We start from the raw sequence: 144179 nt of genomic DNA, 5'->3' as shown, positions 1-144179 counted from the left end.
CTGCAGTTGGAAATGATTGGCAAGGGCACGTGCCCCAACAAGGCATAGGCATGAAGTCCTCCTCTGTGCCCCGCCGTGCTCTTCCCTTTTCCAGCTAACTGAGATGTTGATAACCTGGGGTTTATTTGAAAGCTGAGTGTTCATAAAAAAAGTTTCTATCAGCAGGTAGACTTGCCCTATTCCTTCACATACACTGATTGTTGCATAAGAAATAGATAGGTTCCTTCATGCATTAGTTACTCAGGCCTAATCTACTCCAACTAATGAATCTTGAGTTGAGTTTTGAGATGTAAATAATTGAACCTGGTACATACTAAGCAAGCCATTATATTAGAAACTACTCTGTGTCTTCCTCTTGGCTTATGTATGCTGTATAAGCCAAGGGAAGACACACAGTCACCTCACAGTCACTACAACTATTTCAGTTTCCTGTTTGTCCAGAAAGAGCCAAACTTTCTTAATTCTACTATCCTGCTTAAATGGTATTTGTGGGTGTGTGTGTGTCCTGCTGCTTTTTCTCTTTCATTTTCTCTTTCATTAAGGAGCCTCACATTTACATGTCTGTACTCTAAGACAATGAAAGAAAGGTCTCAATGTCTGAGACAATCTAAGAAATCAACTCATTTTCTGTATGACTTTACACTCATCCCTGTACCTCCAATTTTAGGCACTCAAACTTTTTTCCTAATTTTTCATTTACCTCTTTGAGCCACACTTTCATCATTAACTAGATAAAGTATTATTGGAAAACTTGTAACAGGGTAAAAAATGAAAGAAAGGGAAATACATTATATAAGAAAAATTATACGAATCAATCACTCCATCTGTGATACAGTAATCCAGAGCGGCATGATGTAGGGAACACAGGTCCTACGCCACAGAGACAAGGACCTAGTCACACAAACCTTCTCTTGACCCCCAGATTATCTGATCTCTTAGAAAGACTGGTGCACCCACACCTTTTCCTCCCTACTGCCTTCCTGCCCTTTCCCATATGTAGGAATCTTCATTCCTTTTTTTCTTTATAAGACCATTTCCAGACCCGCAATGCTCAGAGAATATCACTGACACACACCTTCTGACATCCTGGCAGCTTTGGGGGAACGTGTGGTTCCAAGATGTTTCCTTTTTCGTTTGTGCTTCATGGCTCAGCACTTCAGAGAGTGACTTAAAATCAGGTGCCTTCCTCCCTGGAACTCTGCTGCCAGAGGTTCAACTGATGGCAGCCAAGAAGCAGGTCAGTATATTCAAGAACAACCAACTGGAGAGGCTGTCTCCTCACTCACTCACTCACTCACTCACTCACTCACTGGCCTGGCTGGTGCTTAAGTACAGCAGGAGGGCCATTATGATGTAAGTGAGACAGGGTTCCATAGCATTCTGACACGTGCATCAGAGCAGACCACTGATGGTGGAGTGGGGGAGCAGGAGGTGCGGGATCCCTTTAACCCAATACAAATTCTACCATCAACTTGAATGTTTATCTTGCACTTCACGTCAAAACTTGAGAACCAATGATATGGATTAAACAAAAGACAATTACTGTATGTATCTAGGGTAACCACATTACTAAATCTCCCCAACGGTGAGGATAAGGCATTACCTGAGAGAAACACTTCAACTAATCAATCTACTCCGTTAGTGATATAATGAGTTCTGAGAAACAAATAATTTGACCTGGTATATATAAGAAGCCATTATATTAGAATTACTCTGTGTCTTCCCCTTGGCTTATTTATGCTGTATATGTGTGTATGTGTGAACTGGTGTGAATGTGGTTGGCATGTCCCATAGTTTACACTAAAAATCTCTGAACAGGCACTGTTTGTACTGAAGTTGAATTGCAGACAGACTCCCTTCCCTAGCCTCTCCCCAAGGCCCCACTGGGGTGTGCTGAAATCCAGACGTCACGTTCTCTTCATGAGCCACCACTGGGACCCTCAGTTTTGGTCCTGATCTGTCCCCTCCCGTTACTGAGCATTGGCTCTTCCTCCTAGGACTTGTTTACTTTTTAAACGTCACAGGCACCAGAAATTTCAGGTTCCCCTTTTTCCAGAAAGAACCAAACTTTCTCAATTCAACCACTGCGGTTAAATGGTATTGTGTGTACATGTGCGTGCATGGGCGTGTGTGTGTGTGTGCATCCTGCTAGTTTTTTCCTTACATTTCATAAAGGAGCCTCACATTTACACCTCTATGCTCTGAGACAATGAACAAAAGGTCTTTATGTCGGAGACAGAAATCAATCCATTTTCTGTGTGACTTCACACTCTCATCCCTGCACCTCCAACTTTAGGTACTCAAACTTTTTCCTACTTTTCACTTACCTCTTCGAGCCACACTTTCTTCATTAACTGGAAAAAATATTATTGGAAAACATAAAAATATCCATTTACTTAACACATGGCCTCGGTTTTGTAAAAAATAGAAATTAAGGGAAATACATTATATAAGAAAAGTCATACTTATAAATCACTACATCTGTGATACAGTAACCTAGAGCGGCATGACGTAGGGAACACAGGTCCTACGCCACAGAGACAAGGACCTAGTCACAGGAACCTCCTCTTGACCCTCAGATCATCTGATTCCTGATAAAGACCGGTGCACCCCCACCTTTTCCTCCCTCCTGCCTTCCTGCCCTTTCTCTCCCGTAGGTAGGAATCTTCCTTCCTTTTTTCTGTTTAAGACGGTTTCTAGATCCCCAATGCTCAGAGAATATCACTGACACACACCTCCTGACATCCTGGCAACTTTGGGGGAACGTGTGGTTTCAAGATATTTTCTTTTTCGTTTGTGCTTCATGGCTCAGCACTTCAGAGAGTGACTTAAAATCAGGTGCCTTCCTCCCTGGAACTCTGCTGCCAGAGGTTCAAGTGATGACAGCCAGGAATCAAGGCAACAATTCAAGAACAGCCAGTGACTGAAGAGGCTCTCTCCTCACTCACTCACTCACTCACTCACTCACTCACTCACTGGCCTGGCCAGTGCTTAAGTACAGCAGGAGGGCCATTATGATGCAAGTGAGACAGGGTTCCACAGCATTGTGACACGTGCATCAGAGCAGACCACTGACAGGGGGGATCCCTTTTATCCAACACAAACTCTAAAATCAACTTGAATGTTTATCTTGCACTTCATATCAAAACTTCAAAACCAATGATGTGGATTAAACAAAAGACAGTTACTTTATTTATCTAGAGTAATCACATTACTAAATCATATGGCCCTCATCATGAATCCTGTGCTTGTCAAGCATGAAGACTTCATTCCCTGGCTTCTGTTCTAGGCCCCAGTCTCCTGGATATTAAATGGCTCTGCACAGGGTTTGAACTCTAGTTAGCTCCATTCTACTTCCAACTTCCCACTGACTGTCTCCTCCCTGAGGGGCCATGTGTATTTCCTTCTAAGTGAGCAGCTGCTCTAGAGCAAGGCTGTGATCCAGCCAGCTTCAGTCTTCTTTATCTCCAGTAGGTCCTGCCTCACACTGTGCCCCCCACATGGGCTTGGCCTCTTGGCAGCCACCAAACAGTAGGCACATTTCCAAAGATATTCTCAGCCTTGACAGCTATTGGAAAAACCCAAATCAAAAATTAGATCCTTCACAGGCACCAAGTTCGTAAAAATTAGATCAACCTATACAAATGATAGTAACAATATGGGTAAAAAAAAGAAGCTTCATGATATAAAGTGAAGTATTGAACTATGTAGCTGTTTTGGAGAATAATTAGCCAACATTTTATGAAATTAATGAGTATATCACCTATGAGCCATGATAGAGCCATGGGATGTAAAGCCAGGGGCTTCCTCTCACCATGAAGGCTCTGGGAAAGTGAAGGAAAAAGACTTGCAAAAGAGACAGTAGCTTGTTGAAATACATGAGCCTGTTCCCTACAGTGGGAAAAATTCAATAAATGTATGAGCTGTATGGAATCACAAGGTGTTTGCAAACCCACTATACACATGCACCACACATATAACTTACATGTGTACATAAGATATATGGTACTGCTAAGATAGGACACTTAACCATGTTCTATGGGGCAGGCATGGGTCTAAGCCTGTTTCTCTCAGGTAATTCCTTATCCTCACCCTTGGGGAGATTTAGTAATGTGGTTACCCTAGATACATACAGTAATTGTCTTTTGTTTAATCCATATCATTGGTTCTCAAGTTTTGACATGAAGTGCAAGATAAACATTCAAGTTGATGGTAGAATTTGTATTGGGTAAAAGGGATCCCCCCAGCCCTCCACCTCAGTGGTCTGCTCTGATGCACATGTCAGAATGCTATGGAACCCTGTCTCACTTACATCATAATGGCCCTCCTGCTGTACTTAAGCACTGGTCAGGCCAGTGAGCGAGCAAGCAAGTGAGTGAGTGAGGAGAGAGCTTCTCCAGTTGTTGGTTGTTCTTGAATATACAGACCTGATTCTTGGCTGACATCACTTGAACCTCTGGCAGCAGAGTTCCAGGGAGGAAGGCACCTGATTTTAAGTCACTCTCTGAAGTGCTGAGCCATGAAGCACAAACGAAAAAGGAGACATCTTGAAACCACACGTTCCCCCAAAGTTGCCAGGATGTCAGGAGGTGTGTGTCAGGGATAATCTCTGAGCATTGGGGATCTAGAAACCGTCTTATAAAGAAAAAAGGAACAAAGATTCCTAAGGGCAGGAAGGCAGGAGGGAGAAAAGGTGTGGGTGAGCCGGTCTTTCTAAGGGATCAGATAATCTGGGGGTCAAGAGAAGGTTTGTGTGACTAGGTCCTTGTCTCTGTGACGTAGGACCTGTGTTCCCTACATCAGGCCGCTCTGGATTACTGTATCACAGATGTAGTGATAGATTAGTATAATTTCTTATATGATGTATTTCCCTTTCTTTCATTTTATACAATGTTACAAATTTTCCAACAATATTTTTCCAGTTAATGATGAAAGTGTGGCTCGAAGAGGTAAATGAAAAATTAGGAAAAAAGTTTGAGTGCCTAAAATTGGAGTGCATGGATGAGAGTGTAAAGTCATACAGAAAATGAGTTGATTTCTTAGATTGTCTCACTGAGAACTTTCTTTCATTGTCTTAGAGTACAGACATATAAATGCAAGGCTCCTATATGAAAGAAAAAAACCAGCAGGACACACACACACACACATACACACACACACACACACACACACACACACACACACACACACAGACACACACAAATACCATTTAAGCAGGACAGCAGAATTGAGAAAATTTGGCTCTTTCTTGAAAAACGGGAAACCGAAATAGTTGTAGTGACTGTGAGGTGACCGTGTGTCTTCCCTTGGCTTATACAGCATAAGTAAGCCAAGTGAAGACATAGTAGTTTCTAATATAATGGCTTGCTTAATATGTACCAGGTCCAATTATTTGCATCTCAAAACTCAACTCAAGATTCATTAGTTGGAGTAGATTAGGCCTGAGTGAGTAATGCAAAAAGGAACCTATCTATTTCTTATGCAACAATCAGTGTATGTGAAGGAATAGTGCAAGTCTCCCTGCTGATAGAAACTTTTTATCATGAACACTCAGGTTTCAAATAAACCCCAGGTTATCAACATCCCAGTTAGCTGGAAAAGGGAAGAGCACGGCGGGGCACAGAGGAGGAGTTCATGCCTATGCCTTGTTGGGGCATGTGTCCTTGCCAATCATTTCTAACTGCAGAAATCCTAGTCACATGGTCAGAACTACTGTAGCTCCTGGAGGAAAGGCGTTCCAGGCCCAGGGCCTCGGCCCCCTCTGGAACCGGTGAAACCAAGACAAGTCCAGGAAGAGGGCAGGTTGGGAGAAAGGCTTTTCTCCTTGCAGTCACTGACACCTCATGCTCCCCAGCCTGGCACACACTCCACTGCCCCACCTCTGCTGGAGACAGTCTGAGTCACCGTGATGTGGGCTGACAGCGAGAAGGGGCTGAGGAGGAGCCAGGTGGAGAGACGGGGCAACGTGATGGCCCAGGCTCAGAACTGAGTCCCTCCCCTCAGCAGGGCCATGCCCGTGGTGGCCGTTTCCAATCCCCGGGCAGAAATGTATCATGGGGGTGTGTCTGCCTCCTTTGAAAGAGGTTTTCAAAAGATCTGAATAGGGAGGCTGAGAGTCTTGGAGAAATACAGAAATACATTCCCAGAAGAGGAGTCTGGGGCAAGTGTGTAAAGTCTTCATTAGCGCATCTCCAGCACCATGGCTGCTGCCAAGGAATTCCCTGCGAAAATGCTGTATCTCGACCCCTTTCTGTATTTATACTGACATCCCTATCTTTCCATACATCAATACAGATACCAATCTAGACAGGCAGGCAGGCAGGCAGACAGGTGGAAGTCTTTTAAAACTTGTACCCCATGTCCTCTAATTATATAATTTCTCATGAGGAAAAAGGTACTAGTATCCAATTTCAGTCACTAGTTTGTGATATTCTGTATACATCTTTGGAAATATCACATACAAGATACTCAGTATCACTGACATCTACACACAATTTTCAAAATTGTTGTTCCCTGGTATTTTGGAGGAAGTGAAGTTTCAAATGCTTGATTTCATGGTGGCGGGCAGGGGTTTCAATGCCTAACATGATTGTCCACTCAACATGTCTTTTTTGAATGGATACAGATCCCAGAAAATGCTACATCTGTTTCTTTGTATTCATTTTTCAGAATTTGAGGAGACACAATGTGATTCCCGATCCTGATGCACTTGTGGTCCCAGACCGCAGTCAGACACCGGGAGAAGACTCCTCTGTCTCGGAGTGTTTCGCCCGTGCGTCTGCCCCAGGAAATCTTCAAGCTGCTGCTAAGGACGGTAACGGAGATCACAAGGGCTGGACGGGATGAATAGCTGCCGTGGCTCAGCCCAATCCCTACTTACTTCACTTTCCCTTCAAAAACAGCAAATGTCTTCAGGGCAGAGGAACTAAGACTGAAGCCTCTGCAGAGAGACAAATTAGGGGTGTGCTTTCAAGGATAGGACAGTTCCCCATGTGAACCCTGGGACAGCTGTGAGTGAGATAGTGGGCTGTGCTGGTAACAGGGTGGGAATTCCATCACAACCTCTTCCCTAGAATCAGCACAAATTCACTCTCACACACACGCTATATTCCTTCATACCAGATATGGCGCCATTATCCTTTCCTGTCACTTTTTCTCCCATATGCACATGCCTTCATTCCAGATGCATCTTTCCCATTCTGTACCAGTGTTACACAGATACACACTTCCACCTTCCCTGCTCACGCAGTCATGCTCAGACTCTGCTGTCTACACACTAACCCGTTAATAATATACACCCTTTCACACCGGTAACTTGTTTTACCTCCCTCATTAGAGCTAGATACGTATCTCTGTTCCATTTATAAAGACACACTTTGTGAAATCCAGTCACTCATGATCTATAGATGGAACAACCAATATTACCACACATTTAAAATTTTCAAGGGAAAACGGTATTATGCTATCCACATAAACAGAGGCTATCTGGGTTCACTGAAGACATTACATAGCAGACTCTTATTGTTTATTTAATGGATGGATAAATACACAAACACCAAGCACAGACCGCATCTATCATTTTTATTTAATTTTTCCACAAAAGCAGCTCTACCGCATGGACATGGGACGGTGGCCCCAACCCAAGGCCAGAGAGCAACAGAAGCTGCTGCTGCTTCAGAGCGCCTGTCCTGCGTCCCTTGTGAGGACAAGCTTCCTGGCGCTGGTAAGAAGGGATGGGAAGCAAAGAGCAGTGGGGATCTAGGCAGAGCCCAGAGATGAGCTCAGTGATTCTGCTCATCAGTCAGCACAGGGCTGCCCAGTACAGAAAGAAACTCAAAATGCCTCTCCATCTTCATTAATATAATCCCCAGCAGAAGTAGTAAATCCCAAGGGAAAATACTTTGAAGGATTGGAGGGAGCCCAAGGACACAAGTGGAGGGCAGACAGTTATTTGAGGAAATGGTGGAAGAGGGCCTAAGGGGATGAGTTGTATCAGAGGAACATGGAAGAACATATCAGTATGAGCTGGGCAAGGACAGGTTCTATCACCAGGAAGGTGTGACAGCACTAATAGCCTAAAGCAGGCCCAACACGGTAGGATCCTCAGGTCCTGACTTGAGTATAGACATACCTGGTCCGAGAGCCCAGCACAGCAGTATCTTTTCATAGCTGATGTTCACAAGTTCAACCCTATACAGACCCATCTGCACCCCGCTATCCTCATCTTTCACTTCCTTGTCATCTTCAACATGCATCTGAGTTCTCTACTCTGTTTTTGTCCCAACCATACAAAAGTGATGCATTAACTAATGTTAATGTCCCTGTATTTTAATGTTACGTGAACACGAGTACGCAATACATACTTTCCATCAACTCCTTTTCACTCTCTGTACTTGTGTTTGTAATCAGCATCCATGTTATATGTGACTGTAGTTCCTTCATTCTTGGCACATAAATAGTGTCTTTATTGATTATACTTTTATGAGCATTTGGGTTACTTTCAATCTTGGGCTACTCTAAAAGGTGATATTCTCAAAACTCTATTACATGTATTTTGCTATACGGATATATTTCTAATTGGTGAACGCCTCAGAGTTAGAGGGCTAGGCTTTAGTGTTCATATTATGCTCAACCCCTTAGAGCTCAATCTTTCAAAATTTTACTTAGAGCAATCAATCACATGCTGCTCTAAATTTATTCTTGCATGCTCTGTCCTGTGCCCTCATTTACTTTGGATCTTCAAACAGTTCTACATTGAAAAGTCATATATTCTTTCTCTTACAGCCATTGATTTTCATATACTTCTGTGCTTTCACTGTTACCTTAGATTTCACAGATACATTAATTACGCTAGTCTCAAAGAGAATACTCCCAATAATCGTGTTGCACAACTAAGCCACCTAACATGTGAAACACGCAAACATATGCATAATCGTAGGAGATGTAGTCTGCACACATAGATATGTGCTGACCTAAAACACAGACACAAAGGACACATACCATTCTCACACACACAGAACTATCCCATGTTCAAATGTGCAAACACCAGATCAGGCAGGCACACATTAAAGAATTTACACAGACAAAGCACATGACATTCCTCACACCATTCTGCCACAATGTGTACATGATACACACACCTGACACGTTCGTTAGAGATGACGGTCATCTTAATTCACTGAGGAAAAGTGAGCTTGGTCAGCAAAACAAACACACTGACTAATAATAAATAGTTAAATTCTGCAAAGATAAAAATTCACCAATTGTTTCATCTGAGATTGTAGATCTAAGAGGGGGAATGCAAAGGGCACACCCACAAAAAAAATGGGGGAGGAAAGTCAATGGTACCACAAATCTTAAGCAAGGTGAGTGAGTTAGTGTGAGGAGCCTGGACTACAGGGTCCAGAGAGTAACCCAGAAAGCTCACATAGGCCAATTCTCTGTCCAAGCCAAACATAACTGTTTAGGACAAACTCAGTATTTCCATGAGGGAAAGTGGGGAGAGTACATCACGGAGAAGAGAGTAGGAGGGAACAGAAAGGAACCAGCCGCCTCCATTACTTTCGCTCCATTTTCCAGGAGTCTTGAAGCTCCACGCATGGGGTGCACCGCCTGGGTACTCTTTGAAGTACCCAGCTGTGGGTCCTGAGGGAAATGACGGACCCTCTGAATCAGAACGCTACGCCTCTGACTCCTCTCTTGAGTCAGCCTCTTGTGCTGCTAAGTAGATAGGAAGAGCTGCTGAAGTCTAGGCAGATCAGGGCAGTGGGAGTCTGCACAGACCTGTAGAGATCGAGCTCAGTGTCTCTGCTCAGCCAGAGAGAAAGGTCTACTTTGGGCCCAGCCGCAGTCTCCTCCTCTCCAATCTGGGAGTCTAGGGCTCTGGTTCCATGCCATCAACAGGAACTCATTCCAAATATTCCCTTAATTTAATCACATCTTCAGAGTCCCATTGGCCTCCTAAGGTTAACATTCATAGGTTCTGGGGAATAGGATATGGCATCTTTCAATGGTGGGGGACCTTACCCAGATTTTGACAACTAAAACAAAGTGTGTTTAACCCAATGACATGTGTAGTCAGGTAAACAAATACTAAATTATTTTATCTAATCGGTACTCTGTGGCACCACAGGTGAAAGACACAGGACAAGAATGTCCATAGAGACAACATGTGTGTTTTACACCCTCCTAGACATTAACACTTGGGCAAAATCAGAAGCTGTTGAATACTTGTATTTTGGAGGTCTGGCCAGAAAAGAGACTGCAGTCTCCATGCATGTAGGACTCAGAGCGAGCAATCAAAATGTATGGAATGGATGAAACAGTGGCTGTACCTCGAGAGCGGGTTCACGGTGGTGGTGTGAGAGGGTGTATATCAGTGTCCCGGTTGACTGGAAATTGAAGCTGCTAGAAACCCCTGTCCAGACGTGAGAGAACAGAGAAAGATAACAAGCTTTCTTTCTGCTCTCGGAGATATGCAGTGCATGTACATAAGGCACAACCTTGAGATTCAAGGGAAATCTAAACAAGGACAAGTGCCCAAAAGTGCAATATATCAGATGGGGCCGTGTTTGATAAAGTAGGAAAACTGACAAAATGAGAGAGAAATGGGCAGACTAACTCAGCCTGAACCTGGGAAGCTGTGCTCCCCTGGTCATCACGTCACAAATCTTTCACAACCAGCTGGAAGGAAGCCAGAAAGGTCCAGAACAATTTTCCCATGCAGGAACCCATAGATTCCTCCTTTGTCTTACAGAGTAGAGCAAAGCTCCTCTGTACAAACAGGGGTTTGCTGATACAACGCCCTGTCCAGATGTGACGGGTATGTCCTCTTGTGCATGAAGAGTGGCCACAGATTTGAAAGTGGCCCCTCAGTTCTTGCATTAAGCCACCTCCTGTCCTCATAATCACACAGGCGTGACACACCATTACACCCACAGGTACTCACACTCACTCACACTCACACTCCCAAGCTGATATCCACATGTGTTTAACCATCACACCCTCACTTTTCGGCACACACATTCCTCTAATTTACTTTCTCTAACATCATTCCTTCAGTACCACGGTCTCTGACCCCACTGATAATCCCACTCTTGTAGCACTCTGTATTTCACACCAAAAGTGCTTGAAACCATCACAATTGTATAACAACGTCTAAAACTCCTCTTTGTTCCCAGGCTCTTAGTCCCTTCACATAATCCCCAAATTCCACCATCCATCTAGTGACCTCTCTCCTATCTAGTCTTCACGTGGCCACTCGGTTACGCTTTCGTTGTCTCAACACATCTCACAAAGTTCTTCAAATCCTCACAGTCTTTCCTATAAATCAAATAGATATTATCTAACTACTTAAACTTTCATAGCACATAAAACACAGGTTACTCATAAATACATGGAAGATAAACTGCCTCCATAAATACAAAATTATGCTTCACATCACCCAGCTCATCACACCACCTTCACACATCTGGGCCATCTCATCTCTAGACGCACTACCTAAAATTGTTGAAGAAACATGACAGGCACATACACATCAGATTATACTCGCCACACTTAAATATGATGTCCACCAAATTTTCCCATCCCCGCACGACCTCCAGACACTCTCTAGCCACCTAAAAGACAAAGTGGATGCAATTTGGAGAAGTACACATTGGGTTGCAGTTTTTAAACAGAGGATGGGTTATTTTGTCAGGAATAAGAATTTACCTTTTTATTTGCTGAAGTTTGTGAATTTAAAGGCACAGTCTTTTTATTGGAAATGTAGAGGAAGAGGAAGAAAACCTATCTGGGGATTTTCAGGATATATTCAAATTCACAGTAGAGCTGATTTAAGAAATATACGTATTTTACTGGGAAAAAAGAGCAAGCTAGAAGTAATCTGTAAATTGAGAAGGTGTAAAATTCAAGATAGGCGATGAACATGATAAGTACAGATGAACTACTGAGTCCGAGCCCTGTGTGGGCAGGGGACACGGAGGAGGGTGGCACACTGAGAAGGCTGCTGACAGCTGGGCCATTTAAGGGTACGTAAACTCTGGAGAGCAGGGCAGGGGCCAGCGCTGGGAGGGGTAGTCTGGAGCCAACCGTGGAGGCCCTCCTGGAGTCCCCTACTCCAGCTCAGAACTCAGCAGTTCCCCCCAAGCCCTGGCCCTGCACAGCTCTGGCAACAGAGGCCCCTGTCAGGTTCCCCAGAGCAGACACCTGCGAGAGGAGACCGGGGACGAGAGGTGGGCGTGAGGGCTCTCCTGTCCGTTCGGACTCCCCCCGGGGGCAGGAGATGGGCACTTTGGTTTGATGGTCCCCAGCTGACAGACGGAAGCACTGAACCCATGTATATATACTCCAAGTATATTCTTCCAGTAAGTAGAGTAATATCATCAAATAATACAGGCAACTGACTATGTACTAGGCGAGAATCTGAGCCTGTGATATACTGCAGTATACATCTTTAGAAACATCACATACAAGATGCCCAATATCACTGACATCTACTACACACAATTTTTCTAATTGTTTCCTTATATTTTCGAGCAAGTGAAGTTTCAAATGCTTAATTTCATGGGGGGTGGGGGCGGCAGGTTTCAATGCCTAACCTGATTATCGACTTAACTTGTCTTTTTTGAATGGAGAGAGATCCCAGAAAATGCCACATCTCTTTTCTTGTATTCCATTCCTCAGAATTCCAGAATTCTCAAGAGGATTCTCCTCAGCCGGAGGCACGTGTGGTGGTCCCAGACCGCAGTCAGACACCGGGAGAAGAGCCCTCTGTCTCGGAGTATTTCTCCTGAGTGTCAAGTCCAGGAAAGCTTCCTGCTGCTGCTGAGGACGGTAAGGGAGACACAAAGGCTGGACGGGATGAATAGCTGGTGTGGCTCGGCCCAATCCCTACTTACTTCACTTTCCCTTCAAACACAGGAAAGGGCTTCAGGGCAGAGGAACTAAGACTGAAGCCTCTGCAGAGGGACAAGTTGGGGGTGTGCTTTCAAGGACAGGGCAGTTCCCCATGTGAACACTGGGACAGCTGTGAGATGGTGGGCTCTGCTGGTAACAGGGTGGGAATTCAATTACCTCTTCCCTCAGATCAGCACAAACTCACTCACACACACACACACTATATTCCTTCATACCAGATAGAGCCCCACTATTCCTTCCTATCACTTTTTCTCTCATACACACATCCCTTCATTCCAGATGCGTCCTTCCCATTCTCTACGAGCGTTACACAGATACACACTTCCACCTTCCCTCCTCACACCATCATTCTCAGACTCTGCTGTCTCCACACTAACCTGTAAATAATGTACACCCTTTCACACAGGTAACTTGTTCTAGCTCCCCCACTAGAGCCAGCCTAAGCACTCAAACACTCATAGGCCCTGAAATGAATGCACTTTCATATACAGGCTTTCTATTCCGCATACCCCGCACCCACAAAACCTTCAGACCCTCAGAGAGCTGCGCTTCTGGGAGACTCAAGCATACTTCCTCCAACATGCTCCGTCTTTAACCGTTTCACAGTAAGAACACGTACCACCCCTGTTCACATGTATTGTCGCACCACACACATGTACACCATCATTCATCACCCCCTTACCAATGTCAGAAGCACTCACCAGGTGTGTCCCAGAGCACACACAGACCTCCACACCCTCAATCCCACGTAATCACACCACACACATACCTCAGGTAATGTATGTCACACGGCATTCTGTGATTTCACATATGTGTGTACTTCCAGGCCATGTGCCCACATAGGAATATTCTCATGACCATCTCAACTCCTACAGACTTCACACACTTATTCTAGTTTTCTCATGTCTGAAATTTCCTTTCCCAGGAGGAGGAGGAGGAGGAGGAATCCCTCAGTGGCATCAGGATCTTCTTTGTCCTGAGCCTCATGAGGTGACTCTCCCCAAGGTCTTGGAGGAACGGGAAGCTCTCTCCCTGTCTACCGAAGACTCCTTTCCACCGTACCTGGGAAGGGCACGCGTCACGAAGATTTACTACAGGCGTGTCCAGATGAAAAGAGGTGTGGCTGTGTCATGGGATGAGGTGGAGCCCGCCTCAAAGAAGAGCAAAAGAGACAAGTTGGCTCATTCGGAAGTGGCTGAGGAGGCTGAAGAGGCCTCACAAACATCCGCCCTGGACGACGGCTTCAGGTGCCTGGGCTGCTGCCGGGTTTTCCCCAGCTTGGAGATCCTGCAGGACCACGTGGACAATGCGGTCCGTGAGGGCTTCAGCTGCCAGGTTTTCCCTCGCATCTTGGCTTGGCTAAATGACGAGGAGGAGGAGGAGGAGGAGGAGAATCGATGCACGATCATTTAGATGGTAGACCAAAGAACACTTTGGCAGGAAGACATCCTCCTGCGAGTACACAGACTTTTCCAGGCCCTAGGAAAGTGGAAGTGAAGTAGTCCAGACTCTACTGAGGGCCTTCATCTCTTAGCAGCCATGATACCCACTTTGGTTAAATGTATCCACCACCTTCCCTACATACATATCTGTGTTATGCTTTGGTAGAATATCCAGAAGAAAATTGCCAAGATTATTGTAAAGCTTTTCTCTTATTTTCTTTCAGAAGTCTTACAGTTCCAAGTCTTACATTCAAGTCTTTAATCCATTTTGGGTAGACTTTGTACATGGTATTAAGGGTCAAATTTAGGAAATACATAATATATAAGATATAAAAACTTTTTTTTTAATATAGAAAAGTTTTGAAAAAGTGAATGAGTTTTCTTGAAAAGAGTATTGGCAAATCTTTAGCTAGACTAAGAAAATAGAACCCTCAAATAAACAAAATCAGAAATGAAGAGGAGGCATTCTAACTGCTATTAGAGAAATAAAAAGATTATAAGAGGCTACTATTAACTATTATATACCAATGAATTAGATAACCTAGAAGAAATGAATAAAATCCCATGAACAAAACCTACCAAGACTGAATCAAGAAGAAACATAAAATTGGAACAGGTAAAATTATAGAACTAGAGAACAGATCCATGGCTGTCAGGGATTTTAAAAGGGTATGAGGGTAGAAGGAAACTGAGTGTAGCTATAAAAGGACATGTGAAATCCTTACAGTGATAGAAATATTCTGTACCTTGATTATACACATATCAATATCCTACATGAGACATTATACTATAGTTTTGCAAGATGCTACCTTGGAGGAAGCTGGGTAAAGCGTACATGGGACCTCTCTGTATTACCTCTTACAACTGCACATGAATCTACAATTATTTCAATTTTTTTTTCTTAAAACCTGTATGTCCAGATGGTGTTGCCAATAAACTTCATCAAGCATTTAAGGAAGATATAACACCAATTTCACACAACCCCTTCCAGAGAATACAAAGAAAACAAACAAAATATCCCCAACTCATTTGTGATGCTGGAATAATTACTTTACAAAGCCCAACAAGATCAACTGAAGAAAGGGAAAATTAGAAACCTATTTTACTCATAATATAGATGCCAAAATCCTAATGCCAGCAAACCAAAGCCAGCAATTTAGAAAAGGGATGATGCTTTATGATAAAGTAGGATTAAACCCAGAAATGCAAAATTAATTTAACATTAGCAAACCACATGATCAGATTAAAGGAGGGAAAACATGAGCATTTCAAGAGTAGAGAAAAAAAAACACTGAAAAATGTCTAAATTCATGCATATTCATGGTTTCCTCTTTGCTAAGTAGAAATAGAAAGAAACTTTAATTACCAGAGATGAAGATCTATAGCAAACATTCTTTAGAGTAGAATCTTATAAGTGCTCCCCTTCAAACACAGAACAAGACAAAGATCCTACTTTACCACGTCAGTTCTTCCCTGCACACTGTGGTCCTAGTGTGATTAATAAGACAAGAAATAAAACAGAAAATATAAGGATATGAAAGAAAGAAGCAAGAGTATGTGACTATGTAGGCAGAAAATTAAAATAAATATATAAGATACGTCATTAAAATTAGTGAGAGCTTAATAAGGTTTAAAAAATTGGTACAACAAAATCAATTCTATTTCCACGTATTAGCACAAACAGTAATAAAATGTACTCTTTTGAAAGATACCATTTATAGCAGCATGAAAAGTACACAGGAATAAAATCAACAAAGATATTCAAAGTCTCTATGAAGAGAATGCTAAATGAGAGACACTAAAGTCAATGGAGAGCTGTACCATGTTGATGGATTAGAACATTTATAATATCATGATGCTTGTTTTCCCCAAGCTGATTTACAGAATAATTACAATCTCAATCATAATTTCAGTGGTGATTTTGGCAAACTCATTCTAAAATCTATATAGAAGTTTGAAAGGCCACACAAATAGCTAAGGAACACTTGAAGAAAAAAAGGTTTGCAGGGGGGTCTTGCCCTGATGAATAACAGGACTTAATACACATGTATGGTTAACACAGTAAGGAAGTGAGCAAGATTAGGCAAATATATCAATGGAACTGAATAGAGGAATCAGAAATAGATGTACATATACATGGAAATTTTATATACAGCAGAGGTAGCACTGCAGATTGGTAGGAAAAAGATGAACTTTTTTCAGTATATTGTGTTGGGCCAACTGGGTATCCGTATTTCCCAAGACAGGGAAAAACAGGACCCCTATCTTATCCCATACACAGAAATCATTTCCAGTTACATTTGAAAAAGCAACATTTAGAAGAAAACTAGGAACATCTTTATGATCTTGAAGCAGGAAAGAATTTCTTGATCAAGACTTTTTAAAAAAATCGATAAGCTTAACTACATTAAAATTAATAATTTATGCTCTTCACATAAAATGTAAAAAGACAGGGCATCAAATGGAAGAAGATATTTGCTGCTCTTACAACTAACAAGGACTAGTACCTAAAATGTGTAAAGAACTCCCACAAATCAGTAAGACTTACAGATCCAATAGACAATTGGAAAAAAGACTTGAAAAAGCACTTCAGAATCAGGAAATCCAGATAACCAATAAACATAGAAAGATGCTCACTCACATTAGTCATCAAGGAAATAAAATCAAAATAATGTAAATGTATTTTGTAAATGTAATTTACATTTGTTATTTACAAATACATTCTAATCTGATCGGCAAAAATTTTAATGACTTATAGTAACAAATGATGGTAACTCTGCAGAGTAATAGGAATACTCGCCATGGCTGGTAGAGTGTGTATTGGTCTTACCGATTGGCAGAAAAGTTTGGCATTATCTTAAAAGGTGGGAGATGTGCACAATCTATGCCCCGGCAGTTCTACTCCTAGGTATACATCCAACAGAAACTTGGCCCATGGGTACCAGGAAACATGTCCATCAGTAGTCACTGCAGCATTCATTGTAATAGCAAAAACCAAACACAACTCAACTGCCTCTAGGAACAGAAGAGACAAGCAAATTATGATATGTGCTCACAATTGAATATGGCAACAAAAATGAATTAAGTGCAGCTACACACATTATAAATAAGTCCCGCAAATATAATGTAGAACAGAAAAGTAGATATAATTTAAAAAAAGTCAAAACTAAACTGTGCTTTATCAGAGACACATATAAGCAACAGAACTATGAAGAGAGGTAAAAAAAAAATATCACAAAAGTCAGAATAATGAGAGAAGAGAAGATACCTCTCTATCATAGAGAGAAGTTCTTGGGTACTGGCAATGATTTAGTCCTTGATCTGGGGGGAACTATAATTATTCATTAAACTATGAATTTGTTATATGCACTTGTCTATATGATGTCTGATGTTAAAATACTTACTAAAAATATTTCAGTTCCTGGCAGTAAAGTGAGCATTATTACAAAAAATAATCTATGACCACATGTAATGCTAGAGAAAATATAACAAATACTCTTAAATGCATAGCTGAAGAAAACAGAAACTATCAAAAAGAAAAAGATAAATCAGAAAAGAAAACATGAACAAATTAGGGCTTGGGTTTTCATAAACAAGCAGGCACAGAAATAAAACCTTGAACCCAAGCAAGGTAAATAATCATAAATTGAGACACTTCAATAAATATGAGATATTCTAAGGGAATGCAACCTCAGTGAAAGAGGGTTCTAGAGAAAAGTTTATCCATTGGTTCAGAGAAATCAGGGAAAATGTCTGATTCTACAGATGCATGAGAGAAAAAGCTTCCCTTAAGAATTCATAACCATGGACCTACTGTATATGTACCTTTGGAGCTCAAATGTATACTATCCTTGGGGTTCAGAAACCCCCAAAGTGAGAATAGGCATAAAAATTGGTACTGGACCAGTTGTTCCACTGGAGCATCTTGCAGAAGCAAATATAAAACCACTGTTGAGGGACATGCTCTCAATCCAGGCCATGCAGGATTCTCAAAGATAAACCTGTTTAATATGAGCTCAAAATAAAAAACTACTAATCTACCTAAGGAAAAACTCAGAACAAGCAAAAGTCAGCAGACATAAGAAACAGCAGTATAAAACCCACAAGAATTTCAGGTACTAAAATAGTTTGATATAAAACATATTTAAAATGATTAAAATCAAAAGAAGAGTGGAAAATCTGAAGAGATTTCTTTTTAAAGGCTGCAAAAACAAGAACAGGCAGAGATGAAAAAGAACCAAGGGGAACTTCTATAAATGAAAAATATAGAAATAGGATCGAAAAGTTCAACAGATACCTTAAGTGGCATGTTAGAATCAAGAGCTAGAGCAGCATACCTGTTGAGAATGTAACCCAAAGAGATAAAGAGATGGAAAACATAAAACAGATTAAGGATACAATAGACAAAGTGGAAATATCAACACACATCTAATAGGAGGTCCAAGTAAAGAACTGTGAGTTTAGACAAAGGCAATATTCAGCAATAATGGCTGACAGGTGATGAAATGCATGAGTCAACAGACCCAGAAATTACTGCTGAGCAAGAAAAATAAAAATAAAACCACAATAGTGTAAGAGCAGATCAACAAAGAGATCTTCAAAGTAACCAAAGCAAAAAGATAGTCCACCTACTAAAGATCAACAATCAAATTGACAGACTTTTCAACAGCAACAGGTAAACAGAGAAAACAATGGAATGCCTTTCCAGTGCTTAGATAAAAGAAAAATTAACCTAGAATTATCACCAGAAAAACTAGTTAAGCATGTACTTCCAGAAGATTGAAATTAAACTTGGAAGAAAGGAATTCAAGAAACCGATAAATAAGCATAAATCTAAGTAAGTAACACAGTAAGACATACAACTTGAGAAACATAGAGTCAAAGTGGAATTAAAATGCTGGACAACAATTACATATAAGATAGAATACATCAAAGATACATACATCAAAATCAAAGCATCTTTTAAAAAATCAAAGCATTATAAAGTCTTTATATTCAGAAGGGAGAAAGAGATTTTTGGAGGGCTTTGACATGCAATGTAAGATTTGCAACCCAGTAGTTGGAGTGAAAGGGAATAATACACTCAAAAAATTAATAAGTCTCTATCTCAATCCAATAGAAGACAGAAAAGGAGAAAAAAACCAGTAGCAAGGAAATAACATGATAAATAGAAATGACAAAATAAGATGCTAGAAATAAATCCCAAGGGCACAGAGATTCTTAGATTACATCTTAGAAATGTAATTTTTCCCTTTGTTGTTTATAAGAAAAACTTGAAAGACACAAGCACACATAAAGATAAAAATAATGGGTTGGAAACCCGTCAGGTGATGAATTGATAAACATTGTATCATAGAACCATACAATTGAATGTGATTCAGCCATAAAAAGGAATAAAGTACTGACACATGTTACAACCTGGGTGAACCCTGAAAATGTCATTCTAAGTGACAGAAGCCAGACACTAAAGGGCACATGTTAAGTGATTCCATTTATAGGTAATGTCCAGAATAAGAAAATCCACAGAGACATAGGGTAGATTTGTAGCTGCCAAGGGACAGGGGAGAAGAAAATGAAGAGTCACAGCTAATGGGCACAGTGTTTCTCTTGGGGTAGATGAAAATGTTCTGGAAATAGTGGTGATGATTGCACAACTGTGTGAATATAGGCCACTATAGATGATAGATGATGATGATGATAGGTAGATAGATAGATATCACTATAAATCAATTTTAAAGGATGAATTTTATGGTCTGTGAATTATACATCAATAAAAATACATCAATTTAATAATTTGAACAATGGATTAGAAACATAAGCCAAATACAAAATTTTTAAATTGTCCTGGTTATATTAATATCTGGCAGTAGAGTACAAGGCAAGCAGTAGGGATTTAAAGAGAAATAATAATGACAACAGTGGCCATTTACCAGGCAGATAAAACAAATTCTAAAAACAACCTCAAAATGCCTACAACAAATTTGACAATGTTACAAGACCTGACAAATTACCATTATGTCAGGAAATTTCACCATAGGCCTCTCAATGACTTTCATAAATAAAAACTGATGATAAGTCTATAGAAGATCTGAACTACAAATAAACTTGACCCACAGATGTATACAGAACCCTGCAATTAGAGAAACACAATGAAATTATACACTAAACATCAGAGATCTGAGCATTCAACTCAAGAAATTATAAAAAGAACCGCAGAGTAAACCTAAAGAAAACAGAAGGCAGAAAATAGGGTAAGAGCAGAGATTTTTAAAAATAGGAAACAAATGATTAGAAAGGATTAATTGGGAGAAGCCTTGAGATGGCTGAGTAGGAAGGGAAAACGGAAACTTCCTCCCACACACAGGCCAAGGAAGCAAATACAACGAAATCTGAAAATGAACTGAACACTGCAGAATACACCATCTACACCTGGGGAAGAAGAGAAGACCACACAGAAAAGGGTAAAGTGGCCGAGCCGCAACCAGGTAGGACCCCATCCCTTCCCCCAACCCAGCCCACAGACGGGAAGAAGAGGAAGAGTGGGGAGGGGATAGGTGCCCAGAACCTCTGCACACCTGGCCCTGGAGATCTGCTCCACGAACACAAGTCCACATCGCCTTGGGCTCTGGTGATGGGCGGGACTAGACACCAGGGACAGTGGGAGCACTCTGGGAGGCTGAGACCCCAGCCGCCTGCAAAGGACAGGCATGCTCCACTGGGCCCACCAAGACCCCACACAGACACAGCAGTTTGAAAGACTTGTCGGCAGTCAGAGGGGAGCCAGAGGGGCCAGGACTGGCCAGGGTTGTCTCTGCAGGAGGACGGGCAGGGGGGTGACACCTCCCCAAATCTTCCCTCAGTCCGGAAAGCTGAGCACTCCCAGGAGCCCCAGGTGATCCATCCCCTGGGCTGGCAGCTCAGCACTGAGGCACCTCCCTGTGTGTCACCACTGGGCCAGCCCCCTGGGCACAGAAGCATCTGACTTTGCTGCCTGGCAGGCACAGGGAGACTCTCTCAGCTTTCACAGCCCTGTTCCAGCCCCACTGGGGAGGTACCTGCAGGAGCAGCTCCAAGAGTCCCTTCCTCCCCAAGGGTGGCCAGGCCAGGTGCTGCATGCCTTGCTGCTGCTAGGCACCATCTGGGGGACTCGCTGCTGCAGCAGCTGTGTACCACTGGAGCACAACTAGCTGCCTTTGTTGCTGGAGGGGCCCCCTGCCACCCAACTCGCTCCTGCTCCTGGCCCGTGTGGCCCCCCACTGCTCACATTGCGCCACCACCATGAGGCCATGGGACCTTCCACAGTGCCAATTGTGGCCTCAACCTGCCATGCACCATCCCTCCATGTAGTTCACTGACACTGCTGAGCACCAGAGGGTTCTGCAACTGGGAGATTTGCCACCTCTGTGAGCCCATGCACCTTGGCATTGTGAAACCTGCCCTGTCACTGCCTTGCCCACTCTATGATTGCAGGGCAGGTAGAAGGCAGACCTGCCCACAATGGTCCTAGCAGAAACCACTGCTCCGAACCCAGAGGCCAGGCTGAGGCAAACCATCAGCCTTAGAAGACTGGTATAAACCACTAAACCCAGCAGACAGACAGAAAGACAATCCCACCCATTGCCCACCAACAGCAAGGGAGAAGTAGGCACTGGAGAGGAAAGGGACCTGACCTTCTGGGAACCACGTACATCTTCTTCATAAAGCCATTACTCTTTAGATCAGAAAGCATAACAGATCCATATGATACAAAGGAAGAAACACAGAAACCATGACAAAATGAGGAGGCAGAGGAATATGTTCCAAACAAAGCTACAAGATAAGACACCAGAAAGAGGGCTAAATGAAAAGTAGACCACCAATTTTCTTGATAAAGATTTCAAAGAAAAAGTCATAAATATGCTTACTGATCTGCAGAAAAGTATTAAAGATCCCAGGGAGGACTTCAACAGAGATATAAGAGCTGAAGAATACAATAACTGAAATGAAACACAAAATGGAGGGAATGAATTAATAGATTTCTGCAAGTAGAGGAGATACTCAGTGAGATGGAAATTGGAGAACAAGAACACAAGGAATCTGAGGAGTGAGAGAAAAAAAAGGATCTCTAGGAATGAAAGAATCGGAGACCAATCCAAATGAAACAATATTCACACAATAGGGGTACCAGAAGGAGAAGAGAGAGAGAAAGGGATAGAAAGTCTCTTTGAGGAAATAATTGTTGAAAACTTCCCCAATCTAGGAAATAAACATATAGTACAAAGAGCCCCAAACAAAAGGAACCCCAGGGAGAAAACACCGAGACATACAATAATTAAATTGGCAAAGATTAAGGATAAGGAGAAAATATTCAAAGTAGCCAGAGAGAGAAAAAAGATTACTTACAAGGGAAACCCCATCAGGCTATGAGCACACCTCTCAGCAGAAACTTTACAGGCCACAAGGGAGAGGCATGAAATATTTAACATACTGAAACAGAAAGACCTTTGACCATGAATCCTCAACCCAGCAAGATTATAATTTCATTTGAAGCAGGGGTTAAATAATCTCCAGGTGAAGGAAGGCTCAAAGAATTTATAACAACAAAACCAGCATTACAGGATGTTAAAGGGATTGCTGTAGATGAAAATGTTCCGAAGGCTAAATAGTTTTGATTAGGACATCTAATACATAAAGTGTGGAGAAAGAAGAAGAAAAAAAAGCACTTTTAGGCTGTGTTTGAAATAGAGCAATCGGAAACTTAATATAGAATGTTATATAGTAAGGAAGCTATCCTTGAGCCTTTGGTAACCACAAATCTAAAGCCTATAATAATAATAGATACAAAAAATTCAAAAAGAGAAATCCAACCACAGCACTACAGAAAACCATCAAATAACAAGAAAAGAGTGTAAGAGAGGAAGAAAGGAATGGAGAGGAGCTACGAAAACAAATAAAACAACAAAATGGCAATAAGTACACATCTAACAATAATTACCTTAAATAATTACAAATAATATTACCTTAAATGAAAATGGGCTTAATGTACCAACCAAAAGACATACAGTGGAAGAATGGATGAAGAAATAAGATCCATCTTTTGCTGCCTACAGGAGACTCACTTCAGACCCAAAGACATATACAGACTAAAAGTAAAGGGATGGAAGAAGGTATTTCATGCAAACAATAGGGAGAAAAAAGCATGAGTAGTAGTACTTATATCAAACAAAATAGATTTCAAAACAAGTAACAAGAGACAAAGAAGGATATTAGATATTGATAAAAGGATCAGTCCAACAAGAGAATATAATCATTATAAATATCTAAGCAACTAAACACAGGTGTACCTAAATATGTAAAATAAGTATTAACAGAATTAAAGGGGGAAATACATTACAACAAATTCATTTGAGGAGACTTTAACAGACCACTCACATCAACAGACAGATCAACCATATGGAAAACAAAGAAGGAAACACAGGCATTGAACAATATATTAAATTAGATGGATTTAATAGACTATGGAATTGTAGAATTCAGCTACGAAGCCATCTTGACCTACAGTTTTCTCAACTGTACATGGAATGTTCTCCAGAACAGATCACATACTAGGCCTCAAAAGGAGCCTCAATAAATTCAAAAAGATTAAAACTGTATCAAGCAGCTTCTCAGATCCACAATGGTATAGAACTAGAAATAAATTACACAAAGAAAACAAAAAAGCCTAAAATCATGTGAAGGCTAAATAACATGCTTGTAAATAATCAATGGATCAATGACCAAATTAAAACAGATCAAGCAATACATGGAGACAATTGAAAACAAAAAAAATACAGCAGTCCAATACTTGTGGGACTCCACAAAGGCTGTTCTAAGAGGGAATTACATAGCAATACAGGCCTACATCAAGAAACAAAAGGAATCCCTTATTTATTTACACTTCTAAACTCACAATTAAAGAAAGTAGAAAAACAACAACACATCAAACCCACACTTAGTAGGAGGAGAGACATAATACAGATCAGAGCACAAATAAATAGTATAGAAAGAATAAAGCAATAGAAAAAACTAATGAAACTAAGAGCTGGTTCGTTGAGAAAATAAAATAGATAAACCCCTAGCCAGACATATCGAAAAAGAGAAAGTACAAAAATAAACAAAATCAGAAACAAGGAATAGTCACAATGGATACCACAGAAACACAAAGAATTCTTACAGAATACTATGAAAAATTATATTCCAATAAATTGGACAACCTAGAAGAAATGGACAACTTCCTAGAAAAATACAACCTTCCAAGACTGACCCAGGAAGAAACAGAAAATCTGAACAGACCAATTACCATCAATAAAACTGAACTGGTTGTCAAAAAACTCCCAAAGAACAAAACTCCAGGTCAAGATGGCTTTGTAGCTGAATTCTACCAAACATTTAAAGAAGAGTTAATATCCACTCTTCCTAAAGGACTCCAGAAAGCAGAAGAGGAGGGAATACTTCCAAACTCATTCTATGAGGCCAGCATCATTCTAATATCAACACCAGGTAAAGATACTCCAAAAAAAGAGAATTATAGACCAATAGCCCTGATGAACATAGATGCAAAAATCCTCAACAAAATATAAATAAATTCAAAAATACATCAAAAAGATCATCCATCATAACAAAGTGGGATTTATTCCAGGGATGCAAGGATGGTATAATATCACTAAATCAATCAATACCATACACCGCATTAACAAAAAGGATAAAGACCAATGATTGTCCCCATAAATGCTGAAAAATCATTTGACAAAATTCAACGTCCATATTCGTGATGACAACTCTCAACAAAATGGGAATAGAGGGTATATATTTCAACATAATAAAGGCCATATATGACAAGCACACAGTTAACATCATACTTAATGGTGAAAATCTGAAAGCTTTTCCTCTAAGATCAGGAACAAGACAAGAATGTCCACTCTGACCACTTTTATTCAATATGGGGTGCTAGCCATGGCAATTAGACAACACTAAGAGATAAATGGCACCCAAAGTGGTAAGGAAGAATTTAAACAGTCACTATTGGCAGATGACATGATATTGTACATAGAAAACCCTGAAGACTCCACCAAAAAACTATAAGATCTAGTAACTGGATTCAACAAAGTTGAAGGATATAAATTTAATACACAGAAATCTATTGCATTTCTATATACTAACAATGAACTAGCAGAAAGAGAAATCAGGAAACAACTTCATTTACAATTGCATCAAAAAGAATAAAATACCTAAGAATAAATTTAACAAAGGAAGTGAAAGACCTATAGCCTGAAAACTATAAGACATTTAAGAGAAAAATTAAAGTCACAATAAGTGGAAATACATCCCATGCTCATGGATAGGAAGAATTTATATTATCAAAATGACCACTCTACCCAAAGCAATTTACAGATTCAATGCAATCCCTATCAAAATACCGGCAGCATTCTTCAATGAACTACAATAGTTGTAAAATTCATATGGAACTACAAAAGACCCCGAATACCCAAAGCAAGAAGAATAAAGCTGGGGGGATTATGCTCCCTGACTTCAAGCTCTACTACAAAGCCACAGTAATCAAAACAATTTGGTACTGGCACAAGAACAGACCCATAAATCTATGCAACACAATAGAGATCCACACATATATGGTCAATTAATATATGATAAAGGAGCCATGGATATACAATGGTGAAACAACAGCCTTTTCAACAACTCATGTTGGGAAAACTGGACAACTACATACAAGAGAATAAAATTGGATTACTGCCTAACTCCATACACAAAAGTAAATTTAAAATGGACCAAAAACCTGAATGTAAGACATGAAACCATAAAAGTCTTAGAAGACAACATAGGCAAAAATCTCTTGAACATAAATATGAGCAATTTTTTCCTGGACACATGTCCTTGGGCAAGAGAAACAAAATAAAAATGAACAAGTGGGACTACATCTAACTGAAAAGCTTCTGTACAGCAAAGAACACCATCAGTAGAACAAAGAGGCATCCTACAGTATAGGAGGATACATTTATAAATCATTTATCCCATAATAGGTTAACATCCAAAATATATAAAGAGCTCATACACCTCAACACCAAATAAACAAATAACCCAATTGAAAATTGGGCCAAGGCACTGAACAGTCATTTCTTCAAAGAAGAACATACGGCCAACAGGCACATGAAAAAATGCTCTACATTGCTAATCATGAGGGAAATGCAAATTAAAATCACCAGATATCACCTCACACCAGTTAGAACGGCTATTATCCAAAAGAAAAGAAATAACAAGTGTTGGCGAGGATGTGGAGAAAGGGAACCATCCTATATGGTTGGTGGGATTGTAATCTGGTGCAGCCACTGTGGAAAGTAGTATGGAGGTTACTCAAAAACCTGAAAATAAAAATAACCATACAACCCAGCAATTCTACTTCTAGGAATTTACCCCCCAAAAAACAAAATCCCTCATCTGAAAAGATATATGCACCTCTATGTTTACATCCACACTATTTATGATAATCAAGATGTGGAAGTATCCTAAGGGTTCATCAGTAGATGAATGGATAAAGAAGATGTGGTGCATATACATGATGGAATATTATTCAGCCATAAAGGAAAAGAAATCCTGCCATTTGCAACAACATGGACAGAATCTAGAGAGTATTATGCCAATGAAATAAGCCAGGTGGAGAAAGACAAATAAAACATGATTTTGCTTATTTGTGGAATATAAATACAAAGCAAAACAGAATGAACAGAACAGCAGTAGACTCACAGACACTGAGAAGGAACTGGCAGTTACCATGGGGGAAGGGTGGAGGTAAGTGTGTCGGGAGAGTGAAAGTGATAGAGGTGAGACAGGGACCATGAGCTTAGACAGAGCAGGGGGAAGGCCTACGGAAAAAACAAAGTGAGATAATCCATTGTGGGAATTGCTTTGGCCTGCTGGGGGACACAGCTTAGTTTTTACTTTACCCAGTTGCTGCTTTTCCTCCTCCAGCCCTCATCAAGTGATTTGTAACCTGGGCAATTTAGCAAGCAAGCCCAAAACAATGTAGTAAAAACAGGAAGGATTCCATCTTGAAGATAAGATTGCATTTAAAAACCCTATTAGTTAAAAAGTAAGGTTCTTAACATACTGTTTAACAAACAGACAATAACTCAGACCACCTTGGGAGCAAAGCAGGCAGTCTTGAGTGACATGCTTCCAGACCAGGAAGCTGCTATCCTTGGAGGAAATCAGAGCAGTAAATTTCTTGTAAATAACCCAGAAGACTAATAAGAAACTTAGTGTCTCTTCAAAGATAAACATTTTGGGACTGATTAGCAGGTGTACATCCCTAGCCCTTTGTCTCTCAACCACCCACAAAACCCCTAGACAACGCACCACCCTGGGGCTCTCCTGTCCCCTCCTGGTGTGAGGCAGTAGCTCTGTCCTCTCACTTTCTCTCTAAATAAAAGCCTCTCACTTGCTCTCCTACTTTGAGTGTTTGCGAAGTTCATTCTTCAACTCCACAAACAAGAACCCTGGCATCAAAGGGGCACAAAAATTTTCAATCATAATGTAGGCTGGTCACAGAGAATATAGCCAATGATTCTGTAACACCTTCTTATCAACATAAGTGGATAGTATCTGTGCTAGTGGGAGTAAGGATTTAATAATATGGATAACTGCTGAACCACTGTGCTGTATACATGAAACTAAAAGAAGACTGAATATCAATAAAAAGGATTAATAAAACTAAAAGCATGTTCTTTGAAAAAACTAATAAAATTGCAAACCCACAGCAAGAATGATCAGGAAAGAGTATAAACAACATCAGGAATGAAAAAGAAAAGCTATCACAGCCTTAAGAGTTTTTTAAGCAAAACAGATTACTCTGAGCAACTATATGCAATCCATATGAAAAGTTAAATGAAACGGACCATTTCTTAGAAAAATGGTTTGCCAAAACAAACTCAAGAAATGGAAAACCTGAATAACCCTATGAAAGAAAGCAAATCAATAGTTACTCTACTCACAAGAGTAATACCAAAACACCAGGCCCAGACAATTTAAGACGCAGTTCTGTCTTATATAAAATGTTTTAGAAAATAGAAAAGAAGGGAAAGCTCTTGAATTGATTTTATGATACCAGTAAACTCTTAAATGACAGACAAGAACAGTTAAAGTAATGAAATTATGTGCCAATCTCACTTATGAAATTAGAGAAAAAAATTCTAAATAAAATGTTAGCACATCAGACTTTAGAAGGCAGTATCTCATGACCTCAAGATATCCCAGTAACACAAAGTGTAAATAAATTCTAATGGAATCTATTCATGTAAATCACCACATTAACACATTAAAAAAGAAAAATCTGTGATCACCTCAGTAGATACAGAAAAGGCAACTGATAAAATTTTATACCCAATTCATTATATTTTTTAATCTCTTAACAAATTAGAATAGAAGGAAACCCTCTAAGATATAAATCAGTTTTGAGAATTATCTCTAGTAATGCCCTTGGGTACAATTATTGGCATGTGAAACGAAGCAGGCAGACAGGCTGCCCAGCGACTGCCCTGCTGCATTCACACACCTTCCTATGTTGACAGATAGTAACCGGACTACTTGAGGTAAGGATTTAATAATATGGGTAACTGTTAAACCACTGTGTTGTATACTTGAAACCAGTATAACATTGTGTATCAACAATACTTCAAATAAAAAAAAGAATAAAAGAGATTGGAGATTTTGACAACCAATAGAGAAACGTCACTTGTGATCTTATATACTAGCAACAAACAATTAGAAAATGTAATCTTTAAACAATGCATAATTTATAATAGCACAAAAAGCACAAGGTATTAAAGAATAAATCTAACAAAAAGGTATGCAAGCGTTTTATAGAGAAAATATTATGCTTACCAAAGACACTTAAAATACTTATATAATTAGATATGTTATGTTCATGATAAGGAAGGCTCAATATCCAAAAGATAATACTTCTTCCCCAAATTAATCTATAAATTTCATGCCATTCCAATAAAATCTAATCAAATGCTAATGAGACCAAGAATAGCCAAGACAATCTGGGGAGTTGGAAATGGTAGGATTGATCTTAAGATTTCTTACAAAGCTATAGTAATTAAAACAGTTCTATTTCTACAGGGATGAATAAATACACCAATGAAACAGAGTACTAATGAATTCAAAACAGCCCTACATACAAATGGGGGCCACATACATACCACAAGAAGAAGTCCTCAGAACAAATCAGGGAGAAAATACATGCAACTCAATCAACGGTTTTAAGGCAATTAACTTTCCATATTAAAATATGATAAAGTTAGTGTAAAAGTATAAAACCTCAAGAGGAAAACATAAAACACCTTGAAAATTCAGAGTAAGAAAACTTAAACAAGTAACCAAAAATACTAACCATTAAGGAAAGACAAATATATCTGACCGCAGAGGGATATATATCTGTACTTGCTTGCTTATAGTAGGCACACAAAGAAATTCTGGAAGGATGCACAAGAAATGAATAAAAGTGCTGGAGGGTTGACAGATGGGGAACAAGAGAGGAAATCATTTCCTTTATACTTAAGAGTATTGTTAACCATGTGAATATAGTACCTATTTAAAAGTACATTTTTTAACATCTATATACCAAAAGATACCATAAGCAAAGTGAAAAGACAAGCCATAATCTGAGGCAAGATGTTTATAGCCATATAACAAATTATTCATATCCAGACTATTACTGAAGAAATTCTTAACAAGGAAACACAATCCAATAAAAACTGGGCAAAGAAATGAACATGCAAATCATAGAAGTGAAACCTGATGGCCAATAAAAAATTGAAAGGTTACTCAATTCCATTAATAATCAGGAAATGCTATTTAAGTTTACACAGCAATACAATTTCACCCTCCGAAGTGTGGGAGTAATTAAGTCCAGTAATACCCACTGTTGATGAGTGCTGTGGAAACAGGGACTCATACACTTCTAGTGGAAGTGCAAATTGGTACTACCACTTTGGAGAGCAATTTGGCAAAAACTAATTAAGTTAAAGATGTGTATATCCTGTAATCGAGCACTACAAATATAAGTATATACCCTAGAGAGACTCTAATGCATATGCACAAAGAAACATTTAAAGAATGCTCATATCACCACTGTTTATAATAAAGACAAACTGGAAACAACCTAAATGACCATCAGCAAAAGAGTAAATTGTGGTATATTCACAGCATGGATTGTTAAGTGAACAAATTAGAGCTACATGTATTAACATGGATAAATCTCAAAAACAAAAGTTGATTCTACATCTTGACTATTGTAAATATTGCTACAATAAATACAAGATATGGAAGCAATATAAGTGTCCATCAGTAGATGAATAAAGAAGTGGCACATATATTCAAAGGAATATTATTCAGCCATAATGAAGAATGAGCTCTTGCTCTTTGTGACAACATGGATGGACTGAGAGGTATTATGCTAAGTGAGATAAGTCAGACAAATAGCACATATGATTTCACTTGTAGGTAGAATCTAAAAAAAAAAACAAACGAATGAACAAACAAAACAGAAAAAGACTAATAAACACAGAGAACAGACTGAGACTGGTGGTTGCCATAGAGGAGGGGAGAGAGGAGGGAGTGAAATACATGAAGGGGATAAAGAGGAACACACTTCCAATCAGAAAATAAGTCATGGGGATGGAAGGACAGCATAGAGATTACAGCCAATAATACTGTAATTTCTTTGTGTGTTTTGACAGATGGTAACTGCACTTATCATGGTGAGCATTTAGTTAATGAACATAATTACTGAATCACTGTGTTGTACATCTGAAACCAATATAATATTGTATATCAACTATATTTCAATTAAAAAAACAAGGTTGAGGAGGGGAAAAAACATTGTGGCATGAGAAGTTTGGCAGAAACCTACTCCCAAAACTACATATATTTTGAAAATACAGCAAGTACAACTATTTCTAAAACAGTGACCAGAAGTAACAGTACACCAGCCAGTCTACATCTGGGAGAAGCGAACATCTCACAGAAAAGGGTAAAGTAAAAAGCCGCCACCCAGCGGGACCCGAGCATTCCCCTGACCCCAGCTCACGGATGAGAAAAAGAGAATCAGAGCGGGGAGGGAGTGGAAACACAGGAATGCTAAATACCCAACCCTAGAAATCTACCCTGGGAGCACACACCCACACTGCAGGGTGCTCTGGAGATTAGAGGGGCTGAAAACCAAAGTCAGAGACTAAGACTGCGAACAGATTCCCACAACAAGCTGCCCTGGGACAAAAGAAAAGCAGGCCCTTTGAAAGACTTCTCAACAGTCAGAAGGCTGCTAAAGGGGCAAGAGTTTAGCAGAAGGAATAGGTGAACAAAATCAGCCTGGCACACTCAACCCAGCAGGTTGGGAACTTTCAGAGGCTTCAGGGGCTTCATCCCCCAGATTGGCAACGCAGCCCCAGGTCCCTCACTGCAATAAGCAGCCTGCCACTCTTTCCTCCAGGCCAGTCCCTGCACACAAACCTGCTGTCCATGCCATTGCTGCAGACAAGCTGGAGAGCAGCCCCGCCTACAGCAACTACACAGTTTAACACAAAGGCTTCTCCCTGTGCGTCACTAACTGGCCCAGACAGTGGAGAAAGGCACGGCAAGTGGGAAGCACCAAAGGGCTTTGCCTTTCCTGCAAACAACCGCATCGCTTGCCAGCAACGTCCGCCATCACCCTAGGCCATCCCAAGGGCCACCAGCCAAAGGCAGCTTAAGGGATCAACCTAGAGGCCACTCCCGGTGCGTGACTAACTGGCACAGACAGCAGAGACAGGCATGGTGACCAGGAGGCGTAAAAGGGCTATGAACTCGTGGCAGATTCCCGCGCTGTTCACCTGACACCCCCGCCATCATCTTAGGATATCCCAAGGGCCTCCCTGCCCACGGCAGCTTAGGGGATCAACGCAGAGGCTGCCTCCTGCATGCAGCTTACCGGCACAGACAGCAGAGACAGGTACTGTGACTGGACCAGGAAGCAGGAGAGACTTTGTCCTCCAAGCTGACACCCATGCCACTCGCATAAGATGACTCCCATCGCTCCAGGACTATGAAAAGGCAGAAGAACCGTCTTCAATCCAAAATTCCTGAAACACCAGAAAGAGGGCTCAGTGAGACTGAAATAACCAATCTTCCTGAAAAATAACATCACAATGTTGCTCATGTGAAAACTGAGCATAAGACTGTATACCAATGATACCTTAATTAATAAATAATTAAATAAGTAAATAAATAAAACAAAGTTGAGTTGAAATGTAAATTACATATCGATATGCACAATGATGTCATTAATATACAGTTTTTAAAACATACAAAATATAATACATTGTCTGTTGATACTTTCATATGTAATGATTGTACAAAAACATGATGAAGATAACCAAAATAACCCCATCAGTGGTTTCCTTAGGAGCGGTAGTGAAGAGCACAGGATAAAGGGAGTCAATGTAAAAGACTTCAACTGCATCTATAACATCCTACCTATTATTTTTTAATCTAAAGGAAATGTGGTGAGATATGGACATTTGACAGGCCAGAGTAGTAGATAACAGGGTACATCAGTGTTTGCTACACACTTCTCTATTCTCTTCTATACAATGAACACAGTTTTTAAGTTAGATGCAGACTGTAAATAATTTAAGGATTTTGAAAGAATTCCATCCTCTGCACTTTACTATATATCCTATTTTTAAAAATTAACTCATTGCTATACTTATTATTTAAAGGGCAACTAACCAAGTATATACCATAAATTGTAATAATCTATTCTTTAATACAAATATGGCTCTGGATGTGGCTATAATTTTCTAAACTTTTTTTTAACAAACAAAAATTTGTTTCAAAATTTGAAAAAGGAAGAAAAGAGAAAAAATAATGAAGTTTCAGTTTCAACATGCTAAAATAAATCAAGGCTTCAGCCTTCTCCTCCTGCAACAAATCTACAAAAACACTTGCAAAATCTTTTAATGACCAATATACACTTGTGTTCAAAACAAGAAAGGAAACTCTAGTTGACCACAAAATGTGAGAAATCGCTGAAAGACAAAAAAGGGAGAGATTGAGAGAGGGAGTTAGACGGGGAGAGAGAGAGAGAAAAGGAGAGAAGGAGAACTGAGAGAATGAAGAGGGATGCCACTGGCCCAGATATAAAACAATGCAGGTGCCCCCAAAAAAGAAAATAGTGGCAAAATGGAAGATGCTTCCTGCTCATGGTAGAAAACTGAGCCAGACAAGGCTTGGGTCACTGGGACTGACTAGCAGGGACGCTGTAGCAGGAACACAGATGTAACCCTGCACCTTCCCACCTCCATCCCCAGTGAGCCAAGAGTCAGCAAGAAGGAGTCTGCCTCCAGGGAGGAGCAGTGCATGTGACGCTTGGGTAATAAAGACAAGATGGTATCCCAAAAGGACACTAGTGGAAAGAGAACCAGGCTCCCCCCTGCCCATCAGCTCAGCCCCCCACGATACCCTTCCTGATACAAGCAGCAGTGGAGGTTCCCACACATTCCGACAAAAGCCCTGTGCAGACAGCAGACAGACAGTACCGGACGTACAACTAAAGGTAAGTGCACAGTGACGGGCCACCCAACGGCACGACCATGGGGGAGAGACAAACTTAGCAAATAGGAAACTTAACTCAAAGAGAATAGTTAGTAGAACAATTCGGACAGGAATTTTTATCCTAAGAGTATTTTACATACTTCGAAAAATAGGAGGATAGCAAATTAAGAAGAAGGTTATGGAAACACACCTATCTAAATAAAAATTGAACTGTTGATAGTAAAAAGACTCAATAAAAGGGCTGAGTTGCAGAATAGACACACCTAAACAATGAACCAGAGGCCAGAAACACTTTCAAAACAGGGCACCAAGGAATAGAAAGATAATAGAAACTACGTAAGAAAACTCATGAAAAATAAACATTAAACATCTGCCACAGCTGAAGATACATGTCTGCAAAATGAAAGGACCTACTAGCACTAAAATGAATAAATCACTCACACATGTACACACCAGCCCTACCAGATACACACTGTAAAGCCCCTCTGATAAAACAGCATGGTACTATGCCTGCCTTGGCGGACAGGCCAGTGGGACAGAAGAGCCAGAAATATGAAAATATGAAAATGTAGTCAAAATTAAGGCAGTAGCTCAAATTGGTGAGGAAAGGAAAGAATGGTGACGGCACACTATACAGTCAAGAAAAGAAGGCAAAACTGGATTGGTTCCTTATACCAAAGCCCAGAATAAATGCCAAACTGACCAAAGGTCGAAAAATAAAAAGTGAAACCACAGAAGTATTAGGAAAAAAAATGCATGAATAGAAAGTGTGGAAAACATTCCTTACTACAACTCAAATCCAGAAATAAAGAAAAAAAATAAGACTACAAGTCAGACTTTTGTGACAAAAAAATCAATAGCTCCTGTGTGCTAGTACTAACAAATTATAATACATAGTAGGAAAAGAAAGGTATCAGTACATTATATACTTGGAATATAACTGATAAGAAATGTGCAAGAAATAGTACAACTATAAGACTTAACTAGAAGATAATAAAAAGTGATCTAACTGGAGAGAGAACTCATTTTTGAGAAGGGAAGATTACAGCAAAGTGATCAGTTCTCTCTCAAATAAACTATAAAGTCAATGCAAATGCAATTTTAATATCAACCAGATTTTTCAAGGAATTGTAGAAGGTGACTCCAAAATGCATATGAAAACATAAATACAAAAATCACTTTGGAAAAAGTTGAGCAGTTTCTTACAAAATTAAACATAGTCTTACCATATGATCCAGCAACTGTGCTTCATATTTACCCTCAGGTGTTGAAAAGTTATGTCCACATAAAAACCTGCCCACAGTTTTTATAGCAGCTTTATTCATAACCGCCAAAACTTGGAAGAAATCAAGGTGTCCTTCTGCAGGTGAATTAATAAACTGCAATACAACCAAATGATAGAACATTATTTAGCACTAAAAAAAAATGTTATCGAAACACGAAAAGAAGTGTACGAAACCTAAATGCTTTACTAAGTGAAAGAAACCAATCTGACAAGGTTACACACTGTATGAGTCCAACTATATGACATTTGGAAAAGGCAGAATCATGGAGACAGTAAAAAAGTCTGTGGTTGCCAGGATTTTGGGGGGAGGGTGGAATGAATAGATGGATCACAGAGGATTTTTAGGGCAATAGTGGACACGTGTCATTACACATTTGTCCAAACCCAAAGAATGGAAAACACCAGGAGTGAACCCTAATGTAAACCGTGGTCTTGGGTGGTTCTGATGTGGCAGGGGAAGTTCACTGAATCTAACAAATGCACCACTGCTGGGTCTGTTGATCATCGGGGAGGCTGTGCATGTGCGGGGGCCGGGGGCGTGCGGGAAACTCTGTACCTTCCCCTCAATTTTGCTAAGAACCTTAAACTGCTCTAAAACTTCTCTAATAAATGCTTTTTAATTCTTAGAAATGTAAACATACGACAGTAGTAAAAACCAGCTTGAAAAAGAGGGGGAGCTTGCCCTGCTGAACATCAAACCGTGTAAAACTAGAATGAACACTGTTCATTAAAGAGAGGTCAGCTGAGCAGCGGACTGTCAGGGAGGCAAGAAAGGGATCCACGCGTGCGAGAGACATTTCAGGTCCAAGGGAGGAAATTGGACCTTTTAATAATGGTATTGAGGTAACTGATTCTCCACAGTGGGGGAAAAAATTAAATTATGTCCCCACCCAGTTTTCTCAAAAATAAATTCCAGATAGATGAAAAACCTAAACATTCAAGAGACTCAAAACCTTAGAAGAAAATGTGAAGTTAGAGAAAGTCTTCTTAAGCAAATCACAGCTAAATATATAAATTAAAAATGATCAATATGATTAAAAATGTAGAAGTCTGAATGGGAAGACAACATGAACCGTGTGAAAAGTGATGTTGCCTATTGGAAAGTACATGTGTCATACACATATAAAGATCTCGTAGGAACAAAATTACCCAACAGAAAAAAGAGACAGAGCTAATCCTCCTAAAAGGAGAAAAAGAGAGATAATTCATTAAAGACAAAACCCATGGACAACAACATGAAAATATGTCATCTGCCCCTTGCTTCTTCCAGCTTCTAGTGGCTCCTGGTGTTCCTTGGCTTGTGGCCGCCTCACTGCCACTTTGGTCCCTTTGCCTTTTCTTCTGTGCAGTAAAACCTCCCTCTCATAAGGATACCTCTGATCACCCCTGGGCACACCCGGACAATGCGGGGCACTCTCCCCACCTCGAGATCCTTGATCCTTAACTTGATTACATTGTTAGCCACATAAAGTAATATTCATCCTTTGTCATATAAGGCAATATTCAGTTTACAGGGTTTAGAATGTGATTATCTTTGTGGGAGGGAGGGGGCATTATTCAACCTACCACACCTACTTGACCCCCTAATTCCTTGGTGTAGAGTGGAGTTAGTAATTACTATTCGATAAGGTTGTTGAGGTAACAAGTGACTACGTGTAAAGCACGTAGAACAGTGCCTGACACACAGTAACTGCTCAAGAAATAGTGCCCACCACTATTAGTAGTTACAGTAGTAGGAGTGAAGGAATTTTTAAGACACAAAAGCCTACACATAAAAAAGACTGATTTTAAAAATTCAACTCCATTAACATTTAAATTATCTATAAAAAAGAACTCTATACTTAAAGTGAAAAGATAAACTTCAAACTGGAAGAAGATATTTGCAATGCATTAATGAAATATTAGAGTCTACCACGTATAAAGAATTCCTAAAAGTCAATAAGAAAAATACAAAATCCTATTAAAAAACAGGCAACAGATTTAAACAGGCAATTCACAGAAAGGAAATATAAATGACCAGTACATATGAGGTCATGTTTAATCAGGGATATGCACTTAACACTGCAGCGAGATACCGCCTCATTTCTTTCAGGTTGCCTAAACAAGAAAACATCTAACCACGCACCAATGCTGGCAAGGAAAGACAGCAAGGATAAGAACATAAATCGTTACAACGAATTTGGAGATCAGTCCGTGAAGGATATTCATCAATGCTGATACCGTGTTTCATCAAATCTAATCAAACACTGATTGCAAAGTGCATCACTGTTTGTGTACCAACAAAAGAACAACCCTGTGAAATACCTGTAAGACATCATGAATTACAGATGTTAAAGTGAGAAAAAAAGGTACATCCTAGACTATCTGAAATACAGCAATAGTGAAAAAATTGGAAATAACACAAATGTTTATTCCTCACAGAAATGGCTCAGTAAAATGCACTATACAGTCACAGTGAAATTCTTATAGCAATAAAAAGGAATAGATCACACACCAAAAGATATTACTGAATGAAAACAATAAGATGCAGAATCATATCATACAACATGTTCACACACACACATCACACCAAACTTTTCAAAATTACCTTTTGTGGTAGATGGAACACATCAATGCCTCATTTTTTCGTACCTCCCTGAATCCATGACATTTTGAAACACCTGCCCATACTGACTCTGGGTTTGCTATGTGACCTGCTTTGGCCAAGGGGGCAGTACGAAACCTGACACAAGCAAAAGCTTGAATAAACACTTAAGGTGCTGCCCCACAGACTCTCTCAGCTGAACACAGGCAAACCTAGGAATCTTAAGAACACTGTCTGACATGCCCAGAATAGCAGTTACTAAGCCTAGATAAGACAAAGTTCTTAAAACAATTATGGGGATGGTTTTGGGAAAACGGAATCAAGATGCACAGAAAACCCACAAAGCTTTTGAGAAGGTTGTATTGTCGTAAGTACCTCTGGGCTGGGTTCAAATTATTCAGAATATACAATGACCTATGGATAGGAAAAAGGATGAGAAATTGTTCATAGAGCGTGTTTTCTCTTCAGGAGTGACCAAGGCAGGAAGTGGAAAAGGGAGGACATCTCAGACGGTGGTGCCAAGAGCTTTGGAAAATGATGGATCAAGGCACATTCACCACCTCTGAAGCAGCAAGAACCTAGAAGCTAAGTCCCAGCAAAAATAGGGGAACCTGGCAACATTTTTCCCACCTGATTCTGGGATTGCTACAGACAGTGATGCAGTATTCCTCCCATTCTTCCCCTTTTGAGTGAGAGCATCTATTGCTGTGGTCCTGTCCTTGTCTCACCACAAGGAAAGGTGAGCGGCAGGGGGGGGGGGGGGAGGCAGCTGTGACCTGTCTTTAATTCACAGGGCCCAGAACAAGAGAAGCTGCATCCAGGGAACCACGTACAGATCTGATTGTAAAGCATGAGATCTTAGACTCCAAGTATAAGGACATGACTGGAAAGTCTTTGGGGATCCTGGAATGGGGGAAAGCGTATTTTGCATGTGGGAGGCATGTGACTAATTGCAGCCAAAGGGGGGCCATGGTAGACTGGTTCTATAATGGCCCCAGTTTCATACCTCCTTATACCTATGCCTTTTAACAGTGCCCTCGCACACTGATGGTGGCCTTAACCACATGACTTGCTTTAGCTAATGGGACAGTAGCAAACTGGACACAAAGCAGAGACTTCAAAAATGGCTTACATGTTTGTTTCCTTTGCTGGGCTTCACAATGAGAACATTCCCAGAAAAACCTTATGGAAGAGAGCAGTCATTCTAGTCCAGGCCACCCAGACCGACCACGCCACAGCTAGGCCGGCACACCCACCCCCTACTACGTTTGGGGGCAGTATGTTAAGGAATAGGATGGTACTCAAAGGACATTAGCCTTACCTGTAAATTTTCTTTTAAAAAAATGAATAACAGAATTATTGGCGTGACTAAAGATTATTTTAAAAGGTGGCAAAGGCTACAAACAGGTAATTCTTGAAAGAGTAAATACAAATGCTGAAAACCTATGAAAAGATGCTTAGTCTCAAAGGCAGATCTATTTTTGCTCAAACTGACCAGAAAAAGCTTCAATAAATTTAATATTTACCAAGATATGGGGAAACAGGCACTCAAAGAAGTGCTGGTGGAAATATAAACAAGCATGGCCATTTCATCCATGTCTGACTGTCCTAAGATCAGAAGCCTCCATTCTTATACATTCAGAACCACAAAGCAGCAAACAATACCATGCCTCCCTACCCACCATCCACCAGACTAATACGCAACTCTCAAAATAAAAAATAGACATGAAGAGACATTTCACCAGAAAGGATATACAGATGGCGAACAAGCACACAAAAAGATGTTTGGCATCATTAGCCATGAGGAAAATGCAAATGAAGACCACACGACCTACCACTACGCCTATTTGCACAGTAACATAAACAGTGACTTTGCCAAATGCTAACAAGAATGTAGAGAAATTGTGTTTCTCATACATTACAGGTGGGAATGTGAAGTGGTACAGCCACTCCAAAAAGTGCTTTGGCAATTTCTAATCAAACTAAAAATTTACTTATCATATGATAAGCAATCCCAGAGAAATAACAATTTATATCCACACACTACTTAAACATGATTGTTCAGGACAGCTTTATTCATAATAGCCAAAAACTGGAAACCAAACACCTCCCTAAATGGATGAATGGTTAATCCATGATACATGGCATGGAACACTATCCATCAAAAAAAAAAGGAACTACTGATACACACAGTAACTTGGAAGCACCTCCAGGGCATTATGCTGGGTGAAAAAAGCCCGTCTCAAAAGGTCACATCTTATGAGATTCCATTACATAACATTCTGAAAATGACAAAATTACAGAGATGGAAAACAGATTAGCTGCCCAAGGTTAGGGATGGTTGAGAAAAGGGAAGATGGGTACGACTATAGAGAGGGAGATCTTTACCAAAATAGAATGTTCTGTACCTCCATGGCAGAGGTGTTTATATGAATCTACACAATGGAGTAAATAACACAACTCTACATATACAATGTACCAATGTCAGTTTCCTGGTTTTGATTACGTAAGATGTAACCCTTGGGAAAAACTAGAGGAGGGGACAGACCTCTTTGTACTATCTTTGCAACTTCCTGTGAATCTGTAATTATTTCAACAGACAGCTTTAGAACAAAAATTTTAGAAATACGAAATCATAATATAAAACATATATGAGAAATTAGCTTGTTTCTAAGTCCTGTGATTGCAGAATTGTAGACTACGCTGTCAAAAATGAATTTGTCATTCTTGGAGATCTCTGATGGTCTAAAGAGTGGTCAGAGCACATGTTCGCTCAGCCTTACTGTATGATAACATACCCAGGCAGCTTCTAGATCAGTGTTTTTTAAACTACAGGCTGAGATTCACTTGTGAACTGTGAAATAAAGTTGGTGGCTAGCAACCAGCTTTGAATCTGAATAAAATCGAGCAGCTTACAAAGTATCAGAATGCAACAGATGTAGTAAGGACAAGTATAATTTCTTGAAATTTTCCTCTAAGTTTTATATGTGGGTGGGTCACTACATAAATGTATTTCTTACTCCAGATCACCCAAGATACTTCCAGGAAACACTGCCTAGAATAATAATTTCCCCTGGGCCCAAGCAAGTGTGTTCAAGTAATCCTTGGCAGGACGAGCGATCTCACAGGCTACACTCAAGGTGTCTCTGGGCTGTTCCCGCCAGGCAGCTCTAGGAGAGAACCTATTGCCTGCTCATTCAGGCTGCTGACAGACTTCAGTTCCCTGCAGTTGTAAAACAGAGGTTGCTTTTCTTGCTGGCTACCAACTGAGCCATCCCCCGTTTCCAGAGATCACTGCCTTCTCAGCTCATGGCCCCTCCTCCATCTTCAAACCTGGCACCTGCCCGTCCCTCTCACATCACCTCTCTCTTACCTGTCCTTCCACCTTCTTCTTCCACTGTTAAGGACAAGTGATGGCTGGGCCCACAGGAGAATGCCAAATAATCTCCCATTGCAAGCTCTGCATTTTGAATCACATCTGCAAAGTCCCTCTCCCATGTAAGGTAACATATTCCCAAGCTCCAAGGAGTACGGTATGGACTGTTATGCCCAGAATTCGTGATCCCCAAAGACTACCAGGAAGCTGAGTCAGATGCAAAAGCAAAGAGCCTTTATTCAATCTAGCTGGAGCTCAATCTCCTATCTGCACCGACGCAGCGGCGAGATGCCAGAGAGAGCAAGCGAGTTTCAAAAATACAAAGATGTTATACGGGTCTGGGCAATTGGTGGGGTGATGGTTGTGGCCTTAGCTGATTGGCTGAGGAGGGTCAGGGTCTTGTTGCGCAGGTTGCTGGGCATGGTTTCAGCGGGAATGGGCATGGCTTGAGCGGGAAACTTCTTACTAAAGATGGAGAACACAGAACAAAATGGAGGCGGCCCGGTCGGCTAGGGGTCATGTAGGGGACATAGTTATTCAAGATGGAGGACACAAAATGGAGGCGGTCCTGGTCTGCTGTTTCATGGACATCTTAGGGAAAGAAGGACATTATTCTACCACAACCATGAGGCGGTTTTTAAAATGAAGTGGACTCTGGGTACCAACATGACTGGATCGCCAAGCTATTTTTCTAAATGAAAAACACAAGCTGTAGAAAGATATATGGTATATTACCTCTCATGTTTTCAGCACATAGACACACAATGCTTCGCACATAAACAGACAAATACTACAGATCTTCCTGGGTCAGTGTGTGTGTGCAGGTGCACAGAATGAAGGTCTAGAAGGATATACTCCAAACTGGGCACCACAGCAACCGTTAGGAAAGTGGGGAAAGAGCCAAGACTGGGCAGGTCAAAGGGGCCTGCAGCCTTATTTATGTGATTTTCCTATTCAAGTATGGATATATTTATGAATGTACTACTGGAGTAATTAAAATTATATATATATATTTTTTTATTAATTTTATTTTGGTATCATTAATCTACAATTACATGAAGGACATTATGTTTATTGGTTAACCCCTTCACAGTCACTGTCCATCTGTGTAGTTAAGATGCTGTAAAATCACTACTTGTCTTCTCTGTGTTGCACAGCCCTCCCCGTGCCTCCCCCACACTATACATGATAATCGTAATGCCCCCTTTCTTTTTCTAATCCCTTATCCCTCCCTTCCCAACGGTCCACCCCAGTCCCTTTCCCTTTGGTAACTGTTAGTCCATTCTTGGGTTCTGTGCTTCTGCTGCTATTTGGTTCCTTCAGTTTTCATTTGTTCTTATACTCCACATATGAGTGAAATTATTTGGTACATGTCTTTCTCCACCTGGCTTATTTCACTGAGCATAATACCCTCTAGCTCCATCCATGTTGTTGCAAATGGTAGGACCTGTTTATTTCTTGTAGCTGAGTAATATTTCATTGTGTATATGTACCACATCTTCTTTATCCATTCATCTACAGATGGACATTTAGGTTGCATCCATATCTTGGCTATTGTAAATAGTGCTGCGATAAACATAGGGGTGCATCTGTCTTTTTCAAACTGGGCTACTGCATTCTTGGGGTAAATTCCTAGAAGTGGAATTCCTGGGTCAAATGGTAAGTCTATTTTGAGCATTTTGAGGAACCTCCATACTGCTTTCCACAATGGTTGAACTAATTTACATTCCCACCAGCAGTGTAGGAGGGTTCCCCTTTCTCCACAACCTCGCCAACATTTGTTGTTGTTTGTCTTTTGGATGGTAGCCATCCTTACTGGTGTGAGGTGATATCTCATTGTGGTTTTTATTTGCATTTCTCTGATGACAAGCGATGTGGAGAATCTTTTCATGTGTCTGTTGGCCATCGGAATTTCTTCTTTAGAGAACTGTCTATTCAGCTCCTCTGCCCATTTTTTAATTGGATTATTTGCTTTTTGTTTGTTGAGGTGTGTGAGCTCTTTATATATTTTGGATGTCAACCCTTCATTGGATCTGTCATTTATGAATATATTCTCCCATACTGTAGGGTACCTTTTTGTTCTACTGATGGTGTCCTTTGTTGTACAGAAGCTTTTCAGCTTGATATAGTCCCAATTGTTCATTTTTGCGTTTGTTTCCCTTGCCCGGGGAGATATGTTCAAGAAGAGGTCACTCATGTTTCTGTCTAAGAGGTTTTTGCCTATGTTTTTTTCTAAGAGTTTTATGGTTTCGTGACTTACATTCAAGTCTTTGATCCATTTTGAATTTACTTTTTTGTATGGGGTTAGACAGTGATCCAGTTTCATTCTCTTACATGTAGCTGTCCAGTTTTGCAAGCACCATCTATTGAAGAGACTGTCATTTCCCCAATGTGTGTCCTTGGCCCCTTTATTGAATATTAGTTGACCATATATGTTTGGGTTAATGTTTGGAGTCTCTAAATAGTTCCATTGGTCTGTGGCTCTGTTCTCGTGTCAATACCAAATTGTCTTGATTACTGTGGCTTTGTAGTAGAGCTTGAAGTTGGGGAGTGAGATCCCCCCCACTTTATTCTTCCTTCTCAGGATTGCATTGGCTATTCGGGGTCTTTGACGGTTCCATATGAATTTTTGAACTATTTGTTCCAGTTCATTGAAAAATGCTGTCAGTAATTTGATAGGGATTGCATCGAATCTGTATATTGCTTTTGGCAGGATGGCCATTTTGACAATACTAATTCTTCCTAGCCAGGAGCATGGGATGAGTTTCCATGTGTTAGTGACCTCTTTAATTTCTCTGAGGAGTGTCTTATAGTTTTCAGGGTATAGGTCTTTCACTTCCTTGGTTAGGTTTATTCCTAGGTATTTTATTCTTTTTGATGCAATTGTGAATGGAATTGTCTTCCTGATTTCTCTTTCTATTAGTTTATTGTTAGTGTATAGGAAAGCCACAGATTTCTGTGTGTTAATTTTGTATCCTGCAACTTTGCTGAATTCCGGTATTAGCTTTACTAAGTTTCGGAGTGGAGTCTTTAGGGTTTTATATGAACAATACCATGTCATCTGCAAATAGTGACAGTTTAACTTCTCCTTTACCAATCTGGATTCCTTGTATTTCTTTGTTTTGTCTAATTTCTGTGGCTAGGACCTCCAGTACTATGTTAAATAACAGTGAGGAGAGTGGGCATCCCTGTCTTGTTCCCGATCTCAGAGGAAAAGCTTTCAGCCTCTCGCTGCTCAGTATGATGTTGGCTGTGGGTTTATCATATATGGCCTTTATTATGTTGAGGTACTTGCCCTCTATACCCATTTTGTTGAGAGTTTTTGTCATGAATGGATGTTGAATTTTGTCGAATGCTTTTTCAGCATCTATGGAGATGATCATGTGGTTTTTGTCTTTCCTTTTGTTGATGTGGTGGATGATGTTGATGGATTTTCAAATGTTGTACCATCCTTGCATCCCTGGGATGAATCCCACTTGGTCGTGGTGTATGATCCTTTTGATGCATTTTTGAATTCGGTTTGCTAATATTTTGTTCAGTATTTTTGCATCTATGTTCATCAGGGATACTGGTCTGTAGTTTTCTTTTTTGGTGGGGTCTCTGCCTGGTTTCGGTATTAGGCTGATGTTGGCTTCATAGAATGAGTTTGGGAGTATTCCCTCCTCTTCTGTTTTTCGGAAAACTTTAAGGAGAATGGGTATTATGCCTTCTCTGCATGTCTGATAAAATTCTGAGGTAAATCCATCTGGTCAGGGCTTTTGTTCTTGGGTAGTTTCTTGATTACCGCTTCAATTTCGTTCCTGGTAGTCGGTCTGTTTAGATTTTCTGTTTCTTTCTGGGTCAGTCTTGGAAGGTTGTTTTTCTAGGAAGTTGTCCATTTCTCCGAGGTTTCCCAACTTGTTAGCATATAGGTTTTCATAGTACTCTCTAATAATTCTTTGTATTTCTGTGGGGTCCGTCATGATTTTTCCTTTCTCATTTCTGATTCTGTTGATATGTGTTCACTCTCTTTTCCTCTTAATAAGTCTGGCTAGAGGCTTATCTATTTTGTTTATTTTCTCAAAGAACCAGCTCTTGGTTTTACTGATTTTTGCTATTGTTTCATTCTTCTCAATTTTATTTATTTCTTCTCTGATCTTTATTATGTCCCTCCTTCTGCTGACCTTAGCCCTCATTTGTTCTTCTCTTTCCAATTTCGATAATTGTGACATTAGACCATTCATTTGGGATTGTTCTTCCTTCTTTAAATATGCCTGGATTGCTATATACTTTCCCCTTAAGACTGCTTTTGCTGTATCCCACAGTAGTTGGGGCTTTGTGCTGTTGTTGTCATTTGTTTCCATGTATTGCTTGAACTCTATTTTAATTCGGTTGCTGATCCATTGATTATTTAGGAGCATGTTGTTAAGCGTCCATGTGTTTGTGAGCCTTTTTGCTTTCTTTGTACAATTTATTTCTAGTTTTATGCCTTTGTGGTCCGAAAAGTTGGTTGGTAGAATTTCAATCTTTTGGAATTTACTGAGGCTCTTTTTGTGGCCTAGTATGTGGTCTATTCTGGAGAATGTTCCATGTGCACTTGAGAAGAATCTGTATCCTGTTGCTTTTCGATGTAGAGTTCTGTAGATGTCTATTAGGTCCATCTGTTCTAGTGCATTGTTCAGTGCCTCTGTGTTCTTACTTATTTTCTTTCTGGTGGATCTGTCCTTTGGAGTGAGTGGTGTGTTGAAGTCTCCCAGAATGCATTGCATTCTGTTTCCTCCTTTAATTCTTTTAGTATTTGTTTCACATATGCTGGTGCTCCTGTATTGGATGCATATATATTTATAATGGTTATATCCTCTTGTTGGACTGAGCCCTTTATCATTATGCAATGTCCTTCTTTACCTTTTGTTACCTTCTTTATGTTGAAGTCTATTTTGTCTGATACTAGTATTGCAACACCTGCTGTATTCTCTGTGTTGTTTGCATGAAATTTCTTTTTCCATCCCTTGACTTTAAGTCTGTGCATGTCTTTGGATTTGAGGTGAGTCTCTTGTAAGCAGCATATGGATGGGACTTGCGTTTTTATCCATTCTATTACTCTGTGTCTTTTGATTGGTGCATTCAGTCCATTTACATTTAGGGTGATTATTGAAAGGTATGTACTTATTGCCATTGCAGGCTTTAAGTTTGTGGTTACCAAAGGTTGAAGGTTAGCTTCTTTACTATCTTACTGCCTATCTTAACTCGCTTATTGAGCTGTATAAACATGGTCTGATGATTCTTTATTTCTCTCCCTTCTTCTTCCTCCTCCTCCCTTCTTCATATGTTGGGTGTTTTGTTCTGTGCTCTTTTTAGGAGTGCTCCCATCTAGAGCAGTCCCTGTAAGATGCCCTGTAGAGGTGGTTTGTGGGAGGCAAATTCCCTCAACTTTTGCTTGTCTGGGAATTGTTTAATCCCTCCTTCATATTTAAATGATAATCGTGCTGGATACAGTAGTCTTGGTTCGAGGCCCTTCTGTTTCATTGCATTAAGTATATCATGCCATTCTCTTCTGGCCTGTAAGGTTTCTGTTAAGAAGTCTGATGATAGCCTGATGGGTTTTCCTTTGTAGGTGACCTTTTTTTTCCTCTCTGGCTGCCTTTAATACTTTGTCCTAGTCTTTGACCTTTGCCATTTTAATTATTATGTGTCTTGGTGTTGCCCTCCTTGGATCCCTTGTCATGGGAGTTCTGTGTACCTCTGTGGTCTGAGAGGCCATTTCCTCCCCTAGTATGGGGAAGATTTCAGCAATTATTTCTTCAAAGACACTTTCTATCCCTTTTTCTCTCTCTTCTTCTTCTGGTACCCCTATAATGTGGATATTGTTCCATTTAGATTGGTCACACAGTTCTCTTAAAATTTTTTCATTCCTGGAGATCCTTTTATCTCTCTCTGCATCAGCTTCTCTGCATTCCGGTTCTCTGTTTTCTAGTCCATTAATGGTCTCTTGCATCTCGTCCATTCTGCTTTGAAGTCCTTCCAGAGATTGTTTTATTTCTGTATTCTCCCTCCTTAGTTCTTGCATATTTCTCTGCAAGTCCATCAGCATGGTTATGACTTTTGTTTTGAATTCTTTTCCAGGAAGGCTGGTTAAATCTATCTCCCCAGGTTCCTTCTCAGGGGAAGATGTCGAAGATGTCGAAGCTGTCTGGGTTAGTCTTGTCTGGATCAAATTTTTTTGCTTTTTCATGTTGATAGGTGCAGTGGTATGCTATTGAAGCGTGTCAGCTGGGAGAGCCTAGACTTTTTCCAGCTGCTCCTGGCCTTTCTTTACTGGGACAACTGCGACCCCTAGTGGCTTGTGTTGCGCAATTGCGTGTAGACTGGGTCTCTGTATCTTGCCCAGCCGGTAAGGAGGAAGCTCCCTTTGCTGTTGGCGTGGCCAGCCTCAGGCTGGTGCTGTGCTTTGGCGGGGACCCGGAAGGGTAATGGACGGGGGTAATGGACGGGGGGCTGTTTACCTCCGTGAGGGGTCTCAGAGCTATTGCCCAGGGGATTAGTGTGCACAGAGTTCCCTGGAATTTCCAGCGGCTGGACTGTGACCCAGGATGCTTCCGTCCAGCGGTGGGGTCCCTGTCCCTTTAAGACTTTCAGAAAGCACTCACTTTTCTTTGTCCCAGGAGCACCGGCTGTGGGACCCACTCACAGGTCTTACTGTCTCGCTTCCCTAGTTTCTGGCACCCCATGCATGCACTGTGTGTCTGTGCTCTGGTGCGGATGGTTAGGGCTGGGTGTTAAGCAGTCCTGGACTCCCTCTCCCTCCCCGCTCCGACTCCTCTCCTCCTGCCGGGAGCTGGGGTGAGGGGCCTCGGGTCCCGCCAGGCTGACGCTTGCATCTTACCCCTTTCACCAGGTGCTGGGTTCTTGCAGGTGTGGATGTAGTCTCGCTGTTGTCATGTGTCTTCTGGTCTCTGTTTTAGGGATAGTTGTATTTGTTTTATTTTCAAAAATATATATGTTTTTGGGAGGAGATTCCTACTGTGCTACTCATGCCGCCATCTTGGCTCCGCCTCCTCCTAAAATTGTATTTTTAAAATAATAGTTTATAACAAATTACTCATCAACCACTGTGAGGAGCCAACCACAGATAGATTCTCGTATTGTATTCCACATTAATAAATCAAAGTTTTGTTAAGTTTTATTCTGTGTAAAAGGGAAAGAAGGACCAAGGAAAATACTTCAGAAACACGTAGTCTGAGAGATGTCAGCCAGAAATAACACACTGACTGGCATGGCCCCGGCACCTCCAGAGCGAGCCTAAATGGTCGGCCCTCAAAGTAAGTCCATTGCTGTCCTCTGCCAAAGTTAAAAAACTCCCTTCATTTTCAAAGCTGTACCCCAGAATATGGCCCTGCCCAGAGTGCCCGCACCTCGCAGCCTGGCCCAAAAGCTACCCTCCCACCAGAGGAGTAAAGTGCAGCTGTGCCCGTACAGCAGTCCTACCGACAACGCCAAGGGGCCCTGGGCCAAGGGAAGCCCAGCACCTCTCCAGAGAGAGATACACCAAGTACAGAATGGACACTCAGAGGATAAGGAAGGGGCTTCAGGGCGCTTGGCTTCTAGCCTAGTGACTTACCATACACCCAGCTACACACACGCGCACACGCACAGATAAGGAGAAAGCTGCACTGTCCCCAGGCCCTGGACCCCAGGTCAATCCCACTGTCTCTAACACCCATGAGAAGAGAGAAGCCATTCCATCTCTTATGTTGCAAATTCCAATTCCAAACTTTGGCCCTGAGTACAAGCCCCAAGTTTCTACGAATAAACTTACAGATCAAGGGTCAGGAGAACACCCAGGACAAGTGAAGGGCCGTCACCCCAAACCCCAGTGGTGACACCACAATGTGCCCTTTTGCTCCAGCCCCCTATCCCAGACCCCTAATGCCCTGCTGCCTCCAGTCTTCACTCACCCGGTACCTTGATTTGGATCATTTGTTCTCTGCATCACCCACTCATCACCCACTGCATCATGTACTCATAAGAGAAACCTCACATCTTTCCAGACCAACTGAGTTACAGATGAAGCAAAGATGCTTCCTGAAGAGACTGCTCTTTGGGAAAACTCACTTTAGTAGGCAATATGTGCGGTCTAGCGCTAAGTCATACGTATCACAGGTGTCAAGCAGTGGCACCTGACACACACATCCTCTTACATTTCTTTCCACAAATAACTCTGTGCAGTAGGGTTGTAGGTCATGGAGCTGGTCAGAGGCTGGGAGGATTTTGACTCCATAATTTTCAAAATGTGACACAAATCACAAATGTTACACTGGAAAAAGAGTGATAAAGTTGATTACATGATCATTGAAATTTATCTATGCCCACAAAAAGAAAGTTGAAAAACCTCAAACATATACATAACATATACAACAAAGACTAATTTATCAAGACTCACAAAAACCAATAAGAAAAACTCAGCTTAATAGGAAACTGAATTACAGATGTAAACAATTGACAAGAAAAAATATAAAAGAGGCCAATTTCCACTGCCTATTTTCCTGCCTCCTTGCCTATACTGGTTTCAGCAGGATGATGGCTACCAAGATAAAAAATTCATATGCCCTTTGACTGAGTAGTTTCACTACTAGGATTTTCTCTCTGAACTTATTGCAAAGGTTCCCCCCAAATATATACAAAATCGTCATAGCACTGTTGGTAAGGGCTAAATCAAAATCAACAGAAGTGACCATCAGTTGGACTAAAAATGCAATATATTCAGAAAAGGACTACTATGCAGCTATGAAAAAGGGTGGGATAGATTTGTTTTTACTGACAAAGAAAATCTGTAGGCTAAATTATTATTTGGAGAAAAAAAGCAACATGTAGAAAAGTGTAATCCTTTTTGAGTTTAAAAAAGAATCTAGATTCATACATGCAAGTATGTGCCTAATTTTTCCCACAGGGAATCCCTAAGAAACTGTAACAATTATCTATGAGGACAGGGTAGAGGAACAAGGTTTAGAGCTTTTCTGTTTTCCCATTTCTGTAGCTAAAGTTTTCTAAAAATGTCTTTCTTTTTTTGATAATAGCAGCACGATTTTTCTGGATGGGAAGATCATGGCCTAATACTTTCCTTCCTTGCAGCTCCCTACATTTGAAGAGCAATGACCTGTTAAAGAATGTAAATACATCATCAGGAGAGGTTTTGAAGGTCGGCTTGGCATCGAGCAGCAGAGGCACTTTAACTCATTCCTGCTGCCTGTGCCGAAGTCTCAGGCCAGGAGCTTCTAACAACCCACAGGATCCGCGCTCTCTTCTCCATGGCATCTCCCAGCCCACTCTCATGGCACCGGCCTCCAGGTAGCACAAGCATTGCCATGACCCACCCTGCCTGGGAAGGGCAGAACAGCCAAGAGCCCTCCAGAATGGTTGGGTCCTGACCGCGGGCAGCCAAAAGAGAAGCTCACTCCTTGCACAGAGGAGCCTGCTTCCTCCCTGGTGGAGGAACAGCTCCCGTCCCTGCTGGTGACTGGTGTCAGGAGTCAGACCGTGAAGACCAGCCTTCAGGGACAGACAACAGGACACAGGCTCTTCCAGGCGGGTTTGAGGGCCAGAGACATCGGATTTCTTGGGCTCCCTTTGCTCCCCTCTGGTAAATGTAAAATCCATGCCTGAAACCCACTTCCCTTGAAAGACCCCCATCAGCTGCTTGGGCACCTCCTTCACTCTAATTCCGCAGTCTGATTGTGACACAAACTGATTTTTCTGGAAATCACAGATATTAACTGACTCCCATGCTCCCTTGCATCAGACACGATTGAACTGCATGCTGGGCTGATGCCCTGGTTCTGGAGTTCCCAACCCGCCTACCTGGCCTGCGTGTGGCACTTCGATGGAATCTGATGATCAGATCTGCATCTCCCACTTCAGACATGAGCCCCAAAGGAAGTGGTCTTGATTCTATATGCTCCCCTTGTTTTCAGCTTCTAGGACTGTGGGAAAATTTTCTTTCTACCCTAGACAGTGTTACTAACTGTGAAGCCCCCCATGCCCCGATCCTCTCATATCCTACACCTGGGCACCTTCACAAACTCCTGGCAGCGGCCAGGTGCCAGCACGCAGGCCCCAGCCCTCAGGCTGAGACAGAGCCGGCCTGAGGAGCCCACTGTCTGCACAGGGGGCAAGGCACAGAGGTGGGAGCCGAAGGGGCCGCAAGCTGCGGCTCATCACACAACCAGCACACTAAAGGGCTCCGGTGGCCCCGCCGGAGTGGTGCCGTGTGGGGTTAAGAGGATTAATCCATACAAGCCACACTGCCCTTGAGGCCACAGCCTCGGGTCAGGGCTCGCGAGTCTAGCCCTCACAGCCACTGAGGCAGGACAAGGGCCCTGAGGAAAACTGGGCCTTCGCAGTGGAGCCGATCCCCCGTCTGAAGCCTGGCCCCTTTGCACGCAGATGCCACAGTAGCCACTGGAAAACTCCCAGAGAAGAAAAGGGGGCCCACAAGGAAAACTGATGTGTCTGTGAAATTGAACGTTTTTTTACTTTTTCTGAGCCAGAGAAGCTGGAGTGGGGGTGGCAGAGGCCATCACAGGGCTAGAGAGCAGGCAGGAGGCACAGAGGAGGAGCGGGGCCAAGCCGGTGTGGTCAGTTGCCCCATGGTGACTCGGGGAGAAGCACACGGACAACTGAGGAAGGGGCCGGGGCAGAGGCTCACTGTGCCCACACAACACCCGGCCCCACCTTCCGTCCTCTGGGAGCCGGCTGTGCCAGGGCTTGCCTCCCGGCCGCAGCTCCCAGCCTGAGGTCAGACACCGCCCCTGGGAGAGCGAGGATCAGCTCCTCCGCCACCCAGCCACCGGGCAGAGGGTCTCCGGGACACGAGACTTGCGTGGCTAAAACCACCTAAGTCCAGAACAAGCCTGTACAGAGTCCATGGGGACTCCAGAAACACAAAAGAAGTTCTGGGAGCCACTTTCACAGGTAAATCTCTGTCAGTTTTCTCTTCGGCTTTCATCCCAGAATTTACTGATCATAGGGCCCAAGTCTAGTCGCTCACAGCGCAGGACCCCAGGCAACTCCTTCACCCTGGTGACCAAGTCCCTCATTCCAAGCACTGGAAGGGCCGCCTCCCTCGGAGTGAGGTGATGGGTATGACACCAAAGCTCCCAGCCACTCTGTGACTTTGGAACCTCTGCCTCCCTTGCCCCAGGGCCCAGCCCTGACGGTAGGGGAAGGATCTGAACCCTCAACTCCCTCCACTGCCAAGGTCATAGTTTTACAGAGAAAGGAGGGTTACCTTAACACAGAAAGGGCAGAGCTCTAGGAAGCTTCCCACGCGCTCGAGTTGGTGGGGGCAGTATTTCTCAGCAACGGGACATCTCGACTGACTTGGGCCCAGGTGAAAAGGGAAAGCCTGTGATTTGGTACAACTTCTCTCCAAGCCAACAAGCCAAGCCCGGAGCTTGGCAAGGAGACCCACAGTGAGCTGGATGCACTCTTTGTACTGGGACCTGGACACAGCTCCTGACACCAGGAAGGAGGACCGGGATTCCTGACACAGGAGCAGAAAGCTGGGCGCACCCACCTGCCACCAGCCACTCAAGTTCAGGGCGATGCCTGAGGGAACCAGCAAAGGCAGATATGGATTTTACAGATGAGCAGCCATGCTTCTGATGTGACAGTTCTTGTGAAGAACACTGTGAGCTCAGATTCCGTAACCAGAATGCCATTTGTTAACCAGTCAGGTGTTACACAGAAAAGGGTCCCCGTGGCTACTGGGCAATTGAATGTCTTAACTTTCAGTTCCTCTTTATTAGAGAAGTGACACCATGTTGATTTGATATGTGAATACACAGGAATGAAATGAAATAAGATTTTACAATGCTAGATAAATGAGATGGAGATCTCACCCTTCGATGCTTTTTTCTGTTTTGGTTCATTTTAATCATCTTCCTTTTTCTCACTTGTTTAAGAAAACCAGCTCCTGAGGCTGTTGAGAGGAAACACTGTTCCAGATGCACAGTGGAAAAGACAGAAAGGCAAAGAATTCTATGGCTACCAAGAAAACCAGTTTCCATTGTCCTGAGGAGGTAACATACCTGTAGAAATGATGGGCATTCCAGCTGCATTTGCCAACCATTCTTCAGACGTGTCCAGAACCTTCTAAAGACAACACACCAGTGAGAGAGAGTGAGGCCCTGGAAGACAAAACACGAGGGGAGATCAATAAACATTGCGTCTTACTTCCACTAACCTTTCCTAACCCCGGAGGAGCCACACCTGTACAGTGGCCACCTTCTACAGCCCTGGGAGCCTGGAAGATGAAGAGAAAGCTTCTGGGGCCTAATGTTCCTTCCCCACAGGCACGTCAGAGCTGTGCAGAGCACCCGTTGCCCTGCGAAGCCAGCGCTTCCGGGCCGCTGGAGGGGCGGGCAGGACCTGCCCCTAACAGTGAGAGTTACCAGCATGCATGAGGCCAGGAAAAGAGAAAAAGTTGTCACATGGCAAACAAATGGCAGAGCCTGACTTCCAGGCCTGGCTCTTTCCCTCTACCTCTTGTCACCAGGATTTGGTGAGATTTGGTGTTGACAAAGCCAGCAGGGCTGAGACAGAGTGGGTGGGGAGGGTACTGGTAGGCACTTACAAAGACAGCTTCCAGTGCATCCTTGGAGCTCAGAGAGCAACTGCAAACCTCACAGGCTGTCACGCAGCGGGTTCTCACACCATTAACTGACGAATTGTGCTCAATAGTGGGCAGACGACTATCTCGAGGACTCTGGGTTATCTGCCCATTAAATCAGATCGCAAGCAAACTGGTTTTCATGTAGCGTCTGCATCTCTGATCAGTAACTGTTCACCTCAAGTTTTTGTACTATGTACCCCAAAATGAATCTCGAAACAAAAAGTCAGCTGTCACAGCAGCAGCATTCATCAGCTGGGCGAATCCCAGGTCCCCACTGAGCACAGAGACGCCTTCGTAGCCACACACACCGCACCACGCACACACAGCACAAGCAGCCTTCGCCTGCTGAGGAGTGCATGTCCCCCAGACCAGCCCACAGGTCCTTTCTCACCTGCCCCAACCACATACACAGCCCTTATCCACACCAAACATCTCCTTTTCTTTCATGGACATATTGCCCAACACGTTTGGCAGGAAGACCCTGAAACAGAAGTGAGTCTTCCCCAAGCAGAAAGGCACAGAACTGGCTGGGATACCCTCCCAAAGGCCTTTTATGGGCCATGGCGTAAAGAACTCTCAAATCAGAATCACTGAAGATTCTACTCGGAGAAGAAGAGAGGTGATTGAGACCGCAGTCTGTCTGGGATCATGTGAGAGACTGCAGTCCAGATTCAGTCGGAGCGAGGAATTCTAATCAAACTGATCTGCAACAGTACCCATCCCACGTTTAACATTCGTGTTATGCCAGGCCCAGGGGTGAGCCCTTGCTTCACCTCATTTCATTCTTGCAGTCACCCTAGATGCTGGGCTTCTCGTCCTCACTTTAAACCTGGTAAAGCTGAGTCCTAAAGGGGAAAAGAGGCCTGGGGCTGGCAGGTGATAGAATCTGGATTCAAATCTAGAGGTCCTGATTACTGTGTGCCTTCTTGCAATTAAAAAATTACACACGCTGTTCACCATGTAAGAACTTATTCACTATATAAGAATTTGTTCTCCATGTAAGAACTTGTTTGTTATGCCTCAGAAGATTGGAGACTGATGAAAATTAGGCTTGGGGTGGATTAATGACTGTGCACTGAGCATTGACTCCCCTATACAGAATTTTATTGTTGTTAACAACCATTTGATCAATAAATATGAGAGATGCCCTCACACACAAAAAAAAGTATACACTTCCAATGGTAAAATAATAAGTAACCGGGATGTAATGAATATAGTCAAGATATTGTAACAGCTTGTTATGGTGATAGCTGGTACCTAGAATTGTCATGTATATAAATGTTGAATCACTATGTTGTACACCTGAAACTAATGTAATGTAATACTGTGTGTCAACTACCCTTCAATAAAAAAATAATTATCTACAAAAATAAATAAGTAAATAAATAAAGTGTATATGGCATTTGAAAGCCAAATTGACCATGAAAAAAAAAAAAATTACACACGCATGCCTCCGAGAAATACGTTTGTGAGAGAGGAGATATTCGGTGAAAACAGACTGGGGACCTTCACTTTTCTTAGATATCATTCTTCTGTTAATACCAACAGACACTGTTGACCACATTTCGTCCACGCCAAGGCCTGCATGCTTCCGGTTTGATCTCTGACCTCTCCGGCCTTGGGCCTCCTCCCCGAGACAGTCTGGCGGGATGCTGTCAGCACGCTGAGCTTCAGCTTCCTTCCTGGTAACACAGGGATGAGGGTACCTGCTCCACTGGAGGGTGGAGATGATGCATGTGAAGTGTGTGGCTCAGCACCCGGCGCAGAGACACCCAATAAGCACCAACTGCCTGCCCGCCTCCCCAGTAAGGAGTCCAGGGAAGTCCCTGAGGAAGGGCTGCTCCCAAAGGCTCAAAATGCCCTAATATTTCAGGCTCCGGAGAGACAGGAAGGTTTCTGGGCCAAAGGGGATTCCAGCAACCTACCCACCAAAAGGTAAGTGTCTCCCTCACAGGTAAGGGCAGAGCTCCCTCCCGCAGACCTGCTCTGGAGAAAAAAAGAGTAGAAATACCCTCCCTTTGCCAGTAATGACACACATGGCTGGACTCCCTGAAGTGCCAAGTCAAGCTTAGAAGTCCCTGACAATGTGGATTTCCTCTCTGGGCTTGAAAGAAGGCCATGGGAAAAGGGAAAGAAAAGCTGAATGCTATTTGTCAAAAATCATTAATCCTTTCTGAGAAGCTTTAAAATGTGCATGCTCTTGCCAAATGTCAAGGGTTTTGATCTCCATTTTGGCCGGAAATGATCCATTCCCTTCCTAATGCAGACACATGGTTTTCTTGCCTCAAACCTGCCCAGTCAGATGCAGAGCACATTCTTAATTATTTTGAAAGGATTTAAAATGGAGCCATAAATCTCTGCTTTGACACAACACGGTGATTTGACCCCCAGATATATCATAATGGGTTATTAACAATGCTTCCCAAATCTATTGAAATTTTTTTTCAAAGCTATTCACTAATTAATAGCTGCTCTCACAATGATCATTTTTGAGTAATTATGGAACTGTGCCACATTATTTTGTGATGAGAACATAATTATGTCCATTAAAATTATTTGTATAGTTTTTAACCTTCGGCCAGAAATAAATGAGGCTAGTCTGAAGGTAAAACAAACTCCGTGACGATACCTAGAGGTTACTGCCTCCACGACACTTGCTTCTCAAAGCTTATTTTGTGGCCCACAAACTAAGACTTTGTCCTTCAGCTTTTTCAGGGCCCCTGGAAGTAAATGGCACTGAGGATGTGCCTGGGAGGGAGGGAACTCATGATCTTCCTGGCTTCCCACCTCCCTCTCTGTGGCCACCAGGCTGCTCCCCCTCAGCATCTGGTCACCTCCTGCATGGCCCCCCAGCCACTCACACCTTCAGCCCACCCTCTTGGCCGAGCCCTTGACATTCAGTTTATGCAAGGCACAGCCTTCCCAAACTCCCACTCCTGGGCCCTTGCCCCACTTCCAGGGACAGGCAGGACCTGCTGGAAGGCCAGTGCTCGTCCCACTCGTCCCTGTGTCCAGCAGCATGCCTGGGACTGAACTTGCCTGTCCAAAGGGCCATTACCAGGTGCGGAAGGTAGGGAGAGCTGCTGAGTGCACGCTTGCACTTGAGGAGCAAGACCGGGGGACGTGAGGGGCCTTGCCTTTTCATGTCAATAGACTCTACTTTCTGCTAGGAGCATCTTACGGTGTGCTGGGGGTCTCCGGAGGCGTTTCTGACAGCCATCCCAGTAAACAGTCCCTCCAAGGTCCTGGATGCCTCTTGCCTCAAATCCATGGGACAAACTCACACTGAAAAAATACTTGTCATGTACCTGAAATTCTCACTTAACTGGACGTCCTGCACTTTATCTGGCAACTCAAGTTGGAGATGAAGTGCAGGCAGGTGAGCACCTGTAGGGCACCTACCCGCCCGGCCCCGGGGGTCTCCCTCAGTCCTAAGGCACAGTCTGCTGAATGATCACCCTATCCTCAGAAGCCACAGGCCAGATGTGCTGGGCTCAACTCAGGGCTTGGCAAGGCCAAAAATGAAACCTGACCTGGCGGTCTTTTTCGCCAAAATAACTATGTCATCTCCCCTGAGGCCCTGCCACTCTGTCTAGGTCCTCCACTCACCTACTTGGTCTCCTGCCTAGTGTTCACCTTCTCTGCCTTTTCTCCCCACCTTCATGCTCCTGCCAGCATCTCTAGCTGTGGCCACAAGAGACTTCACCACCTGAGGTCACAGGCAGGGGAGAAGAGAGCTCAAAAGGGGATAGCCCTCAGCACCGGCTCCCAGAACTTCCTCTGCACTGTGTGGGAGCTGGCTGTGGGTGGCGAGGCCGGGAGAAGCGATGGCGCTCTGAGGCATTCAGGCTTGTCACCTGTCTCCTCCTCCTCCTGGAACCCAGGAGGTCTCCCCGGGAGAGGTGCCTCCTGGCAGTTCCCCAGATTTATTCTTTCCTTGGCCAACGAGTATGTGTTTGTTGTACCCCTAACATGTGCCAGGAACTATGCTAGACACTTGGGACAGATCATACAGAAAAGAACAGAGATCACTGTTTTGTAGCACTTACTCATGAAATAATCTGGAAATGCCAAAGAGCAGCAGCAAACAGTGACAGATCAAAGAGGAAGCTCAACTTTTACCACCTATGTGAAAAACAGGCAACACTAACATGGATTGAAAATACTAGATTATTTGAAGAAGAACAGAGAAACCAAATAATTCAAACACGCTAAGAACACTAATAAATACACTTGAGGTTGTTCTCTGCAGAAAACCAGACTTAAAATAGTCACATCTCTGGCAAATAACAAAAAAGATAAAAAATTTAAATGATAAAGCAGATACAAGAAAGAATCAAAAACTCTTGGATGATTTTCTGGAAAAAATATAAATTATCAAAGTCAACCCTATAAGAATTTCTTAAGACCAACATCAAGGAAAAAGTTGAAAAAGTTACCCATTGTTTGCTTTTCTAATTTATTTTAAGAAACTATCATAAATCTAACACCAAAATGTATTAGAAATAGTAAAAATAAGAAAATACTATGGCTCCTTCTCATTTATGGAAGTAGGTATAATAATCCTAAATGCCAGAAAACAAGATTCAACAGAATATTAAAATAATAATAAAGTAGGGTGTTTCCCAGTATTTGCAAAGATGATTTAGCATCATAAAAATAAACTCAAAATGGATTAAAGACCTAACTATAAGACATGAAACCATAAAATTCCTAATGGAAAACCTAGGCATTAAACTCTTGAACATCAGCATTGGCAATTTTTTCCTGGATACATCTCCCCATGCAGAGGAAACAAAAGCAAAAATAAACAAGTGGGACTACATCAAACTTCTGCACAGCAAAGGAAACCATCAGCAAAGTGAAAAGGCAGCCTATGGAATGGGAGACTTTATCTGCAACCAATAAATTCAATAAGGGACTAATATGCAAAATATATAAAGAATGCATACAACTCAACACCAAAAAGAAACAAATAATCCAATTAAAAAATGGGCAGAAAACGATCTGAAAAGACATTTTCTTGAAGAGGATATATAGATAGCTAACAGGGACATGAATAGATGCTCCACATCACTAACCATAAGGGAAATGCAAATCAAAACCACAGTGAGATATCACCTCACTCCAGTCAGAATAACAAGAACCAAAAAGACGAGAAATAAAAAGGATGTGGAGGGGCGGAGCCAAGATGGCGTCGTGAGGAGAGCAGCGGAAATCTCCTCCCAAAACCATATATATTTTTGAAACTACAACATAAACAACTATCCCTAAAACAGAAACCAGAAAGTACAGGACAACAGACAGGCTACATCTACACCTGTGAGAACCCAGCGTATTGCGATGGGGGTAAGATACAAGCTGCGGCCCGGTGGGACCCGAGCGTCCCTCACCCCAGCACCCAGTGGGAGGAGAGGAGTCGGAGCGGGGAGGGAGAGGGAGCCCAGGACTGCTAAACACCCAGCCTAGCCATTGGCATGGGGATCGCAGACACACACTGAGTGGGGCGCTGGATACTAGAGAAATGGGACAGTAAACCTTATGAGTGGGTCCCCGAGCTGGTGCCCCTGGGAAAAAGAAAAGAGAGTGCTTTTTGAAAGACTTAAAGGGACAGGGACCCCACAGCTGGACGGAAGTGCCACAGGACACTTAGCCCAGCAGCTGGGAATCCCGGGGAACTACGAGCGCTCTAATACCATGGGCGGCAGTGCAGCTCAGAGACCCCTCATGGAGATAAATACCTCCTGCCCATTTCCCCTCTGACGCCGCTCCGCCATAGTGGAGCAGCAGCCTGAGGCAGCAGGGCAGAGCTTCTTTCACAGCAACCAGGCAAGAATTAGAAACCCCGTCTGCGCACAACTGCCCAGCACAAGCCACTAGACGTCGCCGTTCTCCCAGGAGAGGAAGGCCACAAACCAGTAAGAAGGGACATTCTCCCAGCTGACACATGCATCAGTTCCCCACAACTACCTCTATTGCCAGGAAAAGGCAGAAGAATTTGATACAGACCATTCTAACACAGACATCCTCCCCTGACAAGGAATCTAGGGAGACAGACCTAACCAACATCCCTATAAAAGAATTCAAAATAGGTGGCAGAAGATGGCGGCGTGAGTAGAGCAGCGGAAATCTCCTCCCAAAACAACATATATCTATGAAAATATAACAAAGACAACCCTTCCTAGAATAAAGACCAGAGGACACAGGACAATATCCAGACCACATCCGCACCTGAGAGAACCCAGCGCCTCGCGAAGTGGGTGAGATACAAGCCCCAGCCCCGCGGGAGCCGAGCGCCCCTGCCACCAGCTCCCGGCGGGAGAAGAGCAGGCAGAGCGGGAGGGAGACGGAGCCCAGGGCTGCCGAACACCCAGCCCCAGCCATCCGGGCCAGAGTGCAGGGCCCTCGATACTGGGAAAACAGGGCAGCAAGAACAGTGAGCAGGCACTGGAGGCTGGGCGCCAGAGGACATAAGAAAAGCGCGCGACCATTTTTTTTTTTTTTTTTTTTGCTTTTTTGCTGCTTTGTTTTGGCGAGCGCTTTTTGGAAGTCTTAAAGGGACAGGGACCCCAATATTAGGGAAACAGGGCAGAAAGACCGGTGAGCAGAGGCCTGAGGCTGGCACCGGAGAATAAAGAAAAACGAACGACCACCTTTTTTTTTTAATTAAAAATTTTTTTTTTTTTAATTAAAAAAATTTTTTTTCTTGTTTTTTTTTGTGGTCGTTTTGTTTTGGCGGGTGCTTTTTGGAAGTCTTAAAGGGGAGGGCGGGTCACTTAATCCAGAGGTAGGGAACCCGGGATCTCTGGGCACCCTAACCCCTGGGCTGCAGGGAGCAGGGAGGCCCCTTACGGAGATAAATAGCCTCCCAGCAGCTCCTGCTCCAACGCGACTCCACCATTTTGGAGTAGCTGCCCGAGCCAGGCCACGCCCACAGCAACAGCGGAGATTAACTCCATAGCAGCCGGGAAGGAAGCAGAAACCCTGTCTGCGCGCAGCTGCGCAGCACAAACCACTAGAGGCCGCTGTTCTCCCAGGAGAGGAGGGCCACAAACCAACAAGAAAGGAAGTCCTTCCAGCCGTCACTCGTCCCAGTTCTGCAGACTATTCCTATCACCATGAAAAGGCAAAGCTACAGGCAGACAAAGATCACAGAGACAACACCAGAGAAGGAGACAGACCTAACCAGTCTTCCTGACAAAGAATTCAAAATAAGAATCATAAACATGCTGACAGAGATGCAGAGAAATACGCAAGAAAAATGGGATGAAGTCCAGAAGGAGATCACAGATGCCAGAAAGGAGATCGCAGAAATGAAACAAACTCTGGAAGGGTTTATAAGCAGAATGGATAGAATGCAAGAGGCCATTGATGGAATTGAAATCAGAGAACAGGAACGCATAGAAGCTGACATAGAGAGAGACAAAAGGATCTCCAGGAATGAAACAATATTAAGAGAACTGTGTGACCAATCTAAAAGGAGCAATATCCGTATTATAGGGGTCCCAGAAGAAGAAGAGAGAGGCAAAGAGATGGAAAGTATCTTAGAAGAAATAATTGCTGAAAACTTCCCCACACTGGGGGAGGAAGTAATCAAACAGACCACGGAAATACACAGAACCCCCAACAGAAAGGATCCAAGAAGGGCAACACCAAGACACATAATAATTAAAATGGCAAAGATCAAGGACAAGGAAAGAGTGTTAAAGGCAGCTAGAGAGAAAAAGGTCACCTATAAAGGGAAACCCATCAGGCTAACGTCAGATTTCTCAACAGAAACCCTACAGGCCAGAAGAGAATGGCATGATATATTTAATACAATGAAACAGAAGGGCCTTGAACCAAGGATACTGTATCCAGCACGACTATCATTCAAATATGACGGTGGGATTAAACAATTCCCAGACAAACAAAAGCTGAGGGAATTTGCTTTCCACAAACCACCACTACAGAACATCTTACAGGGACTGCTCTAGATGGGAGCACTCCTAGAAAGAGCACAGCACAAAACACCCAACATATGAAGAATCGAGGAGGAGGAACAAGAAGGGAGAGAAGAAAAGAATCTCCAGACAGTGTATATAACAGCTCAATAAGCGAGCTAAGTTAGGCAGTAAGATACTAAAGAGGCTAACCTTGAACCTTTGGTAACCACGAATTTAAAGCCTGCAATGGCAATAAGTACATATCTTTCAATAGTCACCCTAAATGTTAATGGGTTGAATGCACCAATCAAAAGACACAGAGTAACAGAATGGATAAAAAAGCAAGACCCATCTATATGCTGCTTACAAGAAACTCACCTCAAACCCAAAGACATGTACAGACTAAAAGTCAAGGGATGGAAAAACATATTTCAAGCAAACAACAGTGAGAAGAAAGCAGGGGTTGCAGTACTAATATCAGACAAAATAGACTTCAAAACAAAGAAAGTAACAAGAGATAAAGAAGGACACTACATAATGATAAAGGGCTCAGTCAAACAAGAGGATATAACCATTCTAAATATATATGCACCCAACACAGGAGCACCAGCATATGTGAAACAAATACTAACAGAACTAAAGGGGGATATAGACTGCAATGCATTCATTCTAGGAGACTTCAACACACCACTCACCCCAAAGGATAGATCCACTGGGCAGAAAATAAGTAAGGACACGGAAGCACTGAACAACACAGTAGAGCAGATGGACCTAATAGACATCTATAGAACTCTACATCCAAAAGCAGTGGGATATACATTCTTCTCAAGTGCACATGGAACATTCTCCAGAATAGACCACATACTAGGCCACAAAAAGAGCCTCAGAAAATTCCAAAAGATTGAAATCCTACCAACCAACTTTTCAGACCACAAAGGCATAAAACTAGAAATAAACTGTACAAAGAAAGCAAAGAGGCTCACAAACACATGGAGGCTTAACAACACGCTCCTAAATAATCAATGGATCAATGACCAAATCAAAATGGAGATCCAGCAATATATGGAAACAAATGACAACAACAACACTAAGCCCCAACTTCTGTGGGACACAGCAAAAGCAGTCTTAAGAGGAAAGTATATAGCAATCCAAGCATATTTAAAAAAGGAAGAGCAATCCCAAATGAATGGTCTAATGTCACAATTATCGAAATTGGAAAAAGAAGAACAGATGAGGCCTAAGGTCAGCAGAAGGAGGGACATAATAAAGATCAGAGAAGAAATAAATAAAATTGAGAAGAATAAAACAATAGCAAAAATCAATGAAACCAAGAGCTGGTTCTTCGAGAAAATAAACAAAATAGATAAGCCTCTAGCCAGACTTATTAAGAAGAAAAGAGAATCAACACAAATCAACAGTATCAGAAACGAGAAAGGAAAAATCACGACGGACCCCATGGAAATGCAAAGAATTATTGGAGAATACTATGAAAACCTATATGCTAACAAGCTGGGAAACCTAGGAGAAATGGACAACTTCCTAGAAAAATATAACCTTCCAAGATTGACCCAGGAAGAAACAGAAAATCTAAACAGACCAATTACCAGCAACGAAATTGAAGCGGTAATCAAAAAACTACCAAAGAACAAAACCCCCGGGCCAGATGGATTTACCTCGGAATTTTATCAGACATACAGGGAAGACATAATACCCATTCTCCTTAAAGTTTTCCAAAAAATAGAGGAGGAGGAGATACTCCCAAACTCATTCTATGAAGCTAACATCACCCTAATACCAAAACCAGGCAAAGACCCCACCAAAAAAGAAAACTACAGACCAATATCCCTGATGAACGTAGATGCAAAAATACTCAACAAAATATTAGCAAACCGAATTCAAAAATACATCAAAAGGATCATACACCATGACCAAGTGGGATTCATTCCAGGGATGCAAGGATGGTACAACATTCGAAAGTCCATCAACATCATCCACCACATCAACAAAAAGAAAGACAAAAACCACATGATCATCTCCATAGATGCTGAAAAAGCATTTGACAAAGTTCAACATCCATTCATGTTAAAAACTCTCAGCAAAATGGGAATAGAGGGCAAGTACCTCAACATAATAAAGGCCATCTATGATAAACCCACAGCCAACATTATATTGAACAGCGAGAAGCTGAAAGCATTTCCTCTGAGATCGGGAACTAGACAGGGATGCCCACTCTCTCCACTGTTATTTAACATAGTACTGGAGGTCCTAGCCACGGCAATCAGACAAAATAAAGAAATACAAGGAATCCAGATTGGTAAAGAAGAAGTTAAACTGTCACTATTTGCAGATGACATGATACTGTACATAAAAAACCCTAAAGACTCCACCCCAAAATTACTAGAACTGATATCGGAATACAGCAAAGTTGCAGGATACAAAATCAACACACAGAAATCTGTGGCTTTCCTATATACTAACAATGAATCAACAGAGAGAGAAATCAGGAAAAAAACTCCATTCACAATTGCATCAAAAAAAATAAAATACCTAGGAATAAACCTAACCAAAGAAGTGAAAGACTTATACTCTGAAAACTACAAGTCACTCTTAAGAGAAATTAAAGGGGACACTAACAGATGGAAACTCATCCCATGCTCGTGGCTAGGAAGAATTAATATCGTTAAAATGGCCATCCTGCCCAAAGCAATATACAGATTTGATGCAATCCCTATGAAACTACCAGCAACATTCTTCAATGAACTGGAACAAATAATTCAAAAATTCATATGGAAACACCAAAGACCCCGAATAGCCAAAGCAATCCTGAGAAAGAAGAATAGAGTAGGGGGGATCTCACTCCCCAACTTCAAGCTCTACTATAAAGCCATAGTAATCAAGACAATTTGGTACTGGCACAAGAGCAGAGCCACAGACCAATGGAACAGACTAGAGAATCCAGACATTAACCCAGACATATATGGTCAATTAATATTTGATAAAGGAGCCATGGACATACAATGGCGAAATGACAGTCTCTTCAACAGGTGGTGCTGGCAAAACTGGACAGCTACATGTAGGAGAATGAAACTGGACCATCGTCTAACCCCATATACAAAAGTAAACTCAAAATGGATCAAAGACCTGAATGTAAGTCATGAAACCATTAAACTCTTGGAAGAAAACATAGGCAAAAACCTCTTAGACATAAACATGAGTGACCTCTTCTTGAACATATCTCCCCGGGCAAGGAAATCAACAGCAAAAATGAATAAGTGGGACTATATTAAGCTGAAAAGCTTCTGTACAGCAAAAGACACCATCAATAGAACAAAAAGAAACCCTACAGTATGGGAGAATATCTTTGAAAATGACACATCCGATAAAGGCTTGACGTCCAGAATATATAAGGAGCTCTCACGCCTCAACAAACAAAAAACAAATAACCCAATTAAAAAATGGGCAGAGGAACTGAACAGACAGTTCTCCAAAAAAGAAATACAGATGGCCAACAGACACATGAAAAGATGCTCCACATCGCTAATTATCAGAGAAATGCAAATTAAAACTACAATGAGGTATCACCTCACACCAGTAAGGATGGCTGCCATCCAAAAGACAAACAACAACAAATGTTGGCGAGGCTGTGGAGAAAGGGGAACCCTCCTACACTGCTGGTGGGAATGTAAGTTAGTTCAACCATTGTGGAAAGCAGTATGGAGGTACATCAAAATGCTCAAAACAGACTTACCATTTGACCCAGGAATTCCACTGCTAGGAATTTACCCTAAGAACGCAGCAATCAAGTTTGAGAAAGACAGATGCACCCCTATGTTTATCACAGCACTATTTACAATAGCCAAGAATTGGAAGCAACCTAAATGTCCATCAATAGATGAATGGATAAAGAAGATGTGGTACATATACACAATGGAATACTACTCAGCTATAAGAAAAGGGCAAATCCAATCATTTGCAGCAACATGGATGGAGCTGGAGGGTATTATGCTCAGTGAAACAAGCCAAGCGGAGAAAGAGAAATACCAAATGATTTCACTTATCTGTGGAATATAAGAACAAAGGAAAAACTGAAGGAACAAAACAGCAGCAGAATCACAGAACTCAAGAATGGACTAACAGGTACCAAAGGGAAAGGGACTGGGGAGGATGGGTGGGTAGGGAGGGATAAGGGGGGGAGAAGTAGGGGGGTATTAAGATTAACATGCATGGGGGGGTAGGAGAAAAGGGAGGGCTGTACAACACAGAGAAGGCAAGTAGTGATTCTACAACATTTTGCTATGCTGATGGACAGTGACTGTAAAGGGGTTTATAGGGGAGACCTGGTATAGGGGAGAGCCTAGTAAACATAATATTCGTCATGTAAGTGTAGATTAGTGATAGCAAAAAAAAAAAAAAAAAAAAAAAAAAAAGGGCAGTTCCTGTGTGGTAACCTCCAACGAGTTCTACACAAGGGTATAAAGGGCATATAAAAGTGTAGGCAAAGGGTCTGTTTGTGTTTATACAGAGGATCAAAGCCTAATTGGGCTACCCCGAAAATGAACTAAGATACGATATGAAAAAGAACTTCCAACATCTGCACTCTCTGGAAGACTCATGCCAGAAGATGATCATCAAAAAACCCCAACAAAGATCCACGCACTGCTACAGCTGTAGATGCACTCATCCCACCAGTTCCTGGACTTGCCATGGGAATGAGGAAGGAGATATCTAAGCTGGCCTGTGCATACAGTAAAACAACAAATTTGACTGGATCTACACTGTTGGAACTCAACCAAGAATTTGGAGAAGTGCAAATTGTAGCACTCCAAAATCTTACAACTACAGACTATTTACTGTTAAAAGAACATAAGGGATGTGAACATTCCCCAGGAATGGGTTGTTTTAATTTGTCTGATTTCTCTCAGACTGTTCAAGTTCATTTGGACAATATCCACCATATCATAGATAAGTTTTCACAAATGCCTAAGGTGCCTAACTGGTTTTCTTGGTTTCACTGGAGATGGCTGGTAATTACAGATATGCTTTGGTTATGTAACTATACTCCTATTATGTTAATGTGTGTGTGCAATTTAAGTAGTAGCTTAAAACCTATACATGCTGAAGTTACTCTACAAGAAGATATATCAAAGAAATAATCAATCTTCCCATGTTTTCTTCTGCCTGCTACTTCTATAGCTTTTTCTTCTTCCTTCCTAATTACAACCCTTAAATAGAATTCGTGCCTCATATCAAATTTACCGAGTATCATAATTCTTCCAAGTGGTAAAGATACCTCAAGACAAATGCTGGGCATAGAAGCCACAGGGCATAAATATGCAAAGAAGTAAAAAGCTAACTTTTTCAAACAATAAGGCTTCTCTCTCACTTACCAACTTAACATTTCCCTGTATGGCCCCGGAAGATGACTGGTTAGCCAGAGACGGGTAAGATTCCTCAAGGGAGGAACAACCTAAGACAGGCACAGTCGCAGGGGGGCCATCAGGTGAGAAATTGGGGATCAACAGAGGTGAGGCTTAGAACCTCACCCCCCCGCTCTGAGAGAAATCTTCTGCATACGTGGATGTTTTATTGCCCTGGTCTAGCTTGGATTAACACATAGTCTACAGGCACACACCTGATCATCTACATTTGAGCTCTTACAACACTAAACTATGTTTTCTACCTTTATCTTGTATCTACCTACCACTTCAGCATTTTATTAAAAATAATAATAATAAAGACAGAAATGTGGTATCCACATATAAATCAAGTATAAAAACCAAATGAGTATTCATATTTGAACTGACTGTTTATAGTTCATAATGCATGAGCAAAACCGAGAATTTCTGTGATGACTGCCCTTGTACTGTTCACTATGTAACTTATTCATTATGTAAGAATTTGTTCTCCATGTAAGAACTTGTTTGTTATGCCTCAGAAGATTGGAGACTGACAAAAATTAGGCTTGGGGTGGATTAATGATTGTGCATTGAGAATTGACTCCCCTATACAGAATTTTATTGTCGTTAACAACCATTTGATCAATAAATATGAGAGATGCCCTCACAAAAAAAAAAAAAAAAAAAAAAAGGACAGACTTCCAATGGTAAAATAAATTAGTAACCGGGATGTAATGTAGAGCATAAGGAATATAGTCAAGATATTGTAACAGCCTGGTAGGGTGATAGCTGGAACCTAGAATTATGTATATAAATGTTCTACCACTGTGTTGTACACTTGAAACTCATGTAATGTAATACTATGTGTCAACTACCCTTCAATAAAAAATAATTATTAAAAAAAAAAAAAAAAAAAGAATTCAAAATAAAGGTCATAACCATGCTGATAAAGCTACAGAGAAACATGCAAGAGCTAAGGGATGAAGTCCGGAAGGAGATAACAGAAATGAAACAATCTCTGGAAGGATTTATAAGCAGAATGGATAGGATGCAAGAGGGCACTGATGGAATAGAAACCAGAGAACAGGAATGCATAGAAGCTGATGCAGAGAGAGATAAAAGGAACTCCAGGAATGAAACAATATTAAGAGAACTGTGTGACCAATCCAAAAGGAACAATATCCGCATTATAGGGGTACCAGAAGAAGAAGAGAGAAAAAGGGATAGAAAGTGTATTTGAAGAAATAATTGCTGAAAACTTCCCCAAACTTGGGGATGAAATAATCGTTCAGACCACGGAAGTACACAGAACTCCCAATAGCAGGGACCCATGGAGGACAACACCAAGAAACATAATAATTAAAATGGCAAAGATCAAGGACAAGGACACAGCTTTAAAGGCAGCTAGAGAGAGAGGAAAAAGGTCACCTACAAAGGAAAACCCATCAAGCTATCATCAGACTTCTTAACAGAAACCATACAGGCCAGAAGACAATGGCATGATATATTTAATGCAAAGAAACAGAAGGGCCTTGAACTAAGAATACTGAATCCAGCATGATTATCATTTAAATATGAAGGAGGGAATAAACAATTCCCAGACAAGCAAAGTTTTGGGAATTTGCCTCCAACAAACCACCTCTACAGGGTATTCTAGAGGGACTGCTCTAGATGCGAACACTCCTATGGCTAAACAGATGAAACCGGAGAAAATAAAATCACAACAAAGAAAGCAGACCAACAAAATACTAACTAAAGCCAAAAAATTAAATCAACTACCCACAAATGCAGTTAAAGGAAACACAAAAGAGCACAGAATAAATCATCTAACATATAAAGAATGGAGGAAGAGGAATAAGAAGGGAGAGAAATAAAGAATCACCAGACAGTGTTCATAATAGCTCAATAAATGAGAAAATTTAGACAGTAAGATATTAAAGAAGCTAACCTTGAACCTTTTGTAACCAACCACGAATCTAAAGCCTGTAATGGCAATAAGTACATATCTTTCAATAATCACACTAAATGTAAATCGACTGAATGCACCAATCAAAAGACACAGAGTAACAGAATGGATAAAAAAGCAGGACCCATCTATATGCTGCTTACAAGAGACTCACCTCAAACCCAAAGACATGCACAGACTAAAAGTCAAGGGATGGAAAAAGATATTCCATGCAAACAACAGTGAGAAGAAAGCAGCTGTTGCAGTACTAGTATCAGACTAGTACTGACTGATTAAATAGACTTCAAAACAAAGAAAGTAACAAGAGATAGAGAAGGACATTACATAATGATAAAGGGCTCAGTCCAACAAGAGGATATAACCATTATAAATATATATGCACCTAACACAGGAGCACCAGCATATGTGAAAAAATACTAACAGAATTAAAGGAGGAAATAGAGTGCAATACATTCATTATAGGAGACTTCAACACACCACTCACTCCAAAGGACAGATCCACCAGACAGAAAATAAGTAAGGACACAGAGGCACTGAACAATGCACTAGAACAGATGGACCTAATAGACATCTACAGAACTCTACATCCAAAAGCAACAGGATACAGATTCTTCTCAAGTGCACATGGAAAATTCTCAGGAATAGACTACATACTAGGACACAAAAAGAGCCTCAGTAAATTCCAAAAGATTGAAATTCTACCAGTCAACTTTTCAGACCACAGAGGTATAAAACTAGAAATAAATTGTACAAAGAAAGCAAAAAGGCCCACAAACACATGGAGGCTTAACAACATGCTCCTAAATAATCAATGGATCAGCGACCAAATTAAAATAGAGATCAAGCAATATATGGAAACAAATGACAACAACAACACAAAGCCCCAACTTCTGTGGGACACGGCAAAAGCAGTCTTAAGAGGAAAGTATATAGCAATCCAGACATATTTAAAGAAGGAAGAACAATCCCAAATGAACAGCCTAACGTCACAATTATCGAAATTGGAAAAAGAAGAACAGATGAGGCCTAAAGTCAGCAGAAGGAGGGACATAATAAAGATCAGAGAAGAAATAAACAAAATTGAGAAGAATAAAACAATAGAAAAAAATCAATGAAACGAAGACCTGGTACTTTGAGAAAATAAACAAAATAGATAAGCCACTAGCCAGACTTATTAAGAGAAAAATAGAATCAACACACATCAACAGAATCAGAAATGAGAAAGGAAGAATCACGACGGACCCCAAAGAAATACAAGGAAATATTAGAGAATACAACGAAAACCTATATGCTAACAAACTGGAAAACCTAGAAGAAATGGACAACTTCTTAGAAAAATGCAACCTCACAAGACTAACCAAGGAAGAAACATAAAATCTAAACAAACCAATTACCAGCAAAGAAACTGAAGTGGTAATCAAAAAACTACCCAAGAACAAAACCCCCGGGCCAGATGGATTTACCTCAGAATTTTATGAGACATACAGAAAAGACATAATACCCATTCTTCTAAAACTTTTCCAAAAAATAGAAGAGGAGAGAATACTCTGAAATTCATTCTATGAAGCCAACATTACCCTAATACCAAAACCAGGCAAAGAACCCACCAAAAAAGAAAATTACAGACCAATATCACTGATGAACGTAGATGCAAAAATACTCAACAAAATATTAGCAAACTGAATTCAAAAATACATCTAAAGGATGATACACCACGACCAAGTGGGATTCATCCCAGGGATGCACGGATGGCACAACATTCGAAAATCCATCAACATCATCCACCACATAAACAAAAAGAAAGACAAAAACCACATGATCATCTCCATAGAAGCTGAAAAAGCATTTGACAAAATTCAACATCCATTCATGATAAAAACTCTCAGCAAAATGGGTATAGAGGGCAAGTACCTCAACATAATAAAGGCCATATATGAAAAACCCACAGCCAACATTATACTGAACAGCAAGAAGCTGAGAGCTTTTCCTCTGTGATCGGGAACAAGACAGGGATGCCCACTCTCCCCACTGTTATTTAACATAGTACTGGAGGTCCTAGCCACAGCACTCAGACAAAACAAAGAAATACAAGGAATCCAGATGGGTAAAGAAAAGTCAAAATGTCCCTGTTTGCAGATGACATGATATTGTACATAAAAAACCCTAAAGACTCCACCCCAAAACTACTAGAACTGATATCGGAATACAGCAAAGTTGCAGGATACAAAATTAACACACAGAAATCTGTGGATTTCCTATACACTAACAATGAACCAATAGAATGAAAAATCAGGAAAACACTCCATTCACAATTGCATCAAAAAGAATAAAATACCTAGGAATAAACCTAACCAAAGAAGTGAAAGACCTATACCCTGAAAACTACAAGTCACTCTTAAGAGAAATTAAAGGGGACACTAACACATGGAAACTCATCCCATGCTCGTGGCTAGGAAGAACTAATATCGTCAAAATGGCTATCCTGCCCATAGCAAAATACAGATTTGATGCAATCCCTATCAAATTACCAACAGCATTCTTCAATGAACTGGAACAAATAGTTCAAAAATTCATATGGAAACACCAAAGACCCCGAATAGCCAAAGCAATCCTGAGAAAGAAGAATAAAGTAGGGGGGAATCTCACTCCCCAACTTCAAGCTCTACTATAAAGCCATAGTAATCAAGAAAATTTGGTACTGGCAAAAGAACAGAGCCACAGACCAGTGGAAAAGATTAGAGACTCCAGACATTAACCCGAACATATATGGTCAATTAATATTTGATAAAGGAGCCATGGACATACAATGGTGAAATGACAGTCTCTTCAACAGATGGTGCTAGGAAAACTGGACAGCTACATGTAGGAAATGAAACTGGACCATTGTCTAACCCCACACACAAAAGTAAATTCAAAATGGATCAAAGACCTGAATGTAAGTCACGAAACCATAAAACTCTTAGAAAAAAAATAGGCGAAAACCTCTTAAGACATAAACATGAGTGACCTCTTCTTGAACATATCTCCCCGGGCAAGGAAAACAACAGCAAAAATGAACAAGTGGGACTATATGAAGGTGAAACGCTTCTGTACAGCAAAAGACACCATCAATAGGACAAAAAGGTACCCTACAGTATGGGAGAACATATTTGTAAATGACAGACCCGATAAAGACTTGATGTCCAAAATATATAAAGAGCTCACCCACCTCAACAAACAAAAAGCAAATAATCCAATTAAAAAATGGGCAGAGGAACTGAACAGACAGTTCTCCAAAAAAGAAATTCAGATGGCCAACAGACATATGAAAAGATGCTCCACATCGCTAATTATCAGAGAAATGCAAATTAAAACCACAATGAGGTATCACCTCACACCAGTAAGGATGGCTACCACCCAAAAGACAAACAACAACAAATGTTGGCGAGGTAGTGGAGGAAGGGTATCCCTCGTACACTGATGGTGGGAATGTAAATTAGTTCAACCGTTGTGGAAAGCAGTATGGAGGTTCCTCAAAATGCTGAAAATAGACTTACCATTTGACCCAAGAAGTCCACTTCTAGGAATTTACCCCAAGAATGCAGTAGCCCAGTTTGAAAAAGACAGATCCACCCCTATGTTTATCGCAGCACTATTTACAATAGCCAAGAATTGGAAGCAACCTAAGTGTCCATCACTAGATGAATGGATAAAGAAGATGTGGTACATATACACAATGGAATATTTTTCAGCCATTAAGAAGAAAGCAAATCCTACCATTTGCAACAACATGGATGGAGCTAGAGGGTATTATGCTCAGTGAAATAAGCCAAGCGGAGAAAGAGAAATACCAAATGATTTCACTCATCTGTGGAGCATAAGAACAAAGGAAAACCTGAAGGAACAAAATAGCAGCAGAATCACAGAACCCAAGAATGGACTAACAGGTACCAAAGGGAAAGGGACTGAGGAGGAGGGGTGGGTAGGGAGGGATAAGGGGGGGAGAAGAAAGGGTGTATTATGATGAGCATGCATAATGGGGGAGATGGGAGAAAGGGGAGGGCTGTACAACACAGAGAAGACAAGTAGTGATTATACAACATTTTGCTATGCTGACGGACAGTGACTGTAAGGGGGTTTGTAGGGGGGTCCTGGTATAGGGTAGAGCCTAGTAAACATAATGTTCTTCATGTAATTCTAGATTAATGATAACCAAATAAAAAAAAAGAAAAAGAAAGAAAAGGGGGATTACTCCCTCATAGGATAATCTAAATGCAAATCACCGATTAATGCATGCTTTAAATATCCTTAATTTTGATCATTTAAAGGGTTTCAGATGATCAGCTATGGAAGTATATTTTTCTGATAATATTCCTTTCTCTTAAAAAAAAAAAGCAGTTCCTGAGTGGTGATCTCTGAAAGGAAAGGTGCGATACAGAGCAGCAATTCACCGGAGAATTCCGCTTTATTGGGGAAAGGTGCTGGGTTATATAGGAAGGGGCATGGGGTGATTGTGGTGTTACTTCTACAGGGCTGGTGGCTATTGGCTAGGTGCTGGGAGTGGGAGTGGGGAGAGAGGTGATAGGTCTTTAGGTAGCGCCGTTGGGAACTGAGGACCCAAAAGAGAAGCCGGAAGTTTGCCATCTTACTGGTGGGGGCCCTTCAATCTCCAATAAGTTCTTCACAATGGTATAATGGTCATATCAAAGTGTGGGCAAAGGGTTTGTTTGTGTTTATACAGAGGATCAAAGCCTAATTTGGCTACCCAGAAAACGAATTAAGATACAATATGAAGAACTTCCAACATCAACATTCCCTGGAAGAGTCATTCCAGAAGATGATCATCAAAAAACTTCAACAAAGATCCTGGTGCTGTTGCAGTTGTACCTACATTCATCCCACCGGTTCCTAATCTTGCCATTGGAACAAAGAAGGAGATATCTAAGCTGGCCTGTGCATACAGTAAAACAACAAATTTGACTGGATCAATACTGTCGGAACTCAACCAAGAATTAGGAGAAGTGCAAGCTGCAGTGCTCCAAAATCTTACGACTATAGGCTATCTACTGTTAAAAGAACATATGGGAAGTGAACAGTTCCCAGGAATATGTTGTTTTAATTTGTCTAATTTTTCTCAAAATATTCAAATTCAGTTAGACAATATCCATCATATCATTGATAATTTTTCACAAATGCCTAGGGTGCCTAACTGGTTTTCTTGGTTTCACTGGATATGGCTGGCAATTGTAGGTCTGCTTTGGTTATGTAGCTGTATTCCTATTATGTTAATGTGTGCACACAATTTAATTAGTAATTTAAAACCTATACACACTTATGTTACACTACAAGAAGATATGTCGAAGAAATAATCAATCTTCCCATGTTTTCTTCCATCTGCTATTTCTATAGCTTCTCTTCTTCCTTCCTAATTACAACCCCTAAGTAGAATTCATGCCTCATATCGAAATTACTGAGTATCATAATTCTTCCAAATGGTAAAGATACCTCAAGACAAATGCTGGGCATACAAGCCACAGGGCATAAATCTGCAAAGAAGTAAAAAGCTAACCTTTTCAAACAATATTGCTTCTCTCTCACTTACCAACTTCACATTTCCCTGTATGGCCCCGGAAGATGACTGGTTAGCCAGAGACAGGTAAGATTCCTCAAGGGAGGAACAACCTAAGACAGGCACAGTCGCAGGAGGGCCATCAGGTGAGAAATTGGGGATCAACAGAGGTGAGGCTTAGAACCCCACCCCCCCGTTTTGAGAGAAATCTTCTGCATCTGTGGATGTTTTGTTGCCCTTGTCTAGCTTGGATTAATACTCAGTCTATAGGCACACACCTGATCATCTACATTTGCCCTCTTATAGCACTAAACTATGTTTTATACCTTTATCTTGCATCTACCTACCACTTCAGCATTTTATTAAAAAAATAATAATAATAATAATAAGGGAGAAATGTGGGATTCACATATAAATCAAGTATAAAAATCAAATGAATCATAATTGACCTGATTGTTTATAGTTCATGATGCGTGATCAAAACTGAAAGTTTCTGTGATGACTGCCCTTGCACTGTTCACCATGTAAGAACTTATTCACTATGTAAGAACTTGTTCACCATGTAAAAACTTGTTCGTTATGCTTCAGAAGATTGGAGACTGTTGAGAATTAGGCTTGGGGTTGATTAATGATTCTGCATTGAGTCCCCTATACAGAATTTTATTGTTGTTAACAACCATATGATCAATAAATATGAGAGATGCCCTCTCAAAAAAAAAAAAACTCTCAACAAAATGGGTAAACAGGGCAATTACCTCAACATAATAAAGGCCATATATGATAAGCCCACAGCCAACATCATACTGAACAGCAAGAAGCTGAAAGCATTTCCTCTGAGATCAGGAACAAGTCTGGGATGCCCACTCTCCCCACTGTTATTCAACATAGTACCGTAGGTCCTACCCATGGCAATTAGGGAAAACAAAGAAATACAAGAAATCCAGATTGGTAAAGAAAAGTCAAAATGCCCCTGTTTGCAGATGACATGATATTGTACATAAAAACCTTTAAAGAATCCACTCCAAAACTACTAGATCTAATATCGGAATTCAGCAAAGTTACAGGATACAAAATTAATACACAGAACTCTGTGGCTTTCCAATACACTAACAATGAACTAATACAAAGAGAAATTAGGAAAACAATTCCATTCACAATTGCATCAAAAAGAATAAAATACCTAGGAATAAACCTAACCAAGGAAATGAAAAACCTATACCATGAAAACTACAGGACACTCTTAAGAGATATTAAAGAGGACACTAACAAATGGAAACACATCTCATGTTCTTGGCTAGGAAGAATTAATATTGTCAAAATGGCCATCCTGCCCAAAGCAATCTACATATTCAATGCAATCCCTATCAAATTACGAACAGCATTCTTCAACGAACTGGAACAAATAGTTCTAAAATTCATATGGAACCACCTAAGACCCAAAATAGCAAAAGCAATCCTGAGAAGGAAGAATAAAGTGGGGGGTGGGGGGGAACTCATTCCCCAACTTCAAGCTCTACTACAAAGCCACAGTAATCAAGACAATTGGTACTGGCACACAAACAGAGCCACAGACCAGTGGAACAGAATAGAGTCTCCAGACATTAACTCAAACATATATGGTCAATTAATATACAATAAAGGAGCCATGGACATACAATGGGGAAATGACAGCCTCTACAACAGTTGGTTTTGGCAAAACTGGACACCTACATGAAGAGAATGAAACTGGATCATTGTCTAACCCCATACACAAAAGTAAATTTGAAATGGATCAAAAACCTGAATGTAAGTCATGAAACCATAAAACTCTTAGAAAAAAACATAGGCAAAAATCTCTTGGACATAAACATGAGCAATTTCTTCATGAACATATCTCCCTGGGCAAGGGACACAAAAGCAAAAAAGAAAAAGTGGGACTATATCAAGCTGAAAATCTTCTGTACCGCAAAGGACACTAACAACAGAACAAAAAGGTATCCTACAGTATGGGAGAATATATTCATAAATGACAGAGCCGATAAAGGGTTGACATCCAAAATATATAAAAAGCTCACACACCTCAACAAACAAAAAGCAAATAACTCAATTAAAAAATGGTCAGAGGAGCTGAACAGTTTTCCAAAGAAGAAATTCAGATGGCCAACAGACACATGAAAAGATGCTCCACATCGCTAATTATCAGAGAAATACAAACGAAAACCACAATGAGATATCACCTCACACCAGTAAGGATCGCCACCATCCAAAAGACAAACAACAACAAATGTTGGCGAGGTAGTGGAGGAAGGGTATCCCTCGTACACTGATGGTGGGAATGTAAATTAGTTCAACCGTTGTGGAAAGCAGTATGGAGGTTCCTCAAAATGCTGAAAGTAGACTTACCATTTGACCCAGGAAGTCCACTTCTAAGAATTTACCCCAAGAATGCAGTAGCCCAGTTTGAAAAAGACAGATGCACCCCTATGTTTATCGCAGCACTATTTACAATAGCCAAGAATTGGAAGCAACCTAAGTGTCCATCACTAGATGAATGGATAAAGAAGATGTGGTACATATACACAATGGAATATTATTCAGCCATAAGAAGAAAGCAAATCCTACCATTTGCAACAACATGGATGGAGCTAGAGGGTATTATGCTCAGTGAAATAAGCCAAGCGGAGAAAGAGAAATACCAAATGATTTCACTCATCTGTGGAGCATAAGAACAAAGGAAAACCTGAAGGAACAAAACAGCAGCAGAATCACAGAACCCAAGAATGGACTAACAGGTACCAGAGGGAAAGGGACTGAGGAGGAGGGGTGGGTAGGGAGGGAGAAGGGGGGGAGAAGAAAGGGTGTATTATGATGAGCATCCATAATGGGGGAGGTGGGAGAAAGGGGAGGGCTGTACAACACAGAGAAGACAAGTAGTGATTATACAACATTTTGCTATGCTGACGGACAGTGACTGTAAGGGGGTTTGTGGGGGGGACCTGGTATAGGGTAGAGCCTAGTAAACATAATGTTCCTCATGTAATTGTAGATTAATGATACCAAAAAAAGTCAGTTTAGAACAAATCATGGTAAAAAATTAAATAGTAACATATTAAAACTTTCAAAACTTTTACAATATAAAACTGTACTGCTCGTGAAATAAGCCAAGCGAAGAAAGACAAATACCAAATGATTTCACTCATATGTGGAGTATAAGAACAAAGAAAAACTGAAGGAACAAAACAGCAGCAGAATCACAGAACCCAAGAATGTACTAACAGTTACCAAAGGGAAAGGGGCTGGGGAGAATGGGAGGGTAGGGAGGGATAAGGGCGGGAAAGAAGAAAGGGGGTATTACGATTAGCATGTATAATGTGGGGAGGGTGGAATGGGGAGGGCTGTGCAACACAGAGAAGACAAGTAGTGATTCTACAGCATCTTACTATGCTGATGGACAGTGACTGTAATGGGGTTTGTGGGGGGGACTTGCTGAAGGGGGGACCCTAGCAAACATAATATTCTTCATGTAATTGTAGAATAATGATAACGAAAAAAAAATGCACTACTCACTCATACGCACATGTGCACACACCCACCCGTATGATGTCAATATAATAAGTCTTTGCGTTCTATAAATTTTTGCTGTACAATGAATATTTTTTTAAGAGGGAAGTTTTTCAATTCATATTGCTTTACACTTTTTTAAAGTCTCTATTTAAATAAAAATCTACTGTATAAGAAGAATGTATCTGTTGTATGTAAAACCATTAAATATACATGTATATCAGAGAAGACAAGTACTGATTCTACAACATCTTACTATGTTGATGGACAGTGACTGTAATGGGGTATGTGGGGGGGACTTGGTGAAGGGGGGACCCTAGTAAACATAACGTTCTTCATGTAATTGTAGATTAATGATAACAAAATATTTATATGTATATGTGTGTGTATATATATATATATATATATATATATATATATATAAATGTATATGTATAAAATGAAACAACTCATTAGGGTCGATATTTTTCCCCACCTTATTTTATTCACTCTCCATTTAATTTTACAATCTATTGATTTATAATTTACATATAAATTTACATAAATTTGTAATTTAGTGATTTCAAAAGTTTTTAAAATTATGCTAAGCACAGTATTTTCCAGTATTACAATATTTTTATGAATATTCCCTTCTAGCCTTGTGTATCTAGAGGTATTTTTGCAGAACGTATTCTTAAAATGGAAATGCTTAGTCAGTAATTTCAACACATGTTGCCAAATGTCTGGTTCAAAAGGATACACCAGTTTTTATGCCCTCCAAGAGTGAATAGCCTGTCCGTGTAGTGACATCCTCTCCAAGAACAGCTATTTTTTCTGATTCACCTTAGAACAACAGCCATTAAATTTTACGTTGTTCAGCCTACAGATTTACCTATTACATTAGTTATCTATTTAATCAAGCGACCACCAAAAGAGATTACCAATAACATAAGAGATAGCCAAACAAAGAAAACAGAAGAGAAAATGTACCAGGATAAGTAGAAATAAAGGTAACAGTCATATAGATGGAATCATTTTCACTGATACCTGCACTATGTAAGTGCTTCCTCTTGGTAAAAATATTATGCCAAGGTGAAAGTTTTTACTGGAGATTTTTAAGGTGAACTAAAGATGTCAAGAAATTATTTATTATTTGGTTTCTTTAATGCATTTAAGAAAAATAATCTTATAAAGTATAGATTTATGAAAGGGATTCACAGGTCACAGTACTGACTGTGGCAGATCATGTGGCCATAAGAGACCCTATCTGGGTATAAGGGTCGGCTTACGGTGTAAGGGAAGTCGATGAGAAAGAAACATTACACTTCTCCATTCTAGGTTTCAGACCTGAAGGAAGAAAATAAAGCCACTCAAACAATTCAGAATTTAGAGTTAGTTAGACATCTTCTTACACAGAAGTAACAGGATGGGAGAAGAGGAGAGGTGGGAAGATATACTTAGATCACATGAATAACCACAAAAACCATTTTGATTCTATCAGCACAGCCCTGCTAAGTAGGCTAGACCACAGAGGAACCACAACTTGATAAACTCATCAATCATGATCAAATATATGAGTTTCTGCTTTGAAAATAATACTGCTAACTTCAAAAACAACAACAACATCAACAAAAAGCCCTAATTCATCGCTCCCTTCTTGAAACAGTCTCTTCTCTTCGTGTCTTAGACATACTGTCTTGGGTTCTCTTTCTTCTTCAGTCTCTTACTTATTCACATTTACAGTGTCTTGAGGTGCACAGGCCTCTTTCCTTAGCTATTTACAATTACTTCCAACTTTGGTTAATCCCATTTCTGGTTATGAGAGGCTAAGATACTAACAGATGATGTGACTAACCTCCTTCTCTCCCACCTCCCCCAATAACGACCATAAAACCTGGACATACAACAAAAAATCCTGCCTGAAGGTAATGAAGGGTGCATGGAAGCAGACAGACTCTGAAGGCAAGTCCAAGCTTCCTGGGAGTAAAGACAGGAAGCTGTACAAAGTCAGCATCTCTTCTGAGTTTCGCCTGAGGCTACCTGCAGTCTGCATGGTCAGGAGCAGTGGCAAAGGAACCACCCTGTGGAAGAGTAAAGTCAGGATAGCTTATCCACGGAGAGAGCAAGGGAAACCCACAAAGGGAGGAACCACGTAAGAGATCCCTACCCTGAACCCTGAACCTCTCATGCAGGAACAGGTTCAAAGTAGTTCACTACAAAAGATTTAAACTGAGGCTGGAGCTGCTATCCAAAAACAAAAAACAGTTTGAAGTCAAAGCCAAACCATACAACAACTACTCTTTGCAAAACAAAGGAAGCAAACCCAGAATCTCTACTACTTAATCTTCGAAATATCCAGGTTAAAATACAAAAGTACCCAGCATACAAAGAACCAAGAAATAAACATTTTTCCTCTCTTCAGGCAATAATGGCTGTTATCACAAGCCTCAATAGATATAAGAGGAAAAAAAAATTCCTCTCAATGAATTGCAATCTTACCAGAAACAAAAAAAATCCCAGCAGAGAAATAGAAATGGTAAAAAAGTGTTAACTGATTCTGTTGTAGAAACATCACTGAATGAAAGACTACAGCGATGAAGACTAGTATGAAAGTCAGTCTCAAACTTATCATCTCATAAAATACTTAATAAGTATTAAAAAACCATGCCTTTAAAATGACAAAATCCAGCAGACAACATCTAAGCCAAATGATTGGAACTCAGCATCACCAGCAAAGGGACAAACATGGACGTGATACAAAGCATTATTATTATTATTATTATCGTCAATATATTGTGCTATTACAATTTTTCTGTAGGTTTGAAGTATGTACAAAATGTTGGAGGAAAACACAAACGAAGCTAAAGGGGAGCTATTAAAAATTGCAGAGAGAATTAAAGCAGCTGTCCTGGGATCCATTCAAATCTTTACCAGGAGGAAATTCAGGGAAAAGTAGGTAACAGAGTTCAATCTATGTGTTAATATACTAATAATTGGCTCTTCTGGAAACAGGCTAATGATTTTTGTTAACAGAAAAGTCCTTACCTGAAGAATGTTCTTTGTAGGATGTTCCTTGTTAATGAGGCTAATAGTAAATAAACGCAGAATCCATGGATTTGAGACATGGCACACTGGAAAATAATATCACGTCAGTTTCTATACAACCCTGGGGAACTGGAGAAGTTTCAAAATCTAAATGCTCTCTGCCATGAGGTAACAACTAGACTTCCTCATTTCAAGATCTCACCCACTCTGGGCTAGGAAAGCGCACGTCTGATGTAGAAAGGCAGGCCATGTGGAACTGCACAGAATCCCCGATCCTTCCTTGCTTCACTTGGGCTTTCTGATTGCCTGTTTCCTTGAAACTATTAGTAAACCTGGACTTTAGGTAAGATCTCTGATATGTGAGTCTGACTTGATTCTTTGTACTGGCTTAGAAATAAAAGGTCAAACTGTCAAAAATAATTATACTTAGATTAAGTTATGCATTATTTTAGTAGAACAAGCAAGCTGAATGTTCATTTGACACAAATAATTAACATAGTGTACTTACAGGATAAGGCATTATTTTTAAGCATTCATAAGAAAAAACTCACAAAATCACAGTATGTGAAATTACAGAGACAAATCTCAACTTTTTGAAAGCATGCATAACCAGAAGTATTCCAAAATTCTTCTACATGAATACATATGATGATAAGCCTGAAATCCAACGGATGTGTGCAGTGTAGAACACTTGTAAGCATGTCCGGAAATAAGATTCTGCCTAATTTACAGGGTTGTGGTAAAGTTCAAATGATATGATATAGTTATTTTCATAATCTACATCATTTTTCCTATTTGGGGTCCGCTAACGACAACCACTTAGAAACAGGCTCCAAAGGAGCAGGAGGCACAGCAATCCCAACATCTGATGCCAACTCAAGCTATGTCTTTACTAACAGAGACTTGGGCATGTAAAAATCAGGGAAGAATCAAACAGAGGGAGAAAGAGTTTTAAAACACAGAAGAAAGGGGTAGCAGTCTGAGCAAGGTCTCACAGAAGAATATGCAAGTTCTCAGTGCATAGGAATAATCAGCATTGGGAAAAGTAATGGCCCAGAGAACAAGAAGGGAAAAAAAAATTGTAGACAGAGGTAACTGCGTATATTTAGCTGTGAGGCATGAAAGAATCTGAAAAAACAAACAAACAAACATATTGCACATCTTTGGGCCTTTTGTCACACCAAGAGGGCAAGTATCAATATTTACTATTTTATCTCGAGAATTCAACCTCTAGGAAGAGTAGCGCCCAGACATATTTCAGGAAGTTCTTGCCTTAGCAGTACAATTAAGTCCACCACCAAACAACTATCTGACTTTGGGAAAATTCTTAATTTTCTAAGTCTCTGTTTCTTAGTCTATAAAATAGGGATAATAATGATCTCTACCTCATGCGACAATGAATATAAAACATACAATACAGTACCAGGCATGGAGAAAATGCTCAGTAAAAGTTAGTTACTACATTTACTGTGGAAAAAGCGATTTCCTGTACATTTGGATTGACTGATTGATTTTATGAGTTAAGTTTACCATCTTCTTCTCTAGCTCAGCAACTTAAGGATCTGTGAAAGTTGACAAAATAATTTCCAAAGAAAAACATGGAACAATCTCAGAAGCCAGTATTTATACTAATACTGAAGTTTTCAGTGTGAGCACTATTAGAAAAAAGCTGTAATACCCCCCCTGACTTCAACCTATACTCCACAGGTAAAGTAATCAGAAACAGTATGGTACTGGCATAAGAAGAGAACCATAGATCAATGGAACAGAATTAAGCCCAGATATAAACCCATACATATATGGTCAATTAATATATGATAAAGGAACCATGGATATACAATGGGGAAAAGACTGCTTCTTCAACAACTGGTGTTGGGAAAACTGGACAGCTACATGCAAAAGAACGAAACTGGACTACTGTCTACTCCATACACAAAGTAAACTCAAAACGGATCAAAGACCTGAAACCGTAAAACTCTTAGAAGAAAACACAGGCAAAAGTTGCTTGAACAGAAGCATGAACAAAGACTTGGTATTCATCCATTATAGTCTATAAAATTAGAACCTATGACTTTATAGCATCATAAAGATCAGGTCATTTTTTTTCTTGGCCAGAAAACACAAACTCTCATTTCTAAAAATATCTCAGGTTTTCTTCAAAGAAGTCATCTTGCAACAAAACACCCTATCATCATAGAAAGCAAGTACAGGACAGTATGTCATGAACAAGGCTATAAAAACGTAGTGGTATATGAGTCAAGGAAAAAAATTCATCTGGAAAAAAACAAGTAAGTAGAGGTTTTTCTCCAAATTTAATTGAAACTGTGAATTTTCTACCTTGTGACCATTTCTTTGATATTCCCATGTACATGATAAACACTTCCTTAAGAAATTAGAAATGACCTTTCGATTTTTTTTAATGCTCTATGTGCCTCTTCTGGAAAGGAAGACCAACTCTGTAAAAGAACCATGAATGAGAAATGAAATTTGACATGTAACGAAAGCAAACACAGTCTTCCTCGTGTTCTTTTTATTCCGGTTGCTTCATTTAAACTTCATCCAATTTTCAAATAACATTACAAAAAGTGTTGAAGTCACAGCAACCAATCTAGACTACCCTAACCACTACCACAAATTCACTACTACTAATTTTATGAGTGCAAGGAACATACCGGCCTTGAATTTTAGCTTTCTATGAAGCAACAATTCCATAAAGATGTTACAAACCTATGAATTCTATGACTGAGCCTGATGTCTTACTGCTGAGGAAATTTAAGGATAAGAAAAAACAACCTTCACACATAGATCAAATAGGATTTTCTTTTTTAATTATTAAATTTAAGCAACTATTGAGAGTTAAGAAGGAATGTATTCTAAACAGTAATGAATCTTCTTTTCTCAAACTCTTCACATACTGCACATAGCCTTACTATATATAATGCATCCTTCCATGGTAAAATAAAATCAGCTATTGTATAGTAGTTCAAAGCCTCTGGATAATTTAGGACTATGATTGTAAACTATTCAGAAGAAATCATATGGAAAAATTTATATAAAGCAATCTAATTTAGTAAGGACCTTGGTTAAGTGAAAGTGAAAGAGGCAAAAGGATAAATCGTAATTTCCCATCTTAGTGTCATTCTCAGAACAAAGATCTCTAAAGATTTTATTTCCATAGAAATTTCATAGGGAAAAAAACACTATATAAAAAAGCCTAAACAATGTGTAACACAAATTGACACAAATGATAATCAGAAGTCAAATATAGGGTATTTTTACTGAATGATGGGATAAAAAGGGGATTGGAGCTTTGAGAATGATGTATCACATGGATTCCATGAATTTTGCAGTATTTTGAAAATAAAACAAATGAAAATACCTCACAAAAAACATACCTCACACCAAAGAAAAACCATGTCCTACAACTTCGACTCAGATTAACTGTGGTAATTTTGTCCTATAAAACACTTAATCATCTCTTCAAAAGGAAAACATGGTGAGAAGTTTTGATAATCTAACTCAGTTAAAGCATTATTGGAGAACTGTCTTGCTTTCTTATCTATCTCAAAACTTAGAAGTAATACCAAAATGTAACAGTCAACTATACATGCAAAATGACCCTGCAATTAAGGTAACTGTTGGTACCAAATGCTGTTTTTAAGTTCTGCAATAAAACAGCCTCCCAGACATTTAATAGTATGTCATTTGGTAAATGAAATTTTCCACAAAGTAACAGCAGTGAGAAGACCTAAAAATCATGCTAGTGAAGAGTCTGGCTGAAAGAAACAAAAATATGGATCATTTTGACCCAACACGAATTTTATCTCAAGTTACTACAGAGCTGAATAAAATGCTGACACCACCACACAAAAATTTATTGAGTTGGCAATAGGCAAAGCATGATGTCAGCCTCCAATATCACCACCCACACTGCCAAACAGCATGAACATTCAATGCTTGAACTTCTCAAACTTTATGGCTCACGTTACAGTAAAAACAAAAACCTTAGGCATGAGGCATCAATGAACATACATGACTTTAGTTTAGCATTGTTAGGCTCAAATTAGTCTAGTACTTTAAAAAATTCCATAAAAAAAACATGGAAAAAGGCAAGCTTAAACATTACAATTTTCTAGATGTGCACATTCTGCACTAAACAGACCCATATAAGTAAGTCTTAGTCAACTGGAAGTAATACTCAAATAAACACAACCACTACCTCTACCCCCTGCACAGCCACAAAGTGCAGGCTGACAGGAGACATGGAGACACACATATGTACACATCCACGGAAGTCCTTACCTTCATGGCATGGATTTCTTCAAGCGATCGTGCCTGTCTCTGGTTTTTTAACAGTGCATCTTCAGTACCCCTGCAGATAATACAATATGTAGCAAAGGAAAGCATTTATCTTAGACACTTAGACTCCTATCAAATGAAAAATCTCTTCATTTCTCTTAAAAAGGCAGAATAAATCTCTAAATAACAAACACTCTGTCTTCCTGTACTGTCCTCCCCTTGCCCAATACATACCCCAATTCCATCAACAAACTCAAGTTTTTCACAAAGATAAGCATTGTACTAGCACTATATTAATGACTATTAACAGTAACAGTTTGCCTTCTATTCCTTCACAGGATGGCCTAATAATATTTTTTAACTAACAGATTACTGACACATTGTTTTAACGTAATACAAATTTCATAAGCAATAATTAAAGGTTGAATTAAATTTTTTTTTTTTTTTTTTTTTGTAGATAATTATTTTTTATTGAAGGGTAGTTGACACACAGTATTACATTACATTAGTTTCAGGTGTACAACACAGTGATTCAACATTTATGTACGTGATAATTCTAGGTACCAGCTATCACCATACCAAGTTGTTACAATATTTTGACTATATTCCTTATGCTATACATTACATCCCGGTTACTTATTTATTTTACAATTGGAAGTGTGTACTTTTTTGTTGTTGTTGTTGTTGTGAGGGCATCTCTCATATTTATTGATCAAATGGTTGTTAACAACAATAAAATTCTGTATAGGGGAGTCAATGCTCAATGCACAATCATTAATCCACCCCAAGCCTAATTTTCATCAGTCTCCAATCTTCTGAAGCATAATGAACAAGTTCTTACATGGAGAACAAATTCTTACATAGAAGCACAACTTATAAGATCTAAAATATTTAAAAATACTTGAGGCAAATGGTAATTAGTTTTCTCCATAGAAACATAAAGTACCATACATGCATTTTCACCATGGGTATTTATATATAGTTGCTTCCAGGTGAATTTTAAAAATTCATTTAGGAAATGAGATTAAATATATCCTGCAGTGGGAGTACTAATAATTCAAGGAGCAGGGACAAAGATTAATGCAGAATTAGAATTCTAACTCATGTGCTTTTAATAGCTCATTTGATTTGCCTCAATTCTAAAGAGCCAATGAAACAGGTTACCTAGATACAAGTTTTAACCCCATCCCCCCTTTTATTTTTTATTTTTTTTTTTCCTCTTTTTTTTTTTTTTTAATAATTATTTTTTATTGAAGGGTAGTTGACACACAGTATTACATTACATGAGTTTCAAGTGTACAACACAGTGGTAGAACATTTATATACATAATTCTAGGTTCCAGCTATCACCCTACCAGGCTGTTACAATATCTTGACTATATTCCTTATGCTATACATTACATCCCGGTTACTAATTTATTTTACCATTGGAAGTCTGTCCTTTTTTTTTTTTTTTTTTTTTTTTTTTTTTGTGAGGGCATCTCTCATATTTATTGATCAAATGGTTGTTAACGACAATAAAATTCTGTATAGGCGAGTCAATGCTCAATGCACAATCATTATTCCACCCCAAGCCTAATTTTTGTCAGTCTCCAATCTTCTGAGGCATAACAAACAAGTTTTTACATGTAGAACAAATTCTTACATAATGAATAAGTTACATAGTGAACAGTACAAGGGCAGTCATCACAGAAACTTTCGGTTTTGCTCATGCATTATGAACTATAAACAGTCAGTTCAAATATGAATACTCATTTGGTTTTTATACTTGATTTATATGTGGATACCACATTTCTCTCTTTATTATTATTATTTTTAATAAAATGCTGAAGTGGTAGGTAGATACAAGATAAAGGTAGAAAACATAGTTTAGTGTTGTAAGAGAGCACATGTAGATGATCAGGTGTGTGCCTGTAGACTATGTGTTAATCCAAGCTAGACCAGGGCAATAAAACATCCACGTATGCAGAAGATTTCTCTCAGAATGGGGGGGTGAGGTTCTAAGCCTCACCTCTGTTGATCCCCAATTTCTCACCTGATGGCCCCCCTGCGACTGTGCCTGTCTTAGGTTGTTCCTCCCTTGAGGAATCTTACCCGTCTCTGGCTAACCAGTCATCTTCCGGGGCCATACAGGGAAATGTTAAGTTGGTAAGTGAGAGAGAAGCCTTATTGTTTGAAAAAGTTAGCTTTTTACTTCTTTGCATATTTATGCCCTGTGGCTTCTATGCCCAGCATTTGTCTTGAGGTATCTTTACCACTTGGAAGAATTATGATACTCGGTAAATTTGATATGAGGCACGAATTCTATTTAAGGGTTGTAATTAGGAAGGAAGAAGAAAAGCTATAGAAGTAGCAGGCGGAAGAAAACATGGGAAGATTGATTATTTCTTTGATATATCTTCTTGTAGAGTAACTTCAGCATGTATAGGTTTTAAGCTACTACTTAAATTGCACACACACATTAACATAATAGGAGTATAGTTACATAACCAAAGCATATCTGTAATTACCAGCCATCTGCAGTGAAACCAAGAAAACCAGTTAGGCACCTTAGGCATTTGTGAAAACTTATCTATGATATGGTGGATATTGTCCAAATGAACTTGAACAGTCTGAGAGAAATCAGACAAATTAAAACAACCCATTCCTGGGGACTGTTCACATGCCATATGTTCTTTTAACAATAAATAGTTTGTAGTTGTAAGACTTTGGAGCGCTACAGTTTGCACTTCTCCAAATTCTTGGTTGAGTTCCAACAGTATAGATCCAGTCCAATTTTGTTGTTTTACTGTATGCACAGGCCAGCTTAGATATCTCCTTCCTCATTCCCATGGCAAGTCCAGGAACTGGTGGGATGAGTGCATCTACAGCTGTAGCAGTGCGTGGATCTTTGTTGGGGTTTTTTGATGATCATCTTCTGGCATGAGTCTTCCAGAGGGTGCAGATGTTGGAAGTTCTTTTTCATATCGTATCTTAGTTCATTTTCGGGGTAGCCCAATTAGGCTTTGATCCTCTGTATAAACACAGACCCTTTGCCTACACTTTTATATGCCCTTTATACCCTTGTGTAGAACTCGTTGGAGGTTACCACACAGGAACTGCCCTTTTTTTTTTTTTTTGCTATCACTAATCTACACTTACCTGACGAATATTATGTTTACTAGGCTCTCCCCTATACCAGGTCTCCCCTATAAACCCCTTTACAGTCACTGTCCATCAGCATAGCAAAATGTTGTAGAATCACTACTTGCCTTCTCTGTGTTGTACAGCCCTCCCTTTTCTCCTACCCCCCCATGCATGTTAATCTTAATACCCCCCTACTTCTCCCCCCCTTATCCCTCCCTACCCACCCATCCTCCCCAGTCCCTTTCCCTTTGGTACCTGTTAGTCCATTCTTGAGTTCTGTGATTCTGCTGCTGTTTTGTTCCTTCAGTTTTTCCTTTGTTCTTATATTCCACAGATAAGTGAAATCATTTGGTATTTCTCTTTCTCTGCTTGGCTTGTTTCACTGAGCATAATACCCTCCAGCTCCATCCATGTTGCTGCAAATGATTGGATTTGCCCTTTTCTTATAGCTGAGTAGTATTCCATTGTGTATATGTACCACATCTTCTTTATCCATTCATCTATTGATGGACATTTAGGTTGCTTCCAATTCTTGGCTATTGTAAATAGTGCTGCAATAAACATAGGGGTGCATCTGTCTTTCTCAAACTTGATTGCTGCATTCTTAGGGTAAATTCCTAGGAGTGGAATTCCTGGGTCAAATGGTAAGTCTGTTTTGAGCATTTTGATGTACCTCCATACTGCTTTCCACAATGGTTGAACTAACTTACATTCCCACCAGCAGTGTAGGAGGGTTCCCCTTTCTCCACAGCCTCGCCAACATTTGTTGTTGTTTGTCTTTTGGATGGCAGCCATCCTTACTGGTGTGAGGTGATACCTCATTGTAGTTTTAATTTGCATTTCTCTGATAATTAGCGATGTGGAGCATCTTTTCATGTGTAGGTTGAATTAAATTTTATTAAATGAAAACTTGTTCTCTGGAATTAATGGAATATATAAGTTAAAAATCTGATTGTATTGGAAAGGAAGGTTACCTTCTGAAATATTTAATAGAATAAAACACACCTTAAAGCATGAAAATTATAAACAGCATATTTGCCCCTAATACTAGTGAAAATAAATTACAAAGCATGTTTTCACAAAAATTAGGTTGAACACATTGTTTTCATAAGCACTTCCACAAGATACTGAGAATTTCAAATTAATTACCAATTAGTACATTTGTTGAACTATAGCAACATCTTAACTCCCAATAACATAAAACATATAAACAACCCCAAAGAGCTTTCATTCCAAAATAGCCAAAAGGAGTGTTTTGGGAAAAATCAGAAAAACTCATGACATATTTAAAAGTCAGTAAGGTCCAAACCATATAATGACATGCTGACACAGCACATTGGATCTCACATCCTTTCCACACATAAAACAAGGTGCTGCATGAGTAAGATATTTAATTATTCCTCTAGGTCCCACCCTTCACTTTTGTAAATACTGAATAAAGACAACTTTTGACATTTCATTAGTCCCAGGACCATTAGTGTAAGTGACTAACTTTTCTGACTTCAGTCTGCTCACACTCCTGACAAATCTTCGGATAACCAAAGCTCGGATTCTCTTCGCTTCTTTTCTCATCTTCACAACCTTTGAGGAATAAAGCCAAAATTAGGAAGGCTCTTAATTCAAGAAGAAACATACTTTGTTTTGAGTCTTATTATAGATTACTCTACCAATTGAACCAAATTTTTGTTTTAACTGTATTGTTTGATGAAATCAAACCTATTCCATAAACAGCGAAAAAATTAATCAACATTCTAAAAACATGTCTGAGGATTTAAGGGAAGTAAGTTGTGATTTCTAAAAAGGTCATAGCATTCCCTGTGGTTAATATATTGATATTACCTGTACATCTTGTTCCTGGATCATAATAAAGTTCCCTGAGATCAGAGACCATCATGTTCATCTTTGTATCCTTGTGGTTTAAAACAGAACTTCACCCATAATGGTAGACATTTAATTTCCTGAAGGAGTGTTTGTAACAACCATGGCAAATATGTCAAAGAATTGTATTTTGTTTATTTATGGAGCCCCTCTGCATTTGTTTTTGGTAATATATTATTTCAACCATAATTTTAAAAGAAACACCAAAAACACAAGGACATACATACACCAGATACATGCTTTCACTCATCCTATTAGAGAACAATGTTGAACTCTAGAACAAAAAAAAAGACTGTTGGCAAAGAGATGGAGATATTATAATGATAAAGAACCCTGTATTACAGTAGTGCTTGCTACGAGAAGGGATGCTATCATTTTGAGTGTATGTTCCTCTGTCATTGTTAGGAACCATACATCTTATAATTCTTTCTGTAATGTCCTTCGCCTTCTCCATTTGAAAAACTACATAAACTTTTAGTTCAGATATCATCTCTCCTGTGAAACCTTCAATGTTTTCTTCAGCTAAACATAACCTATTCTTCCTTGAGGTTCCCACTATACTTTGTAGGTAGGATCTCACAGTACTGTCACTAACTGCACATGTGGCTGTCTTGTTCTTTAGTCTGACCTCCTCTCAGAGGACAGGGCCTTGCAGTATTTACAGTGTTTTTTGTTCCTTACAGGAGTGCCTGGCACACACAATTCCTCAAATTCTTCTCACCAAAATAACATTATCAACCTCATCCTGTTTCTTCAAGGCTCTTGGATTTCGCCTTAACACCTTCTCTTACCCTCTATTAGTATCATTCATCCCTTATCCACTGAAGATATTGGCAACCAATTTACAGTTTCTCTCCATCCTAAGTTTTGCCATCATTCTGGGTGAGGTAGATGTCCGCTTGAATAACCCATCTGATATTATATCCTCACTTCTTGACTTCCTCTTTTCTAATGGACTAAACGTTTCCACCTTAGCCACCCAATGCCATGGTCACACTGTATCCCTTGTCATTCACTAATAACTATTCCATTTCTAAAATCATGAATTCAAATACTCCACACAATGAGAGCACAACATCCATCAGCTTGCTTATTCAATTTCATCCACCACATGGTCTGTGACTTCACTGAAACCACCAGTTCACTGACCCCTTTCATCTTCTCTCAAAGGGTTATTAGGCCTTTTAATTTTCCTTCTTTTATCCAGGTTGGGTACATGACCAATACCTGCCAATAACTTACACTCCCTCTAGTTGATACTGGATGAAAGCAACATTCTGAGTCTTTTTCACAGCACCTGGAGGAGGCAGGACGTACTTGAGATTCTACTATAAATCCCCCATGGCTAACTCTCAATGGGCCTCTACACTTCCTAGCAACCCTACTGTATCTTCTTGGTCAATACACTCTACAACGACTATCTTAAACCTTTGCGTGCTTTCCTAAAACATCAGACCTTCTCCCTCTTTTTTTGCAATTTCATGGAGAAAGTAAATATCAGATGGGAACCATAATCTTTGATTACCACAAATAAAAATTAACTTGCATCCTCATCCTCTATTAATAAAGTTATAAGAAATACCCCTACACATATGTCAGGTTAGTCTCCTAATTGTGTTTTGGGATCCCATCCTTTTCTGTCTCCCTAGAACCCTTTCTATAGACTATTCCTTTCCTCTAGCATTGTCAAGCTTTTAAATGGATGTGTCCCAGTGATTTTTAATCATGCGGGATCATTTTCACTAAAGACAAAACAAAACATCCACACTACCAAGTTTACTAGGAGCACCCTCTCTCTTTAACTGCCTCAGAGCTAAGCTTGTAAAGAGTTCAAACTATTTCATGCATTCCACATAATTCCAGTTTCCCTTCCCAATGGTCCACTTAAACTTATCACAAAATTCAACAGGAACTTTTCAGACTTCATTTACTTGACATCTCAGCAGCATTTGACACTGCTGGCGGCCTCCTCCTTGAAACACTCTGTCCTTGGTTTCCAGGACAGATTGCTCCCCTGGTTTTCCTACTGCCTCTCTACACAATCTATCTTGGTTTTCTTAAGACTCGCAGGCCTCTCATCAGTCAAGAGTTCAAGGGCAACTCTTCTTTTCACAAAATACTTTTGAACCCTAAATGATTGTACATGTATATATTGTTTTAATCTGCCACCTAACCAAAGATGACTCAAATATTTCTACCTTTGTCTGAGATCTCCCTTCTAGGTCCAGATCTAAATACACAACTGCCTACCTGGCATTTCCTCTTGAGTGTGTTTAAAATTATTTCCAACTCACACTTGTCCCTCCCCAGTTATCCACAATTCAGTCATAATACATTATTCAACATGCAGATCTGATATCAGACCTTTACTTAACTCCCCAGTGGTTTCCAACTGCTCTTAGGATGGTCACATGGGCCTTGTTTATTCCTTCATACTCACCATGATCACATCTACCTCCAAGTCTTCACAGTTGCAACATCCTCTAGTACGAATGCTCTTTCTACCCAAGTTAGCTTGTAAACATCTGATCCCTCTGATGTTGGCTCAACTGTCACTTCTCAGTGAACTATTTTCTGGCCTCCCGGAGAAGGTAAATCATTCCATTTATGAGCACTTAGAGTGCTTCTAGAACTTATCATGACTGTTAGTTTTAGTTCAATATTTTACTTTTAATCTAATTATGTTTAATGTGTCTTCCTTCCAGTAGGTAATAAATTCCAAGTATCTGGTTTTACTCAACACTGAATCTTACCACCGAACACAGTGGATCACATATAGTAATTGTTCAATAAATATTTGTTAAATAAACAACCAGAAAGTTTGCAATAATCACTTTTTCATTCACTGTTTCAAATGCAGTGAGTATATACTAACAGAATGCAGAGTCATCAGGTTTCTTTCCCCCTAGATATGTTGACCTCTTTAGAGTTTGTTTCAAAGTTAGATCCATGGAGAAAAAAGTCACACTGAAAAGACTCTCTTCAGTAAATGTTGTTGGGAAAATTGGATAGCTACATGAAAAAGGATGAAACCGGACCACTGACACCACATCCAAAAATAAACTCAAAATGGATTAAACACCTAAATATAAACCCTGAAACTTTAAAACACAGTTTTTATACAACTAGAAGAAAACATAGGCAGTAAACTCTCGAACATTCACATTAGTAATTTTTGGGGGGATGTGTCTCCCCAGGCAAGGGAACCAAAAGCAAAAATAAACAAGAGGGACTACATCAAATTAAAAGGCTTCTGCACAGCAAAGGAAACCACCAACAAACTGCAAAGGAAACCTACCATATGTGAGAATATATCTGCAAATTATATATCCAATACGGGACTAATAAACAAAATATATAAAGAACTCACACAACTCAACTCCAGAAAGAAAATAAATAATGTAATCCAATTTAAAAGTGTGCACAGCACCCAAACACACATTTTTCCTAAGAAGGCATATAGATGGCCAACAGATGTGAAAAGATACTCAACGTCATTAATCATCAAGAAAATGCAAATCAAAATCACAATGAGATACTTCACACCAGTCACACTGGCTACTAATTTCAAGAAGACAAGAAATAACAAGAATTGGAGAGGATGTGGAGAAAGGAACTCTCCTAAATTGTTGATGAGAATGTTAAGTTAGTGCAGCCACTATGGAGAGCAGTGCAGGTTTCTCACAAAAGGAAAAATACCATACGACCTAGTAATTCCACTTCTGAGAATTTAACCTGAAGAAAACAAAATCACTAATTCAAAAAGATATATGTACCCCAATGTTCACTGAAGTATCATTTACAAAAGCCAAAATATGAAAACAATGTGAGTGTCCATCACCAGACAGATGGATAAGGAAGATGAGGTACGTATGTATATAATGGAGTATTACTCAGTCATAAAAGTGAATGAAACCTCACCATGTGCAACATAGATGGGCCTAGAGGTTATTAAGCTAAGTGAAATAAAACAAAGACAAATACTCTATGTGGAACCTTAAAACAAAACAGAAACCGATCCATAAACACAGAACAGACTGATGATTGCCACAGGGAAGGAGATAGGGAGATGGGTGAAATTGACGAAAGAGGAAAAAAATCAGTTAGAATGTCTGATATCTTGATCTCAGTGATAGTGGCATGAATGTATACACATGTCAAAATGCCTCAAGCTGTACACTAAGATTTGTGCATTTTATTTTAGGTATCTCAATTAATAAAATACATGCATCAATGAAAAGTCATCAGACTAGGTTTAAGTAAAAAAGAATGGCTACATTTTATAAGCAACATAAAAGGGATTTATGACATTTTTTTGAAAATTAAGTCATTCATAAAATAATTAATAACAAGTGATAAATTATGCACTAAAATTTATTAACAAATGTTTCTAAGTGCTATACCCTGCTGGTGCTTGAGGTGACTATATACCATTTGCTAAGCACTGTAAACCAAACTTAACTAATAGATTGCAGAGTTGGTCCTCAGTTGCACTGCATTCCAATTATGGGAAAGCAAGACTCCAATTTTAAAATTCCAATGTAAGAAGTTTTATGGTTGCCAGTACTACATCAGGGAATTCTTAGAAGCAAAAGGAATGTTTCATGCACTTTGTTTCATGTCGATGCCAAGAAGTGCTTTCATAGCCTTTTTTTTTTTCAGTATGTATACTGACTTTAGTGCTTTTCCTTCAGTATGCTGATTTCTTCAGTACCAGTGTATAGGCAGCAAAAAAATTTGATAAGTTCAGTATATTAAAACACATAAGTATATTCACTTTATGTAAAAATGGAGTTACAGTTCTATTTTTCTCACAACTACTCACCTCAAGCACTTAAGTTTCCTCCGATCATTTACATTTTTGTACCACTGACAGCTAGCTAGCTCCCAATAGCCTTTTAGTTAGGATTTAAAAGGTTGACAATGCATTTGCACCTATTAATTATGAAGCTGGTTGACAGATAACCTACAAGTCAACAAACAGACCTAAAAACACCCAAAATCATCAGGACGCCATGCACTGTTTGAAGGCCAATGTTTTTCTTTCTTGAATCTTCAACCAAAAGCGCACAGAACTATCATTGTTAGAAATGTGGAAAAGTATGATTTTGATGGAAAAGAAGGAAGGAAAGAGAAATAAAGTGAGTGGGAGATAACAGTGGCATAATAATAGAAATCATATGTGCTCACAGAGAAGAAACAAAATGAAAGAGAAACGACAGGAAAAAAATATGAAGACAGCATCTGAAGGACAAATTTGTAGGTCATCACTATGACTGACAAGCCCAAGCTGAGTACTTCCAAACAGCAAAAGAATGCATTCAATATAATCTATGAGAGCAGGAGGAGGAGTGAAGACTTACACACAGAGCACACAACACAGGTGCTGAAAGGGAGGCGTCATCTAGAACCCAGCCATGCACATGCCCTCAGATAGCCTGGTAATGTAACCTGCATCACCTCTTTGGTAGACAATGACACAAAAAGGGAACCACAAAGAGGAAAAGCCGGCAGTGTCCAACTCAAGGAGATTCCAAGAAGAGTTCCCCTGCTCAGAGACTAAAGAAATCCAATTTGTACTGGAATAACTCAATAATGGGGACAGATGTGTCATAACTGAACACTGAATCATGCAACTAAAACAAAACCCTTTCTGTGGCTCTATATTCCAAGCAGCTAATGTAGGTCAAAGGAAAGGAAAATAATGTGTCTTACAAGATGAATGCTACTATCTACATTAGATATATTTCTTAATTCTTAAAAAAACTAGCTTTCTCACGTACACAGACTTCTATAAGCTTACAGTTCATGTAAATTTGCTTTTGAGAGTATGACTTATACTTGTGGGGTAACAATGATAAGTTTCTGATCTACAAAGCTGTGAGCAAACATAAAGGTAAAGTCTACTTTGAACTGACTCTTAGTTGGCTATCTGCTAGCCAGTCAACTAACCAGCCTCTTTTGGCAATGCAGTGACTCTGCCATACATTTTAATCAACCTGCAACAAAACCCCAGGGTTCTTAGAAAACAATTATTCCAAGAGCTAGTACTATTCTAGGGAAGCCTGCAGTACAAAGAAAAATGAGTATATCTGTGTTTCTTAGATACATTAAAAACTCTGGGTATTCATGACATATCTGCGAGATTGCAAAACAAAAAAATTGACAATACATTCTGTTGATGAGGCTGTGAGGAAACAGGCACAGTCATACACTGCTGGCAGGAATGTAAACTGGTATACTCTATCTGGAGGGAACTCCAGCAACATTTAATAAAAATCCTATTTCCAGGAATCTCCCCAGAGACACAGCTCCCCTAACAGGAAAAGGCTACACACAAGACTCTATATGGCAGCATTCTTATGTCACACAACAAAATGTTGTAACAATAAAATGTTGCAAGTGAGATAAAAAATTGTATATAAATAAAGCAAAAGCAATGTAGTATTTTAAATCAATACAGAAGACCTGCAGGCATATCACAGATAAACCTTGAAAATAATGTTTGGCAAACAAGGTCACTTTTACATGATACATGTAGTATGACACAGTATCACATCACACAGGCAAAGTTAAAAACTATACAACACAATACTATACAGTGGGTATATGTTACTAAAATTATGAAAAATATGTATGAGAAAAGCACACACTGTAAGAGTAACTACCTCTGAGGTGGAAAAGAAGGTGGGTGAAATTAAATACTACAATTCAGAAAAATACTGACATTTGCTAAACGCAGAGTAGATGAAGGAACATTTGTTATAACATTTTCCATGTTTGAAATATTTTATACTTAACAAAATTTATGGTTTTTATACGGGGACTTCTAATTTGGCCATTTGGGGAATAAATTATTGTATTTACTTCCTTTTATTTGTGATGAGCAACAATTTAAAAATTCTAGATAGCAAAACATGGCGGTGTGAGTAGGGTGGCATATATCTCCTGCCAAAACCATATATATCTAAAAAACACAGCAAATACAACTCTTCCTACAAGAGTGACCAGAAGATACAGTACACCAGCCAGGCTACATCTACAAGAACCCAGTATCTCACGGAAAAAGGTAAGATACAAAGCCTTGACCCAGCAGGACCTGAGCACTCCTCCCACCCCAGCTCACCAGTGGGAAGAAAAGAATCAGAGTCTGGAGGGAGTGGAAGCACAGGACTGCTAAATAACTAGCCCAAAAAATCTGCCCCAGGAGCACAGACACACATTGCATGGTGCTCTGTATATTAGAGGAGCGGAAAAGCAAAATCCAACACTAAAACACAAACCGGTTCACACAGTAAGCTGCACTGGGACAAAAGAAAAGCAGGTACTTTAAAAGCTTTAAAGGGAAAAGGGTTTAACAGGTGGACAAAATCGTCCCAGCACACTCAGCCCAGCAGGGTGGGAACTTTAAGGAACTTCAGGTGCCCTATAGCCCTGGGTGGCAACGCAGCTCCAAGGCCCCTCACACCAATAACAAGTCTGCCATTCCGTCTTCCCCGGCGTCACCTGCAAGCAAACCGGCTGTCTCCACCATTGTTGTGGACCAGCCAGAGAGCAGCCCCACCTACAGCAACCACACAGGGGATTCTCCCTGTGCACAGCTGACTGGCAATGATAGTGGACACGGGCACAGAGTCTGGGAGGCACAAAGGGGCTCTATTCTCACGTGAGAATATGTGCCAGTCAGCAGCAACCCCCACCAGCACCCTAGGCAATCCCAAAGGCCACCCTTCACACGGCACCTTACTCGATTAACCCAGGGGCTGCGCGCTGTACACAGTTGACTGGCACAGTAGGGGAGATGGGTGCAGAGACTAGGAAGCACGAAGGGGCTATGCTCTTGCTGCAGAACACACGCCGATGATCTGTGACCCCCACCAATCCCCTAGGCCATCCCAAGTGCAGCCCCGCCCACAGCACCTTAGGGGATTAACCCAGAGGCAGCTCCCTGTGTGCGGTTAACTGGTACAGACAGCATAGACAGGCAAGGCGACCGGCTAGGAGGAACAGACTTTGTTCTCCCAGCTGACACCTGCGCCACTCACCAGCAACCACTCCCATTACCATGAAAAGGCTGAAGCACCTTATTCAATCCAAAATCCCTCAAATACCAGAAAGAGGGCTTGGTGAAACTAAAATCGCCAATGTTCCTGAGAAAGAATTTAAAATAAAAGTCACAAGCATGCTGATGGAGCCACAGAAAAATATTCAAGAGCTAAGGGATGAATTCTGGAGGGAGATAACAGAAATGAAACAAACAATGGAAGGATTTAAGAGCAGACTGGATGAGATGGAAGAGACTGTTAAAGGAATACAAATGCGAGAACAGGAATACAGAGAAGCTGAGGCAGAAAGAGAAAAAAGGACATCTAGGAATGAAAGAATATTAAGAGAACTGCGTGACTAATCCAAATGGAACAATATTCGCATTATAGCAGTACCAGAAGAAGAAGCAAGAGAAAAAGGGATAGAAAGTGTCTTTGAACAAGTAATTGCTGAATGAAGACTTCCCCAATCTGGGGAAGGACATAGTCTCTCAGGCCTTGGAAGTCTGCAGATCTCCCAACACAAGGGACCCAAGGAGGATAACACCAAGAGATGTAATAATTAAAATTGCAAAGATCAAAGACAAGGACAGAGTAATAAAAGAAGCCAGAGAGAGAAAAAAAGTTCACCTACAAAGGAAAACCCATCAGGCTATCAGCAGACTTCTCAGCAGAATGCTTACAGGCCAGAAGGGAATGGTATGATATATTCAACACAATAAAACAGAAGGGCCTCGAATAAAGAATACTCTATCCAGAATGATTATCATTTAAATTTGAAGGGGGGATTAAACAACTTCCAGATAAGCAAATGTTGACGGAGTTTATCTCACACAAAGCACCTTTACAGTGTATTTTAAATGGACTGCTCTAGATGGAAGTATGCCTTAGGCCAAATATCTGTCAACTGAGAAAATAAAACCACAGCAAAGGAAGTAGACCAACTCTATACTACATAACTGAAAAATAAAATCACCTATCCACAAAGTCAGTCAAGGGAAACAAAAGGAGTACAGAATAAACCAGCTAACATATAAAGAGTGGAGAAGGAAGAAAAAGAAGGGAGAGAAATAAAGAATCATCAGACTGTGTTTATAATAGTGTAATAATTGATTTAAGTTACACAGTTAGAAGTAAAGAGGCTGCCCTTGAACCTTTGGTAACCATGAATCCAAAGCCTGCAATGACAATAAGTACATAGTTATCGATAATCACCCTATATGTAAATGGACAGAATGTACCAATCAAAAGACACAGAGTTACAGAATGAATTAAAAAGAAAGACCCATATATATGCCACCAACAAGAGACTCACTTCAAACCGAAAGACATACACACACTAAAAGTGAAGGGATGGAAAAAAGATATTTCATGCAGCTAATAGGGAGAAAAAAGCAAGAGTTGCAATACTTGTATCAGACAAAAATAGTCTTCAAAACAAAGAAAGTCACAAGAGATTAAGAAAGACATTACATAAAGATAAAGGGGTCAGCCCAGCAAGAGGATATTACCATGATAAATATGTATGCACCCAACACAGAAGCACCTACATATGTGAAACAAATACTAACAGAATTAAAAGGGGGAATATAATGCAATGCATTCATTCTAGGAGAATTCAACACTCCACTCACTCTGAAGGACAGATCAACCAGACAGAAAATAAGTAAGGACACAGAGGCACTGAACAACACATTAGAACAGATGGACCTAACAGACATCTATAGAACATTCCACGGAAAAGAAGTGGGATGCACATTCTTCACAAGTGCACATGGAACATTTTCCAGAATAGACCACATACTAGGCTACAAAAAGAGCCTCAGTAAATGTTAAAAGATTCACATTGTACCAATGAACATCTCAGATCACAAAGATATAAAACTAGAAATAAATTGTACAAAGTAAACAAAAAGGGCCACAAAAATATGGAGGCCTAACAACATGCTCCTAAATAATCAATGGATCAACGACAAAATTAAAATGGAGATCCAGCAATATATGGATACAAATGAAAACAACAGCACAATGCCCCAACTTCTGTGGGACACAGCAAAGGCATTTATAAAGGGAAGTATATAGCAATCCAGGCCTATTTAAAGAAGGAATAACAATCCCAAATGAATAGTTTAAATTCACAACTATTGAAACTGGAAAAGAACAAATGAGTCCCAAAGTCAGTAAAAGGAGGGACAAAATTAAGATCAGAGAAGAAATAAATAAAATTAAGATGAATAAAACAATAAAAAAATTAATGAAACCAAGAGCTGGTTCTTTGACAAAATAAAAATAGATAACCCCCTAGCCAGACTTACTAAGAAAAAAAGTCTACAAACATAAACAGAATAAAAAGGAAAAAGGAAAAATCACTATGGACACCACAGAAATACAAAGAATTATTAGAGAATACTATGAAAAACTGTGTGCTAAAAGACTGGATAAACTAGAAGAAACGGAGAACTTTTTAGAAAAATACAACCTTCCAAGACTGACCAAGGAAGACAGAGAAAATCTAAAGATCAATTACCAGCAAAGAAATTGAATCGGGAATAAAAAAACTACCCCAAAACAAAACCCCCAACCAGATGGACTCACCCTGAATTTTATCAGACATTTAGAGAAGACTTAATACCCATTCTCTAGTTTTCCAAAATATACAAGAGGAGGGAATCCTTCCAAACTCATTCTATGAAGCCAGTATCACCCTAATACCAAAACCAGGCAAAGACACCAAAAAAATGAAAACTAAAGACCAACAGCCCTGATGGACATAGATGCAAAAATACTCAACAAAACATTAGCTAACCAAATTCAAAAATACATCAAGAGGATCGTACACCATGATCAAGTGGGATTCATCCCAGGGATGCAAGGATGGTACAATATTAGAAAATCCATCAACATCATCCACCCCATCAACAAAAAGAACAAAAACCACATGATCATCTCCATAGATGCCAAAAATGCACTTCATAAAATTCAACATCCATTCAAGACAAAAACTCTCAACAAAATGGATATAGAGGGCAAGTACCTTAACATAATAAAGGACATGTATGTCAAGCAAACAGCCAACATCATACTGAACAGCGAGAACCTGAAAACTTTTCCTCCAAGATCAGTAACAAGACAAGGATGCTCACTCTCTCTCCACTTTTATTCCACATAGTTCTGGAGGTCTGCACCACAGTAATTAGACAACACAAAGAAATAAAGGGCATCCATATTGGTAAGGAAGAAGTTAAATTGTCACTGTTTGCAGATGACATCATATTGTACATTAAAAAACCCCTGAAGAATCCATTCCAAAAGTACTCGGTATAATATCTGAATTCAGCAAAGTTGCAGGATACAAAATTAATACACAGAAATCTGTTGCATTCCTATACACTAATGATGAACCAGCAGAAAGAGAAATCAGGAAAACAATGCCATTCACAATTGCATCAAAAAGAATAAAATACCTAAGAATAAACCTAACCAAGGAAGTGAAAGACCTATACTCTGAAACTATAAGACATTCATGAGAGAAATAAAAGATAACCCGATTAAAAAATGGGCAGATGATATGAAGAGACAATTCTCCAAAGAAGAAATCCAGATGGCCAACAGACACACGAATAGATGTTCCACATCACTAATCATCACAGAATGCAAATTAAAACCACAATGAGATATCACCTCACACCAGTTAGGACAGCCAGCACGGAAAAGACTAAAAACAACAAATGCTGGCGAGGATGCAGAGAAAGGGGAACCCTCCTACACTGCTGGTGGCAATGTAAGCTAGTACAACCATTGTGGAGAGCAATATGGAGGTTCCTCAAAAAATTAAAAATAAAAATACCATTTGACCCAGGATTCTGACTCCTAGGAATTTACCGAAAGAATACAAGTTCTCAGATTCAAAAAGACATATGCACCCCTATGTTTATCACAGCACTATTTACAACAGCCAAGATAGGGAAGCAACTTGTGTCCCTCAGTAGATGAATGGATAAAGAAGATGTGGTATATAAACACAATGGAATACTATTCAGCCAAAATAAAGAAACAAATTCTACCACATGCAACAACATGGATGGAGCTCGGGGATATTATGCTCAGTAAAATAGGCCAGAGAGAAAGACAAGAGCCAAATGATTTCCCTCATTTGCGGAGTGTAACAACAAAGAAACCTGAAGGAACAAAACAGCAGCGGACTCACAGACTCCAAGAAGGGACCAGCAGTTACCAAAGGGAAGGGGTCGGGGAGGGTGAAGGGGACTGAGGGGTATTATGCTTGGTACACAAGGTGTGAGGGATCACGCCTACAGACCGAGAAGGGGAGGTCCTGCTGCCATCATGCGGGCTCCGGGAAACCTGCAGCCGCGCTCCCCACCCTCGCTCCGCGCCAGAACACGCACTCGATGGAGGGACGCAGAAGAGCCGTTCTGAGGCCCGAAAAGGGGCTCCACAGGCTCGGAGACCACGGCACTTACCTCGTTATTGAGGTTCGGAGTCCCCGGCCGGGCCACAAGACGTCTACAAAGCGACAGCAGCCGTTACCGCCTGGCCACCGCCTGGCCGCCGCCGGCACGTGAACTGCGTCCGCGGGGAGGTGGCTGCGTGGCCACGCCCCCATACGGCAGGCCCTTCTGTCCAAAACTCTTCTGCCATCGGCTTCAGCCTACGCCTGAGGAAAAGTGAGACCAGTTCTGACCCGAAGAACAACGGTACTGACGGGAATAACTTCCGGAACAGAGCGCTACGCGCCGAATCTGCGCGCTCCTATGGAAACTGGGCTCAGGCCGGCGCCCCAGAGGGTGCTTTGCAAGCAGTTCCTGCGTTCTGAACGTTTTCAACATGCTCATTTTATTATACTTGTTTTTAGACGGTAGATGTGGCCTGCTTTTGTAAGGACATTGGCTTTGTGTCCCAATATGTGTCTCAAAATGAAAGAGCTTTGATAAAAGGATTAATCGAGTGACCAATTTTGTAACTAGTTTTTATCTTGTGCTTGTGATGATTCCTGCACTTCTAACAACCATGCCTTATTGTCCAGGCTTACATTATAGTTCAGCCTCGGACATATTCTTCTGCACACAGTATGATTTAAATTTAGATAATACCACAGAGATATAAGTAATCAGGAATGTTTAAATTAACTTGCAGATAGGTGCAGTTGTTGGCTTTTCCCACAAATGGGTGGCAAGCAAGGGCCGGGGGTAGGGTCAAGTGTCTCTGTACTGTAAGAATCCATTTGATGTCTATGGTCAAGAACACTTTTCCATTTCAATCACTTATCTACAATTTTAAAAACTTGTTAAAAGCTCAAAGCCAGTTAAACGCATAAATCTACTGAATTAGATAACCAGGAAGAGTGTATCCTAGAAAGTACTTAGTTTTCCATTAAGAGTCCCACTAATCTTTTTTGGTCCATTTCAAAGTCTTCCACATTTTTTTCCCCTAAATATCTAATTTTGGAGGTTACTGAGAAGTTTATAGCAAAATCATATAGCATACACACACACACGATTAATTAATATGTTAATTATTAACATGAAATAGAAACTTGTAGCAATTCATTCTGACTTATAGTATGTTAAAGAAAAATGACTCATGACATTTGTTACAGAATGCTGAAGCCGACTTTATTCAGGGAGACTACTACAATGAGGTCTTAAAGTAGGGGAGAGAGATCCGGCTCAACTCTGATGAATACAGCAGACTTACAGTTAAGAAGGTCAGGGATGGAAAATTACTAAGAGGAAACGACAGGGGTAAGAGGGTTCTGTCTAAACTGACTTAACAGGATTATCGCTGAGGGCAGGCCACGGTGGAAAGATTTTAGATGGAGGATAAAGAATTTCAGTAGATACCAAGAGTGGTCAGATTCCAAGGATGGAGGGTGAGGAACTTTTTCAGACATCAAGGACACAGAATTTTCTCCCAACTAAGCCAACAGGAGTCTTGATATAACGACTAAATAGGCAAAGGACAGAGCTCAAGAGCAAGTCCCAGCCAAAAAGAGAATGCAGAGGCACCTGACTACAGTTTGATTAAGGAGAGTCTTTGTCAAACATCCAGATTTAGGGTGATCTATTTAGACTGTTTGCTGATTGAATGTTAAATCAATGGCTAAAAGTGAGTCTTACACTTATGAATCATCCTATAGAGGATATTACATGTAAATGACCAAAAATAAAGCAAGACATTACTCTGTTTGCTAAGCAGTCACTACAAATGTTAAAAAGCTCATTAGAGTTTTGACAACTCTGTCTTTTGCATGAAGAAAGTGACAACTTAGATTTATTAGGCTTTGGTATTTGTTTTTAATAATAAAGAATGTTATTCCTTTTGACTATGAGTAGGAATAGTGAAAAAGAAATATGTCCTCAAAATAAAGGTTCACACTCCACTGATCAAAAATCTCGAAAATGAGCAAAACTGAAGGTTTCTGTGATGGCTGCCCTTGTACTGTTCACCATGTAAGAACTTATTCACTATGTAAGAATTTTTTATCCATGTAAGAACTTGTTTGTTATGCCTCAGAAGACTGGAGACTGAAGAAAATTAGGCTTGGGGTGGATTAATGATTGTGCTTTGAGCATTGACTCCCCTATACAGAATTTTATTGTTGTTAACAACCATTTGATCATTAAATATGAGAGATGCCCTCACAAAAAACAAAAAAAACAAAAACCAAAAAAAGTACACACTTCCAATGGTAAAATAATAAGTAACCGGGATGTAATGAATATAGTCAAGATATTGTAACAGCTTGGTATGGTGATAGCTGGTACGTAGAATTGTCATGTATATAAATGTTGAATCACTATGTTGTACACCTGAAACTAATGTAATGTAACACTGTGTGTCAACTACCCTTCAATAAAAAATAATTATCTACAAAAAAAAAAATCTCTAAAATATCAGATGTAACACAGCTATCGTGCTACATCTGCTAAAAATAAAAGTGGACCTGGCCTGGCTGGGGACCTGAGGAAGGAATGCACTGAGCACATAAAGGCTCTGGGCTGCTGCAGATACTATATATTTATGCATTTGTCTCGCCCAACTCAACTGTGCCCCTTGAGAAAATAAATCTTATTCTCTCCTCATCTTTGCGTTTATGTTACATAACAAAGGGCCTGGCACATAAAAGATGATTAATAAAGTTTTGCTTTATAAACACATGTGCAAGCAAACACAAGACAAACCAATCAATCCCACTCCCTCCCCAGGGCAGTCAGGACTCTTACTTCTGATTCTTTCTATCTTTTGTTCCTCACCAGTGAGGAAAGTACCCCGAAATAGGATCTCATTAAGTGACAGAAAAATACTTAAGATTTATGAAGAAGACAGCAAACAGAGAAGTAGTTTCTGCACTAGGATACTTTGTGATAGTTATGGGGAAAAATGTATATAATAGCACAATTCACCAGACGCCCTTTGAATCATAAGACACTGCATAGCTGCAAATTGGTTTCCTGTCTCCATTACGGGAGTTACTACTGAAAGTAAGAACAGGACAAGGAATCTAACCCCCTAACAACTATTCAGTAAGAATTAAAATGTAACTTTGGCAAGGAAAGTTTCTTATAAACAATTATGAAATGACAGAAATGAATTATTTAAATAAAGGTATTAAATGAGTTAAAGAGAGGATAGAACTGCTTTCCACAGTGAAACTATATTCAACAATGTGCCATAGTTTATATTTTGTGTGCAAATTTTTATTTGCTATTGAAAAAGCCACTTTGTATAAACAAATATATACAGTAGAAAAAAACAGTTTGAATGTGGATAATAGATTGATGAAGTATAACTACCATGACTTATTTACATTTGGTTCATTTTTTTAAATAAACCTTTAGCAGGAGAACTGTGAGATGTTCAAAACCATACAACAATTAAGCTAAACAAAATTTCATAACTGGATTAGGAAATGGTTTCCCATTAATTAAATATATGTACAAACAGAACACTTTTTCTCCATTTTTCTCCTAACTCATTTTCCTTATCCTTGGTCTTTAACAGTAATATTACCTCATTTGTGATAGGCTAGATAAGATTAAATAAGGTAAAATGGACAAATAGAATAGACTTCTTCATCTGTAATTAAAGTCCTATCAATCTAGGAAATGATACTTTTATCTGAGAATAACATTGTTTTCCTATTTTAGGAAAATAATTTTACAATTGGTAATATCTTTCAGACTACTGATTGGTAGTTCAATGTACCACATTGAGAAAAATTATTACTTTGTGATGAAGCCACTTGAAGTCTATAAAATATTTTAATGACATGGGAAACTACTCAGACAATAATGCAATAGTACAAAATCATATGTAGTTTGACCTCGGCCATATTAACAGGACTGAGGGTCCCCTAAGAACTTCCCAACCTTGGGTAAAGGATTCCTTTTATTTGCCCCAAGTACCCCCTATGACAAACACCTTGGGGGTGCCTGCACAGCCCGGGAGTCACCCCATCATCCCTGAGGATGTGCCTTCCCACACCACACGTGCAGGTCCTGGCAGCCACGTTCCTGCCTCATGACCACCCCCTTCCCCGGCCACACTGGCTGGACCCAGGGAGACTGCCAGGCCCAAGCCTGGGCCAGTGAGAATCTTCTTCAGGTAGCAGGACTCAGAATGGGTATTTCCTCATGTGACCGGAGCTGAGCGCCAAGTAAGAACCCAAAGGGTCAGGGTGCCCACCTCCCTCCGTATGTCCAGAGAAGGGGGGAAGGCCGGCCTGCAGAGAAAGTAGAGTAGGTGGGGACCTGGGAGTGGGGTGGGGAGAGAGCGGGCAGCACTCCTGGTTCTGATCTCAGCCCATTCTGAGTCCTAGCTTCCTCCCTGTCCCTGGGATCTCAAAGAAATTCCTGTGTCCTTATATGACTTTTTGTCACTAACTAGTCTGGGTTTCTGTTACTCAGAACCAAGAATGACTTCACCAGCACATTTCTAACGCTGAAATACGAGATGCCATGGGCAGTCTGAGGGCACCTCACCCTTAGCATGCCCAACCACTTTTCTGTCTACCTTCACCTTCCCAGAGGCTGAGCCTTGTACCTGAGCCAGCATAGCTGAGCTAAAATCACCCCAGCAAATTTGGTCACACCAGCTTGGTGACAATGAGTCTAGCTCCCTTCATTGGACTGGCCTAAGGTTGGGGGACCAGAGGAGGATGGGAATGAGCAAGAAGGCCTAAAGCCATCTACGTTAAGAATGCTCTTGTCGAAGACAAGTAGTGACTCTGTGGCATCTGACTACACTGGTGGACAGTGACTGCAATGGGGTGGGGGGGGACTTGATAATATGCATGAATGTAGTAACCACAATGATTTTCATGTGAAACCTTCATAAGACTGTATATCAATGATACCTTAATACAAAAGAAAAAAAACTAACACTCTTGTCTTTAATGGAAAGAAAACCAAAATTTTGGAGTTGGGAGATGCTCAAAAGGTCTTGGCCAGAGCCAGAAGTCGTAGTGAGGGAAGGAAGCTAACCCAAAGAGTGGGTATTTTGGGCTAAGAGAAACAGAGGTCTGAGCAGTTGCTAGAAGAGCCAATCTTCAAGGACATTAAGTGGTAATGTTGGATTCTCCCAGAGGAGAGCGCCGCCCCAAATCACTCACAGAAGGCGTCTCTTGATGCAACAAGCAAGAGGAATTTATTCAGAGACCAGCTAGCTGGGGTCCAAGTGTCAGCCCCACGCAGCGGGTCTCAACAAGGACCCCGAGCACTTAAAGTCAGAGGTTTTTATAGCATTTTCAAAAAGGGCAGTATTTTTCCACAAGCACATCACATTGTTTTTCTAAAAAACACATACATTTCGGCTGACGCCACATCCTGGGGGTCTAGTGAGATAAGATCACCCTCGGAATGTTAGGGTGGTTCTTAGTAAAGTAAGCTTGGTATGTATGATTAACTGATTGAGGTTAGCTAACTAAAGGTCACTGCAATCAACACTGGCTGACTAACTTGTTTTTCAAAGTTCTAATATTTTCCTATTTTCTTCCTTCTAGGTTAGAAAATGGTGTCTAAGATTTTAAGATGGCTGTACTTATGCTAACTTTCTATCTTCAATAAAGTTTATTCTTAGTGAAAGATTCTACAGTAAGAGAGAACGTTTAGGAAGCTTGCCGTGTAACTCTTGGTTAGCGACGCCATTTAGAAAACTTGGGTGAAGCTGTCCATCACCCTCAGCACCGCCCTGGAGCCTTGTGTACTGAGATTGTCTTAGTGAAAGGAGGTCCATTTTTATCTGACTTCAGGGGGGAAAAACAACCAATGTACTACTTTGAGCAAGGACAATGAGATTTGCTGGTTGTAATCTTAAAAATAAGAGGAAAGGGCATTATAGAAAGGTTTGTGCATTTTCTGAGGAGAGCACTGCCAGTCGCTGCACATCCCAACAGCCTCCCAGAGGCCGGGTGAGCCGTGTGCTGTGCAGGAAGGCCCCATTCTTCTGCACCATTTGGGAAGGAACCTCCCCAGGAATCCTGCTTGAAATGTAATTGAATTAATGGTGATGAGTTGATTGCTGATCACTGTGATTAAAGTCTTTGCTGATGCACAAAATCCAGAACTTGAAGTGGCCAGACCTGGCCTGTTCCCCCCACTGCCCAGGGCCTGTGCTCCTTTCACACCTCAGGGACCCTGGCACCAGACAAAGTGCTTCCCACCCCAGTATCCGTTCCCTCCACCTACGGAAAAAGATTCAAATCCAGGGACATGAGGCGTTCCTTTCTTCTCTCTGAAACTCCTTTTCCCCAAAGGAGACAGGCTGTCTACGGGGCCTTCTGGGCTTGCTGAGTAAGGAGAATGAGCTATCAGAGAAAGCACTTTCTGGAAGGTCCCAGTCTGCATATGAGAGGGAAGTTATTACACAACCACATGGGTCAGAAATAGTGTTCTAAAAAGGAATTTCTCTCTATCCTATCTCTCCTCTCCCAGTAACTCAGAATATTTTAAGATGCTTTCCCTTCCTTCTTCCTCTAAGTCACCCTCTTGATTCCTTGATAATCTGCAAAGTCCAATGAGGTTTGCAAAGAAAGATGATCAGCCTGTCACAAAGAATTCCCCACACACAGTCTAACACATCATCTGCACCCCCATACACCTCATGTCCCAGCATGCACCCCAAAAAATGACAGAGCTGGCCCAGCAGGGAGCTGACAGTCCTAATGAGGGAATGACTTGATTAGCATAGCCGGCAATGAAAACTCCCTGGAGGATCCAGTGAAAGCCCGGAGAAGCTCCAGACATGTGTGGGCAAAACACAAAAAAATCAGGGAAGGAAATGTGCCACATGCTGACAGGAAGAGGTTATGTTCCCCGCAGACCTTGAACAACGCCCATGTGGGAATGAGCCCTCTTCATTCACCCCTCCATTAACCCACCATCCAATTCTCTCTCCTCCTAATCATCCAACTTCCTTTCATTCTCTCCATACAGTTATGCAGCCAGCCAGCCTCCCTTCGTCTGTTCATCCACAGATACACATCCTCTATTTTCATCTACCCTTTCAATCATCCATCCTCCCACCCAACCATTCCCCTGTCCATCTCTCTGAGCCCCACAGAGCCATCCATTCATCCAGCTGCAATGTTTTCAACCTCTAGGTTCACTTATGTCCTTGAAAATCCATCCTGCCGTACAACCACCCCCCATCCGTCTATCCATCTAACCAGCCAACCTTCTGCATGCAGGGCTATGCCAGTTTCTGTAGCTACAGAAATGATATGAGCTGCCCCCAATCCATAAAGACCTCTGCCCAGTGAAGAGAGGGCCTGGGCAGTGATCTCCCCTGGACACCTGAGTGTGTTTTCTGGGATCCTCAAGTGGAACTTTCTGGCTTCCCCACCACAGCCTGGACCAGGGACAGTTTCCTAGCAGGCCCAGAAGGCAGAAGAGGGAAGCAATAAGAGCCCATGTGAAGCTGCCAAGAACTGAGCGTCCAGTGCCTCAGAGCAGTGCCACTCAAGCGCCCAGCCCCGGCAGGAGGGGTACTCCGTACAGGCGCATCTACATCCCTTCCTCCCTCCAGCCTCTGGAGCAGTACTGCCCGATAGACACAAAATGCAGCACACATTTAATTTTACATTTACTTGTGACCACATTGAAGAAAAAGTTTTATAAAGGTGAAATTAATTCAGTAATATATTTTACTTAATATGTCTATATAAATATAGATTTACTTAGTATATCTAAAATGTCAATATCAATACATCTAAAATATCATTTCACATATACTCAGTATAAAAATCATTGAGCTAGTTTACTTTTTTTGTCCAGTCTTCAAAATCCAGTGTGTGTTTTATACTTGCATCACATTTCCATTCAGATGAGCCACATTTCAAGTGCTCAGTGGCCACAGTGGCTGGTGGCCACCCCAGGACAGTGCGGCTCTACCCTACCACTGCTGTTCTAAGGCCAGACCAACACATGAGGCCACCCCAATAAGGAGGGGCCTTTTCAAATTGAAAGTTTCTAAGGAATTGCTAAGCAGATAATGAGAGGAGCAGTTGAGCCCTGTGACAGGAAGACAAAAGACACCGCAGATGACACAACCCTTCTTCCACGGTCCTGAGCAATCAGGGTCCAGCCCCAAACCAGCACAGCCAGTCACCAGACTGGCCTCCTGAAAACACAGTCCAGCCGCCCTCGCTAGTCCCGTGACCGTGCCCCTCCCAAGTTGCTTAGCTGTGCCCACTCCTGAGAGGCCCCTCAGGGCTCCTCACCTGCACACCCAGTGAGAGCTGCTCCGCCACTGCCGCCTCCCCCGTCCTGCGCATGCTCAGGACTAGGGTAGCTGCTCTCAGGGATGGGGCTCCCGGACACTGTCCAGCCAACCGCCTCTCCAGTTTTATTACTCGGATGATAAACTGAGTTTATCTTCTCTCTTCCCAGGACCAGCAGACAGGCTGTGTAAATGTAGACGCACTGATCCACAGGCCAGAGGCTGCCCAATTCCTGCGGACATGGGGCTCTCCTGACAGCGTCCTACGGGGCAGGGCAAGACTGTCTCGCTCTCTAGATGAAGAAACTGAGGCTCAAAGGGTCTTAGTGAATCACCCAAAGTCATACAGGGCATCATAAAGAAAGAAGCAGAATAGATCCCAGATTGCCCACTGCCCACTTTGCTGCCCCCTTCCTTCCCCCCCTTGACCCCAGCATCCTGTATAGACAGGGGCTAGGCTGAGAAGGGTATCAGAGGGTCTCCTCAGAGTCCCAGAGCCATTCCAGCCCCATGAAGAGGAGGCCTCCCTGTCTGGTCCTACCTTCTGCCCATCCTTCCATCCCAGAAAGAGCGTCCCTGGAGACCGCAGCCTGCAAGCTGCCCTCCACAAGCCCAGAACCTCATTCCTCCGTGCGTTTGCCCAAATGACTCCTTCTGCCTGTACTGTTCCCCCTTCCCTCCCTAGAAAAGTCCTTCCAGCCATCAAGGCTCAGCCAGAGCTCGGCTCAGTGAAGCCATCCCTGGCAGCCCCAGGCAGAATGGCTGCTCTACCTGCATTTTTTCCTATGAACAATACACCTGTTGGCATCCTGTTCCAGTGCCCTCCACACAACTAATTGTGCCCAACAAGCAGGGGACTGGCATATAGTAGGAACTCAGAAAATGTTTATTAAATAACCGGGTGGGTAGTTCATGGTGCACTAAGTGGGCTGTGTCACCAGTGGGCTGGGCAGACCCCCACTCTTAGTGCTGGCCCCCTCCCATTTCTCTAGAACCCTCTGTGCCTGTGGAACCTCTCCACAGTGGTGCAACGGGGCCACTGGGAAACCCCTGCCCACTTCTGTTCCTGCAGACCCCCTCCAGAAGTGACTCTCCACAGGCCCCAGCCTCCACCCCTAACTGCCCCCATCACAGCAGACTGTCGGTGGACCTGCAGCATCTCTCCTCCCCACCCACACAGAGTGGCAGCCCCTTGTTCTGAACAGGAGATATCAAAAGTCACAGGTACTTTAGTTTGCTCAAGAGCATATTGGGAGATTATTTATCTGTGTTCTCTAGAAAATGAAGCCCATAGTAGATCTTGCTGATTCTATTACCCCACTGAGAGGCAGAAATAATCCTGAAGGTGGCAAGTTAAATCACTAGTTGGTAACTTACTAAAACAAAACTAATACCCAAAGAAATATTTCCCCTGCCATTTTATAGCAATTTCAACATTAAACTGTCTTTAATTGCAATTCATAACAATGAATAAAGAAGAGGAAAAAAGATATCTTCAGACTGGTCAAAAAATTTAATCTTCTGAGCACTAACAGTTTTCCCCAAAAAGTACAAACGCTGGGCATCATTTCCAGAGCGGCCGCAGCCCATCTAAATTGACGGGTGGGGGTGGCCAGGGCCCCACTGTGCCAGCGAACCACTTGGTCCTCCCTCTTGCTCAGAGGAAGACCCCGAGTCCCCCTGCGGGGCTGAAGCCTACACAGCCCTCGCTGCGACGGCCCAGGGGAGTCTTCCCAGCACTTGCTCTTCATGCAAACTGTCAGAGCCCTGGGTTCTTGGGGGGGTCAACATCTTGGCCATCAAAATCCAGGGATGCTTATGCTAAAGGGCTCCTGGCTAGGGTTCGGAGCCTGCTTCCAGGTAGAGGTGGGCTCTGGGAGTGACTGGACATCAAGCCGCACAACGGTTGGCCACAGTCACTGAGGGGGGCCTGCAGGACCCCTGGCATTCTCCATCCACAGCCCCCACGTGAAGGACCCTCCCTAATGGTGCCTGGGAAAACCCACAGGCCTGGGTTCCAGAAATCCAAGGTAAGCAGCCCCGCACAGCCTGGGATGGACAAGAGGGAAGCTGGACACTAGGCACCTTGCTCAGCTGCTGGATCCCTCGTCGCCTGGACACGGTCCTTGGGCCATCTCCTTCACCCGTGTGCGTCCTATCGCCACACGACTCTCAGATACCTATGTCTAGCCTGCTCTCTGGGTGCCAGTCTAAAGCATCCAATAGCCAGCTTGACATTTCCTCTCAGACATTAGAACATCATTGCAACATAATAGACATAAAAACTCAATCATCCAGATTTGGGCTGGTGACATTTTCCACCAAAACTTAACATTTCCTACTTGAGTGTCAACCCCAGCCAGCCAGCCATCCCACTGGGCTGCCTGGAGGCCACCCCCAGCACCTTCCCTTTCCTCACAGAGCATGTCCAAGCTCCCCCCCAAGCCCTGGTGATCCCACTCCTTCAATCTCTTTCAAATACGTGCACTTCTCTGCATCTCCACCGCCACCACCCTGGCCCAAGCCACTGCTGTCTCTCGCCTGGACACTTCCAGTCACCTCCCAGCTAGTTGCCATTCTGGCTCCTGGGCAGCCCATTCTCAGTCAGAAGCCAGGGTAAGTCCCTCCATGCTTAACACCAGCAACTACATCCCACCGCTCTTAGGATGGAGACCCCATCTCCTCCCCTGGCCTCCACCCAGCATGGCCGCCTGCTCCCTGAACTCCAGCCACCACCTTTGGGGTCCCTTAGAACTCACCTTGCTCCCTCCCACACAGGGCCTTGATCCTCTATGCCCACCCCACCTTTCTTGATTAATTACCTCAAGGTCACCCTCAGGGTCCCAGCGTAGACATGCCTCCTCATGGTAGAAGTCTCCCCTACTGTGGACATTTTCCTCATAGTGCTCAGCACAACACATGGTACTGCGTTCGTCCACGTGGGTATTCAGTGACTGCCCCCCCTAGAATTTATTCTCCATGAGTCTATTTTGCACATTGCCACACCCCCAGTGAATAATTATTGCATAAATGAATGATGAGTAAGGACAAGATCAGGGCTCCAATGCCATGGGCCAAGCACCTTTTCTCAAAGGAAGAGAACTTACTGACCATAAGACGCAGCCCAAACAGCCCCAGGGGCCCTTCACTGACCCTTGACCCCAACAGTAATCTGACTCTTGACACCAGCCCCTCATTTATTCCTACCTTGAGTGAGAAGGTGTGGATGGCTCAGGGCCACTCGTCCATACACCTGGAGACATGCACTGCCGTGCACTCCCAGGCCCTTCTGAAGAATACCAGTGACACCACAGGACAAGAAGCAGTAAGCTTCTCTCTCTAAATGTGGTATCCACTAAATCAGAGCCACATACCCACCTGTGGGCAGCTCTACCTTTCCTTGTCTGTCTCCAGACCACATGGAGCCCTTATCTTGCAGGCTTTCAACATGCTTCAGTGAAAAATATCATCCCTAAACAATTGCCAGGAAAACCACGTGTAGTTGATGTTGCACGCAGAGCCCGGCTGTGCTCACAACCAGCAAGCTTGACAACATGGTAGGATGTCCCTATGTGTCCATCTGCTGAGACATTGGGGCATTGGGGTATCTCATCCCACTCTGTCTCTGGTGATCCAACCTGGGTGCAAGGGAGAAGAGGATACAAACCAAGCCAAAGAGCCCCCTCCCACAGACACTGCGGTGCTGAGACGGCATCGGCAGCCTGGGGCTGTAGCACCTCCCAAACGAGGAAAGCACGGGAAAGGAGGAGTACCTTCTCTTCACTTCCGCATGAGCTCAGGGCCACGTGCATGGACCTGAAATGCCCAAGAGGGAAGCTCTGGAGAGAGGTGACAGCACTCTTCAGAACCAGAGGGAGGGCCTACCCAGGCGCACTAACAGCGTGGGGCCCAGGAGGTGGAGCTGGAGCAGAAGGGAATATGACCCTAGCCAGACACCCCTATGGCCCCTGACTCATTCTGCTCACAGACATAAAAGGGAACCACAGAATACCGGAGAGACCATGCTGGGAACTGGTTCCTAATAAGCCAGAGGCCAAAGAAACATGTGTGAGTATGTGCCAGCCAGGATAAAGTTTAAATGCCCCAGTTACTTTACAAAATTTGTAAAATCAAAATGGCCCCCAGAGACTCAGATCTTCCAGATGTAAGCCCAGGGAGACAGATTTATGGATCATTGTTAAACTGCTGATAAAAGGTATAAACGGGTAGAACATTAGACATAAATCCGACAAATGTGGCTGAGGCCCCATTAGTAATGAGGATTCGTGGACATGGGCCACTAAGCCTCATGGACACTTAGTTCAGAGAGGGCAGGGGGACAGGCACGGGGCAAGGCCTGATCTTCAGGCCCCTCCACACTGACCAGGCCCACCCTCAACCCTCTGCCACTGGACTTTAGGCTCAGGGGGGCAGAAAGAGCCTGGCTCCCAGCAGGCCCTGAGTTCATGCCGTGGACTGAAGGATGTGACCCATTGGGCAGTCCTTGCCGTTGCCCAGTCTGACCGAGCAGCCCCACCAGCCAGGCCAGGGAACAGAGGGAATCAAGCCCAAAAGAGCAGCTCCTAGAGTGGGCCAATCTCCAGTTCCACCGAGTAAATAGTACTATATGGAATTTGCTTGTTTTGGACTTTGGGCTGAGCCCCAGAGCTCAGGACATCGTGAAGAAAGGCCCACACAGTCCAAAGCCAGGCACTGTCACAGCCTTGGTGTGCCGGTTCACTCAGCGCGAGTGTACTGGCCACCGTGACACAGGTGTGTCGTAGGCACTGGAGCATAGCGATGGCCAGGTTAGATGTGGCTTGTCTCCTCCCAGAGCTTACAGGCCAGCTGCTACAACACCAGTGAACAAGATAAGCACAGACTGCAATAAAAATCATAAGAGCCTCTATTTCCTAAGCACTGACTCCATGGCAGTCCCAGTTCTCAGTAGTCGACAAGTATTAGCTCATCTAATCCTCTGACGCAGGTGCTATTATCTCCATTTTATACATGATGCACAGAGCGGGTAGACAGGTCATCTGAGGTCACGCAGCCAGTAAATGGGGGGATCAGGAACAAGCACAGCTGCATCCCGTGCTAACCCTCTTTCTCAGCCCCCTCACTCTGCACCTCTTGTGATAAGACCTGTGAAGGCAAAAACGGGGTGGACAGCCTGTCTGAGGAATGACAGAGACCTGAGGGAAGTGAGCAAGGAACAGCCGTCAGCGACCGACATGGTGGCACAAAGGCCCAGATGCAAGCCAAGCGCGGATGCCACCAAGGAGCAAGAGGAGGGCTGGTGTCCAGGGCCAGAGCGAGGCAGCGGGAGGTGGCCAGGCTGGGACCCCCTTGGTGGAGAGGGAGGGTCCAAGAAAAGGCTGCTGTGAGCACACCCTGAGCAAGCCCTGGCCCGCTCTGATTCTTTCTGGCGGAAGGCAGGCGACGCACAGCCTGGGGCACTGAGCCTCCATTTTCCCCTCTGCTGGGGGCCCTGGAGCATTCTGCAGCCTTTGGAGAGATCACCTAAGAGGAAGTCTTATGGGTGAGGGAAAACAGAGCTCTCGCATGCTCCCCTGGGGTGGGGAGGCCAGCCCGGAGGCTGCGCCAGGGGCAGGGAAGGCAGGGAGAGGCCAGCTTCTTGAGTGAGCCCAGAGCCCCAGCTTGCCAGCAAAGGCGCCTCTAAATCCAATTGGCAGACAATTTGGTGCACATCCCCTGCCAAGCTGGCCTCTCCTGACACTAACTTCCCATTTGGGGCTAAAAATATCTTTTCCTTCATAGACCTGCCACAGTTCTGTGCCAGGAAACCCAACGTTTTCTTTTGTCTGTTTAGCATTCGGGTGAGAAATATGGATACATGCTGATCCCAGGGAAATCAGAGGTGACCTTTTGGCCTCGGCTCCTCCTCACTGCCTGTGCCACACACAGATGGAGTTTGTCCCCTCGCTCACCCCCACACATGCACTGGAGCGCTGGGCCAGGGGCCGTGAGGGCACAAGAGCAGGTCTCAGAAAAACCTCATTCCCTGGAGGGCGGTCAGCATGCTGTCACGTTAATAATACACCCGGACGCCCACCTAGCCAGACACTCACAACAATGCTGTGAGGGAGGCAGTGTTCTTGTGCCCACATTGTGGATGAAGAACTGGAGCCCCAGAGAGAATGAGTGATGTGCACACAGGTGATGGAGCCTGGATTTGAACTGTGCCCTGACTTCAGAGTCTGTATTTTTTATGCCTCATCAAGAGGAATCTCTTTACAACAGAGACCCTGGACTGGTTTATTTCACACTGGATGCCAGCATGCCTCATTTAACCTAATGAACAAGAAGAGTTAACATTGACTTAGAACTTACCAGGTGCCGGGTGTGGTGCTAGGCACTGGACAGACGCTGTTCAGTTTAACCCTCGCTGTAGATCCGATCCTCACTGCCTTTCATAAATCAGGATGCCAAGTCCCCAGAGGCAAACTGCAAACTCCAGGGCCAGTGCGGGGCAGCAGGTCTGTGGGCTCAGAGCTGTATGAATGACGTGACCAGGTCCGCATTTGTTGCTGGAATCCGTTGTCCTGGGAGCTCCAGGGCAGCCTGGAACCAGGGATTCCTCATCACCCCTAAAGGGAGGCCAGACCAGAGCTCCAGGCACAACGAGGAAAGCTGAGCCTGTCTCTGGGCCAGGCTGGGAGCAGCCGCCTCGGGACATGTGCTCCCCAGAGGAATTGCTCCAGCTTCAGCTCATCCAGGCAGGTCAGCTGGACAAGCTGTGCCGGGACCAATGGACTCAAATGAGAGGCCCCAAGCTAGGCAGTCCCTCTCCCCCAGAACACCTCAAAACCCAGACCACAGGGCCTGTTGGGTCCCCAGTAACCCTGTGTCCTGGGAATGCCCTGCCATGAGAACACAAAGAGGAAGCTCAGCCAGAATGCCACCCCCGGACAGAGGCCACTGAGGGCCAATCCCCTCTGTGGGTCCCCTCCACCCGCCTGGGCCTTGCTCAGCACCTTTGCTACTGCAGGAGTTGAGGCAGGGCGGGTGGGCCCATAGGCGGTCTGGACAGAGGGCTAGGGATGCGCCAATGCAGCCCAAGGGCTAGAATGGGGGCCCGGACGAGCCAGGAGGGGCTGCGCAGCACAGGGACTCTGTCCGCTCCCTCAGCCCGGATGGCAACGGGCAATCAGCAACTTTCCCTCCTGCACAGGCCCACACCGGCCATAGGAAGGAAGCCATATGGGACCACGGGTAAAGGGGCACAAACCCAGTGTGTCCTCAAGTGCTCCTGTGGGCACAGCTGCTCTGCAGGGGTTCGGTTCAGCTGGTACTATTCCCCTCACTGCCCTGGCATTAAAAACTCCTTGTGGGGCCTCTCTACATGCCCAGAGTGGGGCTGGGGCCTCACACACGTTGCTGTTAATCCTCACACTCACCCCGGCAGATAGGACCTGTTACCGTCATCCCCTTTGCAGATGGGGAAAGAGAGGCACAGAAGATGTAAATGCCTGACCCACAGTCACCCAGCTCACGTGTGGTGGAGCTGGCTGGGGCGAAGGCCTGGCCTGTCCAGCTGCAAGACCCAGCAGCTAGTGCCCGGCCTCCGGACTCCAGCAGCCATCTCTGCGCCCACATCTCAAGCACCCACCCCAGGCAGCACCCGGCGGTGGGAACCACCCCGCCCTGCCCCCCGCCCAGGGAGCTCTACCCCCCAGCTTCTCCTCCACCTCCTGCTTGGGCCTCCGTGCAGAGCAGCTCTCCCTGGATCATAAGCTCCGTGGTTGCCCAGGAGAGCACAGACAGACAGACCCACGCTCACGTACATCAAGCTCCCTGGCTGCAGGGTGGCAGCAGTGGGCTCCCCAAATGTTGTTTACTAATAAATCCCTGAGAATTTATAATAAAATTGATGGGGCCTAACTGATGGGCCCAGGACAAAAGGGAGCCAATTACCCGACATTCTCTGCCATGATCTTAAAACAGATGTTTGAGTGTGAAAAATTATGGCTCATGGTTGGGAACTGCAGATACAATTCCAGCTTTCTCTTTTACTGCCACTCATAAATGTTGAATGCAGAGAGACCTACATCTGAAATTCAGTTGTTGCCATTCTGTCCCATGGTTCTGAAGCCAACCAAGGCTACATGTGGAGTTGGTGTTCTGGTAATTACCCTGCAACTCCAGGAGAAACACGCAGAAGAGAACTGGCACAAAGTACAGCAGAGACGGCCACCCAGGGCTCCCCCCTGACCCCCTGGTCCTAGGACACAGTAACAGGGGTCACCAGCCCTGCCCTCCAGGGTTCACACTGTGGGTGACTCAAATCTGGACCAGCCGACTAGGCTCCTCCCACACTTCCAGAACCTGATCAGCCTGACTTTGGGCCCATTTATACAGGCCAAGCAGGAAGATAGGCTCTTGCACATTTAGGTGTGATTTGCCTATAGGGTTATACCTGGTCCCCTGGAATTTCCCTGGGCCGCTCACAGCAGGGACTCCAGGAAGCCCGCCATGCCACCAGCCCTGCTCACATGTCTCCTCACTCTGCCACCCACAGAGGGAGCGGGGAGTGTGGAAGCAGGAGGGACGGGGGAAAGTGGGGCTCCCTGCCCAGAATTCTCAGCAAAAAAGTTACTTGGTATCTTTGCTCAAGCTCGGAGGCCCTTCCTGGCTGACCAACCTCCCAGCCTGCTCGCAGGGCAATCCTGGAAACCGTCAGCCAATCCAGGCCTGTCTCTGAGCATGCGAGCCCTGGAAATCCCTGAAAAACTCATGTATTCAGGGCCCTGTTATGGGTTGTGTCCCCACAAAATGATATGTTGAAATCCTAACCCCTATACCTCAGAATGGGACCTTATTTGAAAATAGGGTCTTTACAAGGTAAAATAAGGTCACTGGGGGCCCTAACACAATATGACTCGTGTCCTTGTAAAAGGGGGAAATTTTTGGACACAGAAAACTTCCCACAGAGGGAAGATGAAGTGAAGTTTCAGGAAGAAGCCATCCACAAGCTAAGGGGCACCTGGGGCCACCAGAAGCCTGGAGGGAGGCCTGAAGCAGATTCTCCCCAACAGCCTCAGAAGGTGCCGACCCTGCTGACACCCCGATTCTGAACCGCTGGCCTCCTGAATGGTGTGAAACAGCCGACTCAGCAGCACAAGTCCCCTGTGTGCGACGCTTCATCACTGAAGCCCCGGGAAGGGGATACACCCACCGCCACCGGAAAACCAGGTTAGACAGTAGCAGCGAAGCTGGAAACAGGCCGTCCAGCATTTTTAGGCAGCACAGCTTTGCCCTTTGGCTCATCAAAGGTCCAGGGCAAAGGCAGACCCCCTAACACGAGCCTCCTCCAGGTCCCAGAACGGGCCCTAGAAAGGTGTCCAAGTGGTCCCATGTTGGGGTGAAGGTGTAACCTGGACCATTTTAACCCAGATAGTGCTGAAAAGAGGAGAACATTGAATTGCCACCAAGTTGGCCTATGAAATAAGAAGAAAAAGGCCCTAAAAGGGCAGGAAAGCTCCACAGAAGCCCCTTAAAACATTGCCCTGCTTGTTCCCCAGGAACCCGGGGAGAGAAGAAGGTAAGAATATCCGTCCACATTTTCACCAGGAAGCGAGAGCTGCCGCCGGCGGTAAACGGAGGTGCGCCGGGGAGAGAGAGGGAAGACCGAGCAAAGGGGACACGTGAGGGGATGAAAGAGGCGCCCTTCACCGGAACAGCCACCCGCGATCGCCACCACCACCACCACCACACTAGACTGCCTCCTTAGCGCCCCAGGACAGCTGTGTCCCTGTAAGGGATGAGGTCACTCACTGGTCAGGGAGCCAGAGAACCTCCATGAGCACTGCGATCGTGGATGGGGCCGCCCCTCCCAGAGGAGCCCTAGCCAGACGCATGTGACAGCCACATGCTGGAGATGAGGACGCCTGCCCGAACAAGGACAACTAATGGCCAACATGCCTTGGAATGGGCACTCCCAGGGACCACCAGGGCCGGAGCCCCACCCGGCCTGCGCTGTCAAGTCAAGGGGCCTCACAAAGGCCTCTCCTGCTGCGGATCCCCCAGGCCTCACCCCGACACCCTCAGCTCCCCTGTGGCCGGGGCCAGGAGCCGGAGTACAGGCGTGCCGTGGAGAGAGCTGACCGAACACACTGTTCTGCTGGAGGCTCCCGGGATCCCCACTCCAAACACACACCATGACTTTCTCGACATGTGAAACTTTTTCCTAAAAAGCAGATTCCTTGGATTCTACTCATAGCACTTGTGCTCCCGCACTCCGCCAGGAAAACCTGATTCCGTAATCTCTGGCCACCCTCCCCCTTCCAGTGAACCCCCTAGGCGCAGGGCTGCAGGCTGCACAACCGACGCGCCCTCAGCCCCACCCCTGCGGCAGCTCCTCCCCAGCCTCCGGACAGCGCAGATCACACCATGCAGATCACACTGGCCTTAAAACTCACCCTCAGCAGAAAATCCTTTTGTCTCTGTACAAAATATAACAAGGGTTCTGAGCCCCACGAACTGATACCCCCAGTGCTTCAGGCCTCCCCCAAGATGTTGCTTGCATGGGCGACTCACCTGCCATGTCCTGCACAGGGTGCCAGGCATCAGCACAGGCCCTGAGGCTGGGCGGGTAGCCACCGGCAGCCCCCCAGACCCCAGACCCCGACTACCTGTCTGGCCATTTGCCTGCTCAGGGAGTCACACCCAGGCAGCAGTACCCCCACCCCCCAGCAGAGGCGCCGGGGGCCCCCGGGGGTGCAGGGTGAGGCGGGGAGGAAGTGTTCCTCCTCCCTCCTACATGACCAGGTCAGATTCCAACTTGCCTTATCACCCCTTTCAAGCGTCCCTCCGGCCTTTCCTGTAATCTGGCCTTACCCAGTCTGACCCTGCAATCTCTGAGGGTGTTTAACATCTTCAATTTCAAAAGGCCCCAAACCTCTATGTAAAATAAGGGCTGCACAAAGTCGGGGTGGGGCGTTTTAGGTGACTCTCCCCACTAGGCCCTGGCCCCTTATATCTGGGCGCTCTCTTTCCACGCCAAGCTGTTTGTCGATCCCTGCACACCTTTGGACGATCTGCCCCCTGTCTAGTGCTCCCTCACCAACCCCCTCTCTTACCTTCATGTGCAGCCACTCACCCCTTCCTTCTCACCCCCGGGCCTCCCTGTCAGGCTGCTTCATAGCCCCATCCTATCCTGCACACTGAGAACAATCTGTAGACGAGGAGCCACGTGAAGACAGCTGGGGGCCCTGCTGATACCTGCCTGCCACGGCCAGGGCAGGGCCCCATGGCTGCTCAACGAATGTTTGCAGGTGGGACCAACAAGCCAACAAATGAGGTCCAGGCTCCCGTCGGGGTCTGGGGGTTGCCTTTGAGGTTTTGGAGCAACGTGAAGTGCAAAGAAGACAGCGGGAGTCGTCATAGAGGGTGCTCAAAAGAGGCCACTGTATTCTGCATAAAGGTGTACTTCTTTAACTGCTATAGTGCTAATTCACGGTTATCTAACTGTTTAAGACACGAATGCATGTGGCCTTCGTGGCCAGGTGCCTGGCTTTCAAGGTCCTCACCTATCTCCTTTCCCAGGGGTGCAACACACTGTTGTCAGGTTTCTTAAGGCCAGACATATCTGGGGTGAAGCAGCAGACAGCTGTCCTCATAAGCAGTAGGGGAAGGTGAGGCGGGGGTGGGGCCTTCCCTACAGCTCCCCATTTGCTGCAACCACCGGGTCCAGCAGGTCCCCTCAGACCGGTGCAAAATGGCTCTCAAGGGGTGTCCTCCAGTGGCCACTGCTGGCAGCCCATTCCTAAGAGGTGGGCACCATCAGTGATGCCAGATCGTCAGGAGCCATTTATTTTGTAAACTCAACTTAACAGGAAGCAACTTCATGCACACAGAGTGCTGCTTCACGAGTCTGCTCCCATCCAGGGCTTATTCGTACTGTGCCCTTAGAAGCTGTGCGGAGCCGGCTGAAGAGCTGAGTCGGATTTAATGGGAATTGAAGGACACGACCTCACCTGGGAACATGGAGACCCCAAGGCCTTTCTCTTGACCTGAGAGGACCCCTCCAAGCCACAGACTTCTCTGGTTTGAAGAGGAGTGGACAGGAATGTACACACCTGAGGTCGGCCAGGGTCTGGAGGCTGTGGCCCAGCTAGAGACAGGAGCTCATCTCAGCCAAAGCTGCTCCGCCCTGGTGCAGCTCTCAGCCTGGCCTGAAGATGGACGTGCACAAAGAAGTCACAGACTTGCCTCCTCTGTGAGGACCAGGGAAATGGGATGCACCCCGGAGATAAGCAAAAGACCAGTCCCCCAAGCACTAGGGACCCCAAATCAGGGCACATTCATGTAGCCCAAGTTCCCGTCCACCCACCAGCCACTGTAAACCAGATGTAGCATTCAGACACACACTGTCCTGCCACCAGTAGTTTCAAAGAAATTCCATACTTGACTTGGCATTTCTCAGGGAAAGCTTTGCATTTTCCCCTCCTCCTACTTCCCCACAATGGTACCCACCCACACCTGCCTCCTTCCTCAGCTGTTTATTATGTCAATCAACAGCCTCATTTACTTCGATTTTACTGTTACCCAGGTTCTAGCCTCAAAACAAAAGCATCAGCGCCACCTGGGAACTTGTTAAAAATGCAAACCCTGGGTCGCCACTGCAGATCACCTGAATCAAAACCTCTGGGGGTGGCGCCCAGCAGCCTGTATTTCAACTTGCCCTACAGGGGAGTGGGAGGCCCAGTGAGGTTTACCCAGTGAGGTTCACTGCTTTACCTTGAAGGAGAGTCCAGGAACTGACCCAAAGCGAAGGCCGTCCCACCGTTCTCTCCCCTACCACCTCAGTCTCTTGAACCCATTCTCCCGACTTGGCATTACAGAAATCTGGAAAACAAGCTAGCCGAGACAGAATTCAGAGGGTGCGCAATGGCAGGAGAAAACCCTCTGTGAAGGGACGGGCATGCAGAAGGCCTGGGGATCCTTACCCACCAAGGAACCTTGCATCGTTCATGCCACTCAGAACTGGGAGCTCAACCACGAGGCAAGGAGAGGTGGCTAAACCAGGTGTCCGGAGGCCCACATTTACCCATTGCTCTGAAGCTCTTCACTCTGCAGCAGACACCCAGGATTCAGAGAGCCATACAGCTGCCGTCTGGGGGTCTCTATCCACAGCCTGAGGCCCCTGCTCTGCAGAGATCAGCGTCAGCCCCCTTCTGGGGTTACTAATGGGATCACACTGAGTCAAGAGCAGTGGCCCAAGTCAAAAAGAATGGCAGGACCCGTGACCAAGGTGGGATGGATTCAGGTCACTCCAGAGCAGGAGGTGACATTCTCTCCCCCACGCGGGGGCTAGGGGCCACCCCCCAAAGAGGAGGTCAACATTGTGCCTCAGCAGCCGGGCAACTAGCAGGGTTAAGGACAAGAAAGAGGGGTTCTCCAAAGCCCTGGGCTGCTTGCACATGGGGCAGCCGCTCCTTGCAGTTTCAAGGGGTTTCAGTGTGGTTGCAAAAGGCAAGTTACTCTATCCTTGTCTGTCTTGAGGATCTTACACATCCATCATCTCAAGTGATGGACAGGACTGGTGTGAGCACAGTTTTACAAATGAAGAAACTGAGGCTCCTAGAGGTTAAGCCTCTCTAAGTCCAAATGCCATCCTTGTTCAGCATCACCTGGAAGGTCATTACAGCTGTAGACTCTCAAGCCCCGTTCTGACCTACTGAGTCAGAACCCACCTTTCAGCAAGATCCCCAGCTGGGTTTGAGCAGCACCGAGCTGGGTACTTACCCCAGATTTGGGGGCAGTCCAATATTCTTTTAGGACAAGTGATACCACACTCTGAGTAATAAGGACTTAAGGGGTTAGTAGCAAAGGCCATGGAGGAACCCCTGCTTCCTAGCCTGAGGCCTATCAGCCCACATCTGTTTTGCCTTTAGCTACCCTGCAGGAGAAGCGGGCCATCTGGACCCTCCAACCCGAGTCCTCACGGAGTGGTTTTTACTGATTCTAACCCAAGCAAAGAGCAATGCCGCCCTTGTGTGGCAGTTTCAACACTGCCACTCACACAGGCCAAACCTGAACTGGCTGGAGGGCCATTGTTCGCAGGGAACCGGTGCTACTCCAGACAGTGCTTATTCAGTGTGGTTTTTTGGAGAGCAAAGGCCCCATATCCTAGCCACACAACTTTTCAAAAAATTAACATTCTTTAGAACAGCTAGCTTTAGGATTCTGGCTCTGCCATTCAACTGCTCCATGAGCTGCACCTGCTTTGGCCCTTTCCTCATCCAAGAGTGGAGGGTTGATATTTCTACTTAAAATGTTCGGGAGCTTTTCCCTCATTGAAAATATTGCACTTCTGTAGTCAAGTACTCACTGAGTGCCGGCTACGTTCATGCTTCACGCTGGCTGCAAGCAGGTAGCTGTGAACAGGGCAGAGTCCATCCTTCAGCTGTAGGATGTAGAATAGACAGGAAGGCCCCACACCCAGCCTGGGCTTCCTTTCCTACTGCATGGGCCCTCTCGTTTCCTGAGTCCTGTGCCCGCAGCCCTCCTGGACCTCCAGGCATCTCACGCTGGTCCTAGAAGCCTCCCCACGGGCGTTGCTGAAAGGCAGGCACCTTCTCCCTTTCTGGAAAATCTGCTGGTCCAGCTTATCCGCAGAAGTGCTTTGTGGGCATTTACATCTTGGAAGCTGAGCTGTTGATACGGTTTTCCAAGTGTTTCCCGCTTTCTCTCCTCCCAAGCATTAGCTGAGTCTTAACTGAATGGCAGACCAATGAATGTTACATTTTTAAAGTGCATGGAGAAAGCACAATGTGGGGGGCAAAAGGCTGGCTAGTTTGTGGTGGGCCTGCTAAGTTGTGGTGGTTTAAGTGCTCTCTCCATTGATCCAGGGCTCCAAATCTCAGTGTCCATCTGGTCTTCAGAGGAAGTAACCCCTAGGCACAGCCAATGTGTAAGGCTCCATACACAGCTGTTTTTTTCTGCATTTTCCTTGCCCCGGCAAATTCCACTGAGAAGTTAAAGGAAATATTCCCTCTTTTTCTCCCTGTCCTCATAGCATGTGACAAAGTCAGCATCAGCCTGGGGCTTGGCCATGGACACTGGATAAATCTGGGAATATTCTGCATCTTTTTCACATCCTCTGAGGTCTCCCCCTGCCTGATTCCCCATCAGTTTACTCCCTCCTTTGTCATCCTGTGTTCCTCCTCCCTCAACGTTGCCATTTTTCAATTGTGCCTCCTAACCTGCTGCTTAAGAGGTCCCCTATCCATCTACGGCCCCTCCAGCCCCCTCACAGAGGATAAGGGATTGAGGGTCATGTCCCAGGCTGCTGCAGCCAGCAGCACGGGAGAATTAACCTGGGGAGAACTGTGCTGGCGACTCCAAGACGCCGTGGCCTCGGGGTGACCAGCACGAATGCCATGTGCACCCAGGACAGGGGCCCAGGACGCTGCCTAACTGCCTTCTTCCCCAAGCTGAGGCCTCCCTCACTTCAAGTCAGCCAAGCTTCTGGACCAAGTACTCCCCACCCGCAGCCTTGCCACACGCCCCTTACACCCCGGCTCACACCACCCGAAGGGCTCCTTGAACATCGAACCTGCTGGCCACTGCCGCCTCCCTTTCCACACCTCCCTCTTCCCTCACAGGCCTCAGTCATCACCGTTCCTCTCTGGCAGCAACCTGTTTCCTTCAAAGCTTCCACTTGCTCTTCCTGACGCAGCCAAGCAGCACTTCGTTCCCTCAAGCAGAACACACCCCAAGCCCTAGAGCTTCCTGCCACATCCAGTGGTGGCTTCAAGACCTCTCGGCTCCACCTGGCACAACTCCCTCAGCCAACCAACATCTCCACCGACTCCTGGGAACTTGAAGCTCCAACTGTCTATCATGTCTTTTACTCCAGGTTTGAAATCCTGGAGCCATTCTTTAATAGAGACTTCTAACAATTTTTAACATAAAATTCCAAAATGCTTACTACAGAAGTCTTACTACAAACAAGCAAAAATTTAGAAACAAAAATTACCCAATATTTCCACTTTGGGAGGAAACCATGTCATGAAAAATCTATTTTTCATTTTTATGCATACACATTTATTGTTCTTTCCAAACATACATGTCTCATGTAAAAATATAATCCACTAAAACTACTTAAAAGAAAAATGACTCAATTACATGTGTACAGAAGTTTGTTAACAAAAGCCAGATCAAAAAGAAAACATCAGTCCTCTGAAACCTTGTCATTTCCCCAAAGGTTAACTACCTTCCCAACTTCCAACAGCAAGGTTTTATTAGTCACTTTTGAATCCCTCCTCTTCCTGAAACATCAGTCCTACTACCTTCAACTTCCCCCAGGCCCAATTCATTCTGCACACACCACATAAATATCCCTAACACACTGTTTCTCTCAAGCTAAAGTCTGTCGTCCCCAGTGCTCCACACCAGAACCCCTCAGCACCACCACCTGACAGCTCCCCTGCAAATACCACCTGAGATGCCTGAGCAGCACCTCCAAGACCACTGGTCTAACGCCTCTGCGTGAACGCTCACCACCCACCCTATGGCAGCTCTGAGTTCACATTAAACTGAAACCACTGCATTACACGACTTCCACACCTGCCCTGGCTTCGCCTCTACACTCTTCCCATGACATGTAAGGACACTGGTACCTCTCCTGGGTGAATGGGGATCTTTCCACACGACCCCAACACCCTTGTAAAATGGCTGTGCTCTGCATGATTGCTGACTGGTCCCAGGCTTCCCACTCACCTCCCAAAGTCAGAGGACCAGGAGAAAGCCAACCTTACTAGGAATGTTTTCCCAAAGGTGGCTGGCACAGGCGGTTAGTAGGTCCTGGCAGGTAAGATCCTTCTAGCATGAGCACCAGGTCTGCAGAACTCCAGCAAGTAGCGCCCTGGAGCCCTCCCCATATAGGCTTCCACACCTTGTACAGTTAAGTCTCTTCTGATGGCTTCAACCCCTTTGGGTCAACACTCCTTACCACCCCTCAAGTACAACCACACATACTCACACAACACATCCAGTGGTAACTGTCACTAGCACATTCTGGGCCATGCAGTCTTTTAAAGAGGCAGGCATCAGTCCTGGCACTGGCCTTTGATGGAGCCACAGCCCACCTACTGCTACTAAGACCCACTCACAGCAACACAGTAAGGATTCCAACATCAGAGAACTGGGCCAAGACTCAACATGGGATATGCTGAGTACAAAAAAGCAACTTCTTGCCACCCAATGTGCTCTGCCTCAACTGTTCCTCAGAGTGGAGCTCTCTGACAAGTTAACTGCAACTCTTACTGCGCTGGTAAGACCATAACTACAACAGGGGCTGATGCGGGGGTCTTGATAATATGGGGGAATGTTGAAACCACATGTTGTTCATGTTAAAACCTTCGTAAGATTGTATATCAATGACACTTTAATAAAGAAAAGAAGAAAAGTATTTACTGCACATACATATATACATACACACACACACACCACCCTTTGTCATGAAATTAAGGAAAACACTGAGTGTTTAACACAGGTTTCTTTTATTAATTTTTCCTAAACTTGTCTCATGTTTACTGAATGCTTTTTAGTGTAAGAATGTGGCCTGGAGCTTTAACAAACCAGTTTGGATAACACAACCTGGATAAATACTTGTTTGCACACAAATCATTATCACACTCTCTCTATGTACATCCAATTGGTCTTAAAGCCTGAATAAACAGAGAGCAAGTAGACCACATCATTTTATTTCTAGTTTAAACTTCAAATTCACCCCCATCCCATCACCCATACCCTCCCCCCACACGCAAAAAAATTTTTTAGAAGAAATGGCCATTAAGGACTGAGTCAGTTGCATTAGAATTGGCTTCATCCTGCAGCCAACACTGCCAAGTAGCCATTGCCCTCCCGGCAGGCCAGCTGGAACTGTTGAAGCAGGACAGGGAGAGAATGGATAGAGGTGCTCTAAGAGTAGGGCCACATCCTGGCTTGCCTGATGCTCACACACCAACATAAATACACTTCCACTTTCGCTCTCTCTAAGCAGTTTCTTTGTAGCACTTTATAGCTCCTAACACTAAAAATTTTTAGTGAAGAGATGGACAAAAACTTACTGTAAATATGCAAAGTGTAATCTCATTTCTAACATAAGCCAACATGAACAGAGGCACTCTGTTATACAGAGGAAGGATTACTATGAAGATCCAAAATGGAACCAACAAAGCTTGTGAGTTTCTAAGGCGGGTACCAGCTCTGGCCTCTGACACAGCTTCCCTTGGGGTTTCCAAAATGCCTCGTTCCTATCGACACCACCCCAGAGGACAGTCACAGGGAATGCTCTGCAGCTCCTGATGTCGTCTGCACAGTCAGAAATGAGGTGTTGCTGAAGTCAGGCACTACCCGTCTGTAACACTAATTTCAGACTCATCCAGTACAATCCAGTGTCTCTTAAATTTTTTGTATGATCTGTCACTTGTTTATCACATACAAATTGGCCGATTCATGACAGATATTAACACTTAACACACAAGTGATTGTGAATGAGCTACAAAGAACGTTTAACTATTTGTCCTAAAACTTGAGGCTATATACCTCAAATTTACACATCTCTCACCTGAATAAGCAAGCCAGCATACAAATCTTTGCACCATAATAAACAAGAAATCAATTCCTCAATTAAATTTACCATCCCTACATCTGACAACACATCTATCCAATACTAAACTTAAAAAGACAAAATTACTTAGACTTGGATGCTTAGGTTATCAGCAAACGTACTTTCAGCAACATAATTTCTCTGGAGAGCCTCCAGGTCTAAAATCCTTCGTCAGCAACATGCTCCAGCAGAAGGGTCTATTTTCCCAGAAGAGCGCATGGCGTTCGCACTGGGAGCTCCTTCCTTGGGGATGGTGGGGAGGAGGGCGGAAGTGGAGGGGAAGTAGGGTGTGCATCAACTCAGTGCACACCTCTTCTATCCTGCTACGTAATCCACGCCGAACCACACTCCAGCCCTCAGAAATAAAGGGGCACCCCACCTCCCCACACCAGGCAGGGAGTCCGTGGCAATCTCCACAACCAATTTTTGAAGCCCAATTAGAGTTCCTGCCATACATGTCATGACGAAAAGCCTGCTTGATAGCGAGTGACAGCTTTTGCTATAACTCAACTTTCCAAAACAAACTTATCTTTGTATAATAAGCATGATTAAACATAAAAGGAGTGAAACGGATGCTCAGTAAGACTGACTAAGCTTCTAAATAGTACCATTATGAAAAAGATACAATGCACTTAATTTCTGTATCTAGCTATTTAGAAGTCAAAATGTTCCATACATTACCTATAGATTCCCTCCCCAAAATCCCCCTAAAAACTAAGAAATCTCCAGTATTTGATTGCTCTAGCTGATATTTAGAAAAAAGCTGACAACTTAAAGCTTTATAATAGTCTGTTTTAATATAAACAATAGCTGGAATCAATCAATGTCCATCTCAGGAAGCTTCTTGTCTGGATCTGAAGGCACAGCTGCGTCTGCATCCTGCTCCGCAGCCCGAGGGCCCGGGCTCTCTCCCTGTCCATCCACGGGTCCATTCTGCTCTGCATTTTTTTACTCCTCTTTTGGAGGTTCCTCTTTGGGTTTTGGCTTTGAAATTATAGGGCTACAGATATTTGTCAGCTCCTAGAGTCGTCAGAGAGAAAACTGTGGTTTCTTTTAAAATAAATTTTACATGACAAGTAAACCAAGTCCACCCTCTCTCACCCAATCCTCAAACCAGAAGCTAAGGTACAATCATGAAGTCCCCTCCTAAATGCCATTTTAAGGACTATTAATAATAAATAGGAAGGCCGGTAAGAAAAGAATATGACATATTTAGTGCTGTAAATTACCTTAATTTTAGCTTCTGTATCTCTTCCCTTGACAACTGGCTCCACGGTCAGGCTCTGCTTTTTCTGCAGATTCAGCTTGTTATTCATTCACTCCATGGCCTCATTCGTGCTTTTTTCCACTTTTGTCATGTCAGCGGCATCCAAATGCTCATACTGGTCCTCCTAGTACCAGTAGTCAACCAGGTAAGTCAAAGAATAATTCTCCCCACCCAAATACTGTCTAGCCCTTCACCATCTTTCAAAAAGTTACAATCATTCAGTGAAGCACATTTAGCTTGACCATCTAAACAAACATTCAGTTCCTTACAAATATTCAAGGAAAAGTAATCCCAGTTTTTAAAACACTCAAGAAATAGATTTAAAGGCCAAAGACACATAAGGTGGCAACTAAAAGACTTCACCAGGATGCACATGCCTTATACAAAATCTTACAAAGTTAATCTCACAATACAAAAAAATTACGTGTCATTAGAGAGCTGAGGATTAGGCATGCTAGTTACTAATCCGAACAGTTAACACAACTTTTTAAAGAAAGGCTTTCAAAAGCAAATTTTTAAAAAATAACAAGCTCAATTTATTGCTATTTCTCACGCTAACAATACATCAAGAACTGGCAGAAGAGTGGGAGTGGTTGGGAACCCTTTGGGGTGGATCCGCCCTCTACAGCTCCCCTCCGTCACCCTCTAATATCTTCTGAGAAACAACCCAGCCTGTCCCTTCTACTCAGAACCGTATGCTGCCTGGAAGTGACCAAAGGCTGTATCTGGACTTGGCGCACTTGGCTTTAAGAGGAGCCCCCTTTCTGCCCCTTCCCCTGGCATTCAGACCGACCTAACCCTGAAGTCGTTTTCATCTCCCTTCTCTCCCAGGCCAACTGTAGCTTGTCATTAAGATGAACTGACAGCCCTCTGGTTCTTTCTGACTCAGGTTTTCACTTTGTTCCTCTCTGTGATGGTGTTTCACGTGCTGTTACCGTATTTATCTGCAAGAAAAGGGCAGAGCAGTGGTAAACGGAGCTGGACCTTCTGCCTGGGTTGGAATCCTGCTTCCATCCCTTGCTAGCTTTTTAGCCTTAGACAGTTTACTTAATGTGCCTCCCTTTCCTCATCCTAAAAATGAGAATAATATAGTCCCTACGAGATAAAATATGTAAAGGGCTTTAAACGATGAAATAAAATGCTTAATAAACTTCCCTCTCTAGACTACAAAACCCTTCATGTCAGAGCCCAGAGAGAGGAAGACAGTGGTGAATCGATGCGGAATTGATCATCCTAGACCTTATCTGTTTCCTTTTTATTTTCCAATAACAGGCAAGAAATCTGTCCCAACTGCCATTTTCTGCATCACAACTCTCTGGAATCTGCCCGAAATTATCTTTAAAATGATCTTTTTTCCCCATACTTGGTCAAATTTCAAAATAAACTTCCAGCCGTCCCAGCTGGTGTCTGTGAGAAGGAAAAGCCCAGATTATAGCTGACCTCCTTCTCTCAGGGATATGTTCTCTCCACAAGGGGAATGTCCACCTGCTTCCCCAACCCCACATTTCTTTTTCTTTCTCCCTCTTCCTCTTCCCCATCTCCTTCTCTTCCTCTTCCTCTTCCTCTTCCTCTCCTCCTCTACCTCCTTTCCCTCTCCCCACCCCCATCCAATGCCGCTGCTGGTCAGAACTACTCAGCAAGGGAGAGCCACAAAGATGAATGAACAATCATTTCTCACACGAGGCAGTGGCATTTCCAAGTGTTCCTCATACACCCAGGAGAAGTTCATAGATGTTACACACACACACACACACACACACACACACACACACAGTGGTCCCATGGTTAAGTAACTGTGCATGTAGAATGCTGAGTTCCATACAGGAACAAGTTTTCTGTAGAAGTCCTCAGATCTATTGATAAGCTAATATGAATTGTCACTGTCTGTCTGAGAGGTGGAGGAAATATGCAGCTGTCCCCAGACTTGGCTGACCACCCCTCTGCCCCCAGTCCACACACCTGCCCAGCACCGCACTGAACTTGAACACGACAGATCTCACTAGTGCTTGTCTTTTGTTTCTAGTTTCTTTTGTCCTACAAAAGTTTTAAGTGATGTTGTAAAGTTTACCCATTATTTCTTTTATGGTTTTCACCATGAAACCTCTTTTTAAAAATCCTTCTGCACCTCAAGTTCATAGATATTCTCTTTGTATTTTTAAAATACCTGTGGGGACACAAAGGTGAATGCAACAGTCATTTGTCACATGAGGCAATGGGTGCGTAAGTGGGCTGCGGGCAGAGAGAAAAACTATGTTTTAATGTTTAAAATCTCTTGTCACATTTAGGTCCATTTGTTTATGTGTGTGCCACACCAATCATTTCATCTTCATACAGTGCCAATAGTATCACAGACTAGATTTCAATGTGTCTGTAGTGCTGTGGATCAGTTAGGATGAGGTTCATTTACTTCAAGAAGATAGAATTTTCTTTCTTTCTCACATTATCCAGGTAGGCAGCTAGATGGTGTGACATTCTATACACACCTGTTACTTTGCTTTGAAAGGCCTTGACCTCATGGTCCTATATGGCCATATCTGCATTCCAGGTGGCAGGAGGGAATTAAGGGGATAAAGAGAAAATGAGTAAACACTCTAAAATGATTCCAGAAGCTGCCACACGTCACATATGCTTACATCCCATTGACCAGAGCTAGGAAATAATGGTCTTTATTCTGGCCATCATATACACAACTAAAAATTCCACAAAATGTTAAGAGAGCAGACATTAAGTCTGTTCCCTGACTATTCTGTTCCAATGAGATGCCTGAAAAGATTTTTTCTAATACGTTTAAATTTTTATCTACTTATTGGAGAATTAAAATATATAAAAGTGACAAGGAAATAATCAGCTATATACTACCTTTCAGAATCAACCACAGAAATTACTTATATATCATTACATAATTCCAGAGAGCTTTCTATGCATTTTTACAGATAGGAGGAGAGATCATAGAGAGATTTTATAAGAATTGGACCATAACACAGATGCTATTTTCACAAAAAGCATTGAATATTATTTTACTTGAATTTAAAATAAGTGAAACTGAAGGAAGAGTTGAACTGCAAATAATATTTCTTGACCACAGGAGATATTACTTCCTGAAAGTTACCTCCAAGATTCAACAAAATGGTGAAAAACATTAGGATGTTGGAGTTGTTCTTTAAGTTACACATTTCAATTATGTGTGTGTGTGTGTGTGTATTAGCTCTCATGATTCTTTCAGTCTTTTTATTTCCCTTGACCTTGCCTATTACTTATGTTATTATTGTTACATTGTCCAGGTTAAGGGCAATCAAACTCTGTTCTGTAGAAACATAACTGCATAGTTACTTGGGATACAGTCTAGATTTAAATGAATTCAAAGCTCATCACTGGTCCTTTTATCAAGACTACTTTATTTGCAAATTATTTCAGTTCATGTCTTCATGGGCTGCATTTCATTGTTAAGCTGTTTTTCCAAGAAGGGTTTTGGCTGCTTAAGAATGCCTGTTGCCTTTACACTGGACTATATCTTGGCCGGGTGTTGTATCCTTGGGTCTCTCCTTCTTTCCCCTAGACTATGGTAGTTTTTGTTCCTTTTTCTTCTGGGTAAAAAGATAAAAACAGCCTGCATTTTCACCATGTAGGTGACCTTTCCTTCCTGCTTGTATGCCTAAAGATGTCACACTTCATCATTTTTGTTGTTGTTCAGTAATTTAACTAAGGCATGTCTTAGTATTAAACATCCAATCAAGCTTTTCTGGACATAATGTTTCAATCTGCAGTTTTAGTGTTGTTTTCTCTGCATTAGACATTCTCTTTTGGCTCTATTTTTGGTTTCTCTTCTTCAGAGATATCAGTTAATCCTTATACTGGATCATCTTTGTATTATTCCATTTCTGTTAATGCTAATTTCTTAAATCTCTTGACATTGTTTAGCTGCCCCGAGTTCAGTAATTTGAGTTTCAATGTGGTCAGTTCTCTTTCTTGTTGGTACTAATGTATTTATTTGTCCTATAATGATGTTGTTTTTGTCCTCAGTTTGTTTCCTTTCTATCAATTCTGTTTTATCATCCCATCTTTACGCCTCTAATTCATTAAATTCATGTCTTGCGTGAAATAGTTTAAGGAATTTCCTTTTTGGGAGGAGAGGAAGAGCCTGTCTTTTGCCTGCTGATTTCCCTCTATTTATCATGAATTTGCTGCCATGTGTTTGCATCCATTTCTCTTCATCTTGGTTTGGTGGCTCTGTCCAGACCTTCTTTCTGCTGCTATAATGGGATGGCAGGAGAGGGGGGCTTCCTGGCCGTCTCCCCACTATGTGATACCAGTATGATTTTCCCACTGAGCTAAACGAAAGGCTGGGTATTTGGATTTTGTACACTTCTTGGTAGTCTGAAGGGGAGGGAAGGAGAGAAGAGAACTCAGCCGAAGCAGGCACGGGCTCTGCTGGAGTACCTGTGCGCTGCTCTCCGGAGGTTCTGATTAATGTCCTGTATGAAGCTCCTGTCGCCTGACTGGGGCAGCAGAGAAGGACAGTGAACACCTCTTACAAGGCAGGGGGATAACTCAGGCTTTGGATCAATTTTCCAAGCTGGGGTGTTGCTCTGGAGATGCCACCAGCTGAGTCAGCTCCATGGATCATGCCCCTTGCTTCCCCCGTTTCTCCCCAGCACACTGTTCAATACTGCTGCCTCAAAGGGGGAGAATATAGGACATGATTCACACCTGTTTCCTTTCAGATTCAGGAGTGCTAAGGAAAATGCTCAGGATTGTCCATTTCTGGGCACAGAGGACAGGGTACGGAGTAGAGATGTGCTGAGCCACTCTTTGCTGCTCCAAAATCTTCCGTATCTTTCTTTAGATGCCAAATTTGAAGGGTATTGTGTGGATTGCTGAAAATAAATTTCCCCTGTGGTTTTATCTACTTTCTTTTTGGTGTTGTTAAGAACTGAAAAAGAGAAGTTATGTGGGGAAGCTTTAACCCACCATCTGTATCCAGAAGAGCCCCTACCCATTTTTAAATAGGATTTGCCATCTCTGGCTTTCACATCTGACTTGTATCAAAGGCTGTCAAGTGGTATAGAGCAGAGCAGATAGGAGGAGCCTGCTGGGCCCCAGGCACTGTGTTCACAGGTCCCAAGCTAACCTAACCAGGCAGGCAAACTCCCATTTCGCAAAACATGACACTTAAAAGCCAGATTTAGGAATTTCAGTACATTGGCAGTATTGCCAGTTTGAGGCTAAACCAGGGATCCAGGTCTGCTGGAAAAGGTGTCGTGGAGAGAAGGAACCATGTTCTGAATCCTCCTTCCAAAAAGACTGGCCAGAATTTGCACCAAAGCTGGATACAGGAGCCTCGTGGCCCAAGGGGAAGAGCAGCAGAAAGCAGGCTTTCCCTGGCCTCGTGGGTTTCTGGGAGTCCTGTGCCCCACAGTTCCACAGTGGAAGCGCACGCTGCAGCTGGGATGGGAAGCAGGTCAAAACTTAGGCCTCCCTGTCTTCCACCAGCGTGTTTGGCATGGATACCCCGTACAAAAGTACTAGGAATGCCGTGGAAAGTCTCAAAGATGAGAGTCTCTGTTTTTCCCATGGAACAGGCTCCCCCAGCACAGGATCCCTGGGTCCCCGGGTGACTCCTGAGACCGTGGGACGTATCCAGGTTTGGTAGGATCTGAGGCTTACAGAACTGAGAAGGTTTCTTTGAGGAAAAGAATACACAATTACAAATACAAGATTAGGCAAGGAAGTAATTACTTATTCAGAGTGAGAAAAGAGCAGGACTTGGAAGGGACGCATGCTATGAGAGGCCTGGAAGATTAAGCTCATGGGCGTCAGGGTGCTGGTGGGGGCGGAGGGGGGCCAGTAAATGGGCCACAGAGACGCCCAGGGTCCCTAGGACCTGAGGCTATGGGGATTCCTGGGGCAACCCCCATGGTCCAGAGCTGCTTTCTGAGAGGGAAACCCCACCTCAAAACTGGCCTGGAGGGCGCGAGGGCAGGGATTGATCCCAGCTTTACAAAGGAGCCCATGTGACTTGTTAGAGGTCTGCCCACGCCTCCTCACCACCCCCAGCCCCACAGGCATGTTGGTACCTGGGCCTCTGTGAAGCGGAAACATTTCTGCTCCTCCAAGGTATTTGTTACCAAACATAATTCTCTAGAAAAAGATATGCTAACTGTCCAGTAACCAGCAAGCTATAATCTATACACGTGGAGTACTTAAGATGCTCCCATTATGGAGAGGGCAGGTGATGTGCCACTAGCTGGGCAGCAAATTTCAGCGTGGCCTCCATCCCTGCAGCCACGAACAGGTGGGTTACAATGAGGTGAGAGGAAGCCCCACGGGGTGACGTGCTAGGCAGAGATGAGGAACTTAAAATGTTTTGCTTATTTGAAAAATTGTGACCTTCAAAGAGCATAAAGGAAGACGAGAGAGAGGAAGAATGCTTCAGGAAGGCCAAGGCACTAAAGGAAACCCTCAGGAAACCAGACAGTTAACTGAGCAGAAGCAAACTGAACTCTGCAGGGCAAGACTTAAAGTGGGCAGGGTCTGCAGAGCCATGGTTTTCAAACTGGGCCCACAGGGGCCCTGGGGAAGGGTGGAGAAGATGGGGGGCTTCACCCCTCTCCAAACAGCTCCACTCCATCTGCTTTATATATAGGGCTTTCATTTCAACAAATGGTTCTTCTGCAGCTAAAAATAAATCTGAAAACAACATCTCTGGGGGGAATTTACTCAGACAGACAAAACGTGTCTGGAAGAGGTTGCCGCTGGAAGGAACCCAGGGAAAGCACGGAGCCTTGAGTCCGAGTAGCTGCGAAGCAGACTTTTACCTGGAACCCAGGGGCTGTCCACGGAGGTTGCAAGAATGAATTCAAGGTTGCTAAGAGAAATTACTCTGACTTGAATTAGGAGTAGAAACAAAAGTAACGTAGCAGCAAAGAAAACACACACATGAGGATAGAGCCAGCTGACTGAGGAAGGGAAATAGAACTAAGGACCTGATTAACATATAGAACCCAACCTAGATGAACTGAGGGGCAAGAGGCCAAGGCCTCCTACCTCACCTGTTTGGTTCTTACTATACTGGTTTACTAAGTACTCCTCCCCTGCTTAGGGGTTGGCAGCAGGGGTACTTGAGAGCAGGTAAATAAGACAGAAACTTTTATGAAAGCGGGCAGAAGTCTGCACGGACAGGCCTGAGATCCTCGGCGCGGGGCGGGCCTGCTGCGGGGCTCGGGACCTTTGGTCCAGGACCGGGTGTGGCGCAGAGTACTGGACCCGCACAGGCAGGATCAAGGCCCACAAAGATGTCCAGGTCCTAATCCTCAGAACCTGCGAGTATGTTACCTTACATGGCAAAAGGGATTTTGCAAATGTGATTAAGGATCTTGAGATGGAGAAATTATCTCAGATTATCCAGATGGGCCCATTGTAATCACAAGAGTCATTATAAGAGGGAGTCAGGAGTGTTGAAGAAGGCAATGTGACAACGGAAGCAGAGATCAGAGTGAAGGGACCACAGGGCAGGGACTGCAGCCAGCCTCTCGGCCTGGGAAGGCCTGGAAATCTGTTCTACAGCCTGCAGGAGGACGGCAGCACAGCCAATACCTTAGTTTTGGCCGTATTAAGTTGTTGGACTTAATTTGTTGGGATGCCGACCTTGAGAACTGTTAAGTCAGCAAATGTGCTTCGCTTAAAGCCCACAGTTTGTTATAATTTGCTGCGGTGGCAATAGGAAACTAACACAGGCGGTGCTGTATCTACATGTGTGCACTCTGAACTCAGGTCGTCCACATTCAGATTCCAGGACCACCGCTTGCCAGCTGATGACCTCAGGTAAATTCCCTTACATTCTGTGCCTCAATGTCTTCAGGTACAAAATGAGGATAGTACTCATTTCCTCCTCATATGGTTATTGCGAGGATTAAACGTGAAATGCTTAGAACCATTCCTAACACCAAGTAAACTTTCAATAAAGGTTAGCTGCTTTTAATAATAATATAATTAAATGATCATCACATGATTTATTTTCACCATCCTGCTTTCACCTTCCCAACTCTGGACTTAGAAATGAAGCTTGATCAGAAGACACAGCATAGATGTTAAGGCTGAGCCCCAATACCATTCATTCACCCATTCATTCAACCAACTATTTGTTGAGTGTCTACTATGTGCCAGCCACTGTTCCAGTGCTGAGGATGGAGGAAGGGAGGAGGGGACAAAGGACTCTGCGCTTGCATTGCTTCTGCCTTTTCTTAGGGAAGAAAATCTTTTCCAGATGCCTCCTAAAAACTCCTGCTGGGCTCTCACGGATCAGAAATGCATCACGTGACCACACAGAAGTCTCACGATTGCCAAAGGTTGTCTTAGAACACAACGTGTGTCGGCTCACTATTGAGGATCTTTAAGTCTTCTGGAGAAGGCAAGAAAAAAAAAAGGAAAAATTCAAAATATATGTTAAATATAGGTAGTAAGTTGTTAACTTACAAGATGTGCTAGACATAGATTGATGGAAAGAAATGGTGAATATAGATCAAAAAGAATGCAAGAGCATAAGAATGTTACTTGTAGATAGAAAGGGATGGAAAAGCCAACTTATTAAGGTAAAGAGCATGCTAATTCCCCATTGATGGCTGTCATCCCCAAATCCACTCCCTTGGTGACCCACATTCTGGTCCCATCCTGACCCCTCGTGTGCCCTTCCCTAGCTGCCCATAGAGGCATCCATATGCTATAGTTGTAGCCAGGGGTACGTGCCCTGTGTTTCTTTGATGGAGCATTTGTTGGCTCCAGGCACCGTCTGTTTGCTGACCCCCTGTGTTTAATCTCCACCCTGTTCTCACAGCCCCACTGCCAGCAGGGAAGGCTGATAGCTGACAGAGAGGACAGAGAGACAGGGAGAACGTGAACACTGTGGGGCTCGGGGCTCGGGGACACAGGGTTCCCCCAGCCTGTGTGCACTTCACTCTAAATGGGTTCACTTTCCCCTTATTTCTTCCTGCAAGCTTTAAATTTTACTCTTAAGCTGGGTGATTGGATTATCTCAAATTGGTCTGAGTCCTTCTGTTCATGACCTCTGGACAGCTTGCCCAACAGAGTACTTAGAAGCTACATCAAATTGAGATAATTTCCCACATGACAGGCAGTAATGATGATTTGTCCCCTAGGGCTGGGCACATTGCTCTCCAAACAAAACTGGAGTCCTGTTAGAAAGAAAGGGAGAATGGCTGTTGGGTAGGTGGCTGAAGTCACAAGATTCACTTAGTCTGTTCTTCAGTCCAGATCAAGTATCCTAAGTTCATTTGAGAGAAAAGAGTCCATTTGTTTTGATAACTTGTGGATATGGCACCTTTAGAATCTGTTCTCATCTGTGAAGTCCCTCTTGGAGGGGAAAGGAAGAACTGGTTCACTTCTCAAGATCCTGCTGGCGCACAATTATGATTATAGAAGTTGTTGGGCTGGCTAAACACTGAGGCCACTCAGCCACTTACACAACTAAGTCATCGCGAGCATTCACTGCATGGTCTGGGCATGAGGATGACCAGCATGGCTGCTTCCTATTAGAGCTCACCAGGAGGGTAGACATTAAGGCATTGGACATAATGACACACACTAGACTCAGCTGCCCCTTTAAGAATCTTCCCTTAGGAAAGCAAAATGTGTCGGGAGTCAAAGAAGCACAATCCCAAGCATTAGTAAGCCCAAATCCGAGCTACCCTGCGCTAGCAAACTGTCCCCTGTCTCTCACTGCCAACCCCCGCCTTATATCTGTCTCACTCACCTAGCCTGCCCAATGTGATGTGTACCTGGGTTTGCTGTTGGCCTCCAAAACCCCACAATGCCATGTTCCTGCCCTCCATGGCTCACCAGTCCTAACGAAGGCCTGCAGGTGTATACCTGATGGCCTGACCTGGCTCTTGCCCTCCCGGTGTGGGCTCTGTCCTGGCAGACGCTGCACGCCCAGCACAGGGTTCTTAGTGGGACTCTCGGTGCCCCCTGCCAGGGACCCAGAGGAGGGTGTGAGAAGGGAGGAGAGAGGAGGAGGCTTCCCTGGGGATGACATTCGGTCTGAGGCTTACCCAGGAGCTGTGCTAACGCCTCCAGGCCTCCGCTGAGAGAATGACAGCGGGTCAGCCCACATTACAACAAGCCCGTCTGCTTTCTCCACATGTTTCTGCACTGCCTGGAGTTGCGGAAGGAAGAACATAAAGGGCCAGGAGCTCTGTGTGGGTAGACTCCTGCCCAAAGATTCCAGGCCACCTCCCAGAGGGCCCCAGAAGTCCTGCACTTATTCCTAGGACCCACCCTGGCCCACTGCCCTCAACCCCACTGCACATTCAGCTGATGCCCTGACCGTTTTTTCACAGAGAAAAATTCATTCCGTTGGTCAACAAACATTGACTAAAGGCCTCCTGTATGCTGGAGCCCTGAGGATAAATCAGTAGTGGCTCTGGCTCTCACAGAAGAGTGGGGAGGCAGAGAAACACACACAGGCAAGATGGGGGCCCCCGGCTCCTGTAATGGGAGCTGCAGGCCTGGGCCAGCTTCAAAGCCCTTACCCCGAACTGCAGCCCCAGCGCCCAGCTGCCTGGACCGCTTCCCCTGGGCTCCAGGAAAGTCGTGCCCCAGCTCCTCCCGAGGGCACCTGCCTCTCGGTGTCCGCTATTCCTTGCTGTCCGACACCGTAAGTCTCTCCCTCCCCTCCTTCTCTGGCTGTACCAAGCCAACACCCTCAAGTCCTCCATCTAAAAGAAGCTGCATCTTTCACAGCCCCTTGCCCCTCAGGCCCCTTCTTCTCTCTCTCCCTCCCTTGCCCGTCCAGCCTCCTGAAGGAGCAGTCTACTTTTCAACTCATTCATGTATCTTGTCTTTTTGTCTCCACAACCCCAAGGAAACTGTTCTTTTTGAGGCCACCAATGATCTCTTAATGGCCAAATCTAGGGGCGTCTTTCCAATGCTGATCCTACTCGCCTAGTTACTTTCTCTGTAATGTTCTCAGTATATATTCATTGAGAAAAAGAGCCAAATGTATCAGAAGTATAGAAAAGGGAAAGAGTGGAAGACCCTGCCCAGCCTCCACCCTACTCCCTGGGCTGACACATGTCTTTTCAGACATTCATCCAGCATAAACAAAAGTAGAATCATACACAATTAGAGTCTGGATTTTTGTTTTAAACAAACATGAAAAACAGTACCTTTCATTCTACAAGCTTCATCAGCTCCCAGTTTCCCCCTGTGTTCCAGGCCCTAATGCCCTGCCTTGAGAGGAGTGTATTTAGCTCTTGGCAATTCACAAGAACCCAACTCCTGGATATCTCACTGCATCCACTGTGGAGCCATCAGGCCTGTGGCTTGAGTCTCTGGGTTTCTGGTCCGCAGAAAAATTTATCCTGTTTAAGTGTATCTCTAACTTTTGAATTTTCTCCCTCTGCACTTGATCATTACATTGGAGCTTCAAACCATGAACTTTCAATGCCGATTATCCTGCTCAGTGAATGATTCTTTGAAGTTGGATCCTGTCACTACCATGTTCATAAACCTGCAATGGCTCCTCCCTCCACCAGAGGAAAAGCCTCCGTCCTTATCAGGGCCTGCAACGGGCTGTCTGACCTCTTCTCTTGCTCTCTCCCCTCCAGCCACACTGGACTCTTGGCTGTCCCTGAAGCTCTCCTGGCCCATTCCTTTGCCTGCCTCCTCCCCCAGATAGCCACACAGCTCACTTCCTCACAAGTCTTTTCTCAAGTCACCTTCCCAAAGAGGCCTTCTCTGTCCCCCTATAAAGTCGCCATGCTCCCTACATTTCCTACACCTCTTCCCTACTTTATTTTTTCTCCTTAACACTTGCCACCTCCTAACATACTGTGTATTTCAATTTTCTTATTTGTCATCTATCCTCCCTAGCTTATGATGAGCTCCACAAGACCAGATTTTGGGGATGATTTGCTCACTAGTGAATCCCCAGTGCCTGGATACTTGGTAGGTCCTCAATAAATGTTAGTGGAATGAATGAAGTTGCTGGGTTCATTTAGCACATATCATGCATGCCCCTTGCTCCTTAGCAGCACATACAGTTCTTCATTCATGTTCTAAGAGTGTTGTCAGGCCACAAGTTAGCCGTTTCCCTACGTCCTTATCTCTTGAAATTCTTTCCTTCCTTGGTTTTCCTGCTCCCCTTCTGCCTCTCTGTCCATTCCTTCCCCTTCCCCTTCCCCTCCATGGAATTTTCCTTCACCTGCCACGGCAGGACTGAGATTCCCCCAGGGTGTTCCGTGCTCCTTCTTGCTCCTCTGTACCTTCTCTCTAGGTGGGTTCACCCACACCCTCATGTCATCTACGATTTACAAGTTCATGACACCCACATGGGACTCCAGCCCGAATGTCTCTCCTGAGCTTCAGATCCTCCTTTGCAGGTACTTGCCAGGTGACCCACAATCACCCCTTAACTCAAAAACCTGTCCAGAGTTCACCTGTGCCTTCCCTTCATGTTACCCCTCCCTACATCAGCAGTCGGGGACACTTTTCTTCTTCTCACAAGACAGAAACCAGAATCATCTTTGAATACTCATGTTCCCTCATCTCCATGTGCAGGGCTACCAAATCCTGACTGTGGCCTCAGAAACATCTCCTCAGCCAGCCTCTCCCCACCATCCCTCCTGCCCCCGCCCTGATCAGGGCTTTCTCGTCTCCCGTGGACCCTGGCGGGAGCTCCCTAATCCATCTCCCAAGCACGGTTCTCTCCCGCTCATCACCCACATTGCCACCAGATGGCTTCCTAGAAACCACGGTGGCCACACACTGACTGTTGGCTGCCACACAGAACTTCTCTGAAGCCCGAGTATATCCCCGAACAAGGCAGATGAGAGCCTACCCTCAAGGCGCTCAGTCTGAAGACAGGCACAAGTAGTAACAGTAGATGGAG

The 144179-nt window shown here is 42.7% G+C and overlaps 1 protein-coding gene across 2 annotated transcripts; it reads right to left on the bottom strand.

Annotated features, from left to right (window-relative positions):
- Positions 1-32455: 32455 nt before the first annotated feature.
- On the bottom strand, positions 32456-103284 carry LOC130680359 (serum response factor-binding protein 1-like). 2 transcript variants are annotated; one of them, XM_057490728.1, is made up of 5 exons: positions 103109-103284; positions 90197-90285; positions 85582-85651; positions 53297-53395; positions 32456-32512 (listed from the first exon to the last, which is right to left on the bottom strand). In XM_057490728.1, the coding sequence occupies exons 2-5, from the start codon at positions 90274-90276 to the stop codon at positions 32474-32476; spliced, it is 288 nt and encodes a 95-aa protein (XP_057346711.1). In that variant the 5' UTR covers positions 90277-90285; positions 103109-103284; the 3' UTR covers positions 32456-32473. The 2 variants fall into 2 exon arrangements, 1 of the variants encoding a protein (XP_057346711.1); XR_008993344.1 differs by lacking the exons at positions 32456-32512; positions 103109-103284 and adding an exon at positions 35227-35365 and having other exon boundaries at positions 90197-90681.
- Positions 103285-144179: the final 40895 nt, after the last annotated feature.

This window comes from Manis pentadactyla, chromosome 13 (assembly GCF_030020395.1).
Source record: "Manis pentadactyla isolate mManPen7 chromosome 13, mManPen7.hap1, whole genome shotgun sequence".
NCBI lineage: Eukaryota > Metazoa > Chordata > Mammalia > Pholidota > Manidae > Manis > Manis pentadactyla.
The sequence above is the reverse complement of the archived record's forward strand: the minus strand, read 5'-3'. Positions and strand labels throughout refer to the sequence as shown.

Coding starts and splice junctions, on each gene's coding strand:
- LOC130680359 (XM_057490728.1), bottom strand. CDS start 90,276: ATGAGAAAAGAAGCGAAGAGAATCCGAGCTTTGGTTATCCGAAGATTT. Junction 53,396..85,581: donor AAGAAATCCATGCCATGAAG/GTAAGGACTTCC, acceptor TTTGTCTTCCAG/GGCCTCACTCTCTCTCACTG. Junction 32,513..53,296: donor AATGCCCATCATTTCTACAG/GTATGTTACCTC, acceptor CTGGTGTTTCAG/GAATTTTGGATTGAAGACGG.